The following is a 144,179-nucleotide window of genomic DNA, read 5'->3' on the forward strand; positions in this document are numbered from 1 at the left end:
CACCTCAAAAGGTCATTATTACAATGCAGCATCGAATAGCCGTAGAATAATGTCGGGCAAAGCATACACAATTTGTTCCTTTTAAAGTTATCAAAAAGAAGAAATTCAGTAAAAATTGGATGAGCAAGGGCAGTGATATTCGAACTGCTGACTGCACATCTCCCAATTTGCATATTAGCTTGTGACAGACATCAACATAATGTGACAAAGTGCCTTACTGTAATATCCGATTTGAACAAGACTTTCAGACTTTATATGTATAATCTTATTCAGTTTTGTAGACGTAAAACTTGAACGTTGAGTGGTATTCCTCTTCAGGATAAAATGCGACAAATGGTGTTGATGGTATTGTACATTAAATATCAATCCACTAGTAAAAAAAAAGAAAAAAAAAGAGAACCACGTGCTGCCGATAAGCCGCAATTCACATTCGCACAGTTGAGAACAAACTGGTCTGAAGTCCTCTAAAATCAATGTCATTAGCAGTAGAAAAAAAAACACCCAAAATAAACAGAACAGTATGACGTCAACAGATGTATGAACTGATACGGTATCTGAATGGCTGAACGTGGAATCTGAATCTAAGAATGTCACGAGTAGTCGTAAAAAATAGTCGATCTTTTTGAAATTAGAAATATTTCTCCTCAGACATCACGATAACATTATCAAAAGTCATCTGTGCAGCAGGGGCGTCACCAGCTTTTTTTCGAGGGGGGTGCGTTTTTGACCCTAATGTAACGACATTTTTTTTTTTTTGGACAGACATTTGGAATATAGGAAGCTCTCAATCCCTAGACTTTTACTGTTGTTGAGGGAAACCAAGCGGGGAAAGGGCACCGGCGTCGCTAGGATTTCATCTTTTACAGTAAAAAAAAACAAACTACAATTTGGAGCTATATTTTTTCGCTTTGGAAATAAGGGGGGGGGGGGAGGGCGCACCGGGCGCAGCTGCCGGCAATTACTGGCAGCAACATCAGGAGAAAGGCATAACAATTAAATGCGAGCGAGCGGAGCGAGCGAGCTTGAATATTTTGACATTTTACAGTAAAAAAAAACCCTGTCTATTGTTGCTATATTTTTTCGCTTTGGAAATAAAGGGAGGGGGGGGGGGGGCACCGGGCGGAACTGCTGGCAATTACTGGCAGCAACATCAGGTGAATTGCATAACGATTCAATGCGAGCGAGCTTGAAAATTTTGACATTTTACAGTCCAAAAGCTGCCGTTCTTAGCCATATTTTTTTCGCTTTGGAAATCAAGGGAGGGGGGCGCACCGGGCGGAATTGCCGGCAATTACTGGCAGTAACATCAGGTGAATTGCATAACGATTAAATGCGAGCGAGCGAAGAGAGCAAGCTTGAAAATTTTACATTTTGCATTCCAAAAAACTGCCGTTCTTAGCCATATTTTTTCGCTTTGGAAATTAGGGGGGGGGGCGCACCGGAAGGAACTGCTGACAATTACTGGCAACAACATCAGGTGAATTGCATAACGATTAAATGCGAGCGAGCTTGAAAATTTTACATTTTACAGTCCAAAAACTGCCGTTCTTAGCCATATTTTTTCGCTTTGGAAATTAAGGGGGGGGGGGGGTGGAGCGCATGCCACCGGGCGCAACTGCTAGCAATTACTGGCAGCAACATCAGGTGAATTGCATGACGATTCAATGCGAGCGAGCGAAGAGAGCGAGCTTGAAAATTTTGACATTTTACAGTAGAAAAACTGCCGTTTGTAGCTATATTTTTTTCGCTTTGGAAATTAAGGGGGGGGGGAGCTCACCGGGCGCAACTGCAGACAATTACTGGCAGCAACACAGGGGGAATTGCATAAAGATTAAATGCGAGCGAGCGAAGAGAGCGAGCTTGAAAATTTTACATTTTACAGTTCAAAAACTGCCGTTCTTAGCCATATTTTTTCGCCTTGGAAATTAAGGGAGGGGGCGCACCGGGCGGAACTGCTGGCAATTACTGGCAGCAACATCAGGGGAATTGCATAACGATTAAATGCGAGCGAGCTTGAAAATTTTACATTTTACAGTCCAAAAACTGCCGTTCTTAGCCACATTTTTTCGCTGTGGAAATTAAGGGGGGGGGGGTGGAGCGCATGCCACCGGGCGCAACTGCTGGCAATTACTGGCAGCAACATCAGGTGAATTGCATATCGATTCAATGCGAGCGAGCGAAGAGAGCGAGCTTGAAAATTTTGACATTTTACAGTAGAAAAACTGCCGTTTGTAGCTACATTTTTTCGCTTTGGAAATTAAGGGAGGGGGTGCGACGGGCGCAACTGCAGACAATTACTGACAGTAACATCAGGGGAATTGCATAAAGATTAAATGCGAGCGAGGGAAGAGAGCGAGCTTGAAAATTTTGATATTTTACAGTAGAAAAACTGCCGTTTGTAGCTATATTTTCGCTTTGGAAATTAAGGGGTTGGGCGCACCGGGCGCAACTGCAGACAATTACTGGCAGCAACATCAAGTGAATTGCATAACGATTAAATGCGAGCGAGCTTGAAAATTTTACATTTTACAGTCCAAAAAACTGCCGTTCTTAGCCTTATTTTTCCGCTTTGGAAATTAAGGGGGGGGGGGGAAGCGCATGCCACCGGGCGCAACTGCTGGCAATTACTGGCAGCCATAGGCGCCGGAAGTGGGGGGGGGGGGGGCAGGGGGGCGGCCGCCCCCCAATCCAAAAAGTGGGGGGGGGGCAAAACGCATTTTTCCCCCCCAAAAAGCCCCCCCCCAAAAAAAAAAAATAATAATAATGATAATAAAAATAAATGAATAAACAAAGAAAATAAAATAAATATGTATATATATGAATAAAAGGGAAAAAATATGGCTACAAACGGCAGCTTTTGGACTGTAAAATGTCAAAATTTTCAAGCTCGCTCGCTTCGCTCGCTCGCATCCAGCAGTTGAGCCCGGTGCGCCTCCCCCTTAATTTCTAAAGCGAAAAACTACGACGGCAGTTGTTGGACTCTAGAATGTCAAAATTTTCAAGCTCGCTCGCTTCGCTCGCTCGCATTGAATCGTTATGCCATTCTCCTAATGTTGCTGACAGTAATTGCCGGTAGTTGCGCCCGATGCCCCCACCCCTTAATTTCCAAAGCGAAAGATAAATATGGCTAGAAACGGGAGTTTTGGGACTGTAAATGTCAAAATTTTCAAGCTCGCTCGCTTCGCTCACTCGCATTGAATCGTTATGCCACTCTCCTAATGTTGCTGCCAGTAATTGCCAGCAGTTGCGTCCGATGCCCCCCCCCCCCTTAATTTCCAAAGCGAAAGATATAGCTACAAACGGGAGTTTTGGGACTGTAAAATGTCAAAATTCTCAAGCTCGCTCGCTTTGCTCGCTCGCATTGAATCGTTATGCCATTCTCCTAATGTTGCTGCCAATAATTGCCAGCAGTTGCGCCCGATGCGCCCCCATTTATTTCAAAGCGAAATATGTAGCTACAATTAAAACTCCAGTTTTGGAACTGTAAATAGGATATCAAAATTTTCAAGCTCTCTCGCTTCGCTCGCTCGCATTTTATTGTTATGCCATTCACCTTATGTTGCTGACAGTATATAATTTGTCGATCGTTTCACACCGTCATTCCATAATCCATGTAAGGAAAACTTACAATGTTCCTCAATGACTGCGTTGTTGAATGTATCACGTTCCGTCATGTATTGTAGTCCCATTATTGCTCACGCACACACGCACAAGCATACAGACCGTCAAAATTACTTTATGGTTCCCCCCATGAGTCGACCCACCGTACGCCACTTTACATATATATATATATATATATATATATATATATATATATATAATAGATGTGTGTGCGTGTGTGTGTGTGTGTGTGTGTATGTGTATATTGTGTAACATATGCATGGTCTAATCTTGAGCCCCCTCCAATGTTTGCCCCCCCCAATCCAAAACTGCTTCCGGCGCGCCTGCTGGCAGCAACATCAGGTGAATTGCATAACGATTCAATGCGAGCGAGCGAAGAGAGCGAGCTTAAAAATTTTGACATTTTACAGTAGAAAAACTGCCGTTTGTAGCTATATTTTTTCGCTTCGGAAATTAAGGGGGCCGCACCGGGCGCAACTGCAGACATTTACTGGCAGTAACATCAGGGGAATTGCATAAAGATTAAATGCGAGCGAGCGAAGAGAGCGAGCTTGAAAAATTTACATTTTACAGTCCAAAAACTGCCGTTCTCAGCCATATTTTTTCGCTTTGGAAATTAAGGGGGGGGGGGGAGGGGGCGCACCGGGCGCAACTGGACGATTACTGGCAGTAACATCAGGGAAATTGCATAAAGATTAAATGCGAGCGAGCTTGAAAATTTTGACATTTTACAGTCCCAAAACTGCCGTTTGATGCTATATCTTTTTTTGCTTTCGAAATTGAGGGGCGCACCGGGCGTAACTGCTGGCAATTACTGGCAGCAATATTAGGAGAATTTAAATGCGAGCGAGCGGAGCGAGTGACCTTGAAAATAATGTGACATTTTACAGTCCCAAAACTGCCGTTTGTAGCTATATTTTTTGCAGTAAGGGGGGGGGGCGCACCGGGTGGAACTGCCGGCAATTACTGGCAGCAACTTCAGGAGAATGGCATTACGACTAAATGCCAGCGAGCGAGCTTGAAAATTTTTGACATTTTACAGTCCAAAAACTGCCGTTTGTAGCTATACTTTTTCGCTTTGGAAATTAAGAGGGGGCGGGGGGGGGGGGGGGACGCCCGGTGCGCCCCTCCCCCTGGATCCGCCACTGGTAGTCAAGGGTGTCGGTTTATGTTCATGACTGGGGGAGGTATGACCAGCGAGGTGGCGTCGAAGTGACCAAGTATGGGAAGGATGTCCAAAATCTATGTATATAGTCAACACTGTATAGAATACACTTGCACTATTAGATAATTATGTATAAAATCAGCGCTGCCAGAACCAGGGGTGCGAATTGCTTTTGCCCACGATTTTTTCTTTTTTTGTTTTTGTTTTTGTCCCCGATGCAAAATATCAAAAAAAAAGATAAATAAATAAAAAATAATAATCATTTAGTGTCCGGCGTTGAGGTCGCTCGCAGACTGACGTTTTTTTTTTTTTTTTTTTTTTAAGGGTCTGAAGGGGGGTGCGTTCGCACCCAACGCACCCCCCCTGGTGACGCCCATGGTGCAGCCATGTACATTGATGTCAATAGATGAAACGTTTCAGTCACAAACCTCAGCGTATCTTCTTGTGGCAGAAAATATATTTGAAAATTTACAATATGCACATCACCTACATCAAAATCCAAGGTAAAACGTTTGCATTGGAAATTGTTTATGCAATATGCAAACAACGCCATAACCTTGCTCAAAGGGTTAACGGCGTAGTATAGTAACATCAATCGTTGTGTACGTAATGAGCACATTAAAAAATTACCAAAAACATTTTAAAGATCACTTTTCATAGAAACAAGAAATACAGACACATGTCCTCTTTGTGATTAAAGACAAGAAAACATTGAATCCTCGCATACCGTAGAATTAGGTTTGATGTTATGTGTTTTACCAACGTTGATATCTAGTTTGAGTATGATGCAAATCGCATGCAACGGAGACATTGTTGGAACGCAGAAAATGACACTAATTTTAGTGCTGTTTTCATAAGAACTTCTCTGGGAATAATGAATTCAAATAATGTGCAAGACCGCATGATAATCACAACGATGCGAAAATACACAGTGCTCAGAACTGTCCGGTTCTTTGGATATTTTGTCACTAAAGATCGTCACAAATATCAGTGGACTTGGTTGGTTTTCTTCATTTATATATCGTAACATTTATGACTATCTTTGTTTTCTGCAGCGATGTCCATTCATTTCCACCCTCATGAACGTGAAAGTGCAATTTTACATCAGGTTGGGGCTGGCTTTAAGAGATTCATGATAAACAAACAAACAAACTGATCTCAGCTTTGGCCAAAATCAGTCTGATAATGAGAGAGCTGTAGAATTTTAAAGTTTCGTGTATTTTAACGAAGTAATAATATCAGTATTAACCGTATAACATGCAAACTATTTGAGATGATAATGATATAGTCGTAAACGTCCCCCACAGATGAACTTAATTCTTCAAAACTTGTCCTTTTTGACATAGAATCAAAAAGAAAATCTTAAATCACTAATTTGCACCTTACTTTTGTTGCGTTGTATTAACCCATACAGGCAGAGATGATGACTTTCAGTCCAGAAATTTTGTGCCTACGAAAATTATCTCGATGAAACACGATTTCAATGATATTTCGAGACACAAAATAGTGGGAGGGATGTAAGATGTTGAAATAATCATCTCAGCTAATTTTCATAATTTATGACTGCGATCTATATCACTGTGTGGTGAGGAACATAAACCTGAAACTCTAATATTCTATATTTTCTTCGTCTTATTTTCGATTGTGATGATTTGTCCACCATTCTGTTTGTTTGAAATAACTCTTAAGCTGTTTATCAACGTCAACTTCAACGTGATGTGGTATTGCACTTTTACACTTTTGAATTTGAGTGCATCGAGAGATTTCACTAATCAATTTTACAACGCATCTTACGCTACAACGTGTGAAACTTTAATCTCCAGTGTAATTGTCTTGTAGTTCAACTAAAAAGGCTACTTTGATAATGCAGTTGAAGAAGTTCGGTTGACTCATATCATCACAGCAGTCATCCTGCTTTTAGGTGTTCAGTGAATGTCTGTCCGTGTTGAGCGTGCAGGTTACCTTGACTCCCTGTTAGCGAAAAGTTCGAACTTCAGTACTCAAATGTACAGACACAAGCAATTTCTGTTTCCCACTGTGTCAATCATCTGTTCCTTGTTGTGTTCCAACATCGCCCAGCCCGACAACAGACTCGACTGGGACCTCAGTTGGAAGCTCGTGCAAGAACCTCAGCTCGAAGACGATGACGTAATAATGATCCCTTGTCATCCAAGGCAGAGACCCCAACGTGGTAGTCATAACTGGACACGGGTTTTTACGTTTCGACGTCGGAAATTCTGTCGTTGCTGTTAACGAGGCGCTGGTTTGGCACGAATCGGACTCCGCACCACGCCACAACAGGGAGGAGCAGCCAGGCGCCGAAAGATATCCATGATGCCCCCTGATTTCAAAATAGGGAAAAAGAACAAAAATAAAGTGACGTCATTGTCAGCGTAGGTCACGTGACATGTTGTGGTTACAGAGAAATGCTGAAAGTTAATCAGATTTTTTTATTCAATGCAGCACAATGTACATTATACGAACTTGGTCAGTGAGCAAAGATGGTAGAAGTATAGTTCCGTTGGTTTTTGGTGCTTGACTTAAATTCTCTATTGGATGAGAGTTATCCTTAAAACAGGATCTACTTATTCGCTGTTTCGACCAGTGTATTCTGGAAAAAATATATATGGTGAGCCGGGAACTAACGTAGCCACCACATAAACATTCAGAGAACGGCTGGCAGAACTATGTTATAAGTGTTGTATAGCTATTTGGCAGTGGCGGATCTAAAAGTAAGTGTGTGTGTGTGTGTGGGGGGGGGGGGGATAGGCAGTTTAGCCCACCCCTTAGCTCTTTTTTTCCGTTGTTTTGTTTTGGGGTTCAGGGGTCCCCCCCCCCTCCACCCCCTTGGCTCTTTGTTTTTGTTTTTGTTTTTGCTTGTAATTGAGTTTTGAGAGAAGTGGCAGAAAAAAATGTGACGACCTTTTTTCTCTCTCTTGTAATCACAAATATAACGCATTAAAGGAGAATGATACCCAGATAATATACATAATATGTGTATTAAGAGAATGCAGCAATATTAGTAAAACACGTTAGCGAAGTTTGAGGAAAGTCGCACATTCCGTTCAAAGGTTACGAATTTTCAGAGTTTTGGGGCAGCCATCACTGGATGAGAAGACTACAACTCTTTGTGACGTTATGTACGGAAAACGACATAAAGAAAGTACATGTATAAGGAAAATCCTGCATTTTTCACTTTTCTAGTGTAATGAAAGAGTATTTAACTTACCTCAGGGGAATTATCTTATCCTTAACATAATTATGTCAGTAACAAGTTGAGGGAATGACCCTGTGTACATTTCACGAGAAAGTATAGTATACGTTTTAATATCGATAATTACGTGACGTTACGAACTATATATAGCAGTCTTCCTATCCAGCGACGATGCACCGAAATTGCAAAAATCCATAATTTCTCAACGGAACGACCAGTTTTCCTCAAATTTCGCTGATTATGTCCTACTAATATTGCGCATTAAAACATGCATAAATTTATATTTAAATTCATAGATAAGCCACATACTATATCAGAATAAAATTGATGTGATTTTTGTGTTTTCATTCGCTATCAATACGCTTTGAATTCAACGATCTATACATACACTATTTTTTTTTTGGTGAATTTTTTTCCTTTGTCAGTTTGTAATATCTTAGAGAGCAAAAATCAAAGTGCTCTTGACTGATCCACATCTAACTTGATTTTAACGTTTATCCTTGAAGACAACTTGGCATTTACCTGAATAAGGTATCCATGGGTGATATCCAATGTACGGTAACATACATTTCATGGTATTCGCTTTACCGAGTAAATTTAATCTTTCTGTTTAAACTAATGGAAAGTGGATGTGCGACATATCTAAGTGTAAGCAAACTAAGAGATTACACATTTTTCACTTTATCTCTACATTCCTTTGACATACAAGAATATAACAACAAGTCAATTGAACAAAGTTATTGAGTAAAATTGAATTTAACAGTGGAAATAAGAGCACAATCAATCTTCATCTGTAGGATATGAGGTGAACAGGAAGAAGTATAGGACTGAAACTCAGTGACGAATTAGAAGAACCAGGCGTATAGTCGCCACCCTTACTATGGCCGTTTCTAAGAGTGAATAGAACCGGGATCCGTTCAGGTCATCCAACCACGTGATCCGCTGATAATCTGGACAAGTTTTAGGCCAACCGCTGTAGAGAGAGAAGAGAAAGAACCCGGCTGCTCAATAAATCTTCATAGAAGTTTCTATGCGAAACGTTAGTTCATAAATAAACATTTACGAGTCTACACACGGATGTATTTGCGTGCAATGTGTACAAACTCTACACGTTATGATTAGACGTAACGAAAGCGTCTTTTAAAAGGCATTATCTACCATTTGTGGATGAAACAAAACCCCAGCTTTAGTGCTTCAGCATTGCTCTAAATGTGTGTTAGGGATGAAAACACTATTGCAAAAATTTTAACCATAATAATCAATGTTAAGCATTGTTAAATATACAAAATATGAACAATCGTTATAATATAAGATTGTTTCTAGACTAAACCGTCTACAGTTATGGTTGTATAGTGAGAAAAATAGTGATATCTCCTTTGATATATTTTCGGCTTTCTTGCGAAAATTTTATATGGTAGGATGTTTTGTGATGCAACTGACCTGCACATATGCATCAAAAAAAGAATGTGAAAATTCAAACATTTTGAAAATCACTGCTCCCAATGTTAAACAGTACCTTTAATTATCACAGATCTTAGGGCCCTGTTTTATGAAGAGTTAAAATTGATTATATAGTTGATTTCAACTGTAAGTCTATGGCAGCCTATGTGGTGAGGAAATTTAAAATCGATTTTATCTTTTGATAAAACGGGGCCCTGATTTATCAAGTACCTGTACCATAAAGATACAATCATGACAGAGAACTACTTTCAAGCCAGGAATAACATTCTAAAAGAATCATGCTGGGTTCATCTTGTAACTCTTAGTGCTTCAATTACAGTCAAATCTGTCTATAGCGGCCACCCAAGGGAGACGAAAAAAAAAAAACCCGGCCGTTATAGATAGGTGGCCGCTATAGACAGGTTCTTTAACATACTTTTTTTTTGTCTCGCAGAGGGAATTGTTTTTAGAAGTCGTATACGGCAGGTGGCCGCTATAGCTATGTGGTCGCTAAGACAAATTTGACTGTATATTATAGTAAGTGTTTACCTGTTTGGCGGTGCTTTATCATCTAGTCTTTTGCAAACTGTATTTAGGCCAACAGTTAGAATACAAGCGGCCATCAACACAAGAGTCCAGCACAAGGCGTAGAAGGCCGTGTAGGCAAGAGGAACGAAATTGCTGTCACGTAAGATAAAACGAACAAAAGAGTCAAGGATGTTCGATTCCTTTTGTGTGATTAGAATTAATTCATTCATTTCTCATTTATTTCATTTCCAACAATGCAAAACATTTACATAGAAAAAAACAACACAATACCATTACAATGTAGTAACAAAGAAAAATACGTGAAATTAACAATACTACGCATCACAAAAGCAGATGAAATTGAATTAAAATCAAAGATGCAGGGAACGGAGGAGACGTGCTGAAGATTATTCCGTAAAAGCTGCAGCTTTCTGCAAACTCAAGACGTTTGTTAAACTCTATTAAAACTTTTGCTTTTCTGTCTTAATTATGATTCTAAAAAATGACTAAATTCTTTTATTTTCGGATACATTTATCATGAGAAACATGCTATATTGCTGATGACTATAATAAACACATACTGTATCTAATCAAAATGTAACTTGTCCCTATTTGTACTGATTTCAATATGATATACACATAAAGAGCTTTAAGACCCAACTAATAGTGATAATTCTGTGGCATTATTTTTGTTTAAGCAATTTCGGTTGCAGTGATATCCCATAAACCTCTCTCTTATACTGTGACTGTACGTATTGTTAATAACGAACCTTCTTTTGTGTGGTGATGACCATAGGTTATGACACTTATTAAATGTCTAACAATCTGCATCATATAATATCTGTGTCGATGGTGCTTTACCCCTTTACTCTTTATCTAGTGATACTTTACTGGGACATTTTTGTGATAACATGACATTGTCAATACATTCTTTTGTGATGAGTGACTATCATTAAAATCACTGTTAAGCGTGAGCGATAGTTTTACATCGTACACTACATTGTTGGGCAGTGGAGCGGCATAGCCGAACAATTGTGCATTTTGTGATAAAAGCACCAAATTTCGTACACAATCATGTTCAGATTGAATTTAGACATTGGGCCATCGTAAACAGCGCCCTCAACGTCCATGACAGCCATTTTGAAAAATGGCTGCCATAAATGACTTGTTTTCCTAAAATTTACTAATTTTAGAATAGAAAAGTCAATAAGATTTTGGTCACAAATGGGAAATTACATTCAAAATAAATCTAGATATTGGGCCATCGGAAAGAGCCCCCTCAACGGCCATGGCAGCCATTTTTCAAAATGGCTACCATGAATGTCTTTTTTTCGTAAAGTGATGCAGACGTCAATCAGAATTTCCACAAAGGTGGAAAATTACACTCGAACTGAAATTGACAATAGGCCATCCAAAAGTGCACCCTTAACAGCCATAGCAGCCAACTTGCAAAACAGCTGCCATGGATGCCCCCTTTTTGCAAAAAATTGCTTTTATCAGAAGGAAAGTCAATAAGCTTTTGCAAACAAGTTGAAAATTATGCTCAAAATAAATTCAAGTATTCGGTCTTCTTAGAAGGTGCCCTCAAGAGACATATTGACCGCCATAAATGCCATTTTTTTTCAAAATATTTGCTAACTTCAGAAGGGAAAGCTAGTAAGAGTTTTCAAACAAGTTGGAAATTACATTCAAAATGAATTTAAATATTTGGCCATTGTTAATTGCGCCCTCAATGTCCGTGACAGCCATTTTTAAAATGGCTGTCTAATGTGCCACTTCTTCGATGATTTTGCAAATCTCAACAGGGAAAAGTAAATAAGATTTTGTCCATAAATGTTAGTTACATTCAAAATAAATCTAGATATTGGGCCATTGGAAATTGCGCCCTCAACGGCCATGGCAGCCATTTTTTGAAAATGGCCGCATAAATGCCATTTCTTTTCAAAATGCATATTTCAAAAGGGAAAGCCAATCTTTGTTGCTGTTGTTGTTGTTGTGTTTTTTTTTTGCAAACAAGTGGAATATTAGGGCATACATCCAAAATAAATCCAGATGTTGGGCAATTTGAAATTGTGCTCTCAATGGCTATGGCAGCCCTTTTTTTTTTTAATGGACACCATAAGTGCCACTTTTTCATTTAAAAAATTCTAATTTCAAAAGGAAAAGTCAATCAAATTTTGTTTATAAATGGGATATGACTTTTAAAGCAAATCTGGATATAGGGCCATCGGAAATTGCGCTCTCAACGGTCATGGCAGCCATTTTTCAAAATGGCTACCATGAATGTCTTTTTTTCGTAAAGTGATGCAGACGTCAATCAGAATTTCCACAAAGGTGGAAAATTACACTCGAACTGAAATGGACAATAGGCCATCCAAAAGTGCACCCTTAACAGCCATAGCAGCCAACTTGCAAAACAGCTGCCATGGATGCCCCCTTTTTGCAAAAAATTGCTTTTATCAGAAGGAAAGTCAATAAGCTTTTGCAAACAAGTTGAAAATTATGCTCAAAATAAATTCAAGTATTCGGTCTTCTTAGAAGGTGCCCTCAAGGGACATATTGACCGCCATAGATGTCTGCTTTTTTGTTGAAAGATTTGCTAATTTCAGTTCAGTTCAGTTCAGTTCAGTTCAGTTTTTATTTCTGCATTTCAAAATCAATACAAATCAACAAATCAACAAAATACTTACATAGTCATTTACACAGCTAATATTCGTAACGTTTGGATCTTACATACATTTTCTTTTTTTTTCAAGAACGAATATCATATATGAAAGGAAGCAATAGGAAATGATAAAAATGAAATGCAGGGGACCATCATCATAAGCTAAGCTTGACGAGGAAGATGGCCCCAGAGATTTTCAGAGAGAAAATCAATGAAATTTGTACATATGTTGAAAATCATATTCAAAAGTAAATAATATACGAGGCCATTACAAATGGCACCATCAACGACCATGACAGCCATTTTCCAAAAGGCCACTATAGATGCTATTTATTTCTTGAAAATTTGATAATGCCAGATGAAGACAATAACATTTCTTGTACAAATTGACAAATGTACAGCTAGCAACTGAAAGGGGCTTAATTCATTGAAAAATGATGGATTTAGTGCCTTTTGGAAGCAAGCTCCAAGCAAGCTCCTCAAATACATTGAAATAAATTCAACTTTGAATTTGAATTTGAAATGTAGATATTGAGCCACCATTCAAACACCGTCCCCAACAGCTATGGCAGGTCTTTGTCAAAATGGCTTCCACGCACTCTTTAAAAAAAATTGCTTAATCCGGAAGGAGAAAGCAATAGAATACTGCTAAACAGCCATTATATCTCATGCAATCTGTGTTCAAAGAAATAAAAATTTTAAAAAGTTTCTTTGGTGGGTTAGTTCTAAATTCATGTTTTCAGTTTAGTTCTAAGTGCAGTATTTCGCTTGTGACGGCTAACAGTATGGCTATCAAAGGTATGTGTTTTTATGGAAACATAGCAAGTAAATTAACTTTTTTCGTAAATTGAAAGGCCATTTTTTCGTATCAGTCTTACGAATATCTAGGAAGCTACATTTCAAAATAGATCTCCGTCATATAGTCCCATATATTGAATGATATGGTGTTACTGTCAAACTTAATACGTAGCGCCATTATCCCTGGATATTCATACTACTATTTTTCTGAAAAATTTCACCTAAAATATGCATTCATCAATAGTGAGATATAACGCTAAGCATTTGCCTTGTTTATTTTAGTTGTTCCTCAAATGATCTCTTTAACACCATATTTCAGATAATGTCTCTGTGGGCATTCTACTACCTTCTCCTTCTGAAATTAAGTACATTTTTTCAAGATAAAGAAGAAGAGTGTATTAGCCATTTTGACAAATACCTGAAATAGCCATTGAGAACACACCTTTTGATGGCTCAATGTCTAAACTTCTTTGTATGTAATTGTCAACTTGCGCAAAAATGTTTACTGTCTTCTTCCGGCATTAGCACATTTTCATAAAAGAAAATTGGCATCTATGGCAGCCATTTTGGAAAATGGCTCCAATCACCGTACTTTATTAGCATTTTTTTCTTCTTTAAAATTTTGCGAATGAACAATTTCTAGAGTTAATGCAATATAAATATATTGTTTGATTTTAAACATGATTTTCAATTTATGTACACACTCATTTGTTGACTTTTCTTTCTGAAATTACCATTTTGTTTTAAACAAAATGATTATGACAATGACAGCCAATTTGGAGTATGGCGGCCATGGCCGTTGAGGGCAGTATTATAATAATCTAATACAAATATACATTTCGAACATAATCTTCAAATTGTGTTTAAAATCTTACTGACTTTTCCTTTTGTGAAATCAGGAAATTAAATAAATGGAATCCATGGTACCCATTTTGAAAATAGTTGCAATGGCCATTGAGGGCGCTATTTACAATAATGAAAAACATAAGCACAAGATGTATTTCAAATGAAAATTTTTAATTGAGTGCAAGATCTTATTGACTTTTCCTTCTGGAATTTGAAAATTCAGAGAATAAAAGTGGTATTTATGGCAGCCATTTGGAAAAATGGCCGCCATTGCCGTTAAGGGCGCAATTTGTAATGGACCAATGTCTGAATTTATTTTGAATGGTACTTTCCACTGGTTTGCAAAAATTTTATTGATTTTCCTTCTGAAATGTTTAATTTTTTGCGAAAAAAGGCATTTATGGAGGTCATTTTGAAAAATGGCTGCCGTGGCCGTTGAGGGCGCTATTTACGATGGCCCAATATCTGAATTTATTTTGAATGTTATTTCCCACTCGTTTGGAAAATCTTAGTGATTTTTCCTTCTGAATTTTTTTTTTTTTTTTTTTTTGCGAAAAATGGCATTTATGGCGGCCATTTTGAAAAATGGCCGCCATGGCCGTTAAGGGCGCTATTTACGATGGCCCAATATCTAAATTTATTTCAAATGTTATTGTTAACATATGTACGAAATTTGGTGCTTTTATCATAAAATGCACAATTCCTTTAATTTTTCAAGCTATGCCGCTCCACCCACAAGCTTCTGTTATGATGCTATATACCTCCAGCAAGCGCCTGTACACAGGTGATATTATCTCGTGCAAGCTTTCATATCGTGTCGTTGCAGCATGATACCATTACCGAGCAAGCCTCTGTATAAAGCATGCGATCTCCTGCCTTATTCAGTGATGCTAAGATTTCGGCCAACCTCTCAGCTGCCCTGAGTTTTGCCACAATCCAGCACACTCCATTGCATGACGTTCATTATAAAATACTTTATCCCATTCCACACTTCTTTATTGAGTGATACTCTAACCGGCAAGCTTCTGCATTGAATTATGTCATATAGCTCACCGTATCTCTGTGTTGTGTTACAGAGTTTAGCCCAGCACACATCTCATATCGATCTCATATATTTAGTACAGCAGTGTAATTCTCGGTCGAGTGAAACTTAAACCCTGGCACTATTCGGCATTTCACGATCCTTAACGCGGCACACCTTTCTGGTCAGTGATACCTCACTCCTGCGCTTTTTTTTTTTTTTAATTGAGTATAATGCCCTCCACCCCAGAGCGCTTCCGTACTCGGTGACACACCGGTCAGGTGAATTTGTTTATTGACCGATTCCGTGGCCAGGCAGCACTATTGAATTGAATTGATTGTACTTCGGCTGAGTAAATATATAATGTATTGCATGATACCAAATCACGGTAGATTTCAGCTCGATTGGGTGATACCTGAGCCCTTGCAAACTCCTACACTGAGCAAAAATCTATTCTAAAAACACTGCCGTACTGTCAAGATTCTGTGAAGTCTTAGACTTTTGTATCGAGATAATTTGAGAATGAGAGGTGGTAACCGAAGTGCCTGATGCGGAAGCTGAAAAATCACGGCGACAAAATCCCCACCACCAAATCTAATATCATTCTGTTATTACTAAGGAAGTAGTGCCAACAGTTGTAACAAAAGTAGCAGTACTGGTATAGTGTACCTATAGTATAAGAAAAAGTAGGTGATGGCAGTAATATTATATAGTACTGTATTATTGTTACTATTATTATTATCATTATTATTATTATTATTATTATTATTATTATCATTATTATTATTATCGTTATTATTATTATTATTATTAGTAGTAGTAGTAGTAGTAGCGGTAATAGTAGTAATATCGATAAAGGAGACATTTTGATATAAATCAGAGCAAATTATAATCATCACAAGGTACAGATTTCCTGTCATCATCGTCATCATTACGGCCAAATTTGAATTTATAGAGTTATTTTTTCACTTTTATTTTTTTAGAAGAAAACAACGAATTGGATGGTGGATGAGACAGTGCGGGCCCTGACTATCACAATTCTCTGCGGGAATTCTCCCTTTCTGTGGAAAAGGAAAAGGCTCGGTGAGTACATAGCGGCGACTGAGGGGGTTAATATTTGACAGTTTGTAAGAGTCCTCATTAAGAGAACACTTACCTTGTGTGTCGGGTCTTGTTCATCAAGTACCGAGCTGTAAGGACCATTGCAGGGAGGGTGAGACATGACACTACTATCTGCAGGAAAAACAAACGAAGAGAGGGAAATCCCAAGCATTTCAATGGATATTTAGTCTTGGCATCGGTCTAGCAATCCGGGGGTCTCGGGTTCCAATTCTGTTGCAGATAATAATCTTTAAACAAATGTTTAAAAACAAAACAAAAACCCCGAGTAAAAAAAACCAAAACAGGTAAATTGAAAACCTGACTATATTGACAATTGCGACTAAGTAATGATTCTGAAACTCAGTTGCCTTAGCCTCGATTCATAGCGACCTAAATCATCTTGTGCCAGATTACCACCACGAGTAAAATCCACTTAAACCACCTACGATGGAAAGCAGCAGATGAATTAGAATTAGGATTTGAGATAAAGGATATAGTTTGATAGATAGAGAGAGGTGGAGGGAGAGAGAGACATAGGGATTTGGAAATAGAAACAATAAAGAAACTATACTGCTACTGAATTGTATAAGACTGCAATTGATCACAAGATTTACATCCGTCGTATAACTCAGAGGCTGTATGGGCGTCGAACGAGCTTTACGCCATATACAGAAATACAGGGCCAATGAATGATTAGGAAGGAAAGGTCAGGGGAAGGAAAGACAAAGTGTCACGGCACAGTGTAAAACTGGAAAAGAGAATTAAGGATCACCTCACCTGGACAGCGACGATGAACTGGCAATTACTCCTAGAACTGAAGAAGATCACGAATCGTGGTTTGGAACTGAAAAAGTGCGGCACCCCATAGAGAAGGCATTCTCCCTTGAAGTCTTTCTGTGAGAAGATGGATATCAGATCAAAAGCAAGCAAAGTAAGTGATTACTGACAATAATTTAACATCGAACATACACACAAAATCTGTAATCTTAATGAAGCTGCCTAAAGATTATAATTATTGAAAATATTATAAAGGTTATTATTATTTTGCAAGAAATATCTGTGCACCATCACTTGATTTGTGGATGGTATCATTTATCACTAATTTGAGTATGCCGATTAATTTTCAGTGAAGACACTGCAGTTATCAAAACTTGCAGATTAATGCTATGAACCTGTACATACTAGTCAGCCAGTAATGGTGTTATGTGCAAAAGAAGAAATGTACATATATATATATATATATATATATATATATATATATATATATATATATATAATATATATATATATATATATATATATATATAAATAAATAATATATATATATATATATATATATATATATATAAATGTATGTGTGTGTGTGTGTGTGTGTGTGTGTATGCCTGGAATTTAAAACTGTGGACTACGTCTGGAAAGTCATATCATTTATAAAAGTGTAAACTGTTCTAGATCATGATATATAGATTCAACGAGAGCAGCTCTAACAGAATAACCACGCCTAATGGACAATATGAATTTGAAGAATATTCAAATCGTCTTTGTAAACATTGTGGTGTGCATCCAAATTTTGGAGGAAAGTATATACAGCTCTGGGGAATTCGTATACTTCTTTTTCTTGTATTGGAACTGAAGGACGCCTGAACCGAAATAAAAGGAGAAGGAAATCCAAATAGAGCAATGATTAATCAATACGTGAGCCGGAGGTACTTTGCTCGAGGACAATTTGATAAATCCTGTACGATTGACAAATCTGAAGCGTCACGAAAAGTGGCAAAAGAGCGGAAACAAAAAATGAGGGCTTCTACCTACACCTCCAGAAAATTTAGAGTGATTGAAGACGAAAATAACTTGTCACCGGAATTAAAAGTTTGATGGATGTATGTTACCTGGAGGACATTTTCCATTCCGTCCCTCCTATTCAATGAGCAATTGGTCAAAAGCTGCAGGCACATAGCTTTACGGGTTCTCCTTGTTTCCTCTTTTATCCTTCTCATAGAGCCATGGACTGCGTTCTCCATAATCTACAGCTCATCCAATACTTAAACACGGTAACCAGAGCATTATATGTTTGCAGGAACAAAGGGGAAGGCAAAGAAAGGGAAGGATACAGTTTCGCATACCGATATCCCCGCTTGGTTATTTTCTTATATCTTTTATTTAATTCATATATTTGTTTGTTGTTCTTTTTGTTTATAGACTTTTTTTAGTCTGGGCATAGCTCACGAATGCAATGCGTTCATTCACCGTATATGGAGAAAAATATTGAACGCAATAATCCGTCAGAAGCAATTTGGAAACACTCATTGTATATACCGTGCAGAGGCAAGATTGTGGAAATCCCTGCCCAGTGACATATCTACAAGTAGGACAAAGCTCATTTCGACAAATTTTTTGTAACTAGAAAAAAAAGTACCAGATAAGGGGAAACAAATCGATAAGAAGCTCTATGAAGAGACATAACATGTCGAATCTATTCTACTGACCCAGATTTGTATTGTAAATATTGAACATTTGTCCAGGTTTGTATTGTTAACATAATTTATACATCCGTATTTGTATTGTAAACATCTATATCAAATTTCTAATAACGAATGGTTAAAACGATACGAAGTAATAGCCTTGATTAGAGATCATGCTCGTGTAATTCCACTTTATTAACTGTGCACATCAGTACGTTTGTATTACGTATACATTTGCATGTGTTTCGTGCTTACGCGTGTTGGATGATTAACGACTTGTTGAATAAGGACCACCCCCCAAAAAAAACCAAAACAAAACAAAACAAAAACAAAACAAAACAAAAAAAATAGAAATGTCGCTACGGCGACTGGTATGCCTCCGCCCTAATGTATAATTCTCCTAATAGGTCTATAGTACGTCTTGACAATGTATGATGATAGTATCATCTAATAGGCAAAAATAGAAAAATGACATGTTATAATGTGTTGAGTGTTCACTTTCCTTGAACTAGATTAAATTGGATGAATGGCTACATTTTCGAAGAGAGCATGTACTGGTATTTGGGGATTTGAGGACTTTTACATGACTTTTAACCCTTTATAAGTCTCTGCATTGGGCAATTTCAAGGTATAGAGAAAAGATTTAATTTCTGTATCAAATAGTAAATTGTTATGATTTTGACCTGGCCTTTGACCCTTGACCTTTGACCCTATGACCTTACACTTCCCAAGAGAATCACTGTCTGGCAGAACTTGTATAAATGTTAGTTTCATGATGATACCTTCAGTCATTTCCGAGATATGGAGGAAGAAGTGAAATTTAGCACTTTCACTTGACCTTTGACCTTTTGGTCGTTGACCTTCTTGGCCAAAAACTTCCCAGAGAATCTCTATTGGGTAATACATGTGTACACCAAGTTTCAAGAAAAATCTTGCAGGCACTGCAGGCAAGTTAACCTTGACCTTTAACCCCTGATCTTTGACCTCACGACTCTAAAATTCCCTAGATGATCACTGTCAGTCAGTCGTGCATACCCACCGTGTTCCAGGAAGATTCCTGGAACCATTTCGGAGATATGGAAAAAAATGAAATTTGAACATTTCACTTGACCTTTGACCTTTGAAATTTGACCTCATGACCCGAAACTCTCACTAGAGAATCTTAATTGGGTAATACATGTATGCACTATGTTTCAAAAAAATACCTTCAGGCATTGCATATATAGATATGGGGGAAATAGTGAATTTTTGAGCATTTGACCTTGACCTTTGACCTTTGACCTTGAGCATCGGGATCTAAAAGTTGATAGGCACGATAGGCACAACTTCACCTCCTCATACATATACCTGCCATGTTTCATTAGGATACCTCAAACGGTTTTTTAGTTATGCTGTCAACAAAATTGATTACGGTGGACGGATGGACGGAAGGATGGACGGACGGAAAGACGGACGGACGAACGGACGGAAGGACGGACAACCCGAAAACATAATGCCTCCGGCGACACTTCGTGGCGGAGGCAAACGAATGATACTTGCTTTATTCGATATTGTTGCTCTTGTGTTTGTCACACACACACACACACACACACATATGAAGTTAGGTTCATCTTAATATCATCCTCTCAAAGATCACCATGCACTCCCCACAATTTATACACTTTTTGTGAATTAAATTTATCATTTAATGTCATGCACTCTCTAAACTACGGTTAAAAAAAGCAACGTCGTGATGGAGAAGACTTTACATTTATACATTCAGTGTACTTTCAGAATAAATATCATCGTCACAATCATTTTATATGGGATATGGTTGAGGTGACCAATCAGATAGGAAATATCAAAAACATGGAATTTTGTATTCTGAGATTCATGACTTCCTTGTTTCGCTGTTTACTTTATGTCATGAGACTCTATAGAGAGCATTAAGACATATTTTTTCTCCCTCTCCTCTTTCTCTCACCATAGTTTCGCACACTCGTAAAGATTTTGTTTTTGTTGTTTTTCTCTCACTCCGTCATCTCTGTCAGTTCAACCCTGCTGGAAAGAACACTATATCCCACAGTGTGAAAGACAAAGTGAAACACTGTGTTAAGACATTGTGAACACAGTGTGAACTCTCTTCACACTGTTAAATTCGAGCGGTTTAACATTGCGAACACATTGTGAATCATCCATTCACAGCGTGAACAGGACATTACTATGTGAACACTGTGTGAAAAACCACATCACAGTGTGAAATTATCTTCACACTGTTAAATTCCAGCGTTTTCACATAGTCGATTATGTAAACACATTGTGAACACACTGTGTCACACTGTGGTCTTTCCATAAGAGAGGACACACTATATATGCGCCCTTTTTTCACATCACTATACACCAGCGATTGAATACTGACTTCCCAGAGTTCCGCAGGTTACCGGACACATTGATGTTAAGTTCAGTCAAAGACGGAGAAGGGAAACAAAAAACAGAAAGAAAGGAAGGAAAAAATCAGATATTTCACGTCATCTGCACGTTTACAACATAAAGAGGTCATGAAAGAACCATTAATTTCGATCTAGAGGCGACGACACTGCTTATCGAACGGGGAGTATTTTTATCAGAGCGTCCCTGCGATGGATGGTAAAGATGTGAATTAAAGATGACATTAGCTAATTTGCTTTATTCATAACCTGGAAAAGGAGTGCCAGCGTTGTCAACGATGATGGATTAAAGTATGCAGGAGCAGCGTGGTCGTTTCTGTACTGATAAGACTCCATGCACTGTGTACACGGGTTATTGACAGCGCAGAACTCGCCTACTAAACCGGCGTTGTACCGTGCTTGAAGATCGAATCAATCTCTCTCAAATGAATATACCATTCAGCCATCGAGGAGAGGTAATAAAGGCAGCGGTAGTGGAGAGGAAATGGTATGAAGGGTTGGGGTGGGGTAGGGCATAGAAAGTAGCTTGAGAGACAAGCTTAAATCCTGCTATCTTCCCTTTGCCTACGTGGAAGTACGCCGCATTAACAAGGTCAAGTCATCGCCGGGCGTACGATTTAATCGAAATCCAGTCACGCGGGAAATCCATTGAAGTGAACCTAGCAATTTCATTTCATTTTTTTTTCTTTTTAATTTTGTCAGTCTAGAGATGCCGGCTAAACTTCTAGGGATACTAGTGGTTGAGGCTAAACGCGGATGAAATTAATTAGCTCCCCCCCCCCCCTCTTATCTCTCCCTCTTTCTCGCGAGCGTTGTGTATAGTGTGTTTCATATCAGTTTGTACTTTTTTCCTTTTTGCTTGGTTCTCGTCTCTCGATTTTCATCCTGCAGCAAAATATGTATCAAAATTTTATTTTCGATTTTACCGTAAATAAAAATCGAACTGAATCATACCAGATTGCAAGAATCGACCACTCATTAAAAAACGCGAAAATGCATGATAGCCACCACCTGTTTTAAAAATGGTTGTCGATAAACTAGAAAACAAGCTGCAACTTTTCCCAAATCTGTGTTCGATTGAAAGAAACCGCTATAATTGCTTGTTGGATTGCGATGTGAGGCATTATGACCGTCATTGACCTCGCGGATAGATCCCACACAAACTATTTATCCTCAATTTCATGCAACGTTCTTCAGACTTCATCACCCACATAGGTGTAATTGCCTCATAACTGCAAAGATCATCACCATGAATGTGATATCTTGTGTCTAGGGGGGGGGGGGGGGTATCACTTGCTCATTCACTGGCCTCATAGCAACTGTGGAATGTCTGATCATGGAGCTTGTATTAGCTCCATGGTCTGAACATACACGATTGCCTTTCATCAACTTCTCATCGGTACGATGAGAAAGTAATCATCCTCCTCACTTCCAGCTCACTGCAGAGCACCTGATTCATTTCGATATAAATCAGTTGATGCATGACGTCATTTCAACCAAAGACCAGTCAGCAAAACATTAATGTAAATCCGCTTCAGCATGGTGGTTGTAAGCGTTTATCACTATACTGCCACGACTCCACTCCGCCTGACATGCACACACATCTAACGACAGTATTTATTCAGTATTCATTTTCTAAAAGGATGTCGTTTTCCTGTCTTGAAGGTTATTTGTGTACGTACACAAGGATATTATTTTGTTGTGATATAGGGCTCTTGCGTAAAAGCACAATGTAACATCAATGTCATCGTGTCTGCGAAGTCTACACGCACCTGTACTCGCAGAATGGATTATGGCGGTGTTTACTGCAAACAGCGAAGCACCGTGGACCAATATAGACTTACAAATTCATAATAAACTTGACTACGTGGGCAGTATTCTATATTCAGGAATATTTCTGTTTCCATATTCACATTTCCACATTTAGGAGACTAAAGAATTCGAATGCATCAAAAGCATGTCGACTTATAGATTTTGAAAATATTCTGGAACGATCTCGTTCTCCAAACGCATAAATACTTGTAAACACAGTTGTAAACAGATAAAATTCCATACGGATGGATTCTATCTTATCTCAATGAGAATTACAATGATTAATGATTGAATCCACTGCAAACAACGACAGCTAAAAATATGGTTAAAGCCATTTTAAAAACACTATCGTATAGGAATCGAAAATAGAACTAACTAAATTGTGTATAACTGTTGGAAGGTTCATTGAACGGCCCGTCAGAAACATTGTGATTTTGCCTTAACTGTTATTTATTGGGAGAGTTCTTCATTAATTATCACGTATATACCCGGATTTGTAAACATCAATGACCATCCCTTTCCTCATGAGAAAAAAAAGAATAAATGAATAAAAAAAAATGCATTTACGACCACGATACTGATAACATTAGCTTCTTAGGTCTGTTGGTTCTTTTAGTAGGTAGTTAACCCTTGTGCCTGTTATGACGCAATTAGATAGCTATTTAATACATTTTCTAACACGTCATGATATCACGTACACGTTAAACAAAGTTTCTTCGCAATTTTACTTGGTTGTTTAATCGCGAGAATTGGACTTCTGTAGATAAGAACTTTAAATGTAAGTATATAACACGTAGCCACGTAACTGAATTCAAAAAGAATGATTATTCGAAGGTATCTTAGGAAACAGAAACATACCCGATAAACGCAACTATAATGCGTAAAAGAAATGGAAAGAAAGAGAAACTTCCTGTTATACAAGTAGAGCGAAGTTACTTTAAACCGAACACAGACGAAAGATTGATAGCAGGCAATCGATGTTCTTGCTCCTCGCATGTCTTATCTATTGAACTACAAGAATGATATTTTCATTATTAGTGAATCCTGACATGGTGTGAGTTAAAGCGAGCTGAATAACGATGTATTGGCCACGTTACCATGATGTCGGATGTATTTTGTATAATACTAGATAATTTTTTATCAGATGCCACGATATATTTAGTCAACTTCTGCAACGCAGGAAATGGATCAAACTGATTCAAATAATGTGTCCTTAGTAATGAGAGAAAATAAAATGTCTCATTATAACATTCTACATGTTCTATCTGGATTTAGCAGTCCTTTCGTCTTGGTTTAGGAGAGGAGGCAAATACCCACATCGTATTTAGAGAAGGGTTTATGAGTGATATTGATAATTATGACTGGTTTATAAACAATATCACGTTATCTGTAACCTGATGACGTGTTGCCTGGTGGGTATTCCTACAAAGGATGGGGTAACTATCAGACGATATCAGGCAGGATCAGTGTGGATAACAAATTGAATTGACTTGATACCTGAATAATATTGGTCGCATATTTTTAATGAAGGACTAACAAGACCATGTAAAAAATCGGAATGTAATCCCTTCCCTGCTACTTGAGGGATTTTAACTCCTGGAATTTCATGACGTTGACACGAGTTGATGCAATCGCAAATCAGTATTGATGACCCTTTCTTCCTCCCCTTCTTCTTCTCCTTTTCCTTCTTCTCTTTGTGTTCATGCCGTTCGCGAGGCCAAGAATGAATTCCAAAAATGTCGACGTTTGATTTAGCAAACGATAGCCGTCTTTGGTTACCTTTCGGCGGACCATAAGGAACGTGTCTGCGGGAGCATTCTCTCCTCTCACTATGCCATTATGAATCGCGAGGGACACGTCTAGAGATGGAACTGATCCCCCCTCTGTACTCAGTCGATGTTCCTGCTCTATCCAATTTTCGATCTTCAAAAGCTCAGCTTTGCATTCAGGTTTCTCACTTTTTCTCAGTAATGTAACACATGCTTAAAACGCCATCTCATGATCAGACGATTTGTCAGAATATTCAGTTGGAATAAGCATTGTTATTTCCAAAAATATTGTTTCGATTCCAATGTGTTTGTCCTTTATTTGATAACGTTATGATGATTATATACCGTAATCTGTACAAAAAAAAAAGAGTATAATAGATTCCAATACAATCAATCCAAACGTGGTACAGTATACGGAAGTACAAAAGAACCGCTATCATTCCTACAACTATTTGTATAATAACCATCTCGCAGAGCGCTATATCATGTTAATCACTGTGTAAGTTTTATGTCTATGGTGATTATCAGTCTAATAACCTAGCGAGCTTGGAACGTCAATTCAGAGCGCAGCTATATACGTAAAATAAGGGACATTACAACAAATTTCACATCTACATGTGTACCGAGTTTGTTTGCTGTTTTTTTTTAAGACAAATTTGAACAATATTATGGGTCCGATATACTGGGCTATGCCGCTACGCTAGACTTATTCAACTACATAGCAGGGCAAGTGTGACATAATGGACGCAGTCTATAGATACTTGTAATCGCCTCGCTCTATAGTGCATACGGAAAAAGTGAAAGACACGTGCTTACGAAAAAAGTGAAAGCTGTACATCAAAATGCTGCCAATTTTAAACGTCAGTCAGTGTCACAGGTATTGTCTTCTCTATCTCCCCCCCCCCCCCCTTCTTGTACGTACTGAATTTCTACATTTTAGAGAACAGGATATGCATGCCCTTGATACAACAGAGTTAACTAAAACAACAAAGAATGATCCGCGAAATTTCATATTCCCATGACCGCAACAATGGATATAATGTTGGAATATCACAATTATGATTAATGTCATGCCTCTCCTAAATCAGGCCTTGAAAGCGTTTAAAATTGAAAAAAAAAAGACAGGAAACTACTGTCACAAGCTGTTGTCAGGCTTCAAAAAGAGAAAGTCTATACTGTTTTCAGAACCAAGAAAATGAGAGAATATATCTCTCCACCAATGCACAACAAAATTGTCTTTCCGCCTGTGTGTGTGGGCGTGTATACTCTTTCATGTGTGTGTGTGTGTTTGTGTGTGTGTGTGTGTGTGTGTGTGTGTGTGTGTGTAATATAGAGGTAAGATTGTCATAGCGGTATGTGGGGTAGATTTCGAGCTCACCCTGCTCTAAACCTATAGTAATGCCAAATTGGAAAGCGGATGACACAAGATAAGGGGCGAGAGAGAGAGAGAGAAAGAGAGAGAAGTGAGGGAGAGAGAAAGAGAGAGAGAGGGAGACTGGGGGGGTAACAGAGGTATGTAGACGAAACCTCTGAGACGGACCTAGATAATAATGGTGGTCAGATTATGATGTGTCTGTGAGCTTAAACACGGATCACGCCTCAAAACGGATGTGCCTTTTCATTAAAGTACACGTATTGATTTGTTGTCAGGCAAGGCGCCCACTTTACAAACCCTAGTAACGCTAAATTGATCTTTATGACTCTTTTTTTCCATGTCTTTCATCATCTGCATACACTGTATGTGTATATTGGTAAATACGTGTATATTGAAGATACACACACACACACACACACACACACACATGACACCACACGCCAGCATACGTCCAAATTTCCTTTTTGTTTTCATATTCTTGCTTGGCACGGCATGGCGACTCAAATAGAGAATACGGTTTTCATAAAGGGAAAAAAAAGTAATATTCAGTTACCAACATTTCTCAAGAAAGAGATTGCTACATAATGGTCCTTTATATCGGGCACACTGGTAATTGGTAAATGCTTGGTTTTGAACATTATACGCAAACTTGCTCTAATTCGTTTTTTCTTTTTCTCTTTTTTTAAAAGATACAATAAATTTACATAGCAACGTAGAATAGTAAAATGCATTTGAATTTCGGTTGTCTGTTTTGTTGTGTTTATTTCTTACAATCTGTTTGCGGATGATATTTTTTACTCCCCAAGCAAGATGTCTGTTAAACATGCAAAACTATCTCACTGCGCTATTACACACAGAAAATAAATGATTTATTTTATTCATCGACACATAACACTGCGTCTGAAAAGGAAATGAGCCGCTTGATTAAGTCAATAAAAAGCAATATATATTCCAGACCATAACATAGATATTTACGGCCATTCAACTTCGTCCCAACCTGTCACCATCTTATTCCGAATATTTAATTCGCATATAGGCAAAAAAGTTCACAATAGGAGCATTCAAATCAAATCTGTAAGGTGCTCATTAAAGGTGTGTATTACTTGAAGTACCGTATTCTGAATTGAATTTCAAGAATATGCATCAGATTATGTGGATCACACATGATGATGAAATCAAATATATGAAACGAAGATCATGAAAACAATATGATGACCATGACTAAAAAACGGTCTAAAGATCTAAATTAAAAATCACCAACAAAATATGATGGTAGTGATGTAAAGGAGAATTTACTAGTGTATACTGAAGTGCGCAGAGAATGCTGAGAAAAAAAAATTAAGATAAAAAAATAATGCTCATGATGATGAAATTAAGGATTTACAAGTAGAAGACATATTTCATGATTACATGGACAAAATCACTATTGTTTTTTCTATATGAATGTGAATTACGAAAGCGAATGCTCAGTTGTGAAAATCTGTCTCTCAAAGACAAAATGACAAGCGCTTTGAAGTGTTTACTCAGCCCATCGCACAATTGAATTATATTGAATGCATACATTTGGAAATTCATGCCCAAACGCGAAAATAAATGCTTACATCCAAATTTGAACTTCTGACCACTCAACGAATTTGAAAGCACTAAATATGTACTCGTTTGACCAAAGTCACTCCCCGGTCACTCAACAGCATTAAACATACGAATTTGTATGCACATAAAATGAAAATGGATGACAATTTTAAGAAATTGGCCGGTTAAACCTACATTACTTGAACTCTGTTTGCGTGAAGTTCAACTCATACGAGTATGTTTTTTTCTGCATCAAATGGAAGCCCTCGTAAGATTTCTCTGAGAATGCAAAAGCTGCTCACATTTCTCGACTTTATACGGTGAAGCCGGAAGGGCATGATGGGCATAGCTTAGTTTGGCATTGTCAGAATTGATAATCCGTGCCTGGGGATTTCGATGCAATACTTACATTCCTCAAAGAATGTTACTCGCACGATGGTATTCTTCTCGACGGGTCTTTTGATGCGGCGGCAACCCGGCGGATTTGCGCTCAATTAGAGTTTTGGCATGCAAATTGCATATTCAGCCGTGCGTTTACATGTCTGGAACGGAAGGATTTTGCAAAGAGGTTGACAGGAATAGAAACACGTTGACAGAATTTCATCGCAAGTGAACGCTGCAATCTTCGGGATTACTCTCTGATATAATTATGTATGAATATAATCCCAGTCCAATATTTTTAATTTTTTTTTTTTTTTTTTTTTTTGTATTTGAATCAGGAAGTCGGATAAAATCCGGTGTTGTGAGAGTTGTAAAGCGGGCTCGGAATGAGGTACAATCACTTTGATGTAGATTAAAGGAAACCGAAGCTCAAATTTAATGTGGATTGAGTGATAGAAGCAATATTAGTGGAACACATCAGTGAAAGTTTGAGGAAAATTGGACAGTCGATTCAAAAGTTATGAATTTTTTGAAGTTTCAGTGCTTTGATTGCAGGATAAGAAGACTATTGCAGTTCGTGGAGTCATTTTGGACAAATAATATTGTACACAATTAGTCACGTGTTCTCTCATTTTGCTAGAAAAGTTAAAATATGTTTATTTTACTTTATGTCTTTTATATTGTTGACCATTGTGACGTCGTAAAGTACGTAGTCTCCTTCAAAAATTCAGACCTGTAGAATGGACTGTTCGATTTACCTCCAAACTTTCACCGATGCGTTCTACTATTATGCTGTTTTTTGAGGGTTTTTTTTTACTAAATCATATTGATATATGGGCTTTGGTTCCCTTGAAATAAATTTTGCCGGGAATCAGTCGGTGAATGCAGGGGAGTAGGGATGCATGCTGTGGGGGAGGGGGAGGGGGAGGGGGAGTGGGGTAGCTAGTGTAAATGACCTTGCTTTCAATGTATACACTGAGTGCCCTCCCTCAGCAAATGCTATAAGCAAATGCAAATTGATTTTAATTTTTCGAAAGCAATCGCCGAGTGCCCAAGTTGATCCCGCTCGATAGCCGTCGGTGGAGCACTGCAAAACTCGATGGAGATGATGATACAACGGCTTCACATGCTCAAGGTTTTGGCAGCGAGCTGTAATTGCAAGAGATCCCGGTAAACATGCCTGCATTATGGGGGAACGGTCGAAACTAATATTTGGTGACGAAAATACTCAACTTGGAAATGGCCAGGATGGAGCATTAACGTTTCATGACGATGTACTGAATTACAGCTTCTTTGGACACAGCTGCAGCTGCCGGGGAGCAGAGAGAGAGAGAGAGAGAGAGAGAGACGGTGGGGGGGGGGGGGGGGGAGTGGATAGGGGAGAGAGAAGATTGAGCGGTATGGATATGTAAAATGAGAGGTTACTGGGTAGGAGATGGATCGGGGAGAAGGGAGTTCACGAAAGGGCTATTTACATCACCAGTATACGTTTTGATTGCTGGTTGACTGTATGCCAAGTCCTGCTAGATCTTTAAATGCATGGTAAAGAGACCCAAAACATGTGAAGTCACATGAAGACCATGGATGATAATGCAACCACCAAAGTGGAAAGGGTCCTTCTGGGTTCAATTACCTGACTTTATTATTGATACTTACAATGTCTAAACTCAGTATCGCCTTTTTAATAGATTGTAAACGAATTTCTAAGGTATGTGAATAACAAACATTTGATATGTTCATATTATGTAACATAACATTTGATATGTTCTTCCCAAACCGGGCTGTATATTTTTATATATTTCAACTTCAACTTCAAATTCAAATGATTTTATTTCCATATAATATTTGATCTTAAGGAAATACATTTCACACCCCCCCCCCCAAAAAAAAAAAAAAAAAACCACTAAGCTTTTATTTTCATAACTTACACGTGGACGTTCACAAGTGATATATATATAACTATATATATATATTTTTTTTTTTGGTTCAACGACAGCTATCACAAATTGAAAGTGTTACAGTCATGATCATTTCAATTTTTTCTTTGCCATGAATATTGCTAATGATACTCAGATTCGCTGATGCTTCTGTCGAATTGTATAATCATGCAGATATTCATTCGACTCTCAGTCGTTATATTGTTAACAAGTATGTGTGTGTGATGTGTGTGTATGTGTGTGTGTGTGTGTGTGTGTTTGTAGATAAGTGCATGAGTCTCTTTTACTTGTTGATGCCCCATTACTGAAAAAAGACACCTTAGAATCCCAAATCATTCTTATTGGTTGAAACGTTATCATGGTGATATTTCTCGGCGGACACAGCAGTCATCAATTATTGATAATCAGCTGTTTTGAAGCTGTGACGGGGAAGAGCCAGATGTAGTGGAAATAAAGTATTGTTGCCCGAAGCCACCTTTTCCTTGTAAATGCTCTCCAAGCAATGTTTATACAAATTCGACGTCCCTTTTTGTTCCTTTTCACAAAATCATCCACCCAAGATCTTAAGGTGAAGGCTTGCCCATCCATTATCCTATCCCCCGACGCATCGTTCTATTTGACCTTCAGCAATTCAATCTAAACCACATCAATTTCGTAGCGTGAACCATTTAAAAACACAACAACAAGGAAAACAAAAACGTACACAAGCAGGGAGTACATCCGTTAACCTTAGGTGTTTATCTGCTTATCTTGAACCATATCGGATACCCGGCAACAATGAGGGGAAGAAAGCAACGGCAAGACTCCTAGAGAAACCACGAAAAATTGATCAGATGAGTCTATCAGTAAACCATGTTATTATGAAAACATGTTTGGTTTCGCTTGCTTAAATAAAGCCTACGAAGTGAAGAATGTTTAAACTCTGCAATCTGTCGCTTACAGAAATAGATAAGTATTATATTCTTCTTCTTTAAGAAAGTAGTATCAACTTTATTAAATTAATGTTTTTCAACCAGACCAGAAAGATAAACGTTGGGACACCTCAATACCATTTGCATTCTACTTTAAACCATATGGTCCAGTTAGATTTTTTTTTTGTTCAATAACTAGACTAAGAAATTATTTGTGACACCCGTTGATTAGACCAAAGGCCACTGTTAATCAGCATAGTTTATTGACATCACGCGCATGATATGAAATTAGCCCAACGTGCGTCAATTCCTTTCAAAAAGCAAATGGTTAGTATGATCAGAATGATGGAAGAGCCAAAAATCTTGCATCGAAGCCGCGACAAACGCCCGATATTACTCTTGCCCTGTAAAGAGGGTACAGACCTCACAAGAGAGAGAGGGAGAAAGATGAGAACAAACACGTTGAATTGCTCAGGGTACTGGCACTGCTTGACAGCAATAAGCTTCTCTTAATACATTGTAATATGCCATCCGAGTTTCGCAGCTGGTGTAACACTTTAATATCCAAGGTTTAAGTAAAGTCGTATATTATTGGACTGAATAGAAAGGATGTAGTCATCATCAAATGCCAGGCTTTAAGTAGTAAAGTGGGTATGTGTGTGCATCAGTGTGTGTGTGTGTGTGTGTGTGTGTGTGTGTGTGTGTGTGTGCATTAGTTTGTGTGTATGTTTGTGTCCGGAGAGGAGCAGAACGGAAGGGGGCATGAGGAAGCACGTTCTATCAATGGAAAAAAAGTTGCCATATAGGAGGCATAAATCATCATATTTTGTTAGGAGGGGTGAATTCGTCTACATTGCGACTGCATCTCTGTGTTCATGCAACCTTTTCATCCATGAATTTACAACACGTATACCATACTCCTCCTTGCTGTATCAGAGTTCACGACAAAGGACAATTCTATGATGATGAGTCTCCTTTTAAAAACAAAAATAGAGAAACAGTATGCTCTCGAAGTAATCTTACTCGAAAGGACTTAGGAAGAGGATATTATGGTAAAACCTCCATATTGGATATTTTAATTATTGGATATTTTTGTATATCAACGTAATGGCTCTTCTCGTTAAACTAAGTAGCGCGATTTCCATTGAAGCTCCCCAGGCGAAATAAAACTGATGCGTAGAATTTGGAAACGCAGCCACCCGGAAAAAACGACTCTGAACACACAAACGAAAGCATGGATCACTCTTTTTCCTGACATGAGAATAGGTTGATGCACAGATAGGCTTTTCCTCCCGCCTCTTGCGCTCACCTCGACGAACCCTGAAGGTGTGAAATGACCTAGTCCTGTAATAATACCCGGCAGCGTTGTGATGGGAAAACGTGGCACTTTATTCATATACTGTTAATTCATGAAGCGAGACATACTGCTGCGAGCACGTCGGTCGCCCGCCTCAACCACGGGCACACAGGTGGAAGATTCGAGCCGGATAGACAGGTGCATGATAATCAACAGCACATCATCGCTCCGGGGGACACAGCACCACCTTCCGCCAATCTGACGGAATCGAAAGCGGCCGGGGACTTCACTCTCTTTCGTCTTGTGTCTCTCGGTGAATTTAATCTCCTCGTGTAAAAGTACAGTCACATTTTACCCGCTTGCACACAATATTGATGTGCCGTGCCGCATCTGGTTGGTGACGAAGGAAAATTGTGGATAAGATTTTGAATTCCCTGAGGTTAAGCTATTTGTCTATGTTTGCGTATAATGGTCGTAAACACACACAGACATCTCTCTCTCATCCTCTCTCTCTTTCTCTCTCTCTCTCTCTCTTTCAAACTCATTCTTTGGTCATCACTGTCACTGTTATCGGGCATCTGAGTAAATCCATTTGTTTTGATACACTCAACTCGTCATATCTTTTCAACGTATGATTTCAGTTCCTTCATCTCCCAAATCAAAATGAACTTCCCTTCATTACTTGGCACTTCCGTTTATGATATCGCCTGACTGTAAAGCAATTGTGTTGATTTTAAGAAATCCCACGATCGAAGTCACGCTTAAGGAGCACGCTTTTGAATCGTGATTCAAATTCAGAAATTCATTCGAATGGGTAAAATATGTTGAATCCAAGTTGGAAGTAAAATTTGTCAAGACGTACATTAGTCCGTAAAATAGGAGAGGACGAAGTGCCCCCTCGATACATAATTATAACGTAGAGGTTTTGTTACGTAATCGCCAGCAGACATTTTAGACGCATCCGGTGACAAGGAAATTATAACTCTAAAAGCATTAAGTGCAGTCTTCACATTCATTAACATCCTACTTTACATGAAAGAGCAAGAACATAAATCATCTAGTCCTTCAATACACTCACACACATTCTGTTTTATCGAGTCAGTAAATTTAACCTCGCCGTGTCGCACAAGGATTTCCCGGCAAATAATTACCTTCGTTAACCTTGTTTCTAGATTCAGGTAGGATTTTTCTCTTCCCTACCAAATAGCAAATAGCTGAATTCTTGAAATAACTACAGAGCAACACTATTCAGAAAAATCGTCACCATGAATTCCATTCTTTAAGTTGCCGGGAAACACGCCAATGGCGAAATTTATTGTCGCTGTCTTAGACAGTAGACTAATATCTTCTCGTCTGCCTTTGGAAATCAATAAATAGAGAGGGAGAGAGGGAGAGAGAGGGAGGGAAGGCACACATTATAGTCATGCTGATGTTTCAGCTGCCCTAACCTGGCAGTCAATAACTGTCTTGTCACGAATGATTAAAAGTAAAGAACCACCTGCTCTGAATTCGTCACTATCGCATGGTTCATCCCAAGAAAACGCGCGACTTTCACATCTTCTTGAGATGGCAACTTTAACTGCACGCCTCGCCAATCGCACTGGGCGCCAAATGGAGCAGGACTGCGCACCATCGGGGCCATGTCAGCAAGGTGTGCGGAGGGTAAAGTGGCGTAGCAGGCAGTAATCTATTCCAGCCATCTGCCACCCAGAATACAAAGCCTTCCACATCAACGCGAGATGCTTAATGCGGGACGACAAGAAGACAGAGAACATTGTTAAGAAAGGAATATATTAGTTCCTCTCAAATCTATTGAAACAAAATTCTAGCGTCATTTAGATTCCAAGGTACATTGTATTGAGAGTTGGCCCAGTCCCACTGTATTTTGCCTCTGTGACGTTTGGTATACAATAAATGACAAACTAAAGTCCTTGAGCCTCCGAAAAAAAGGTTTAAACAAATGCATTCCGACGAGTGCATTTCGTTACAATAATGATAAAAGGAAACAGAAATAGATGAAGAAAGGAGAAATTAACTGTGTCTGTGTTGCTGGCGTGCATGGTTTTGTCTCTGCACGAGTGCGATAGACCAAAAGATAAAAGCATTTTGACAGAGAGACGGGGGGGGGGGGGGTTAGAGTCTGTAAGATTTGGGTCCGGCAGGTCGACAGAGACACGAAATTATGACGTCACAACGCAAATTTGACCAGTCGAGACACGTCGCGAACGCGGTGTCCACAATACACTCTTGCGTACACAACAGGACGCAGTCAAGTGTTGTCAAACACCATTAAGGAAGACAACAACTCGGATCTTCAAGTCGTCGTCCTTCAGTCTCAATCACTGGAGAATGAAAGAAATCGTTCCCTGAAATACAACAACAACCAAACGATGTGGTTAAATCATTCACACGGGAATAGCTTGCCCCGGGGGTTTCCTCGTGCAAAGAGCTCAGGAGATCTAACCTATAAGCATTCGAAGAATCGTCATTCGATCGCAATTATTGCGATAATCGTCCACTGGGTAAATAAAAAAAATGGGAGGGGGAGGGAGGGACAAGGGTAGTGCGAGGGTTGCCCTGTAAGCTTTATTTACTGGGTTCATTGGGAGCTGGTTGACGTAGCACGACATAGGAGACTTGTGTGAGGTGTCTTTATTTGTTCTGCCGATTCGCTCTAGACCTGTAAAAACATGAGATGTAAAAAATAGACGTAATGTGATGATGAACGAAGTCGTTTCCATCTTCAACATACATTATAATTTGCAGTATACTTGAGTACTGTATTTCGTGTATGCAATGGGTTGGATCACCCCCACTTTTTTGTCCGTGATGATGGGCCCCAATGTGAGAAATATAAGGGCCTACCCCATTTATGATTACATTTAGTCATTTTTCCAGGTCATATCAGAGAATTTAATCAGCCATCACACAATATTCTGACTGTGCTGCAAAGGCATGAACCTAGTTTTGATTGTTGAGCTATGGTTGAAGCAACACATTTATGTAAGATGTATGAACGTATCCTTATTTTTAACCAAAATTCTGCACCCGTAGGAAAATGATACATGTTCATTTATACCTCTTTTTTTTCTTGCTCGGACTTCTTTACACTTTATATGAAACTTTTCACACATTGATTTACGAACGCTCGCTTAGTTGCAGAGAAAAATGTGCCCTGACTGCTGACATAAGTTACTGATGACATAAGTTCCTGATGATATAAGTGACATAAATATCATAAGTGCGACTGGCAGGAGAAACATGAACGAAACATCATCAAGCTAACATTTTTCTTTGCATTACGTCTCGGAGGGGTTCGAATCTAGTAGTGATGTGCATAAGAAAATTATATACGTGAATGTAAAATTTTCATTGGGAAGAGTATGCTTGCTGCCACATGAAATTGTTCCACTAAAATATTCATCAAATATTTGAGGCGATATATACATTTTACCTTCTGATCACGTGATGATTCCAATTCATAAGGTCAATAAATCAGGATGCAATTTTCATATACTCTGGGGAATTTGTTGAAATGAAAATGGAAACGACACTTTACATCATTTACTAGAAAACACGATGCACCTGCAACGTCTGGGTGGATGGGATTATGACGGGGGGGGGGGGCGAATTTGTAACCATGGCAGCATTCTAAATTCAAATATATTCGCTCCGTGAAAAAAAGAGAAAAAACATGGTCGTCGATCACTAACTTGTCCCTCGAGGAATCAGAATATGCCGTCCATATTGTGTGTAGCTACTCTTTACTGGGCTTACGTTACACCGATTAATTGATCGGATGCGTGGATAGATAACCCTACACCACCCATTTATTCTGACATCGGAACATGATACTTCAGGCAGGAAAGAAAACACAATTTTAGAGAATAGTGTTTACGTGGACAAAATATATATTCTTGGTCTGTTTCTAACGCTGAAATTGTTGTCGGGAGACTGTATTGTACAGAGTTTTAATCTAATTTTCTTCCTGTGATCCATTGCAATAAAAGTAAAAGTAAAAGTGATAATAGCAACAGTATTATTCATACTGATGATATCAGTAATGATCGTAGCAATGATCAAAAGCATGTAATAGGTAACAATGGAGATTTGAGTTGGTAACATTTTAAATGGCCTTTACAAAAAAATAAAATAAAAAAGCAAGCATTGCCAGATGGTTACTGGAATACGAACACTGATGAACGTGAGTGAAACTGGACTGCATGCAAAAATCAATTGTTAGAATAACAACCTCAAAGTAGTTTGAAAGAACGAAACCTGTGTTTTCTCGAGGGCAGAAAGCTTTGATCATCTATCCTTGGCCACTATACAGCTTTCATTCCTGATAAAAATACACACACACAAAAACATAAAAAATATACACATAATGACCTTTCTTATATGCCTTCATAACAACCCCATAAGTTTGTGTTTATAACACAACGCCCATCGACATCATTTTGCATATTTCGGGTTGTTTTTTTTTTTTCGTTTCGTTTATTTCACCTCCAACAAAAATGTCTGTATTTAACATACCGAAGCAAAAAATTCACATTAGTTTCATAACACGATGTCAGCTACCAGCAGCTTGCATAAATGAATGTAACCAAAGATATTCAATTCTGATCCCTGTCAGTTGTTCCATAAGTTTACCCATAATTCTCGTCATCGTTTAATGCACAAGGGGAAGAGCCTCATCACATTCCTCACGAAGGACGTTTTAACCTGAAAACTGCCCAATAATGTCCACTATTCCTTGTGCTTGGCTGATAATGGAAACGTTAAGAGTGTGATTACTCTCGCCTCGCCTGATTTAGCATCGAACCAATAAGTGACGAGCTGTCAGCTTTTTCTGAGAACATCAAACATAGGCTGCCACATTCTCCATCTGTATGGCTCTCCACCTTGAAAGTAGGGCAGACGCGTCTTTTATGTCAATACTGGAGGGAGCTCAGCATTTTTGCTCGTCAGACGTAACGAGATTGGAAGGCCTTCGAGGGGGTTGTCCTTTCTTTCAAGAATGATTTGAATGCATAGATATTCTGTTTGAAACATCGCCTCTCGAGTGTCGGACAGAACCTCCTGCGCATTTCTATTCTTTATTTGTACAATACACGACATGACAAGATTTTGATGAGTATATAACTGTGATATAAAATCGAGAAGGAAGATGGCAAAAAATGAACGTACATTTCCTCCTTCCAGATCAGCCCCCACTATCATTCAGCATCATTCAATTGCAGATACAAGCTGATTTATATAGAGTTATAAAATCATGATTATGATAGTTTTGAATTATGCATATTTTTTTTCCCAGGAACCTTTGAATTATTTCATTCACCTGTATATCATGTTGTATTCGTCATGATACTTGGAATCTTTTAGCTTGCCAGAGTTGTTGTTATGTCGAGCGATCGTCGGACCAACTATTTTTGTTTTTGTTGTGATATACAACTAGTAAAAGCATGCTGGAAATCTTTATGTCCTTAACTAAGCCCTTCTAAAACGAGACGAGACCAAAACTTTTCTTGGCTCATAGTGCATCATGCGATATCATCAAAATATCTTGGCTTCGTGTTGTAGGGCTCCAGCAAGCCTCCCTGTGACGTCACTGTCACGGACAATGGCTGCAAAGCATTTCGGGACTTCCGAGCATCTACAAACATGGCGGCGGCTGCAAGTTGAAGTAGACCTATGCATGCCTAGCGGCTTAGTCTTCAGAACGTTCCTCTCGGGGACAAAATAGTTTGTCTGGACTCAGCCATCGTGTATGGCAATCAATATCTGCATTCAGAAGACATCGCCTACACCTACAAAATGTTCGACATCACCCCTGGGGACATCATCTGCTAATAATGTGTCCCATTCATTTTCTTGTCTGGAATATTATTTTCGACCCCGCACAAGATATTCCAGACTGCACAGCTCGAGTGGGCTAACTTGCGATTCCCTTGTCTAGTCTCACCTCACACGCAAAAGAACACTTTATAGAAATACCATACATTTGCAATGTGAAAACTTGATAGCGCGCAACGCAAGTTATAGGCGGCCCTTAACCATGTCAACTCGTATAAAGTCTCGAATACTGCTGCATCCAAGTACTCTGCCACTCCGGATAAACAGCCACTATGTCATGCTATACCAGGCCTGTACATTATGCTTTCAAAGATTTTAGTTCTTGTATAGCTTGGCAGGCTGTCGAGTTATATCGCTTCGGTCAAGAATAATGAGGAAAGGATAAGAATTTGCCCTTGAAGCCCCCTCACCCATAACACCTAATTGGTGGAGGGTGATAATTGCTGTCTTTGCATTAACATTAACTTCTGTACATGATTGTCTAACGACATAATTTACATGGACGCACCATATGCGTTTCACTATGTATTACACGCATCTATTAGAATATGCGCACTGCACAATATAGGGAGATTGTGCTCATGTGTGTGTTTGTGTATGTGTATGGAGACAAAAAACAACTACAAAAACTAAGAGAAGGTAAAATGGTAGTATGACTTTGATTAAAAAAGAATAAGGTGGAGGATTACGAAAGTTGACAGAGATGTAAACAGAGGATGAAGATAATTATCATAAAGAGAGAGAGAGAGAGAGAGAGCCGTATAAAGAGATGCACACACACATACACACACACACACACACACACACACACACACACACACGCCAGACGATGGAAGGAAAGTAATCTGATGAAACAAACATAACGGATGACATTAACATCGACTAATGACTCGCTGGTTGACAGGCATAAAGCTCTCCCCGGATAAAAGTCATACGTTATGATCCGACAGCCCTCGGGCAAACCTGTTCAGACAAGACTGACGTGCATGCACATACTTCGATCAAAACAAGCAAACAAACAAAAAGCATGAACCGGGGGTTGCACCCCCACACTCCCTTGGTTAAGAATACAACCCTACCTTATACAGAAACAAAAATACAAACAAACTAAAACCCAAGAGTTTCCAGGAGCTTCTTTCCCAGATTCCACCTTAACCCCCCTGGAGTGACGCCCACCTCCACCCGGTCCAGCCCGCCTCCAACTCCTATCATGTTGTATAATTTTACACATTAAAAACGTTCTGCGGCTCCTCCATACACTATATACGTCAGAATTCGCCCTTTTACGAGAGAAGAGGAAAGAGGGATAAACAGTATATGAGGGAACAGCTATTATGGAAGTAAGCAAAGATGAAAGAATAGATTACGACATGTACATTCCTCGCAGGAAAACATACAATATTCAGTACATCATAATGCGCCCATTCCCATCTGCGTTGATGGCTATGCGGGGCTACCCGATAACGATCTTCTGCAATTCCGAAGTGCGTGATAATGTCTAGTAGATGACGTAGATTCCGGTTCCCCTGGACAATATATTGATCAGACAACAAGGCCAGTATGTGTGGAACGGTCACCATGTGGATATGAAACGCAGTCATTTCCTTTATCGACAATTACCGGTATAATCTTTCGATGTTATGAAACCTTTAAGCGATACAGCTAAAATTTGTCATGAATAATACAGTTTTTGTTTGTTTGTTTGTTTGTTTGCGTTTATGGAGCATGCGTACAAACGCCTTTACTGCAAGAATTATGCACACATTACCTTACTCATTAAAGCACACACACCCACACAAACACACACCCATATTGAATCTAGAAAGTGCCTAGCTCCATCAAGATCATTCACACTGGTACAACGCTCATAAGCACAACATGCAAAAATATACACCAAAGATGCAACTCCCATTCCATTTTCATAAGACGTTAAAAAAATTGGCCTCTCGTCTATGTAACGATGTTCACTCTGACATTTACGAGTCTTCTCAAGCATTGATTATGTATTTTATTCTGCGTAAAGAAAAATCCCTCTCATGATCTAACAAATCACAGGAAAATGTTCCACATTTCTAGCCTTTAGGTTTAAAGCGACATTTCTTTGTATGTTCGTGTATGTTATTCTGGATTATAACAGTATATCATGATTGAGATATCCGCATCATAAATATTACGTTTTGCACAGGTTCGTCGAACGGTAAAGTTGTATCCCACTTCATTTTAACATAGTGAACCCTTTTTATCTCCGAGATTTGAAAGTAAAATCAGATAAAATTACATGAATATGACAGAGGGCTTATGTGCTTGTCCTTTTCCCTCGTACCAGAAATGGTGTTCTCTTTATGTAAACTCATCAGACACTAAGGTCTTCTTGCGTAACTGTGAGTGTTAAAGATGATAGAAAACTGGATTGTAGGTAATCTGACAAGGAATCAAACAGTTTTTACTTCATGCGAAAGAGAGTTCATCATGAATTGAAAAGAATACATTGCCTACAAAATAATGTGCAGGAAACTACAATACTTATTGCCGTCCATTTGTCTTCTGGTGAATATATAGTGTCAAATATATGTTTTTCTTTTTATATTCCTTGTAAATTGCATAATCATAACTTTCGTTATTGTACGTGTTAATGTCAATACATGCACTTATTTCCTGTGAAAGAATTCATATTTGCATGTTTTGTTGGCACACTTTCACAAAAGGCGTTTTCACATCAGCCCGATGTTTCGAAATAGCGCGCTATTTTGCTGACTATTTTGTGCGAAAAATATCTCGAGCTTGGATTCTTATCGGGCTGATGTGAAAACGCCAAACGACGCACGCACGCACACGATCATAATTGCCGCTACTTTAGCAGGTGTAATATAATGTAGTCACACTGTCTGCGCAACGCGATGCACCTGCTGAAGTCATAGTTATCGCCACGAACGAAATGCATAGTGACTGGCAGCATCATATGAGCCTGGTCTTACTGATGTTATGATGGACAGCTGATTTGCCACACATATGGTTGCTAGACCTTAGATGTCTAAAGCATATTGCGTGTTGCTACATTGCATATCATATATTATGTTCCTGTATGTGAGTGCCCTTACAGAGTCAAAAGATCCAGATGCGACAATCAGCGGCACATCTGGAAAAAGCACACACACCCACAACACACGCATACATATCATAGCACAAATACCCCCCCCCCCCCCCCCCCCACGCACACACATACACATGTCTGGATTGTCGATATATAACATACAATAGGTTCTGGGACCTGTTCTTTTGGAGTGTAAAGATGAACGACCGAATGTAATTTGATGGCGTCCATTATTAAACAATAATTTTAAACAGCAACGATGACAATAACGCCTTGGGAAATCGTCAACGCTTCCCTGTTTCAAATGACTATACTCTACTCACATAATTCTTGTAATTTCATGCATATCTTCGACAACAATTCTTCCAAACAACCAGAAAATTTGTCCGAGTCTTGTCTGTTATAGCAATGTGTGTACATGTGAATGGAATGGCACGCTACAAGCTCCTTACAGAGGAAATATCAGTACCCGTAAATTTGAATTCACAAGGAAACTGACTTTATTACCGAGGGGCAGCCGGGTTGAGCCTTCAAACACGCAGTGACAATAATCATAAAGATAAAAAAGTAGCATTTTAATTGTGATGATAAGATTTGAATAGCTCCCACCCCCAAATTTGGGTGAGGGTTATGTCTTTGACCTGGTGAATAAGCATGCTAGACTCTACGAAGATAACGAAAGCGTTTCTCTAACGTAGCCGCATTTAATGTTTTTGTTTGTTTGCTTGGGTGGTTGGTTAGTTGTTTCCCCACTAAACATGATTGATATGACAGTATAAGGAATTTCTACGTGTTTCTTATGCTTACAATTATCTTACTGACACCTACAGTTGGTATAGCTTTGCTGTTGTGATTTTATGTCTTTCAGAAAGAAAGATCTACAATACAATTGTATCTGAAAATACTTTCTCTCATCCTTCTGGGCTAATGCGCTGTTTCTAAAGTGAAATAAATCTCTGACAATTCTAAATGTTATCATCTTCAGTGTTAACGTGACTTTCGCTTCAACGCTCATTACTTTTGGCCATTACGCTGCATACTACACCCTTAATCAGAATTCTAGAGGATTATATTTGAGAGACTGTCAAAAGTGATGCGTCGTCGTATATCATTCATCTCCATTATCTCCTGCTGTGGATAGCTGAGTAATTACCACCAACAGCATGAATCATTATGTCTTTTGCTTCAGTAATAATGAACGCAGTCTAGCGTTGGCATGGTTTTGGGAACAATCTCGCCTACACCTCATCAGCAATCATCTTGCCACATGAGTACAACGAGCTCCAAATCAAATTGCATATTCTCTGATTCCCCACATTCTCACACATCTCACTGTTGAATTATACGGGTTCGAAAACACAACCTTTATTATAGTCCGACATACCTTGTCGAGAAATATACACCACTAAAAGCAAAGAGGGTAGTCGCAGAGTCACAGTTTGAAATGCTGTTATTGTAGTATATCGGAAATGTGGAAATAACTTCCAATACTTCTTTGTTAGCGATCATCATCAAGTTTTGCTGTATTCCACAGTAGGTAGAGCTTTTGTGTGTTTCCCACGCCATTCTCACACTCGTGTATTGTAATGAGATATCATTTCCACCCTTGGGTATTGTCATGTACAGCAGAAGGCCCGTCATCGGAGAGGGAGATGAATAAATACGAACGGGAAAAAAAATCAAACGAAGAAAATGGTACTGCCTAACCCTAAAGGTTGCGAGTTTTCTAGTGCCATCAATAGTTGTAATACAACTTCTATCTGTGGTATATGATCTATTAAAAATCAGTCTGCTTTTAACCAGTACTGTTTTCTCCAAAACAATAACATAGACACAGCATGATTCATCCGTGTGTTTTCACAACATAGGATGACAACCACAATAGTCCTCTATTAATCTATCAATTCTGAGTGGGAGGTAAGAACGAATGCCTTATATACACAGATAAGAGTCTTCGTGTGCGTGGAAAGCGTTTTATTCCCATCATGCCGTGCCATTTTCATTACCCCACCACTGGCAGGTTCAATACTATACACGCCCGGAAAAGAGAGCCGTTGGTACGTGGGCAAAATATTTTATCTAAAGATGTATGCCCTTAGCGGGATTCGAATCCAGGGTTTTCATTTTCAGTATTTCAGAACGTTATCCACCATATCATAGCGCTTCGATCATCTGTATGTTAAACAATACATGTACTCCAATAAGGGTATATGGATATATATATATATATATATATATATATATATATATATATATATATATATATATATATACATATATATATATATATATATACACAGGGCTCGACACTAACGTTGGCCCGGTGGCCCGGGGCCACCAAAAATGAAAGTCGGGCCACCAAATTTCAGAAAAGGGCAAATTTGGTGGCCCACTTCGGGCCACCAAAATTTTTTGAAAAGTGTGTCAATAAATTTGTAACTTTTTGCGCCGGAAATGCATAAATGCATGCAGTGAGTGTGCGACTTATCAAAAAAAAAAATGGACTTTTATGTTTGTTTGTTTTTCGGGCCACCAAATTTTTCTTTCGGGCCACCAAAAATTTGAAATTGATGATTTTGGTGGCCCCATCGGGCCACCGAAAAATAAAGTTAGTGTCGAGCCCTGATATATATATATACACAAACTACTGCTCATCAATAATTGCGTTGCCTCTGCGTGGCAAGCATGACTTACATGCAGCCTCCTCTTTTCATAAGGTCGTGACAACTATGTCAAACTGTCAGGAGACGAGTGATTAAGGTTTAGACAGTGAAGGATGCGTGAATTGATTCCCTCCTCCCGACACTGAAATGCTTTCGATTTAACATATGCCCGGAATATGAGAGAAACCTCACACTTTGGCTTATTACAGCAGAAACTGGTGGTGAAAACGTAGCATCGTGCCATCATCGTGGCACGGCCTCCACTCAGCTGCGTTACACCGAATAAGAAATACGAAAGACAGACATTTGTTTGGGACTTTACTCTCACAACCGTCGATACTTCTATTTCTATAGCATTTTTTCCTAATTCAACTTTCTTTATTATGTCAATAAATAATGCATGATGCAGAGCACAAGTTGCCACCTACAATGAGCAGGAGACACGAGGCATACCGACTAAAAAAAAAACAAGAACAAAAAAAAAACATAACAGACTCGTAACACAGTGTCGTAAAAAGATGTTACGATTCAATTCAATTCAATTTTATTTCATTTTTCGACAAGAACATAATCCTAAACATCACATTTTAAAACAGAAAATAAGGTGCGTAAAACTATGTAGGATGAAGAGAATGTACAATGATTGTGGCATCTTATGATAATTATATATAGTCATAAAATTCAAGTGATATAGAAGTAAGTAACAGAATAATATCTGAACATAAAAGTTCTATAAGTTATTCAAGAGTTCTGACCACACTAATGAATGAAAGGGAGAGAGAGAGAGAGGGGGGGGGGAGGGGAGGGGAGAGGGAGGGGAGGGAGACAAAGTGGGATGATTGTAATGCTGTGCCCATGACCTTTACACCCGTTCACGTTAAATAAAGTGTATAACCTTTTCTTGTGCATAGTGTTATGGACAGTGAAACTGGCTGGGTGATCGAACCTGAGTCCACCAGCGTAAGTAAAGGTTTTTCCGTCCAGGGCCGGGTAAAATATTGACGGAATCATGCATTATCATCCAGACCATCCCTCACGAGTCAACCCAATAAAGTCTATAATCATAAGCAATATGATCACCCCGAGACGCCAAACATGAGCGTGTTTGCATGCTCGTGTGAGTGGGGGAAAGAATTTATGTTTAGCCTACCTCGGGCAGGGAAAATGATATTGGTGATAGTTGAGAGAACGTCTCTTAAATCAGAATCTTTTCTAAACTTGTAAAGAAAGAAGTTTTGGTTTTTTTTACATTTTTTTTCAAGATTTTATTTTTATTTTATTTTCTATTTCAGTGAAAACCCAGCCAAATAACTTCTCTGAAAAAAACCCCGACATCAAAGATACTTTTTTTTCAGACAAAAATGATCCATCCAACGTCCAACATGTCCAACGCAAACACTTCTTTCAGCGTAATGGCATGAATAAAGCCTGTATATATATATATATATATATATATATATATATATATATATATATATATATATATATATTTATTTATTTATTCATATTCTTTTTTTTTCCGTCAACGTTGGTCAAACATCTTAGGCTAAGTTGATGATTTTTATATCAAGCATGTTAGCGAAGTAATAAGTAAACCTCCTCGGGGCATTGCGGCTTCCTTTTGATGTATGACGACCAATGGAAGTCGTGTCAATATTGTGTTTAACCCGAAGTAAATATGCTGGTAGCAATCTCGTACCTGGGACCTCATATGATATAATTATTTAGAGTGTGTGCGCCAGCCCTGTAGGCTGGTGGACCCTCGATTTCAGCTCCTACACTTTAATGATTCTGCATCATTTCCGCTTCCTGTTATGCAGTCTCCTCTATACCATCTGAATTGCTATGTGTCCCTGATCATGAGGGACAAACTTTGGCTTGTTTGTTTTGCGATAATATCTATAAATATGTGATGTTCAGATTTCACCTTTTCCTACTCTACTTGTCAAATTCTAGGATAAACCCCGACATAGGAGCTTTACGCATCGCAATAATTCTTGTACATTCTTATGAATGAGCTACATAGGTAATCACCAGGGAGGTGACTACCGGATCTTGAGTGCGACACTCTTAACGCCGCAGGGCACCGATTTCTACAAGGTACAACAATAAATCCTTTGGATTGAGATTCGGGTGATTAATCTATCCCTGGACAGTACTCTTGACTGCATCAACTTGTACAGACAATATAACAATTTCCTGCTCAATAATATAATTTCATTTTCAAATTGCGAATCAATCCAAATACAATGTCTGGGTCTGAAACTATAATTTATTAGCCACTTCTTACAGAAAACCTCATCCGATTTGCTTCAGTGGTCAAAGAGAAATGAGGATTTTTGCAGAGTATGTCAGGAATCCCTTCCCTCCAACTTCTGTCCATTGTGTACTGTTTACGCATTAATATGCAGTTCCAAGAGCATTCAAGTGCTAAACATTTCTATGTGACCACTTTACCAAATTGTATGGGGTTTTCTGCAAATTTATAGGTAAGGCGTTATATCTTTAGACCCTGAAGTAGCATTCAGACAGTTTAATCACAGTGGAAGTTATCAATGCGAAAATTCGATTGTATTTTTTTTTTGGGGGGGGGGGGGGGGGCATACTGTAGAGTAACAGTACTGCACCAGGACTCATCTTTATATGTGTTTTCTAGGCACGTGATATCAGCCCTTCCCATGGACCATCAGCTTTCAGGAAATTGCCTGCATCTACGGAGCAAGTCTCGTTTCATTATCTTGTAGTGAAGACACCGTATATACGACCTTGACACACTCTACAAGCTATATACAGGAATCCAATGAGCTCACCTCAACATCGTTTCACCGTGCACTCTCGCCGGGGATGTGTGTAGTCACCTTATTGACCAGCTGGGAATTGTCCGGAAGCCGAGGACACAACGGTCAGGGTATAGGGGTAGAAAACCTCAAAAGAGACGCAAACTTGTGCCCACTACAGAAACCGAATGTATACTATATTATTACAAGACCGACGTCCTTCAGGAAATGAGCGTCATCGCATAATCTTAGAAAATAATCATACGGCACACGAACGTACTATCCAGCAGCATAACATAATCTTTCTGCAATGCTAGATCTCTTTGCAACAAAACATCGCCTCTTGCGGATTTTGTCATGGACAACAACTTTGATAGTGTATGAGTATGTGAGACAATGTTACATCCAGATGATGATATATACTGCAATTGGGCAACGTATAATCATTTCCTGCCGAGTTTCTTTGAACATTCAAATCAGCAGCTAACCCATATGAAGGTATCTATCATAGACAATGAAAATATACAAGCAGGAATTATCTTGTTTCGTCTGACAAAAATAACAGACTGCACCAAAATCAATAAGGCCAAAAAGTCGAGACAACTGAATCAAGGAAATTCAGAAAATGTATGAAAATGGTGTGAAATACAAAACTTTTCATCCCAAGCTTTTGAATCACAGCTTTTGATATGTCGCTTCCTTTTTCCATTTTTTTCCATTTTTGTTTCGAGATAGAAGCGAAATGTCAGATCTAGTTTGTTGTGTTTTTTTCATTATTTTAATACCGTTAGCTCCGTCAGCTAACACACACGCACACACAAAATGTTTATCTATTTATTATTTCATTTATTATCATATTCATCGGCGAAGACAAAACTTGGTAAGTTCAACATAAGATCATTCGGTTTTTCTCTCGGGGGAAGGACATCGGTTTACGTGTGAGTAGATCCAATATCATGGATCTACTCAGACGACGCCACTAACTATACTCTGTACTCTCTATCCCCCTTTCTCCCTATCTTTCTCGCTCCATCTCTCACCCTCTCTCTCTCTCTCTCTCTCTCTCTCTCTCTTTCTCCCCTCTCTTCCTTTTTCTCTCTCTCACTATGTTAATCTCTCCGTCTCTCTCCCTCTTCCTCTCGATATAACCCTATGCTTTTTAACGTGTTCAATCCACTCAATGGTACAGTTATGGCGACTTGTCAATTTCGCCCCACATCTGCCGGCTTTATCATTCGGAATTTCGCTTCTCGTTAGCGCCTAAATCAGGACTGCAAGCTAAAAAGTTTTGGATTAGGTCTTGATGGATTTTATGGCTGGCTAGGTTGGAGGGGAAGGGGAAGGGGGGTGCCTGAGAGTTTCTTGGGTGAATAAATCGTGAGCGATGTAAAAGGTTCGCGCATTAGCACACTAACGCGGCGCTTCGGGAAAGGATTTGCATATCTACGTTCAACGTTCATGATTCTTTGAGAATAACCAGTCTAATGACCCGCAGTATGATCAGTATCACTGCCTATGGTCTTATGGAATACATGTATTTCATTTTCTTTCGCCTTTTGGCGGTTTGTCTGAACACTTAGAAAAGTATGTCAGGCGCGAACAAAAGGTCATCTCCGTTTGCTAAACGCTCCGTAGAGGCTTGTGGGACATTATTTATCTTTTTTATCTCTTCGTCATATATAGATACCAAGTTTAAGTTGACCTGTATGCAATAACCTCGCAGAAAGACAGTTGTGGATGATTCACTGGTGCGCCACAAGACAGGTGAATGATCATGGTGTAATTCGACACACATGCCTGATTCGTAATGGGCCAATTTAAGATCCATATGCTATAAAGAACTGCAGATTCCAGTCTATCACTAATATCAAATCGTTCTGCTAAAAGGTGCCACAGATTGAGTTAGGTTTCCATTTCCAAAGATGTTACTTGCGGATTTTTTTTCCACCCTCACTCTCTCTCTCTCTCTCTCTCTCTCTCTCTCTCCCTCTCTCTCTAGAGGTGCTTAGATTGAGTGACAAGAATGTGAACATTCAAGAACAATTGCATTTGGAAATTGCATGTAACTAACATTGCATGATGGAGTAAGGGCGTTACAGTCGTTTCTTGGATCTTACAAAATATCTTCTAAGCCACACCCCAGAACTTTCAATGCTGGTCCAGGAAATCACGCATTCTTCAGTTCTCACATTGTACATGTACCACATTAAATCTTTGATCCAACTTATAAATGCATGCTTTGAGTTTTTTTTTAAATTTGATTTGATTTATTGGTTCCTGCATTATATCATTGCTCATGCAGATACATACACATGTTATCATATACATTGTTGGTGCCATCTGTTAACAAAGTAAATTTCTTCATTGCCTTTAATAGAATAAACAGCAATACAGTTTCTTCATTGCCTTTACAATGTACAACAAAACATATCAGCGATGCAATGAATAATACAGAAGGACTACAGCTTAAGCATTGCTTGACTCTAGACTTGTGTTCACGTCCAAAATTATGCTTTCACTAATAGCAAAGCAATAATGCCGATTGGTACAATATTCTTCCCCAGTGTTGTGATGTGTGTCAACGACTAAAATGACTGTGACCATATCCTGAGGTAAAAGTACTGTTTGCAAATTGCCATGCAATACACATTACGAGGGGCCTATACATCATTTTTAATAGTGGTCGTAACTCGTGTTGACATCGGCTATAACAGAGACTCTGTTTCTTTCAATGGGACGTTCATTAACAAAATGGAATCCGAAGGTCCTAACTCCGACATCAGTCTTTGGGGCGTTTTGTAATCATTTTTTTTCTCACTCATTAACTTGCCTATAACAAGGGAGAGGACATTGTCGGATAGTACTGACATCAGGCATTTCATACAGCAATTATTACTTTAATATCTTGCCTTGCATTAAAATATTGAATTGATTCCGAGAATCTATCAATATTTTTTTTCCTTTTGAATGAAGGATTTTAGTCACAATCACCATGAATACATGCAATTCTGATACTACGAACACAAAGAGCTCATACGAACGTGTGTCGCGGTTTTCTGAACAGGGCAGATCGTGACAGAGCGAGCGAGCAAGCGAGCGAGAGAGGGAGAGAGGGAAACGGAAGAAAAGGGGGGGGGGAGAGAAGACGGAGGAAGACGAGCGCCTAAAGGAAGTGTGTTAGTTGTGCGTCAGAGCATTAAATTGATTTTTTTCTTTTTGAAGCCAAACAGAACATCGAGTACTCATTTGTCCTCATCCGCTAGAGAGCCCTGATCAATGACAAAGATCACTAGATTGCTGCAGGCGAGTAGACGCCTGCTGCGATGCAAGCAGAATTACATGTATCCTCCACACATCCCTCTTTAAGGACCTTCCCACTTTTGATGAAAACCTTTCCTACCTCATCTTGGGACGTATCGTTATCCTCAATGAGTGTTCCATATTAATGAACTGCGAGCTAAAATCCTACATACCCCCCTACGTAATTCGTATTATACGTGAGCGTATATTAATGTGTATGCGGTTTGTGTGAGCGTGTGTGTGTGTGTGCGTGTGTGTTTTACGGTGGCGGCACTATATGCTCAGAAAAGTTGAGCGTCCACTTATCAATCGCAACTTTTGGTGATTGCCTTTCATATCGAAAAAAAAAACCCAACAAAAAAGCCTTTTACAGGACTATCATAGTAAAGCAGTCGTTGATAATTAATCATTGTTTTGGGTAAGTTCATATCTTCTTTAGATAGCGAGCACCGACAAGGCGCCGATGGAGAAATTCCGGTTGGCGGTATACAGTGATGATTCACGTTTTATAGGCAATGTAAATGTCCGCTACCTCATGCAGTTAGTAGGATTAATGACTTTCACATTCCTCGAATCAAGACCCGTCAAGTCCAGTTGGTCGTTTTATCATTCCATCGCTCAAGGTCAATAAGCCCCGAGCAAAATATGATATGTTTATGAATTGCTATACACGCGATTCGTTTTCCAAATTTGACGAAAATAGCCTGGATATTCGTGGCAGCAATAAAAAGATTCGTGTTATCCTTACTGAATAGCAGACATGAATGCTGCAAAAAAAAAAGAGAGGTAATTTTAGTCGAAAATAAAAACTTCACATTGTTCGAATTCAAGAAAGAGATATTTGAACTACTTCTCGGTCAACTCTCAGGTTGGGGAACTTTTAGTGTCTTTTTTCTTCTCAGTAATGAGCATTGGACTATGTATTTCATTGCCTAATCATGTGTTTATGAAATCAAAAAAAGATTTTTCGGAAATCGCTGTAATGTGGCAACCGATATTCCTATCACTATTGTGACAATTTTGTGTTTCTCTCTCTCTCTCTCTTTCGGGGGAGATAGTACATTTATCAGATTATCTACCAGCGCAAAGATTAGTATCTGAAAATGAACAATCCATAATCAGATAATCTACCTCTCGTGGGGATGCTGAAGATAATGAATGGTGAGGAGTACGTTTAATCCGACTGACTGTGATGTGAACCGCGATGGTGTTCACTGTTCATCAACCATTCAGTAACTACTGGTATAATTTCCTGTATCACAGAGGTTCTTCTATTCAAAATACAAGCTTGATAGATGTGTGCCCACTTCTCTGTTATTGTGAATATTCACATTTATACCCATGCGCACCTTTTATATAAAGTAGCTCTTTTCACAAAATATATTACAAAATGTCTGGTAAGTATAGTTTAAATTCTTTACCTTAAAAAAATATTTGATATTTCAAAATTCTCGCCTCCTCTTCAGGCTGATATAGTTAAGATGTGTCAGAAAGGGACGTGACGTTTTTCGTAATTCCTAAAAATGTCAACAGGAAAAAAATATCACGCCTCATTGCAAATTGTTTGATTCAAATGTGCCTTGAAATGCAGCTCAATGGTTTACATCACGGAATGAAACTAATGCACCGAAATCCCCATGAAAGCTGTAATAGTATCCTAGAATTTAAGATGAGACACTTCGCAGCCGTAAAATATTATATTATCATCGGGTTGGATTTCTTTAAGTATTCGGATTTCTCTGCGGAGTATTATTCTTGGAAATGTTTTTCACACTCTCACTTCTTACAAGATCATCTAACTTGTCAAGCGAACCAGCGATAATCGTCGTTATTGTAAATATTTTCCACTTATTATTATGCGAAGGATGACTGAACAAATGTATACATGGGCATTGGGATACCCATCAGAGAACTTAGTAAACGTATGGAGGTATGAATTCACAGATATCGTGCGAATTCAGTCATGAATCCTGCTAAATTGAATGTACCGAAACAGATTTAGAATTGAGATTTTCTTTTACATGTATTTTCTCTCGCTGAAATAAACGTGGGTTCGAAACCAAAGCCTTTGCGTAAATTACAGTATCCCATCTATACCACATCACCAAGTATAGGAACAAAAGGCGCAGTTGTATTCAATGTATTCTAACGATCTTGTAAATTCGGAAATATTTAATTCTATATCGTAAGCAGTACCAAGCACCGCATTTGAAAGACCAAAGTCGGGCCTATTGTCACATTATGTATTTGTACAAAAAGGATGAATGTGGGCTGCCACGTATAATGGGCAAATCGAAGTTAAACTTGGTAGTGTTCCCAATCTTCGTGTGGTTATGACGGCATTTTGAATCCCGCGTCTCAGGGGTTATTGTACGCTCTCGGATGGAACTGTATAGTCCCTGTTAACGAATACCTAATATTGAACGTATATTTATTTAAATTTGCATGATCGACAATATTCTTTGAAACATTTTGACAGCGTAATATGTCATTGCTGGAATATGACTAAAAAAAATCGTCATGTGAATACGCAGTAGTAGCTGGGTTTGTGTTTTGGCTGTTGTCACAAAGAAGTCACACGGACGACGTCCGGGACAAGACTTCTGACCAGAGACAAGATACTAATGTATTGCTGGGTTGTATTGGAAGTGATATCACGCACCCACTTACCTCATTAGTTGGAGGTTGGACTCTAGCCGAAGAGAGCCCGATACATGATGAGGGAGGACGGAGATGCATACCAACCTCACTTCTATTTTTGTTGTTTAGCTGGAAACCAAAACCTCAACCTGGAAACCGGGCCATTGCGTTTGGGATTTACGACTACATGAATGTATAGCTTAATCTGAGATGTCACTTGCCAATTACCCGCAGGATCAAAGTCAGGGGGATGTTCAGGGGTAATCTTCATCTCCATTTTATTTTGCTCGAGTTTAGGGTGACCCCTGGCCGCTCTTAGTGATGCTCATCACTAATTCTTCATTTTAACTGCATTTGTCAGAAGACAGGATTTACAATCATCAATAATGGGTGTGATTATAAACACAAGAATCTTTTTTTCTTTCCTTTTTGCCATTGTCGTCTGTAATCTTCTTCTTGTGATGCAAGCATAATGATTTTCTTAAAAATGTATACCCTTTGTGAGTTTCTCCCTACGAAAGTATTCGGTCTTCTTGCTATGAAATGAACTTTATTGGAAATATATTTTTCTCAAGCTAGTTTCGACGAAGATATTATTACGTTTCGATGACGATTCCTAGACCTATCTTATGTGGTCACCAAGACTCGTGTAAATACAAATATTTGTAGGAGTAAACAAAACTTGAGAAGAGAATGTTAACCATCTCTGGATCTGACTAAATTTGAGTACTGCTGATCCATTATGTAGATGTTATTATCAGGGCTATTAAGTCTTTCTTGCATTTCTTTCCGCCTAACTCTCATCTTCTGGGAAAATTTCATGCTTAAAGGGAGAAAACAAGAAGTTATTGAGCTGCGGCTGCGTTCGATGCTTTTCCATCTAACTGACTTTAAATAATCATTATGTTGTGATACCATGTGCTGACTTTCGGAGATTGATCGATCTCTACAAAAATCGATCACAGGCCCTCGAGCATTATCAGACTACAGCAATTTCAAATCGTGACAAACGGATGCAGCCTTTTCACTGACGCATACAGGTGATACTCGGTGAGTATTTCGACGACAAACCGCGAGGTACAAGATAATCAATCGATTACAGCAAGGTAATTGTCTACTTCACGAAAGATATAAGTCAAAATTCCATTCCGAGCTCCTTACTTAGATGTTCCTGTACTTCAAGCAGCTGATCAAAAGCTGTTGCTTTTTTTCTTTGTCTCTTTCCTCTTTTTTTTTGTGATGGCTATCAGCCAAGAAAGTATATTGTATATTGATTAAGGTCATTAGATCGCCCATGCATTAGACAAAAATTATTCTGGTTGAGTCCAGGAAAGACAGGAATTGTTCTTTACGTTGAGTTTAAGTTTAGCATGTTTTATTCAAAATGGCCTTTAGAAGGCCTTCAATCAGCTAAAGGCTGCTTTCCAACAACTCCGTGAAATATGCTAAGACCAACACAAACAAGTGCAAAAAAAAGAAGAAAATATTATTAAGTGAAAGAACAAAAAAAAAATGTCAAAAATATGTCTATGAAAAAAATGAAATCCACAGCAGAGGATAGGAAAACGTTCGAGCACATAAAGAAATGCTACTGTGAAACATTCACAATTTTTGGGGAAAAAAAATTACAAGTTTGGTATGGCAGGTGTCAAACTGCCTCGTGTGAAAAGTGTTAAAAAGTTTCCTGTGGTAACGAATTACATAAGTTTGACCATACATGCGATGTACCCCCATAAGCTATATATAGTCATGAGCCTGGATGATTTTATTTTGATTGCGAAAATCACACAAGCTTTATTCGTTTCAATACAGGTATACACTTGGGGTTGCAGTAATTTATTGTTCAATTAAGAGTTTATGAATAACCATAGCAATTGCGTTTTCCGGCTATCAGGGAAATATCTACTAAAATTCTACACAATGTTTGACAACTGAAACGGCTGACGGACCCGCACAACAGTTCATATAGGTTATTGGTTTGAATAACATGTAATCTTCTTATATAGGTGTGATTTTTTTTCGATCCACGTACTATCCATGCTTTGCTTTTCAGGTGTGTGTTTTTTTTTTGGACAGATGAATCTGAAAAATGTATCGCCTTGTAATAAGTATTTCCTTTTGTTGATGGAAAGGAATGGATAATAACAATGGATTGAATTGAAAATGATGATTTCTCATCCAGAGTAGACAACAATAATCGAAATGACTTTAAACTAAACCCTTATGACCAAAGGAAAGAAAGAAAGGAAAGACCTATGCCTGTGTGATAGTTCTTAGTGATAAATGTAGGTCACGTACTGATTTTGGTTTGAAATTCTCAGTTTGCAGTTACCATGTCAGGTTACAATCAATCATCGTGAAAGTTGTGCACAGACATTCACTTGAATTATAGATGTACCACAGTAAACAAAGTCATGATGGCAGCCTTGAATATTAATTGCATGTCGCCTAAGCAGAATGCATCTTTGAGAAGGACCCCCTCCCCGAAAACAAACCAAAACAAAGCAAAACGAAAAAAAAACAACAATTTTTGAATCACCACTTGGTGGTCATGGTGAATGAGTTATGACGTTTGCTCCTCACTGCGAAGATAAAAATCATAGAAATCCCTGTTTCGTATCGGGTGAAAGTGAACATAAGAAGAAAATGTCATCTATGCGACGAAATGATTGTTAATTACACCCACTGGGACAAAGAGAACAATTTTCGTAAACAACTATCGAACCACAGAAGATTTACGACCTGTTTATATTTCAGTTTTATTTCAGTCGCTTTTGACATTCAAAATTTCCCGTCAGGAGGGAACAATTTGCCGCGAGCTTAGCACTATGATGTGATGTGATTTGATTTGATTTGATTGATTTCATTTACTGATTCCTGCATCATCACCATGCATACGTGAATCACAACATGGAGTTTTTGTTTTTGTTATGGAAGCAGAAAATACAAATATTTGTGGACAATAATGATAAATAGAGCCCTCAAGTAAACACAATGTACGACAGCAAGATCTAAGGAAATCTTGATAACTTGCAGCCCTTAGCTTCTGACACAAGTCATAAATTAAGTTTACGCTGTCCGTGTGAATTTCCTGCAAGATGAGAATTGGACCAGGAGGAAAAGAGGATGGATATTGCTTTCTCTGAATAGAGACAGGATGTAGTGAAGTCGCACCATATACCACCTGCATTACCCACTGAAGGCATTGCGTCATCTCATTTCTCATATAGCTATAAAACACTGCCAGTTGAAGACTTTGGTGCACACATTCAGGACAAGTTAAACGTTCAAATCAATAATTGCTTTCAAAATGCAGCAACTGCTGTCAAAAGTGTATACTCATTTATGAAGGACATCACGTCTGAATCGCACACACTACCGAGAATATTAATTTTGAAACCACCTATGTACGTAAGTGACGAGTTGCGACATTCTTTTTAAACCACTTCAGAATTTCAATCACTGCTTTATTTTGCGATGTTTCCTTAGTATTTTTTTTCTTCTAAGTATATGTGCCCGGGATGCATATAACAATCCCATAACACCGTGACTTAGATTTATACTGTAGGAATCTGATTGTACCTATACACAACTGGTTATAAGGGGTTTTGATATTTCCCCTTTGGTTGTGGGTCGATTGTAATTCTATTCCATGCCATGAACAGCCTACAGCAAGCACTGACAATCATCAAAGATACGGCACGAACGACGCTCCAAGCGCAGGAATTATTGTCCACGGAGTATGCTGTAGCATCATCACACATTTTGTTTTGCTTTGTTTTTGTTTTTGGGTAGGCTGACTCGAAGTACACCACCATTTACTTTTCTTTAGTTGTTGGCTGCTTTCTTTAGCAAACATACAGACTTACTTAAAAATGCCATCAAGAAGGAAAAACAAATTTATCAATCGAGGTGAAAGAGAGCCGACTTGAAAAGGGAAAAGAAAAACCGAGAAAGACGAGAATAATGAGTGAACGGGAGGCGAAAATTTGATGTTGACACCGCGCAGCACGTCTAGTTGGGTACATAGGAGACTCTTCGTATTATCCCTCACAAAATTATTTGATTGAAGGGAACGGGGGGGGGGGGGGAGCGGTAGAGTGGGGACCATGCGGCCCATAACACTCGCACCACGTCTTCAGTCTACCTATGCAAGACAGTCATCAGCTGACTTATATATAGCGGTAATTACGATACGGTTAATAGCCTGGAAATGTTATGCAGATCCGCGTCCAGCGAATAGTGGATGACAAATGTGACTACATCGAACCAGGGAGGGCGGGGATAGAGGATGAACGAGAAACAGACTTGTCCTACCAATCATATCCAACGAACCGAGAATTGACGTTCGTGGTCTCTCAGATCCCCTATCTCCCTGCACGAAGGAGAATACGTGTGACATTTCGATAAAACTTGTTAATATGGAGGCCCGCGGCGTTACGCTGTCCCGAATCAACAGCAGCGATTCTTTCAGCCTTCTTCGGAGTTACATCGCGAAATAAAAACCCTGCTTCGTCTTAATTTGTTAAATGGCTTGCAGATATGATCTCTGTAATGTTAGCGAGGTCATTGGAATGACAACAATCTGTCTTCACGTCGACCTGTCAGTGCCCTCGGTAACGCAAGTATTGATTCAGAGAAGGGGGGGGGGGTGTGCTGAGAGGACTACAACACAGCCTGCCAAGCATGGTAGTATCTTCATTCGATCAATGCGTTTCGATTTCAGAATTCCTAAAACCAAGTTCAAGTTGTTGAAGTTGATTTATTTCATTTCCAACAAATTAGGGATACAATTTAATGTTCGCGTATACAAATAATGTCACGAAATCAGTACAACAATGTGACGAACGTAATAACATGTAATAAAGACACAGCGGAATTATTATCAGAGATACAAAATAAATGCTATATCATTATGGTAAACTCAGAAACACAACGTTTCCTATACTATGTATAAAATGTTGTATTTTGTAATTGTATGATTTTTACTTCACGGACTCACAGAAGAACAGCCATTGGCTGAAGTGAGTGACCCGTGGTGAAATAAAATAAATTCAACTCAACTCAAACTCAATGTGATTCTCTCTCTCCTAATGTGGAGCTTCAGTTTTAGTTGTTGTTGTTCTTCAAATCATCCTGGTCTATACCCTGCTAATGCTATACAATGTATTGGGTTTTACTGTCTCACTATGATGTGATTGGATTTTTGGGGGCCTAGGTAATACAAGCTGTGCTTTTGATTTAGACTGTTATAGATCATACACCATGAGGTAGTCTCTCCCTTTATCATCGCCGCTTTAATCTCACTCGACGAGAACTGCAGAGATAAATCTGCCAGAAAAGAGAGAGAGAGAGAGAGTGAGAGAGAGAGAGAGAGAGAGAGGAGATTCTGACATGATTCAATTGCGAATACGTGTGCCATGATATCTGCAGGACATCCCTAAAAAAATAATAATGCTAATTGCAATGGCAGGTTGATTGGAGGACGTTTTTGCCATCATTAGTCTGTGTGTTGATGGGGTTCGATGAAAGGTATTTGATTATCACGCAAGTATACACCACTCGTATGTTCATTATGCTTTCAGCACCTACATGCCTCATTAGCGTTATTGTTGTTGTTGAAGATGTTAAAATATTGCTGTTTTCAAAGTAAAATCGCTTTATCCCGTGCCAAAAAAGCAACGCTGATTGCACCGTCCTGGAAACACGCAGATGTTATACTCCGTGTGCGTGACAATTGCCCCCCATTATCATGCATTATAAGAGACTATGTCAACTACCCACGCACCAATGTAAAACTAGACATCAAACCAAAATGCCAAAATTGCCCGATTACTCCCAGGAAATACCTTGGCTACAGACCATTAGCTTATCGCATTTCTGTAGAATATTGTCAGCACATTTGCAATTATTGTCATCAATTTCTGAAGAGGCTTTTTTATTTTTTTTTAGTGTAATGCATGGATCATCGGCACGCGCCAGTGCATGGTGGAAAATCAGATAAAAAATTGCACTGGCAGTCGTCTGGTTGGAGTTCTATCAGTCCACTAGACATGGATTAAGCAAATCTGATATCCTCATAAATATTCGAGGGATCGCCTCTAAGAGGAACACGAAGCTGATCACAGTTTGAAAATAACGTGGCTCCATGAACTCCTAACAAGCATTTGGGGGTGTGTTTTGAAAGATCATTGAAATTATATAAGAATGAACATGATACGCGTCCAACGCTGTCGTGGATTACGTGCTTAACCTAAAAAAACAAAGTTCAAACAAACAAAACAAAGGAAGAGAAAACAGGTTCACCTAACTTTCATGTCATGTGAGTCTTGCCACTTCACAATGCCCTTGTTCTTGAACATGATGGTATCATTTTGGACATGTACGTATTACGTGTCCAACCTTATTCTGGGTTGCGCGCTTAAACTTAAAAACACATAATGGGTTCATCTCACTTTCATGTCATGGTTTAGAGAGGAGCCTTGCCACCTTAATGTAAATGGCTTTGTTAATAACAAAGCCCTTTTTATTAAAAAAAAATCCCCAGAGATCATGTCACATGAGAGGTTACTAGTGATTGCTGATGTAAAAAACTAAACCCAGGTCTTGAGGTGGGTGTTTCAACTTCCTGATGGGTGGGTCTAGCTTTCTTTCGGTTGTTTCGTTTGTTCTAAATCTGTATATTGGTCACGGCATTGCACGCACAGAGCAGAGTTTCTGCACGTTTCGTACGTGAACTTCAGACAAACAATGTCATCCAAGTCGAGTCGAAGTCGAGTCTCCACATCTATTTCATTTTACGAGTAAGCATAAAAACTCTAAAATCTGTACTTGGGAGAAAAGAAAAATGAGGATCTTATCCCAAGTGAATTAACCTTTTATACCGTTTTTAGTTACTACAGCTTCTGCAACAGAACAACCTTAACCATGTTAACATGAAGATCATATAAATAGACAACGCATCGGACACTGTGGGAGGTCCAACAGATTAAATTACGAGGGGAAACTTTACAATACAGAGTAATGTTTCGAGGAAAAAGAGCTGCACGGTTCCATATTAATGAAAATGCATGCAGCTGAACTGGGGGCTTGACTTTACCTGGCGCTCAGCACGTCAGGGGAGCGTATATAAAGCACGTAGGTCCTATACTTCTTCGCATCTCATTTTTTGTGAGATTTCTCATTCGCGATCGTCTGCGCAGGCATCCCATATCAATCTAGTCCAACAAAGCAAGGACGGAAAATAGGTCGAGTTGACTTCAGTGTTTGGGTAAGGGGATACGGCCCCCCGTCACGTATAGAATCATTTTTTGTTTGCGAACTGAACTGTTTTGTTAGACAGGGACAGTGTATTATTTTATCGATTGCAAGCATTTCGATAGGCAAATCGGTCGATCGATAACACAACTCCTATAGCATGATCACGTCGGAGCTGATCTGGTAGTGAGGGCCTGTATCCAATTCTGGTGCAGAGCACCTGCGATTTTTCATGATATTAATCAAGGATTAATGTTTTGATAGTGGTGAGTGTGTCCACCTGAAAAAAAAAGAATGCTGTTTCTGCCTGATCAATAAACAAGGAAAACTTTCGCGGGGAAAGTATTCTTAATGTCATTTCAATGATTCACATACTTTTATGAAATGATACAAACATTTTTCTTCACGAAATGAACACTAGAACATTCCTTATCTACAGTGAAAAAAATAAGTCCATTTTATCAGTCAGACAAAATACAACACTAATGAGACACATTGATTGATATATATAATCATAATAGAATTCAAAGATGACTTTGGCATTGCTGTAATTATTGCTCCGAAACTGCCACCATCTCATATTGTATATAGGTTTATAAAGTTCACCAAAAAATTAAAAGAATGAATACATAAATCTAGGCTCAAGGCCAGATCACCCTTTTTACAGCAGCCTATGTTGTTTATTTCATTTGTAGTTAATTCTCTTTTGCGTCAGTTTGTTTTTAGCTTGGACTATCATTATGGAAGTGGAAGTAGGTCCATGTTATGGACTAGCATAGTTAAACGTCGACATACGTGAAATGCAATCAAGAATCGACAATCGACATAGATGATAATCATATTGAAATTATATTGCACTTTGAATAAGCATGTGATGTAAATCTGCGGTAAGAACTGTATATCGACGCGCATGATAGTTCATACAGCAATACAAGATAACTACTATACAATGTGTAATAGGCATGTTATTGATGTATGGTTTTCTCATTTAGTATATTTTGTGTTCATGTTAATGTCATTGGTTTGTCTTTAGTTTTACAAATCCACTGCTTTTCTTTTGCCATTTTTAAGTTAAGATTTTAGCCTGCAAGTAACAAGAGTTCAAGAGATTGTGAGCACAATATTGTGTAGCACATTACATACTAGTATATGAAAATGTTTGCTCATGTATGTATAAAGTTTGTAAGTACTGCGCTGAGGAAAAAATGTATACAATATATATATATATATATATATATATATATATATATATGTATTCATATATATATATATACATATATATAACACAATAATGATAATATATAATGATAATAATATATGATAATAATAATAATAATATTGATGATAATGATAATATATAATGATAATAATATATGATAATAATAATAACATTAATAATAATGATAATAATAATAATAAATATAATTATGCATACATATATATATATATATATATATATATATATATAATTCGAACATTGTTTATACGTTTTCGAATTTTAACTTAAAAATTTAGTATCAGACTGAAAATCACAAAATTCAAATTATATCAAATACTCAAGGTTGGCACTTCATCGCAGAAACAAGTAAACACACAACCTCCCCCCCCCCCCAAAAAAAAAAAAAATGAAGAAATAAAAAAACAAAAAAAAATCAATCCTGTTTTCAAGTCCATTCGCCACGGCTAAACAAAGGTATGGCACGTACTACGTTCGGTTAAAAGTCCACACAATCAGTATTAGCTTGGATTGTGAGGAGAGATATCGAGGCACACGAACCACTTAAGCCTAATGTAAAGTATACCGCCGTCAGTACTAATGCATCATGTTATGTGTTAGGGTTATGTAGTGCAGGGGAAGAGAGGTTGAATGTGAAAATACGTGTTTAGAATGGTTCCCATTATTTTCACGGTTACAAGGGAAAAGAATCAAGAAGACCAAACGTCATCGATGCGTGCTTTGAGTCCCGATTGACACAGAAAATCCCATTATTATGTAGCGTTGTACACACTGCTCAAAGTCACTGGCACAAAAAGGGTTAAGTCACTATTGCAACCCTTTGAACCGTTGGTTGAATGCGTGGCCACGCCCTTGGCTATTAAATCGCCGGCCGTGTTTTGCAGAAGGTGACTGAACGAGAAAAAGAAACAGGAGGATACGGGAGCGATGAAAGTCCGTTCTTGACGGAAAAAGCACACCCAGATAAAAGGGAAGAAAGCAGAACATCCAGCTCAGCGAGGCTCGGATGGCCGTGGTCGGGGATAGATAAAAGTCGAACTCGGAAGAGAAGATAGAAGACAGCGGGATCATCTTACCCCCTTGAGCTAATCCAGGCATCAATTCATAAACTCCCAATACCCTCTTCTCACTCCTATCTCCCTTCCCTTCTTAGTACAGTTTATGCATCCTTTTCAATCTGCCAACGCGTGCTATACACATTTGGGTCGTACGCGGTAGACCATTCTTCATCACCTCAAAAAACAAGCATAAGCTCTGCTATCAACAAAGATGAAGATGCTATGTGCGTAAACCAGTATCAAAAGCCAAAAATTCACATGTACACACATACAATGATCTCGAAACATAAGAGGGAGGACCGTCCACACATTTTTCTGAAGAACGAAGCTTATGTGCTCATGATGGAAAAAGTGAGTGCAGAACTGTATTTCTAGAGTTCGAAAAAAGACTCTTTGTAAAACATTGCTTGTTAAGCTTGTTAAGACGCGCATGACCAAAATTTAATCAACGTGCTGCATCCACAGGGAAAGAGCAGCATGTCTTCAGATAAGCAAATATATTGACCCTGTGCAAAGACTAGGAAATTGATTGCAAGAATATAGATCTCTGACTTCTTTTATGTCAGGAAATTCATTTTCATTTGTATAATTGCAAGTCAATCTAGACCTTTGCGTTGACCGTGTCGCTCGCTCGTTTTTTGTTTGTTTTTTAATCTTGTCACGTATAACACTGATGGGATCACAAGATAGCCTTTGAAAACTATACGTACTACATACAGAAAAATATCAGTGCTTTTGTTGTATGTATAATCTATCATGCAATACAAACACAATCAAGAAAAGCGAACAAATGCTTACACGCATTAAAAGGTATATATATATATATATATACATATATATACATATATATCATTATTGTTATTATTATTATTATATATAATAATATATATAATCAATCACATGACTTCCTTGCGCACATCCGCATCATCAATAATAACAGGTCAAAAATGCGGCGCCGCCAGTGTATGGTAAGCAATGAACACAGCTTTAGTTCAGAACGGGGGTAGCATGATTTTGCTGCGTCGTCTGAAGGTTACTGACAAATGACAATCATATGACTTTCACATCACACACAAAGCCTACTCAGCGCCAGGGAAGGCGGCGACTTACCATTGTGACCCACACCAAGGTCGCCACTGTTATACCAGAGGCCGCTGCCATGATGAGCAGAGCGAGCTCGACCACGGACCTGACGTAGCTCCAAGATTTCGACATCTTCGGCAGACGACAGCATTTATACTCAGTGACACTTTCCCGCGCATTAGCAGGGCAGAGTGGCTGGCTGAATTCCAGGTTCCGAGCTCCGATACCACGCTCCATGGCCGAGAGGGAATCCTTTGCGGGCGTGTGTGTGTATACCGCCATTCACACTTGACGACTTCAGAAATGACTTGGGTGCGAGTTGCATGTGGTATCGTGTGACCAGCAATGCACACGGGGTGATACAACTGACAATCCGTGACACTGGAGAGGATATCTATATAAGACGGATATATATTCGCATTGTGCGCACTTCACAAAGCAATGTCGTCATTTTTCCTCAACGGAGTAAACACTGAAAAGCGCTGGTTGCTATGACATAGCAAGTCATTGCGCACAGAGAGTACAAAAACAACAACAACAAACAAACAATAACAGCCATCCTTTTGATGTTAAGGCCTATCACATAATCATTATGACCTCATTGCCTTCAGAAATAATTAACACGCGTGGATTTATTTATTTATTTATTTATTTATTTATTGCATCATATTTGCATTTCTTTTTTTTCGCGCAAAAATCACATGAGAATGCGCAAACACTTTGAATAAAACAACATCAAATCAACGTAGAGTCCAATCATACTCGAGTTTGATATGAGCGACAGAAAACGTCCTGATAACAATATATAACAAAAAACACTTTCTGTAAAATTTAGAAAACAAATACCCCAAAATTCTGAGGGTCATATAGAGGAAGTGGGAGAGTTATGAGTTCACAGAGGAGTGGTTATGTTGTTGCTCATTAGAGGATAGGACCATGGAGGATAAATCAATAGGTCCCTGGTTCAAGTCCCAGTTCAAGCTACTTGCCAGCTGCAACTGTGTCTCTATAGACCAACCAAAGGGGTTTAAGAGTTGGAGTTCCAACTGGCTGTAATTATTCAAAAAGTCGTCAGTTTTCTATTGATGTACAAAAGAATTTCACAGGTGTGCCTTTGATGATCGATGTTCAATGCCGCCGTCTTGCTGAGCAATCTGAAGATTCATTTCCAAATGCTGGCTATATTTTGCTTGTTCATTTATCAAATAAAATAAAATCTCATTTAAAGGGCCCCTGAAATCCAAATGCATGTTGATTTGTGTTGAAGTATGACACCCTCAACATCACTTTTGCGATGAAATGAATATCTAGAAACAATTCATATATTTCTAACGATTTTTTTCTTCTATTTTTCTTCAGATAACTTGGGAACGCCCACACACACAAAAAAAAGAATCTTTCCAAACCAATATTCCTCAGATGACCTCATCTGTCAATCATCGCTAAAGTACTGAAATGTTTAACAAAAGACAATGGAATACACCTTCCCCTCGACTCAGCATAACTTGCATGTTTCTGTGATATTAATGTGACTAACAAAAGACATGGCAAGGGAACACGCAAGTTATGGGGCCCTTTAATGATAAAGCATACAAAACAAAAGTAAATCCCGCCCAGAAATACAATTATTCATGGAAACGTGACAATAAATAAGACCCTCAAAAATTGTATTCTCCTGGAAAGCCGGTCCTCGGTGCCTGGTCCGTCGGAACTTAGAGCCGTTGGCCTATATTGGTATCTTGCTTTAACTAAAATCAATCTTCGGTGAAGCAATAACAATGCAAAATTAAGAATTTTATTTCAATGGACCAGTTCAATGGTGTATTCAAAATATATAGCAATTTCCTGTAAGGACCTGCGTAGTTATGACTCAGCCCATTTACCTGCACATATTCAACGTATTTCAAAGCATATACAGTGATGCACAGTAAGCATCCGAAAATAAAAGGGGTTCTATAGTCTTAACATTATGTCGTTATTCCAAATGTTCGTTAATCCGAAAGTGAAATAAGGTTCGTTATTCCAAAGGTTTATCCCCCTACAAAAAAAAAAGAAAAAAAAAGAAATAAGGTTTGAAATTTCATCAGTAGACTCAGTACGGACGGGTAATCTAATACAAGGACATTTTCCTATTTCTTCAAACAAAGCTGTACGAACAACGGGACCTTAAGGGAGCCTCAAGTCACTGCTCCCGAAGATCGGTGAGCTTATTGACACCAGTCTCAAACATGCTGATTCTGTGTGTTCATTATTAAAGCATACAGTATTAAAGTATTAAATCCTAATCATTGAGCCCAATGCGTACGACCAAATATTTGACATCAATAAATTGAATGAAAAAACAACAGCAGGCCTTGCTGTATATACATCAACGAAAATTGTATTTGCGTCTTAAATACTGTTTGAATTATATCGGGGGTTTTTTCTCATCAGCTTATTTGTATATATTAGATTTAACTTAGTAATGTACTTTAATGCATGTCTACTACTCTACCAACACCAGTTGAGTTTCTAGCGATTCCTCTGCATGTGCCGTAGACCAAGGGTGATGTTTGCTATTCCGAAATTGAAATAAGGTACGTGATTCCCACGGTTCGTTATTCCGAAACCCGACGGTTCGTTTATCCGAAAATGAAATAAGGTTTGCTAATCGAAAATGAAAAGAAAGTGCATACTAACGAACATTTGGAATTACGAACCTATTTCATTTTCGGATTAACCAACCTTCGGAAGAACCTTACTTCCTTTTCGGAATACTGTAACGACCCATACGAATAACGAACCTTATTTCATTTTCTAACTTTAACGAACCTTCGGAATAATGAACTGTAACCGCGGATCCCTGCTTCCTCTCCAATATATCATTATCGTATCCTTCCTTCTCTCATCATCTGCCTCTCCCTAATGCATCTTGCTGTTTGTCCTGTCGCTTTTTACGTCTTTTCTCTCCCCGGTTGTGTGTGTGTGTGTGTGTGTGTGTGTGTGTGTGTGTGTGTGTGTGCGTGTATGCTTGCGTGTGTGTGTGGTTCTTGTAATTTCCTTATCTTCCTATGCAGGTTTATTGTACTTAACGTACGTGGACCTCCTTTTTTTAACAATGACTTTGAACAAAGTTTTGTATTTACACATTGTATATACAGATGTATATGGCACTTACTCATTTTCCCCGCTGACAATGTATGTTTACATATTTTGCATTACATTGATTTTGTCATAGCGGTTGCTGTTGTATTAGAAATAAATTGTGATACCGGAAACAGAAATTTGAATTAAGCTGAATTCAATATTCGAACAGTTGTTGCTTGTACAGTGTAGTATAGCTCAACTGTTTTGTGTAAAGTTAAAGACTTTGCGGCTTTAAAGTTTATCAGGCAAACTGATCATAACGTGGCCTTTGTTGTGCAATTAATCTAGTGCCAAACCTTTTAAACACAGAACGATTTGCATACGTATATTTTTGAGAGATTACGGAGACTTATTCTCCTTTACAGGAGACTTCAGGATAATTTTTCACTTATACTGGGTACAAAGTTTTACAATCTATAGGGATTTGGATGACGAATAAGAATGATTCCAAAATTCATCACATATCACAATGAACAAGGATGATGACGTGGCAGCTTCACAGAAGAATGCACGATTGGATGCTCAAGGAAGCAGAACAAAAGGAGAAAGAATGCATAAATTCTAAAGAGGTGAAACTGTTTAAGAAAGTTTTTGTTACGGAGTTATACATTGCTACATTACTGGAATACTTGAGCCTCCTATTTCATCATCATTGTTCTAATGGTTGAGTTTTTCGGAGTATTGGCTTCTCTGCTCTATAGGATAATATATTCCACAAATGTATACATAGCACTATTGTATGATACGAAATGATAAAAATCGTCTGAAAAGTCCCTTTAAGAATAGGTTGACAAATCAAAATAATGTAATTTGCCCATTCTACCCTGTCTTTCCTATCTGCTCTGTCAGGTGAAAGCTTACACTGATACTCCTTTCTGACAGTGATTACATCGCTGTTGACTACCGAGTATAGTGTACAAAGTATCTCCTTAATTTTGCAATTCTTTGTGTGGTCCAGGATATGTATCTTATTGAGAAAGGTAAGTAGGACATTTTTTTTTTCACTTTGCCCCCCCCCCCCCATACAACTGTTTGGATTTAGCAGTGTATGTATGTGTGCACCTGTATATGTATTACATGTATATACCCATATCTACATATTCCTATATCTTTGTCTCTCCTTCTCCCTTTCCCTCTATCGCTCTCGAATCTCTTCTCTTTTCTGTATTGATATTTGCTTTGAGGATCACTCTAACAATGCTATTATTGTCCCCATATTTTTGCAATTCTGAATCATGTAAATTTGATGCTATTATTTGGGAATCCTTGTGGGATTCATTTAAGAGTGCATTATATATCTGTTGTGTGAAAATTATTTGCTTCGGAATGGTCTCATATTCAAGGAATGTGCAGTTTAATGTTTTCCGGTCAGCATGCCTGTACAGTGACGGGGCAAACGTTAACATTAAACTGTACACTACTTGAATTTGAGACCATTCTGAAGCAAATAATTTTCACACAACAATAGATATTATAATGTACTCTTGAATGAATCCCACAAGGATTGGAACAATCATCCCCCAGCATTCCCACTGATCAGTTACTCGCCATCCCCTTTAAAGAAGGATTTCGGTCACGAGCCGGGTCTCAGAGTATGGGTCGGGGTCGGGTGAGAGTGCTAGGGTTCCTGATAAATTGTTTTATGGGATAATCTGGTCATTGGAATGAAATTTGGTTAGGAAATATATAAATGCACATAGTTGATATATCTGGGGGTTGTGCAATTACAGACTGTATATGTTATTTTTGGCTATCATTGGTCATGTGAAGTTGATGTCTTCATCTTTATAATTCTCTTTGTTATGAAAAATGTGGGATACGTCCTTATCGTGTATGTGACATATTTTATCTGATATTGCTCAATCTATTGATTCATGTAATTACGATATTTTCTCACTAATTTTCATCATACGTATAAATGCTTCATTATGTAACTGCCTGAAGGTTTGAATTTGTACATAGTGTTTGTAATGTTATACGCAATTTAGCCCCTTATGGTCTACGAGGTATGATACGAATAAATAAACCTTTCCATAAACCTTTCTATATACATTGTATTTCTGACACAAACAACACGTTTGCTAAATACCGACATTTCGACTGTTAATATTTTCCTTTGCAGTTACATGATGAAACAGTAGAATCTGTTTTACTTGAAATCACACCTTTAGTCACACTACTCTTTGTTTTTCATAGCTTCTGACCCGCGTCTCTATTACTTTACTTGTATCTTTATCTACTAGTACATAGGTGATAATCTAATCAGAATGGTTTCACGTGCGCCCTCTACAGGAATAAGCATGATAGTCATAAATATACAGTTTTCACAATTCTCGGGTTGGTCTTTGTGTCACATTATCTTTACAATGACACATGAATCCTTTCTAGCCATCTGTCAACAAAGGTTTAATGTAGAGTTGTAAAAATAAAAGCAAAACTAAATGAAAACACAACATAAATCAAACACAATATTATGTGTTTATTCACACTGATGAAAATCTTTATTTCCTTTTATTTCATGTATTCATTTTCATTTTCAACAAAAATGATAAATGTACAAAATATATCATGCTAATAAATACATGTACCACAAAACATACATATTCTAAATATGTTAAGATACATATAATCACAATGTAATAAGTTGCAAAGCAAAGTCACATGACAGTTACTTAATGTTAAAAATGGAGGGGAAGCTGAAAAGCAGGGCTTGTAATATGCATTTCCATTAAGGCAGTTTTTAATAAGGTACATGTACACAATACATACATGGTGACTAGGTAAAACTGACAACAAAACTGACATAAAAAAACAAACAAACAAACACCTATATTAATCATGTCTTTGCTTTCAATGTTATTCACTTTATCATTACGCTTTAAACAAGAATCAGTAATACAGGACAAGTTCTACTCAAATACCAAAGAATAGTGACTCACAATCTCCAATGATGTTAATCATACCTCGTTGGGTGAAAAAACAATGCAGGAAAAAAACACAGACCAGGTGTATCAAGAGCCTTCACATTGTGCTACATGAGGAATGTAGTAAATACAGAAAGACATAAAATAGACCCAAAATGAAGGTGAAGAGACACTTGGAAATCAGGTGGAGATATTGATATTGATAGTGTCCACAACATGAGAGAAAAACTATTAGAAGGAAATTCTCTACCAAATAAAATTCTTCAAGATGCTTACAGACCACTTCAAGCAGCTAGAAAACAAAACAGTGACCACATAAAATGTCAACCTTTGATTTTGTTGTAAAATCATGTGCTTTGTTTCAAAGGACTTACAGTATACATAGTAGCTCTATATAGCCATCCACGCTTGAGCCGATCATATAAATTCAGGTCTGCCAACATGCCCACATCCAAATCAGGGAGATTCCACAAAGCAATCAGGAAACTATCTGTGTGTTACATGCATTTCAAATGGGGGAAAATAATTCCCAAATCAGGGAGATATCAATATTCTCTAATTTAGACATGAACAGATTTTGACATTTTCTGGGAGACTCCTGCAGAATCAGGGAGACTTGGCAGCTTTGTATAACACATATAGGAGAACAGAAACATTCCTTCACAAACTTTACACTTGATACGCAAATTTATTTTGAATACACAAATTTCTGAGCACCTTGTCAAGTGATTTGCACATACTGATAGCATATTGAACACTTCCAGCAGTGTGGAATCCCTGTTAATTAGTCCATTTCACATGGTATCATCCTTGGAAACAGACATTCAATCCCAAGTTCACTGCAGGGAACAGGGAAAATTATCTGGCTGGTGCTAAAGCTTGACATTTCTTCATACAAAAAAGGCATTTTGCAATGCCCCTGGCCCTGGGAACCGGTCCATCCCGAGTCCTGGACTAACATGGATTCACGGAATACTGTCACAGAGAATGGATTATGCAGATAGCTGCAAACATTTTTCAAGGCAGAAGAAGCGAAGAAATAATTCAACATTATTTCTAGTGTAAGACTGCTATTTTGTCATCATTTACTTTTTGAATTTCTTGTTTGTCTACTCTCCTTTTGTTGTCTGTCTAGACCTTGAATCAAATTGTATTAGCGTGCTTTTCAGCACTGTCTTGCAGCCTGACATTAATTCAGATAAGTTGATGACATTCAGTTGTCACCTCCACATACCTTTCCTTTGACACAGTCCCAAGTGACCACCATGTGGATCAACCCAGTGACAGTGATGAAATTCTTATCTGTGACACCTGGTGTGATGTGACACATGTCCCAAGTGACCACAACACAAATCAAGCCAATGACAGTGATGTATCTCTGACACCTGCTAAGATGTGACACATGTTTCAAGTGACCATCACGTGGATCAACCCAATGACAATGTTGTAACTAATATCTCTGACATCTGATGTGATGTGACATATGTCCCAAGTGACCACCACATGAATCAAGCCAGTGACAGCGACAGTGGTTCTATCATCATGATATCTGTGGAAACTGTTAACTAGGTAGTTATGTCTGAAACCCTGCAGCTTTACTCTACAGACCAGACATGGACCTCAGTTCATCAACCACATATCAAGCTATGTTTTCTTTCAGAATGGCTTGATCACATTGTTCATTTGTAAATTATGTCACAAGGGGAAAAAATATGTATCATGTTTCGAAAATATATTGATGAATAACTTTCTATTGAGCATGAACACTACGTGACATTTTTACTGTTTTTTCTCCTTGTTCATTTAATAGGGAACACAAAGGCATACGAAATTAGCCAACTAATTAAATTTTTACATCCTGAAAGTCCATCTAATCATGCTGCACTGCATCAACCAAGCAGATTATACTAATCCTGTGGTATCCACCCAGGTTAAAAAGTCTGCTAGGCCAGAGTCGACTCCTGTGACAATCCATGCAGGGAGAAACCACCGCCCTGTCAGAGGAGTTAGTAAAGCCCTGAGCTCATCCCTCTTCAAAAGTACACCCCACATTTTTGGAAATGTGCTTCCAGTTTTTCTGGGAACTCATATTTTTTCTTCTTCTTTTCTACACTTCCAAATTTCTTGATTACTGACATTACTTGTGAAGGCCACAGGAGTCTCATCTCCACAACCCAACAACAGCTGCAGCTGCTAAGTTTGAGTTTGGATGTGGTTTATAGATGCTACCTTCCAAGGCATCCGCATGCCGATCTACCAACGTCTGGTCAATGCATACAACGAGAATAGTGCTATGATCACTACATCCGCATGTTCTTCTACCAACTTCTTGTGGTCCATGCATATCATAAGAATGGAGTTATGATCAAGTAAGTCCTGCTTACATAACTTTGCTGATGTCATGTAAGAAGAGAGCCTACCAGGAAGCCCTCAAGGAGCTGAGATATGTATTTCCAGGGCCAGCTGCAGTAGAAGAAATTATGATCGACTTCAAGGTGGCCCTGGGGAAGGTTTTATTTGCATCTTTCCATAGGTAATTCAAGTAAATTGCTATATCATGTGCGCTGCCATTCATGCCATTTCAGGATCTTAAAACTTTCTTTTGAATTCGAAAGGACACTGTTGAACACCTGTATTGTACACATGTATTTGGCAAGTGGTGAACCTTCCCCCATCCTCTTATTTGGGATCCAATCTGGTCAATGTGAGGCTCACTACTTCAAAGTATATCTCGTTTTCATTCATTCAAAGGGGATCGGATGGCTAGTCCCTGATCAGTGGGAATCAGTGGGAATAATGATGGGGGATGATTGTTCCAATCCTTGTGGATTCATTTAAGAGTACATTATATATCTATTGTTGTGTGAAAATTTACTTCAGAATGGTCTCATATTCAAGTATTTAATAAGCAGTTCAATGTTTCCAGGTTAGCATGCCTGTACAGTGTCGGTGTAATCGTTAGCAGCCCGTAACGATCGCCCTGTCACTGTACAGGCACGCTAACCTGGAAACATTAAACTGCACATTACTTGAATATGACACTATTCTGAAGCAAATAATTTTCACACAACAATAGATATATAATGTACTCTTAAATGAATCCACAAGGATTGGCATAATCATCCCCCAGCATTCCCACTGATCAGGTACTAGCCATCCCCTTTAAATGCACAATACTTTCAAACATCTAAGGCATGGAAGTTGGAGTCAAGATTAATGTTTTGTTTACACTCATTGTTGGAATTTCACATTTTCTCCACAGACACACTTCTTTCCAAATGTACCATAACTTTTGTTCATCACGCCTAAAACTCTTATTTTTACCTTTCTTTAAAATTTACAAGGAGACACATAATGTGTCATTTATGTCATTCCTGGATCTTACCACTTTCTTTTCAAAGAACCATTTCAAACACTTGTACTGTACACATGTATTTGGGAAGTGGTGGACCTTCCCTCATCCTCTTATTTGGAAACCAGCTTGTTCAATGTGAAGGTCAATACTTCATAAGCTATCTCGTTTTCATTCATTTAAATGCACAATACTTTCAAACATGTAAGGCATGGGAATTGCAGTGGGTCAAGATTAATATTTCATTTGCAATTATTGTTGGAATTTTACATTTTCTTCAAAGATAAACTTTTTTCCAAATGTACCATAATTTTTTTTCATCTTGCGTAAAACTCTTATTTTAAAGTGTTTTTTTTTTTTTAAGGACGTTCCTCAGTTAAAGTGAAATCCATGTCATTTTCTTGAAACTTTCCATACCGTAACTTTGACCCATCCGAAGCCCAAATATGTAAATAAAACCATAGGTTCATGTGCTTGTTTTTCTTCTACGGGACTTTGAAGAATATGACTAATCTGCCGTCCTGTACCAAAATGATAGCGTTACATGATCAAGACCATGATTGGCAACAAAATCTGCAATGACAAACATAAATCCCCATAATTCTTTCAAAATCCACATTATTTTCTCCAAATTTGCAAGAATTGCAGAAAAGGGTACTCAAAACGAGGATAAGGTTTTAAAGTTAGGGTTTACACTCTCATTCTTCAGCAAGCAGCGCCCTCACGCGGCAGAAAACACCGAAATTTCTCAAATCCTTCTCATCGACGTTTTCTGTTAGGGGTGAGCAAAAGGACAACGTTCATAAAACTTATGCTGTACATTCAAAACCCATGTCAATTTCACGAAACTTTACCAAATTGTAGACAGAGGCTTACTTATTCCAGAAAAACAATCAAAAGTGGGGGTTCATGTGCTCGTTTTTGTGCTAGCAGCGCCCCTATGCGACATATATCATCGCAAGTCCCCAAAATCTGGTCAGGAACCTATGCAGGGATGCCCTGACAGGGGGGGGGGGGGGGGTTCATAAAACTTATGCTGTACATTCAAAACCCATGTCAAATTCATGAAAATTGACCAAATTAAAGAAAAAGGCTCACTAATACCAGAAAAAGAATCAAAAGTGGGGGTTTATGTGCTCGTTTTTGTGCTAGCAGCACCCCCATGCGACATATACTATAGTACGACCCCAAAATCTGGTCAGGAACCTACGCATGGACGCCCTGGCAGGGTGGGTTCATAAATCTCATGCTGTACATTCAAAACCCATGTCAATTTCACGAAACTTCACCAAATTGTAGAAGACTTACTTATTCAAGAAAAATGATTAAAAGTGGGGGTTCATGTGCTCGTTTTTGTGCTAGCAGCGCCCTCATGTGACATATACTATAGTACGACCCCAAAATCTGGTTAGGAACCTATCCAAAGTCGCCCTAACAGGGTGGGTTCATAAATCTCATGCTGTACATTCAAAACCCATGTCATTTTCACGAAACTTGGCCAAATCATAGAAGAAGGCTTACTTATTCCAGAAAAATAATTAAAAGTGGGGGTTCATGTGCTCGTTTTTTTTTTTTTTTTTTTGCTAGCAGCGCCCTTATGCGACATATATCATCTTAAGTCCCCAAAATCCGGTCAGGAACCTATGCAGGGATGCCCTGACAAGATGAGTTCATTAGGCTTATGCTGTACATTCAAAACCCATGTCAATTTCACCAAACTTGACCAAATTGTAGACGAAGGCTTACTAATTCCAGAAAAATAATTGAAAGTTGGGGTTCATGTGCTCGTTTTTGTACTAGCAGCGCCCCCATGCGACATATATCATCGTAAGTCCCCAAAATCTGGTCAAGAACCTATGCAGGGATACCCTGACAAGTGGGTTCATAAAACTTATGCTAGCTGTTCATTCAAAACCCATGTCATTTTCACGAAACTTTGCCAAATTATAGAAGAAGGCTTACTAATTCCAGAAAAACAAAAAGTTGGGGTTCATGTCCTATTTTTTGTGCTGGCAGCATCCCCAGATGATAGAAATCACCTCACCGGACCCCAAAATCTGGTTATAAACCTCTCGTGGGTGTCCTGATTATAGGTGGGGTTCGTGAATGTCATGCTGTACATTCAAAACCCATGTCAATTTTATGAAACTTTATCAAATTGTAGAAGGGTTACTTAATAATGCAGAAGAATTGTAAAAATGGGGGGTTCATGTGCTCGTTTTAGTGCTAGCAGAGCCTCCTTGCGACGGAAATCATCGTAAGACCCCCAAATCTGGTCAGGAACCAATGCAGGGATATACCCAGCTAGGATGCATGAATCTCATGCGGTTCACTCGAAACCCCATTTTCTTTTAAAAAAACACACACAAACAAACAAAAACACATGTCACATTTGCAGTGATATGGTGAAAAATATTCAGAAAGAAAGGTCCATGTGCGTTTTTGTTATCATTTCCCTTCCACAGCCATAATGATATTACGTGGATGCAAGCGTGGAAAACTCCATTGATATGCACGCTTGTTTGTTTGTTTTACCCACTTGCTGTAACCATGTACAACAAGTGATAATGGAGGAAGAAGAATAAATATAAGGAAATGGGAGTTTTGGCATTAGTCTGACGGTCCTCCAAATGAAAAACAAATCTTAATACAGTGACGTTGATTGTAGATTGCATGTGTTGGTTGTTGCAGTGGTTGGTAAAGTGCGTGTTGTAAGCTATGGAGAAGTACCTTCCCCCCCCCAAAAAAAAAAAAAAAAAAAAAAAAATTGATTCTCCTTTTGTTACACCAGATTTGGTAATAAAGAAAATAATATATGAATGGTGAAAGTGATGAATAGTCTTGTCACTTTCGTGACCTTGTATTTTGTAACCAAAAATTAAAAAAACCCAATATTTTGTAGTACTAGTAATGACAAGTTCAGATCTAATTCAGATTTTAACAGGGACACTCAGATTGTTTTAGCTGCTAGACCTAAAGATGAAATGTGTGTCATATGCTTGTTTTGTTGTTGTTGTTGTTATTGTTGTTGTTTTAACACCTAGTCCAATAGACTAGTGAGCCTTAGCACTCGACTTTACCATGTTGATGACCGGATAATGAACTTCATGTCACAAAACAGATCTATGGATTGAAAATGGAAACAGCTCTGTTCCACTTCCAAGCTTCGCGATTCCGTCAATCAGTGTTGTGCTACTATGACCATAGATATGCGGCTCGGACTGCTGAACTTTGCGTGGTATGTACAGATTGTAACGCGTACAGTCGGCACGCGAGCCGAGCGAGGCCGCCCAGCGCGGCTGCCCGGCGCGGCCGCGGTGGGGAGCTGTCGGGTATCCGTACGTACACATACCACACTCTAGCTCGATCTACTAGCAGCTGCTCAGCTCAGCTAGCTCAGCTCATCACTCGTGCGTGCGCTTCTACGTTCTTTGTTACGTCACTGACACCTGCGCAGCTAGGATGCGCACAAACTCAACTGAGGAACGTCCTTAAATTTCAGGCACAATTACCTGGATGCAACTTCCACTGGAAACAGGCAGTGTTTCGGAAAGTGCAGGCACTTGGGCTGGCAGCAATGTACAACAGGGATGAAGAGAAGCAACTATTACTTCAACAGGTGATGCCACTTCTGTTTCCACAAGGATACAACCATCGACTCAACAGGAAGACTGGTGGGAAAAGTATGGGATCTTACCAGCAGCTGGCACCACTGCCATGAGGAAGCACAACTAGAAGACCTCCCCATAAGGATAATCAATCATCATCTCATTGTAAAGACAGAGACAGCTGACGAGGACCATGGAAGGCCGCATCTTCAGGGCTTGGGAGGCCCACAACAACGGTGAAAAAAACCACACAGGAACTCTCGAGGTTCTGTGCAGTGATGTATAGGCATGCATCATAGATCTCAATATCTTTCTTTTTCTTTTCTCTTCTTATGCATTTTTTTTTTTTTTGCTTCATTTCATACATATTCTTCATTGGAAATATATCCAACTCATGCAGTTGACAATAAATCAAATGCATACATTGCCCAATTTTGGAAGATAAAAGTAACTTACTCATTGTAAATGAAATGAAGGTTATTCATGGTAAAAAACCAACTTAACCTGAATTCTCATAGACTGCACCTTGCTGCTACACTGGCAATGACAATCTCATTTTCACCAGAAACTGTCACAAATGTCAAACCAATGGAAAGTGATGTGGCAGGTATTAAAAATGGAGGGGTACGAGGAAGAGAACTTTGGGTTTTGATTTTCAGTTTGATTTTCTTTTCATTTCATTGCCGGCTTTGTACTTTCTCGTGAGAAAAGCTTTTGGAGCTTTACCAGCATGTGAGAGTAGTGGCCATCCTAGGTGTTTGTAAAGAAGAGCATGAAGGCATGTCCTAAATTGAACAAGAAAATGGATGCTGAATCCAAAATTGATGACCCTGAAAATAGAGGGTGTAGAAACAACATCGTTTCGTACAGAGTTCCGGAGGGTCAAGAAAAGAATTGTTGTATCATGTTTGTAGAAAACCTTCTTGTTCAGGAGTTCATGGCGCTTCTGACATTCAGCTCATAGAGCCGGGCAACCTCCCAATACCAGCCAAGATTCCACCAGTGGCAGTAACATCAAGCGCCCCTGGCCAATACACAACTGATTCTCATCTTTCAGAGAGAAAGCGCGCACCAGGAAAGTACTTATCACCAACTTCATAGCCAAGCAAGATGGCGACCCTGGGAAATTTGCTGTGTCAGATGATTATTCTGTCAAAGTCCGGCAGTAACGTAAAGAGAAAATCCCAGAGCTGAAACGCCTTTGCCTGCAAGGCAAAAAGGCCTTTTTGGTCTACCCGGCTGAAATCCACATCATCAGAAATTGAGTTAAACATTTTGTTTGGAATATTTCTGATCATTAGTATTGTAGTGAATATCCCTCATCCTGGCAACGCGCATCATACCTGCATTGTCAGGCAGTTGCAGCGCATCATTCCTGGCCATGGATGCGCGTAGAAGATGCACCGGCGCTGACAGTTCGAGACTTGCAACAACTGACCTAACACGTAAGTCAATTCAGCCCGCTAATGTTATTAGTTCACTCATCAGTATGGTTTTAACCCGTTGTAAGAGTATGCATTATGATCAGTTGGTTTGTTAACTAAATTAATAGAATTAATCCTCCTTATTGACTTGGATTTATTAGATATTTATAGCCATTAAATCATTTGCAAACTTTGGAATTACTTCTTCGCAGAATGCAAATTCTACTGCTGTAAGAAACTATTTGAAAGAATTTCCTTATGATTAAGTATTTCTTTGATACATTGTATCACTCTCTGCCAAAATGGGGGGCTATGCTTGGATCCTACAACTTGATGAGCAATTGGTGGAACTGTAGGCAGATAATCATTGTTTATATGACCCCCTTTTTTTGACCCCTTGTACATGATCAGGGGGACACTACAAGTAAATTCAAATCAATATATAAAGTATCAGATATTCTTGGATGCAGGCCCTACTTGTCATTGTGCATTTTAATTTCAAAAACAGATATGTCAAGATGCACTAGTCTCCCACTTATCGTATGATAGCTAACACTTGCAGAACGCCATCTGGGGTGGCATCCTGCCTTGTGCCTGGCCCAGATGCAGCGTGCATTGCAGCCTAGGCCTATTGTTAGGTCAGTTATAGACTGAAAACTGCCTCAAAATTTCATTGCTAGCTTCTTATACTGGCAGGGTCAGTTAGTACGGTTGCAGGTCCAATGGTCAGGTCACATGACCTGATCTCACGGGTCGGAAGATTGTACGACCTTGAGTCGTGTAGTGTGTGTGGGCTTAACATGGCATTTCATTTAAATCACAAGCATGTTCTGACCAGTGTCCTGACACATAATAACAGCTGTGTGAGTTTTCCTGATTTCAATCTTTTTTTCATTTTCCAACTTAAGGTGAATGGCCATCTATCCTTTGAAGTCATACAGCACAAGAATACATTGTACAGCAGCAAAGTGTCACTAAGTGGATTTACCATGCCTCATACAAGGATTCAAACAAAGAATGACAGGATGTATTCATAGCAGGTCAGTGAAGGCCAAGATTTCTCTAGCAAAACAGAGGATTGCCAGAAAAGGGTGCTCATCACAGAGCTCATAGTTCATCAAGGAAGTTTCATGAGCTCATGCACACTTAATAGGTCTGCTTACCGACAGGTCACACGCCATTATCCAGTGTCTGAACTTCTTGAGCCAGCAGTGAGACACACAAGTCATGCACTGTTCTGCTCTCCAAATGTGGGCTAATTTGTCCATGTCATTACTGGAGATGGTACATCATACTGGCAAATTTGGATGGTTATAGCCTCAGGAACCTTCTGGACATGTTTCATCATTCTTGGATCTATGAAACTTGAACTTTTTGTAATTTTCATTTTGGGGATTGTCCTGCAGTATTAGCATACCAGTGCACTACATTGTCTAAAGTATGGGACGTCCAAAACAAGGGAAGAATCCAGGCAAATTCCTCACTCCACAGCGTGCACGCACTCCGTCACAAATCAACGTGGCCAAGGAGAATTTTACTGCCCACGGGGGAATAGATGCTGCAGTCAAGAAAATGAGGGGCATGGAGGACATTGCAGTTATTTTCAGCTACTTGTTACTTATTATTCACGTTACCCATTGACCTGAAGAATAAATAGCTGACATCTTTTACATTCTTTTTTTTTTTTGACAATCCATAATTGAATATTCAATGTTACATAATCCCTAACTGGGTATTAAGTAAATCAATGAGATGTTCAATGTGGGGTGGAGGTTTTTATTCAAAGTCAGTGATGTCAAAAAATCTAACAGTGTGTAACAGAGATGCCAACATATACGGTTTCTCTGTAATTTATTACGGACAAGTGCACCAAACTACGTTATTACGGTCATTGCACTTTTTATTACAGTTTTTAAAGATATTTTTTTTAAAAATTGATGTTGCGGTAATATGATAGTCAGACTTATGCTATTCCCTACTACTGGTTATGGCTAGGCCATAGCAAGAATCAATCCAAGATGGCAGTTGCACAGCATGAACAACGTATCTATATCGGACGAAGATTATTCAGAGTGAGGGAGGATCCTCTGAGAGAGCTCTCTGATGCAGAGATAAGAAAAGATTACCGCTTCAGCTGAAGAGGATGTCTCTACATAATCGACTTGCTCAGGGGGGACATCCAGCATCCCACGAGGAGGTCTCGTGCATTAGATGCCAGCTTGATGGTGTTTATTACGCTTGCATATTTTGCATCTGGATCCTTGCATGGCAACATAGCAAGGATGCATCGAGTCAGCATTGCCACCACCAGCCGTGCGATTCGCAGGGTGACGTTGGCCCTTGTAAAACGGAGGAATGAGGTAGAAATTTTGACAGTATTTAGCAGACCTTATATTTTCATTTAGCTAGATCTTACGACCATACGTTATATCACTTCACCATGCACCAATCAAAATACCTTCTGTAGGCTTACATGTAAATAGTTAGTTGTAACAATGTTAATATTGTTAGAGCTATTACCATGGTCCTGATTGCTGCAGATTTTCTTGTAGAGCCAGAGGATAGTAAGTCAAAATATTTGACATTGTTCGTCTGTTGCTTGCCTACACGAAAAGAAACCCGATATCCAAGGTGAATACGTAGTCTAACAGCAGTCAGATTCTGACTGACTGTATGACCTACCCTTGAAATTATAAACAAAGTCAATGTCTACTTCATATCGAGTTAAATTCCACTACTTATAACCCTTCTTCACTATGTTCATCCGTTTCCCCCGAGGAGCTGCAAGAGTGGCCAAGATCCAAGATACGTTCTTTCAGATTGCAGGATATATGTCCCAGGGTGACCAGGGCAGTAGACTGTACCCACGTTGGCCTGCATGCCTCCAAACTCGGGGAAAATGAGCGCGTCTATGTCAACCGAAAACACAGACACTCAATCAACGTGCAACTAATCTGCAACCCTGACTACACGATTTCCAACGTCGTGGCTAGGTATTCCCTTTACATTGTAGTCACTGCATTATTGTGTATTGGTCATATCTTATTGCGATACTGATATATTTAGACATATGACATATATAGTCTGTAGTCCACGAGCCTACATCAAGATAAAAAATCTGTGATGTACATCAGCTTTTTATAAAGTTGTCATAGGCCCTATTTTAATGTCTCATACCATATGATATTAATGCACTGCAGTGTAGGCTTCAGTTTCACTATCAGAGGTTATACAGTAGTATGATCACCTTACAGTAAGCGGTTGCTCATGAAGAAATCATTCTCTGTGATACAGCCCCATTTGGGCCATTTTGAAGGGAGCTGGATTTAGAAATCACCATGGAGGTAGATACAATGTCATACAACATACTCTCACCATTAAGAAATGGCAAACAAATGCCACAGTTGTCTGTCCACCAATTGTATCTTTATATCCAACTATGAATGGTCTCCAGGACTTGGGCATCGGGGTGCTCAACACTGTCTTTAATCCAAGGTAACCCCAAGCAAGTTACCTCAGAGTCGATATCTTGTGGATGCGAATGTCTCCCCAATAGGATCCATCTGTTTAACATTATGATTGATTGAACGAAATTTTTAAGAACACAGGTGTAGTAAAAGGATGCTGTATTAGATTTGCAGTTTTTGAAGCATTAAAAGTATTGTTAAAGTGCAACCTTTTCTATTTTTATACATGTTAATTTGTCCACCCCATCAGACATTCTGACAACATTTCAACCTATGCAGTTCAGCTTTTTCATACTATAAACTATGTTAACTTATGCTTTTAAGTTTGTTATCAGCATATTTGTAGACTACATGTAATTTGTCACATTAATTTATTTTCAGTGGAGGAGCAGAAAAAAAGGCTGGGAGAGATGTGTGAGGAGGCTGAAAGCAGCTGGAGGACTAAGTAGACTGGCAAGATGTCAGAAAAAAAGTGGCAGGAGTTAGAGACAAGGGAACTGGCTTACAAAGACAAACAGAAAACAACTGAGGGACAAAAATGTAAATGGATATGCATAACATGTTTAATGTATTTATTAGCAGGATTCAGTACTTAATAGCCACGATGATTATTTAGTCATTGAGTCCCACTAGCTTGTCGAACAAGTTTTATCCAAATGGATTGGATTATGTGCATGAATTTTACTGTTATTTCTTATTTTACAAGGAGCACAACAAGAAGATTTGGCCATGCCCAACTACTTGTGTGTGTGGACAACGAAAATATGGCTACCTTGGCAACTATCATTGGTAGACCCAATTGTTTCCTTAAATCCAATCTTGAATGGCCTGCAGGATTTGGGTGTCAGGGTGCTCAACACTGTGTTCAATCCATGGCAACCCCAAGCAAGGTACCCCTGAGTCGATATCTTGTGGATGTGAATGTCTCCCCCATAGGATCCATCTGTTTAACATTATGATTGATTGAATGAAAGAGTTAAGGACAGAGATGGATGCTGTATTAGATTTGTAGTTTTTGAAGCATTAAAAGTATTGTTAAAGTGCAATCTATTCTATTTTTATACATGTTAATTTGTCCACCCCATCATCAGACATTCTGATGACAGCCTATTGCGGTCTGTAGTGTCAGGGGCTGTGGCCGTGGAGGACGATTCTGTGCGATATATCATTAACTGCACACCTGGTGCTAAACTGGCTCACATTCGCCAAGAGCTCGCCGGTTTCAATGCCAGACCAGACCCTCAGATGATTGGGCTGCATGCCGGTACATATAACATATCAGACCAAGACATCCACGCTACCATGCAAGACATGAAGAGATTGATCTCACAAGCAAAGAAGAGGTGTCCCCTGGTAAATAGTAGTTTTAGTGAATACTGTCGTTAATGCTATTGACAGTGGCAGGTATTGTATTGGTACATCTTTAGATTTGTCGAAGGCTTTTGATACTATTGACCATTCGATACTCCTGTGTAAGCTTGAGCATTATGGTATTTGTGGGGTAGCTCTAGCTTGGTTTAAAGATTACTTGCAAAACAGACAGCAATATGTCAGCAATATGTAGCGGTAAATGGAGTTAAATCACAGTCGAGGCAAGTAACATGTGGTGTTCCACAGGGCTCAGTCCCAGGCCCTTTATTGTTCCTTATTTATATTAATGACAATATCAATTCATCGAGCTTGTTTACTTATTCGCTTTTTGCAGACGACACTTGTTTACTTGCTCACCACAACTATTTATTACCCTTAATAAACTCTGTAAATAAACTCTCTACATAATCGACTTGCTCAGGGGGGACATCCAGCATCCCACGAGGAGGTCTCGTGCATTAGATGCCAGCTTGATGGTGTTTATTACGCTTGCATATTTTGCATCTGGATCCTTGCATGGCAACATAGCAAGGATGCATCGAGTCAGCATTGCCACTACCAGCCGTGCGATTCGCAGGGTGACGTTGGCCCTTGTAAAACGGAGGAATGAGGTAGAAATTTTGACAGTACGATTTAGCAGACCTTATATTTTCATTTAGCTTGATCTTACGACCATACGTTATATCACTTCACCATGCACCAATCAAAATACCTTCTGTAGGCTTACATGTAAACAGTTAGTTGTAATAATGTTAATATTGTTAGAGCTATTACCATGGTCCTGATTGTTGCAGATTTTCTTGTAGAGCCAGGGGATAGTAAGTCAAAATATTTGACATTGTTCGTCTGTTGCTTGCCTACACGAAAAGAAACCCGATATCCAAGGTGAATAGTCTAACGTCAGTCAGATTCTGACTGACTGTATGACCTACCCTTGAAATTATAAACAAAGTCAATGTCTACTTCATATCGAGTTAAATTCCACTACTTATAACCCTTCTTCACTATGTTCATCCGTTTCCCCCGAGGAGCTGCAAGAGTGGCCAAGATCCAAGATACGTTCTTTCAGATTGCAGGATATATGTCCCAGGGTGACCAGGGCAGTAGACTGTACCCACGTTGGCCTGCATGCCTCCAAACTCGAGGAAAATGAGCGCGTCTATGTCAACCGAAAACACAGACACTCAATCAACGTGCAACTATTCTGCAACCCTGACTACACGATTTCCAATGTCGCGGCTAGGTATTCCCTTTACATTGTAGTCACTGCATTATTGTGTATTGGTCATATCTTATTGCGATACTGATATATTTAGACATATGACATATATAGTCTATAGTCCACGCGCCTACATCAAGATAAAAATCTGTGATGTACATCAGCTTTTTATAAAGTTGTCATAGGCCCTATTTTAATGTCTCATTCCATATGATATTAATGCACAGCAGTGTAGGCTTCAGTTGCAAAAATAAAAAGGTTTTTTAAAGAGGTTCACTATCAGAGGTTATACAATAGTATGATCACCCTACAGTAAGCGGTTGCTCATGAAGAAATCATTCTCTGTGATACAGCCCCATTTGGGCCATTTTGAAGGGAGCTGGACTTAGAAACCACCATGGAGGTAGATACAATGTCATACAACATACCCTCACCATTAGAGAATGGCAAACAAATGCCACAGTTGTCTGTCCACCAATTGTATCTTTATATCCAACTATGAATGGTCTGCAGGACTTGGGCATCGGGGTGCTCAACACTGTCTTTAATCCAAGGTAACCCCAAGCAAGTTACCTCAGTCGATATCTTGTGGATGCGAATGTCTCCCCAATAGGATCCATCTGTTTAACATTATGATTGATTGAACGAAATATTTAAGAACACAGGTGTAGTAAAAGGATGCTGTATTAGATTTGCAGTTTTTGAAGCATTAAAAGTATTGTTAAAGTGCAACCTTTTCTATTTTTATACATGTTAATTTGTCCACCCCATCAGACATTCTGACGACATTTCAACCTATGCAGTTCAGCTTTTTAATACTATAAACTATGTTAACTTATGCTTTTAAGTTTGTTATCAGCATATTTGTAGACTACATATAATTTGTCACATTAATTTATTTTCAGTGGAGGAGCAGAAAAAAAGGCTGGGAGAGATGTGTGAGGAGGCTGAAAGCAGCTGGAGGACTAAGTAGACTGGCAAGATGTCAGAAAAAAAGTGGCAGGAGCTAAAGACACAGGCTCTGGCTTACAAAGACAAACAGAAAACAACTGAGGGACAAAAACGTAAGTGAATATGCATAACATGTTTAATGTATTTATTAGCAGGATTCAGTACTTAATAGCCACGATGATTACCCTATTTAGTCATCGAGTCCCACTGGCTTGTCGAACAAGTTTTATCCTAATGGATTGGATTATGTGCATGAATTTTACTGTTATTTCTTATTTTACAAGGAGCACAACAAGAAGATTTGGCCATGCCTAACTACTTTTGTGTGTGGACAACGAAAACATGGGTACCTTGGCAACTATCATTGGTAGACCCAATTGTTTCCTTAAATCCAATCTTGAATGGCCTGCAGGATTTGGGTGTCAGGGTGCTCAACACTGTGTTCAATCCATGGCAACCCCAAGCAAGGTACCCCTGAGTCGATATCTTGTGGATGTGAATGTCTCCCCCACAGGATCCATCTGTTTAACATTATGATTGATTGAATGAAAGAGTTAAGGACAGAGATGGATGCTGTATTAGATTTGTAGTTTTTGAAGCATTAAAAGTATTGTTAAAGTGCAATCTTTTCTATTTTTATACATGTTAATTTGTCCACATCATCAGACATTCTGATGACAGCCTATTGCGGTCTGTAGTGTCAGGGGCTGTGGCCATAGAGGACGATTCGGTGCGATATATCATTAACTGCACACCTGGTGCTAAATTGGCTCACATTTGCCAAGAGCTCGCCGGGTTCAATGCCAGACCAGACCCTCACATGATTGGGCTGCATGCCGGTACATATAACATATCAGACCAAGACATCCACGCTACCATGCAAGACATGAAGAGATTGATCTCACAAGCAAAGAAGAGGTGTCCCCTGGTAAATAGTAGTTTTAGTGAATACTGTCGTTAATGCTATTGATAGTGGCAGGTATTGTATTGGTATATTTTTAGATTTGTCGAAGGCTTTTGATACTATTGACCATTCGATACTCCTGTGTAAGCCTGAGCATTATGGTATTCGTGGGGTTGCTCGAGCTTGGTGTAAAAATTACTTGCAAAATAGACAGCAATATGTAGCGGTAAATGGAGTTAAATCACAGTCGAAGCAAGTAACATGTGGTGTTCCACAGGGCTCAGTCCTAGGCCCTTTATTGTTCCTTATTCACATTAATGACATTATCAATTCATCGAGCTTGTTTACTTATTCGCTTTTTGCAGACGACACTTGCTTACTTGCTCACCACAACTATTTGCTACCCTTAATAAACTCTGTAAATGATGAAATTGGTAATATATTTGAATGGTTTTGTTGTAATAAACTATTATTGAATACTAGTAAATCTCAATATGTTGTATTTAGATTAAGAGGGAAAAGAATCCAAAATGACATTGTTCCACTGGTAATAGGCGGTAACCAGATTGATCGAAGCCATAATGTACGATTCCTAGGTGTTATAGCCGATGAATATTTATCGTGGAAAGACCACATCAGTTATGTTTGTACTTAAGTTTCTCGTAGTGTTGGTATCTTATCCAAATTACGTCTCTATTTACCAAAAGAAACCTTAATTACTCTGTAAAATGCCGTAGTTATGCCTCATTTAATGTACTGTAATGTAGCTTGGGGAAATACTTATAAGACTCATATATATAAGTTGATTGTTCTTCAGAAAAAAGCTGTAAGGTATATTACAAATTCAAACTATAGAAGTCCAAGTTTGCCATTGTTTATTCAACTTCATATTTTGCCATTTGAAAAATTAGTTATCTTGAGTTGCTTGATTTTTATGTTTAAGACACAAGGTGATCCGAAATCTTTCATGAAGGATGCGTTTGTGTTAAATTCTACCGTTCATGCTTATAATACGCGTAAAAGTAAACTCATTCATCAACCCTTTGTAAGAACTAAAACTGCCCAAAATTCATTTGTATATGTTTGTATTAGAGAATGGAATAATTTGCCATTGAGAATTAGGTCAGCCTCAACACTATCCAACTTTAAACGTACATGTCGCATTTATCTTGAGGGAAATTTGTAAAACAAGAATTGATCAGGGAAGCTGAATTTAAAAGTATAGTAAAATATAAAGTATCTTTCTGCAATTTCATGTGAACTACATGTATGTGCATGAGCATTTTTGTGACACGTGTTTGTGTGTTTGAATGTGTGTGTGTGTGTGTGTGCTTGTGTTGCATCTGTCCTATGTAAATATGTTACTATTATACTTCTTGTTAATATGTTTAAAACTTTAGTATGTTTTGTTTTATATGTTTATCCGGGACCCCTTTTTTTACAAGCTCTGCTTCTTTTGGGTTCCCAAACCATTCATTATTCTTAATGCTGTATCCTTTTGTAAAATGTCAAATGTTTAATGAATTGGTTAAATAAACTTGAACTTGGAACTAGTAGAAAATGCACTGATTAATAAAATAATGATTCTTCGTGCAGGTGGTGTGGTTCTTCGGCGACAGCCTATTGCGGTCTGCAGTGTCAGGGGCTGTGGCCGTGGAGGACGACTCCGTTAGATATGTTATCAACTGCACACCAGGTGCTAAACTGGCGCACATTCGCCAGGAGCTGGCCGGGTTTAATGCCGTCGAAGACCCCCATATGATTGTGCTACACGCGGGTACAAACAACCTACCAGACAAGGACATTCATGCCACAATCCAAGACATGAGGAGATTAATCTCTCAAGCTAAGAAAAGGTGTCCCCTGGTAAATAGTAGTTCCAAAATGAATCTCGTTCTGTACATGACTTGTTTCGAGACTGCTGTTACTATACCATGACAGGCATTAGACAATAAGGTATGGAACAGCTCTTGTCAATTCACCTCTTTTTTGGTCTTGATGACCTTGGAAGGGAGTTCATGGTTATTGATGTTAGCGGTCTTGATGACCATTGACATTGAACTCATAATCATGTCTTTATAATTCTGTCACTAATGTTTCAAGTCTTTTCTTGATTCAATATGAAAGGATGTTATAAGAATTAGAAAAGAGGAAGATCTACATGTATGTCTAGAAGGTTTAATGAGCAAGTAAGTAGAAAGAGCAAAAGAAGCATAAAATGGTTCATATTTTTTTTAATTATTTCATATTTTACACGGAGCACAACAAAAGAAGAAATGGTCATGTCCACAGTGCAACAAAATGACGTCACAGATTCAATCTAATGTGTAACTGGAACAATTGGTTTCAATTCAGGTGTTAAAACTTATCTGAGAAAGAAAGAAATTTGTCGCATAACACAACTCTCATGTAAGTGTGTTTTAAATGTACACCTAACATGATTTTGCTGTCTCGGTTTCAACCATTCTCTGATAAGACTCCAGCCTACAATATGTTTACCCTACTATGGGTTGTCACTCATGAAGAAATCCTTCTCCATGATACAAACCCACTTGGCCCATTTTGAAGGGAGCTGAACTTTAATAGAAAACATCATGAATGAAGATACGATGTCATACAACAGAACATGACCAGTCAGCTGCATGTTACCACCTGCATTAAAATGGTGATGCCACAGCATTTCTATATCGAGAAACTCTGACATAGGCAACATGAGCACTAGCTATCAGCAGGCTTGTGTAGATTGTGCTCAGGATCACAACTATTCGTGTGTGTGGACAATTCCACCATGGCTGCCTTGGCAACCGGCATCGGTAGACCAATTGCATCTTCTATCCAATTATGAATGGCCTGCAGGATTTGGGTGTCAGGGTGCTCAACACTGTGTTTAATTCAAGGCAACTCCAAGCAAGGTACCCCGAGACGATATCTTGTGGATGTGGATTAAAAGTATTGTTAAAGTGCAATCTATTCTATTTTTATACACGTTAATTTGTCCACCCCATCAGACATTCTGATGACATTTCAACCAATGCAGCTCTGATTTGTCAAACTATAAACTATGTTAACTTGTGCCTTTAAGTTTGATTTTTTTAGCATATCTATAGACTTCATACAATTTGTCTAATCTAATTTATTTTCAGTGGAGGAACAGAAAAAAAAAAAAGGTTGGGAGAGATGTGTGAGAAGACTGAGAGCAGATGGAGGACTAAGTAGACTGGCAAGATGTCAGAAAAAAAAAGTGACAGGAGCTAAAGACACAGGCTCTGGCTTACAAAGACAAACAGAAAACAACTGAGAGACAAAAACGTAATATGCATAAACATAGCCACAAAGACTGAATAGCCACAAAGACTATTTAGTCATTTAGTCCCATCGGCTCGTCAAACCAGTTTTATCTAAATGGATTGGAATATTATATGCCTGAATTTTAATGTTATTTCCTATCTTTTTTTCAGTTTCAACCATTTTCTTTTTTTCTTTTTATTGTGTTAAAGAATTTTTGATTATAGATTGGAGAGCTTATAGAAGGCCCAACGTTCAAGGGGAGGATGTTGACCATGGGAGGTGGGGAATCGAAAGTCAAAGTTGTTCTGTGGGGTGACCTCGCCAGTAGGAGCAAAGTCAAACAGAAAACAATTGAGGGACAAATATGTAAATGAATATTCACCAACATGTTTACAGCATTTATTAGCAGAATTTAGTACAAAATAGCAACAATTAATATTCTTGTTTATTCGGTCCCACTAACCTGTCTAACCAGTTTTATCTTAACAGATTGGAATATTATGTGCCTAAATTTTAATGTTATTTCATAACTTTTTACAGTTTCAACCATTCTCTGAAAGACCATTCTATAATATGATCACCCTACGATAAGTGGTTGCTCACGAAGAAATCTTTCTCTGTGATACAGCCCCATTTGGGCCATTTTGAAGAGAGCTGGACTTAGAAAACAGCATGGAGGTATATACAATGTCATACAACATATTCTCATCATTCAGGAATGGCAAACAAATGCTACAGTTCTCTGTACACGTTACTGGTGACAGTAACTGCCTATTCAATGCACTTAGCACCACCCTGGTGGGATGACAAAACACGACCAATCAGCGGCGTCATCGTCGCCTGGCCCTGCGGGCCGTAAACAGGCGGTAAACACGATGAGCGCCGCTGATTGGTCGCCTTCCCTAAAATCTGACAAGGTCACGTGACAAACTAACAGTATAAATAGCACCCCACACTCAAGACACATCATTCGACAATTCTCTCTCGCGTTAGACAGATGGGTTGCATCCGAAACACTCTGACAACGATGGACGAACTCGTAAATACGCAATGTCACTGCTCGTACTGCAAGAACGCAAAGATGCAAGAATGGTCAAACAACGCCATTAGCGTCTTGAGCCTCTTCCAGAAATTCACCTACAATGTACCGCATCAGATCGTCGAAACGATCGAAAGATCAAACCCATGGGAGGTGAAGAACGACACGATCGAAAGCTGGATGAACCGCCTGCTTGTCGAATGGTGGCAAGACATGGTCTGGTGGTTCGACGTATTGGATGGCGGCCACGAGTACATGAAGACCTTCAACTACAAGAATGCGACCGTCATGTACGCTTCAGTCTGGAAGGCCAAGGCGATATACAACGCCTACTACAGACTGTGGCGCAAGATGGTCGACTGCATGTGCGTCGTCCTCCCGACAGAGGAAGCACGCACACGGGCGAGGAAGTGGTTCAGTCCAACCTTTCCTCGCATAGGCCAACAGAAGAGAAAGGAAGACAACGAGATGGAAGATGCCATCGACAGGGCAACGGAAGAACTCCACGAAGAAGAGAGGAAGCAGGAGAGACGGCACAAGCTCAAAATCAGAGCAAAACGCCGCAGCCGACTCCTCACGCTGAGACCGAGATGCTACAAGACCAGTCTCAGGAGCGGAAAAGACATCCGCAAAGTCTACTGAAAAGTCTAACAACAGTTAGACTAGGGCACATAAGTCTGGGTCACACAGACGGTTGTCCGCCAACAGCCCTTTTCAGGGCTACCCCAGAAACAAGAAAGAAATCAAAGAAACTCAAAGAGTAAAAGTAGATAAGTAAAGTAAAGAAGTATAAAATAAAAGACTAGTAAAAATAATAAAGAAAGAAACCAGTAGATAAACAAGTTAACAAAACAAAAACAGTAAAAACAATAGAAGAAAAAAACAAACCACAAAAAAATGTATCAATTGGTTACTATAAATAGAACAATGTATCAATCTGTTACTATAAATACAATAAAGTAGAACAAATACGCGCACAACATCTAAAAATAGATACAAAAAGATCGTACGATAATAACGACACACTATTGGTCAATAAAAAAGGCGGGAAACATTATCATTGGTCAGTTGCTAAAAATTACTCGGACAAAGGATCCAAAACAAAAGTATAAATAGGAGAAGAAACCACAAAAATACACAATGGGTCAGCTACTCTGTATAAGACCACGCAGAAGACAATATAATAATATAGAGATAGCAGAGGACACATCGCTACTCTGGGAACAACTACCAGTACACACGTACAACAAGTACCAACGCATCGACTCCGGAACATGGCCAGCGCCAGTACGGAAGAAGTCACGGCAGAACAACAGTGTCAAACAAACCTGAGACAGGGCGCAGGACGAGCAAGAGACATTCCCAACGGTGAAAATGGTGAGTACACGACACAAATACTCTAACACATAAATTAAGAATAAAGAAACCGTAAACATAGAGACTAATAACGACGTTATCTATCAATTAATTTCAGACAACTTGCTACCGCTCACGCAACACCAAGGGGACATGTTCAAGAAACTATCTCTCGAACACCCTTGGCTTCCTGAAAGCGAACACATTGGCTTCATGAATAGATTTAACATGAGAAAGAGGGGGATGGGACAGTTAGAAGGACACTGTGGGGTATTCAGCATAGAGAACTTACCGACTACTGCAACGAGACTGACCGAACAAGAACAGATTGAGATTTGTCTGAATATTGCGCGCTGGCTACACAGACAGTGCAGCAACATAATCACGGCCGTACACGGGCCAAACGACAGACTAGAACCGCGCAAACAGCAGGCGTACGAGAACTACCACGTTCACTTCATGATGCTGAAGACGTGGCGACCAAACGATCCCGGTAAACCACTCAATCTCAGAAACGGACAAGACTTGAAAGACAACAGAGCGTGGCGCAACGCGAGCGACGTACTGCAGCGCAAAATCCAACAGAAACACGTAGGAGTCACGATCAAACAGGAACAACAGGGAATCAAATCGTTCGACGCAATGTTCCGCTACATGCACATCGCACCAAAAACGTTCCTCACAACGACGGACGAAGACAACAAGTTCAAATACCTGTACGATCACACGTCCGAACAGGACATCTACGACTACTACAACGTCATCAAACACAGGTCAAACACGACACAGAAAATGAACAACATGGCAGCGACAAACCAAACGACAGCAAAGATGCAAACAATCAAAAATCTGATCTCAGAGGGATACAGAATCACAACAGCAAACGACCTACCAGAGGTCATAGAGGCACTAACACAGAAGGGCACCTGCATTGAAATGGTGAAGCAGAAGTAGTTCTACATCCATCACTACAGAAATTCAGAAATAGGCAATGTGAGCACTAGGTATCAGCAAGCTTGTGTAGATTGTGCTCAGGATCCCAACTACTCGTGTGTGTGGACAATTCGGCCATGGCTGCCTTGGCAACTGGCATTAGTAGACCAATTATATCTTCTATCCAACCATGCATGGTCTGCAGGATTTGAGTATGAGGGTGTTCAAGACTGTCTCTAATCTAAGGGAAATCCAAGCAAGCTATTTCTCCTTTGAAATCTCTTGGCATTTCAGGGTCTGTCCTGACAAATGCAAGTAACATGGAAGTCTTTGAGGGACCTAACATGAAGGCATGCAGATATAATTAAGAGATAGTCCAGCTTCATTCATACAGCACCGCATGAAGTATGCTGAATATGCAGACACTGCCCAGCAAGAAGACATCATCAAGATATCAGGTTATAACCCTCAGAAGGACCACTCATGATTCCATGCATCTGCATTCAAGAGGCAGATCAGTTTCCTTTGTACAGCACTGCATGCATAACGCTGAACATGCAGTCACTATTGAGAAAGAAGATATCGGGATGGGGATACGCTGGTAAGCTTTGAAAGGACCTTCCATGAAGCCATGATTATGTATTTGACAGATCGACCAACCTGGTTCATACATCAGTGCATGAAAAAAGACTGAATATGCAATCACTGTTGAGCAGCAGCAGGCAACCCATTTTTTTTTTCCAACTCCTGCCATGGACTTGATGATCTGTCTGCACCAGATGGCTGAGACATGGAAAGAGTACTTGAAAAAATGTCCAGCTTATCAACTTTTTAAAGCATTCCATGGCAGCTGTTGCATTTCCATGACAAGAGATGCTGAAGAAGTTAAGGAGAGAGGATAACCTCACTTAGATCTAAGAGGAAAGTAAGAAACATCCCAGGACAGCTAGAGCATGTGGGATTGAAAATATACTGACTAAATAATGGAGAATCTGAAGACACAAAGACAAAGTCTTCCAAAGATGGTATTTGGAGAACATGAAATTTTACTATGTCTGAAAAGATGTTTGGGAGAAACCCTCTGAACCATGTATGGCTACTTCCGACAGAAGTGCAAGCGAAGGTCCAGTATCATGTTTGTACACGCTGCCATCAAACATGGCTTGGTTGATGTGTGAGGAGACTAGAGAACGATGTCCCTGAATGATAAAAGCTCTCAAAGAAAATAAAGTTCTACAGTTGTGTGCTATGAATAGTATGGAATGGCCAGAGAAACCTCAAGCATCAAATCTTTATCCTCGTGAAGAAAGAGTTGTAGCTCTGAGAATACCATTCAAGCAAATTCGTGAGCTACTGGGGGGGGGGGGGGGGGGGAGGGGCAGTTGTCAGTAGAGGGAAATATTGTCCATGTACCTGTTGATACAAAATTAATGCTTGTTTGCCTCGCCAAGAAAAATGGATGAAAACATGGTCATAGCTATCAAACCAGAAAAAGAAATCTCACAAATGTGCACATTTCACAGAAAATGTGACACCAGTCTCTGTCACTTAAGCTTTGGAGTGGCTGATATCTCACAACGATTCTGGAACAAAAATAGATTCCAAATGGAAGAGAGATGTACAAAATAAAAGAGAAAAAAATTGTGATAGATTATACATTGAACAAAACAGAAAAGTCTGATGACTATGAAGAATCTTTCAAAGGTACGTGTTGTGAAGATTCTGAAAAAAAAATGTGTCCAAGGCAATTTAGATACACTTGTAGATGACGCATATGCAGATATAAACAAAGTATAAACTTCACGCTAAGGGCTGCCACAATATGTTCCAATGGTCATGTCAAATAAATGATTTTGAACTGTTAACTGAAATGTATATGAATTTTTACTCACACGGATAGCAAAAGCTTGGAAAGTAAATGAAGACATAAGTTTGATCTTAACCTGTGTGCATGTGCTATGTGCATTGTGTCTTCCGTCAGCAAGTCTAAGAGAGGCATCAGCTCCATGCTTGAGAAAGCATCTTCAGAAGCAACTGTAGGGAACATGGACTTACAGAAACAAGTCAGACACACTGGAAATAAATGCCTGAACTTTGTAGAAGTTAGTGTTCAAGAAGCTCGCTGCTTAGTCCTACAGATGCCTCTACTAACACAGGCAAGTTGGATGTAGTTTTCAACTAGAAATGTCGCTATGGCGACTGGTATGCCTCCGCCATAATGCATGATTGTCCTAATAGGTCCAGATAGTACATGTGGACAATGTGTGATTACATTTTCACAAAAAGCACGGTACTATCTTTATATCTCTCTCACGTATGGTGAGAGATATATATATACTCACTCTCAACCCCGGTTTGAGCCTTCATCTCACCCCAACCACGCTCGTCATTTTAAAATATTAAAACGACAAGTTTGTCACAAATGTGTTTAATGTTCACCTTCCTTGACCTAGGTTTAATTGGATGAATAGGAGAGCATGTATTTGGGAGTTAAGGACTTTACGGTAACTTGACTTTGACCCATTCATATGTTTATACATTGATTGAGTTATTTTCAAGGTACGGAGAAAAAAGTGCAATTTCTGTATTGAATAGTAAATTGTTACCATTTTCATCTGGCCTTTGACCCTAGAATTCATAAAATAATCACCGTCAGGCAGAACATGCATAAATATGTGGTACGTTTCAAGATAACTTGAGCCACTTCCGAGATATGGAGGAAAAGTTTAGTTCAGCACTTTCACTTGATCTTTGACCTTTTGACCTTTAAGGCAAAAACAAAAGAAAATTTTTTTTTCCAAAGAATCTCTATTAGGTTATGCATGCATACACCAAGTGTAAAAAAAAATAATCCTGCCAGCATTGCATGAACATGACGGAAATAGTAAAATTTCAAAGTATTTCCCTTGACCTTTGACCCCTGACCTTTGACCCCATGAACCCTAAATTTTCTAGATAATCACTGCCAGTCAGTACATGTATATATACTATGTTCCATGAAGATACCTCGAACAATTTCCAAGGTACAGAGAAAAAAGGTGAAGTTTTAACATTTTCACTTGACCTTTTGACCTTTGACCTTTGACCTCATGACCCAAACTTTCACCAGAGAATCTTAATTGGGTAATACATGTATACACTAAGTTTCAAGAAAATATCTTCAGGCATTGCATAGATATGGTGGGAATAGTGAAATTTCATGTATTTGCCCTTGACCTTTTGACCTTTGACCTTGAGCATGTGCACCCAAAAGTTGATAGGCACAACTTCACCCCCTAATACACATACATACCAAGTTTTATTAGGATACCTCAAAAGGTTTTGATAGTTACCCTGTCCACAAAATTCATTACGGACGGACGGGCGGACGGACGGACAACCCGAAAACATAATGCCTCCGGCACCAATTCGTGGCGGAGGCATAAAAACACTTCCCTGTCTGAACAAAGGATACTCCTTTTCAAACAGATGACCTTGAAAAGCTGCCCAATAACTCACCATACATATAAAGCAGAAAGAGGTATGCAAAGAGACCAAAGCAACTTGAAAGCTGGTGTCTCACAGATGTTTCCTCCAAACTTGAAGCAACTTTGGAACAGGAAGGAAAAGAATCTAGATGTACCTGATGAGCGCAATGACGATGCCCGGTAAGTATTCACACAAAATTCTAGAGGAAGAATCTGCACAAAGACTTGCAAACATAATAGATGAAATAGATCTGTGTGTAACTAAATTACAGAACAAAGTATCTCAACTTCAAGTACACACGATAAAACTAACTGCAAGTTTGTCCTGCTCCTAATTCACAACCTTCATACATGCCATTATGTCACTTACGAGACGCTGATCCCAACAAGTAAAATCTCTACGGACTCAATCCAAGCAAAGTGGAAAAATTAAGCAAAGAGGTTCATTATATTTTAGACAAGGACATCATAGACCCAAGTCAGAGCATTTAGAGTTTGCCTATTGTCATGGTACCAAATCCAGATGGGACACAGAGATTTGGCATTGATTACCACAAGGTAAATGCAGTGAACATAACAGATTCCTTCCCAACACCTATGTAGATTGGAGGACGGCATTAATAGGGTTTCATTAATCTGCATAGTCAGAGGACAGGCTTGCTCAAAGGCTATTGGCAGGTGCCACTGACAAAGCCAAAGAGATTTCTGCTTTTGCCACCAAAGATGGCCTATTTCAGTGCAAAGTAATGCCTTTTGGTATGAAAAATGCACCACAAAATTTCCACAAAGGCTGACAGATCAAGTGATTGCTAGGCTTGACCATTGTGTGGTGTACATGAATGACATTTTGGTGTAAAGGACACTTGGGATGATTACATCACACACTTGTGGCCACTTTTTAATCGTCACCATCAGGCCAATTTGGTGATCAATTTGGCACAAACGGCCAGTGTGGTGTATTTCTGTCATGCAGTGGGTCAAGAGCAAGTACTACCAACAGAGGTAAAGGCTGAAGTCATATTGGACTTCCCAATACCCCAAACCATAATAATAAGAGTTGCTCAGCTTCCTGGACATGGCTGGGTTCTACAGCCATGTCCAGGATAATTCTGTATCATTTTCAATGTTTGCTGACCTTACTCCACTACAGGTACAGTTGCGAGATTAAATACCACATAATTCCTGCATTTACAAGTACATTGTACCATGAAAATGAGTACACTGTACAATGAAAGCTTTCTTTCATATGGTCACTTGGAAAGACATGCCTAGCCAGAAAACTGCAATAGTGACACTGTTCACAGGTCAAATGGAGTGCACTTGCTACTCAAAATAGGCCACAAATGGGCAGTAGAGGGAAAGAGGTGGTGTACATACACCAAGTCTCTGGACATAATCATATTGTGCAAGCAGCATTCTTCTCCTAAAGTAACATGTCTTCATATGCTAAGTACCATTCTCCCTGCTATTAAAACTTATTTGACTCTTTTCTTTCAGCTTGACGATTTCCGAGAATGGCGCTCAGAATGTTACAGGTCTGTAGGATGTAATCCCATAATTTCAGCATGCTGGCAGAATAAACTCTACAGACCGCCCTTGCAATAAGTGTATCATGAGTTCTGGGTGGCCACCACCCTAGTATCAACCTTCATCACTGTCATTAGATGTACATGTATGACTCATTCATCATTACGGCAGTATAACTCTGACACTAATATACAACCTCTTACAGCACCAGCAGCTAAGGCTGATTGCTGAATCTTGTCTGGATCTTGTCACCTATGGGCTCCAGCCAATGGATGGGAAGCAAAGCACTGCTCCTTACTCTCCACCTCAGTTATCCAAGTGATGCGGTTCCCATGGAAACGTAACAGCGCTACAGTTGGTAGCTGGATGTTCAGTTGAATGTAACTCCACAATCTACAAGATGTGGTTTCCATGGTGACTGGTTGCTACGTGGAGTTGGTTGCAGATGCCTCTGCTGTGATTTCCATCATCCTAATGGTGTGATTGCCTGGGAGGCTGGAGTTGCCAAGAGTTGGGGAGTCAGCGCTGAACAAACACAGCGGGATGTGGCTACAGCTCAGATGCCATTTTTTCAACAGTGGCTCAATGCTTCTATCTGAACTGAATGATTAAACATAGAAAAAAGGAGAACAAATTGAGGCAAGATCTACTCAGGAGTCAAAGACTATTTAATCTAAAAATGTCATTGCACTTATTTCACTTACAGCATTAAGTTATTAAAGGGGAAAACCTTCATTCTAATGCTGTTGTGACACATAGTCCACATAGAAATTCATAAAAGCAACATTATAAAGTGACCACTCACCAGGCTCATTTGGATCAAACATTCAATTTATAGTCATGACATAAACATATACCTGATGACAACACTGGCCCATCTGTTGTACATTAACCCATCCCCGTCAGCTCCCACAAAAAACGTGGTTTTTATTATTTATGACCAAAAGAGGGCGTCCTAGGACCTCAGGCTTGGCCAGGAGCTGTAGAATAATTTTAGCCAATCACAGAGATCCTTACTGGGACTCAGAAAAATAATTTATGCAAAGAAACATATTTTAGAATGTCTCTTATTGGCCAAAACACCTGCCAGGGGTTCGAGCCTGCTGAGAAACTAATCAATATTCATGTTTACAGCGCGCATGTATCTTTGTTGCCCCAGCAACTGCAGTGATTTCTTACGCGCGGTATCGTGATATCGATCTCCTCATAGAGTGCTTGACGATATCTCCTTGTGTGTGTACGTGTACTGCTATGCTATGCTTATGCTGGGGCGGGCACGGGGGTGTGTGTGTCGAATTCCATTTACGTTAGTGAGTGTGGGTAACTTCTCTAGGTTTCCCGTCCATTTCTCTCTCTCTTTTCTCTCTTTTTCTTTCGTATCATTCTATATCTTTCATTCTCAGAGAACAATCGTACTTCTGAGAGTGTTTTGTTCATTTTTTCTAAGTGATTATCTCGTTTGCAACAATTTAGAGGTGAGTTTTTGTCCTAGTGTTTGTTGAGTTTTTTGATTGAACACGATGTAGCTTATCTACGTATGTGCGCATAACATCGTAGCTTGTGTGGTACCCACTCGTTTGTTTTCCGTGTAAGCATTTTTGCCGTAGTGTCTTCATCGTTCGTCTTCCAAGCATCGTGTTTTCACCCTAGTTTTTCTCATCGTAGTTTTTTACCTCGATTTTTTTTTGGGTGCAAGATGTTCTGTGTATTTTTTTCTACGGTAATATGCCATCGTTGATGATCTTCGTGTATTCATTACTAGTTTTTCACCTCCGTTTCATTTTTGTGTACCGGTACAACTAATGTCTGACGTGGCGTAGTTACAACTATGTTTAGAGCTAGTAGTTAGCTAGGTCTGCGATGTCTGTATCGTTTGCTGATATGTTTTGTGAGCTGAGAGTGACTATGATGGGAGTGATATTCAGGGTTTTGCTGTGGTTGAGGTGATGGCAAGATGTAATTTATTTTGTGTAACCATGTATGACATTGATGATGGCGAGTAAAACTACGACACGAGTAACCTAGCCTAGGCCAATGCAAATGACGAGAGCTAGAGACTAGTAGAGTGACACTGAAGAAACGGGGGCTGATGCTCGCTCGTGCACGGGAGTGGTCTAGAGACCTGCATTACAGTTGTGTATTTATTTTTTTTTCCTTTTTCTTATTCACTTGGGTATTGTGCTACCAAAATTCGTGTCTCTGAAGAAACTCAACCAAAAGCTTGACAACAAGTTTGCATCAGGTCTATTCTGTAGTACTAGCACTAGGTTCTAGATCTAAATCATAATGGCGATGCTAATTTAGTTTTCATTTAGAACTCGATGAAATCCATTTTCTTTGCTCATTTTTCAACTGATAAATTATTTAGAACTGTACTTAAATTCTGATGTACTGCATTCACCATTGTAATAAAAAAGAGCCTGCTGATCAGGTGTTTCATTGTATCCTTTTCATTTCCTCCCTATCCTTTTGGTTTCCTTCCTGTCACTTTCTTCTTTGACCCTGGATGGAAAAAAAAATCCCATCTTGCCATGTAAAGACAGAATACATAACCATCATGAAATATCATGACATTGAAGTAATAATAAGAAATATTCAAGTGACCAAAATACTTGTTTGTGAAAATAAATAACAAATGAAAGGTGATTTCTTATGGAGCAGTTCTTTCAAATGTCAAACAGCTTCGATAATGAAGCAAGTGAAATCTGAAAACTATCCTGGCAACAAGTTGAAATTGATAGGGAATTCTGACAAAAACTGTCACACCATTTGATGTTTGAATTTGTCTTTTTACTGGATGAGGTTATAAAACTAAGTGCCGCCGATAAAATAACAATCCTCTCAATTTGAACAAGAGCAGTAGGGTGGTACACTAGTACGACTCAGTAAACAGCTGATTATTTATGCATCGTATCCATGGGCAACTGCGGGGTAACTGCAAGAAGGCGCAGGAAATTAGACTTGAGTCAAGAATGACTATTTATTATTATTTTTTTATTCAAACTATTTTTTTTCTTGGAATAAAAAAAAAACCCCAAAATATTTCATATTACGCTTCTAAAATATAAAATGAATATATGAAGTCTTTTTATCGTGATTTTATGAAGAATTAGAATTATTAAAAAAATATAGATACTAGACGGGCTGAACAAGGAAGTCTAATTTCACCCCAAGAATTTGCAACACACCGCATCTCGGGTGCATTCCTAGCGTTCTTGCCGCACTCTCACGATCACCTAGTAGCTAGGCCATGTGCACAAGCGCTCTAAGCCAGTCACATGTTCACAGTACACACGTTGTTAGCCAGTTCACCGATCTCATTCCTGATCTCGTGCGTGTAGAAAATTCTCTCAAAACTAAGCCAGACATGATTTTGGAACATACATTACAATGTCAAGACCTTTTCAGTGGACTTTGAATTCGCTATTTGTCTGTTTTAGCTCTTGAATGTACGACTTCGAACGTCCGATTTGTTTTTCACTACACCACGTGGAGTCCCGGGTTTTCTCAGCCCCATGCTTCTCCACACGTGCACGTCACACTAGCACTGTGTACCTGTGTGTACACACACAAGCCATCGCGATCGAAGTTTGAGCGATAGCGATAACATGTGCGGAGCAGACATGCGGATTTCAGCACAGGGTAAATGAGTAGTTGAACGTATCACGATTGTAAAACAAATCTTTTTGTATGTCTCTGCAAATTTGAATTAGGCTATCTCAGCATAGATAGATTATGATACATTACAAAATAGATTAGCCATAGCAAGAACTTGCTTACATGAGAGTTATTAGATAACGTTGCAAAATAAAAACCCCGTCATTGAATGGAATGTTCCAGAGCTATCTCGGGGGCGGGGGGGTGGGGCTCGAGGACATTATGGACACGTCGATTCGCAAGTGGGTAAGATGTGATTACAGATGGCTTGAAATGAAGAGGATTTATCAATGAAATACACAGAAACAATATTTTTTCATAATTCCTGCACAATTTATTATTTCTTTTCATAAAATTCACATAAACTAGTGCTGTATTGAGTCAACTAAGTGCATATTAGCACGAGTGTACACGCATCATCCCTCCTGCCTAGTGGGAATGACACAGGCAGTTTTTTCCATGACGTATGAATGCTCTTCGCGTGTAGATCGCGCCGTAGGGAAGATCGCGCCCAAGTTCATGGCCAACTTACTAGGCAGGCACGATATTACAGATTACACAGAGGCCCGTACGTGGATGGGTTAACTATGTAGTAGGCATCACAAATTGGTGTAAAGTGAACTCCCATTAAAATGAAGTCCTTGGGAAAGGAAGTTTTCTTTCGTTATATCGAAATTTTGTTATAAGCGAACAAAGAAACAACAAAAATACATAGAGATGATAATGTTGCAGCCTGAATTTTTCTTTTGTTGTAACTGGAATTTCATTATAACCCCGTTCATTACAATGGGAGTGCACTTCATATATAGTCCTTGGAACAGGCAGTATTCTTTCGTTATATCGAAATTTCTTTATAACTGAACAGATAAACAATATAAATACACAGAGAGCATAACATTACGGCCTGAAATTTTACTTCGTTGTAACTGGAATTTTGTTATAACCGTGTTCGTTATAACAAGAGTACACTGTATTGCATTCAACAATCTTATGGTGAGAAAAAACAGACACAAAATTTAATTCCATTGACTCCGCTTACCTTCTTTCCTGATAGGAGACCCAGCATTTTGTGTCTTGATTCTTATCGATGAAGTACCTGAATGTGAAGAGGACATCTTCAAAATCTGTGAATGAGAAAAAGAATGGTGTAAGTGTTATACCTGTACATACACCTACATTGTGTGCATACAATGCACCCATTGGTAAGTGGCAATTTGCTGCAGAGTGAAACGGTTGCTCATGTGAAAGTGGCACACATTATTACAGACATACTGAATTACAAAAATACCCTAAGTGTTACATGATATCCACTTTGGATAGGTTGAGGGAAAGATCTTGGGGTGTTAAATAGTTGGCAGGAAGAACTGTTTATATGACAATTTTCTTCTTAAGAGTAAACTAAATAAAGCGATGCCAGCAAGTAACAAAGCATCCAAGGGCACATTCTACCACTAATTCTCTGGGTTTCACTGTCAGCCCAGTGCTAGCATCAACTCACTCTATTATTTCAGCAATATCACCACAGTGCACACAGTCATTCTTAATTTTGCATGCTTAGTGCAGGGCTGGTCTTCTAGGGGCAGAGCCTGAAAACGTGTGCCTCGTTGAAATGAAGCCCATTGGTGGATATCAGTTAAAACATGCCCAAAGTTCTCTCAAATTCTCTGTGACTTATTTCATTGTGTGTAGAATTATGAAAGTGAAGAGCGCTGAAGCTAATGAGCCATACAGTGCACGTCACTGTCTACTGAACGTCTCATTTGTACATTTTGTATCTTCTTATCATGGTTATTGAATTCCCTCCTTGTTGACCTCCCTGCTTTTAATATCGAACCACTACAAGAATTCAAAATTCAGATGATAGGCTTGTGACCCTTACAAAAAGATCTCGCCACATTACTCCAGTTCTCCTATTCCTCCACTGGCTCCCCTAACGTATCACCTTTAACCCGTTGAGGACGAGTCCCCAGTATACTTGGTCAGGTATCCATGGGAAATGCGTGCTGTAGTAAAATCAAACCGTCCTCAACGGGTTAAAATCCTTTTCACTGTTTGTAAGATATGTAACACCGTTGCCCTATTTTATCTCAAAGATTTGATTCGTTAAAACTTTGGAATAAAACATTTTCATTTCAATAATTCCAACTTGAATTAGAAACGAATGATTATATGGTTTTATATAATCTGCAAACTATCTCAGTTATTTAATGATGCAATACGCCACATGACAGATCATTATCTTGAGCATGATGTGTCATATTGACGCAGTCAATCATTATGTACTTTGCACCAGTGTTGGCATGCACTGGCATGTTAACTTTAGGGTCAATTACCAATTGATTAAAATTCCTCTCTGGGGGAGAATATATGCAAAGTAGGAGGCGTCTTAGATATAACATAAAGGGATTTCGGTACATTTCATCACATGCAAATTTATATCATTATATCAGCACAATACCTGTATAAGGCATACCTCTAACTGGGAATCGACGAATATATTTGTTATGGACTGACACACAAGATATCATTGGAGATGCTAGATAACTGCTAGTTCAAATTCGGAGATTATTTTGGTGCAAAAACATCAGGCACTGGAATAGAATCGGGATTGTCGCTTTTGTATATGTGAATGTTTTGAACTGGATCATGTTTTTAGAGTGGTCGCAGCTCATAGGAATGTGCAGGGATGGAGCTACTTTTAGACATTTTCAAGCTCTCTTCAACCTTTTCAAGACGAGAGGATTTACACTCTATAAGCCTGGAACAATTCAACCAGAAGGTATGAATACCTTGATGGAAGACCTCTGTATTATCAATTAGAGGGCAAGTAAAACACACCAGTAATAGCAATACAGGGGTCTAAACCTTTGTCAACCAATGAGTGAAGAGTATTCTATAATTTAAGCAAAGTACATGTTACTCATGTAACATTTTCCTCCAGTCAGCATTGTAGCCTTCACATGAATTCCCTTCCTGCATTTTTCATGTCTTGGAGCAAGAGGCAGGGGGGATCCACTGACTGAAGATTTCTTCCACTGGCGAAATCCCTTCGATTTCTACAGTTTACTTATGCTGGACGACGATAAGTTATATTACTGGTTCCAACAGCACAATCTCATAGCATCTTCAACGCGCGGCAAACTTTGCATAAGGCCTTGTAAGCTGATCTCCAACAGCTCAAGGATAGGGAAGAAAGTGTGGAGATGCAAGGGAAGTGTTGCGTGAAAACGTGACAAAACATACTCCATTCATCACAATTCAATGTTTGGGAACTCTTGGTGTTTATCAGAGAATGGGCCCTTGAGTCTTCTCTCACCACCGTGCAATCAAAGCTGACCTGAATTATAAGCAGACTTCAGTTAAATGGGCAACTATCCTCTGGGATTTAACACAGAAATTTGTTGAAGACCTGTGTTACGGAGGTCGAGAGTTAAAGTTTGCAGGGCATAGAGAAATCGACAAGAGTTTGTTTGGATGTCAGTGCAAATTTAATTGTGGTGATCCAAGGAAACAGAAAGTGTGGATTCTCGGTATGGTCGAGAGAGGAAGCAACAGAATAATCCTGTATCCTGTTGACAATAGAGATGAGGATACTCTTATCCCCCTCATCGAGAGGCACGTAGAGAAAAGGACAACAATCTACACGGATGGATGGAGAGCATATTCATCGCTCAATGTCCGCGGTTATCGCCATTTCATCATGGAGCACAAGAGCGTCCAAGAGATGACAACCAGGGAAGAGACCATGGTGCATACAAACACTACAGAAGGATCATGAAAGATCACCAAAGACCATATCCGTAGAATCAATGGGACAAGCATCAGTAACTTTGAGGGGCACCTCAGTGAGATACTTTGGAGGAATACCAAGGCAGCAGGGAAAGGGAACATCTTGGAAGCAATGTTCTCACTCATCCCCGACTACTACACCCTCCAACGCAAGCCTTCCCTAGAAGTGCACCACCAGCCACTCTCTGATTCGTGGTCAGCCAAGCAAGAGGAAAAGGTGACTAGGGAGGAACCCCCTACCAGGCCCATCGGCAACTGACAGCCGAGCACAAATGTGTCACATGATTCGAGTGTACCTTCTGAGCATGGTCCCTGAACTTCATATCAACTTCCTCCAGATCCCGCTTCTCCGACCGCCCCCAATGCCAGCAGATCCTTGTGCTAGACACCAATTTACTTCTCTTGAAAAGTAATTGCCATCTGTTCTTTTTATCCATTGAAGCCACGTCCAGGTACAAGTTAGATTGAATGATTATCATAATGTTAACACTATATAATTTTATTCATTTTATAAAATGGACTATGAGAAGGGAAGGAATAAGTCTGTGTGAGCTGGTGTTGGACAATAAAGTTGTTTGTGATTGTCGTGTGAATCATCCTACTAAGAAATTATGGCATCAATGTAAAAATGTATTAAAGAGCAGTCACCGCTTACGGTTCGTCTATGAAAGAGTTTTGTATCAAGAACAAAAGACTTCTTTAGAAAATCATTGAAGCCATAATTTCTTTGAATGTGTCTGCAGATGTTGGCAGGTATTCAGAGAGGTTCCTAGTGACTTTTATCATGATAAATGGGCATTTTTTTCCCCCTAACTTACCCTTTGTATCATAAAAGCAGTCTGAAGCAAGAATGACATCAACCTTGCCCAGTGTGACCACAGCAGGAGAGACACGTCCCCAGGTCAAGCCTATCACCTCACACGCTGCCAGACCGTTGGCACGACAACTTTGTCTACAGTTCTCCAAACTTCTTGGTTGTTGGCAGTCATCACTCAGAGTGACCAGGGCACCACACTTTGCTGCCATTACTCCTGGGAGGCTGGTTCCAGCACCTATCTATCAAGAAAGAGCAATACTTTAGCTTTCTTGGGTCAGGATATATTTAAATAATGTAGTATCTGAACATTCAAATGGTGTCTCAATGCCTAGATCTATATTATGTAACCTCATACACAGCTACAACTATACATGCTACTGGCCTGTTCCATGCGTGATAGAGTTTAGGTGCATTCTGTATGTATTCCAACATTCACGCCTATTGACAATGTATGCCTCATAAGTATTAATTGGTACATGCCACTTGACGGTCATACAGAATCCACATGTAAATGTTTGCCAGACTCACAGGGAAATAAATGTGGAAGGGTAAGACTAACAAGGTACCACATTTACCATCAATTTTGTACAGAGACATAAAAAAAAAATGGCTGATTCAAAATGGAGTGATTGCTCTCCTTGTTCCATCACATTGCGTGGTGGTTTGACAATACGAATAATTTCAAAGTAATTCTGAAATGGGCACTCAATACCTGAAAATGCAAACTTTCTTCTACTAGACACAGAAATCACCAAGAGACCTTCCATACAAAAATGAAAACTCTCCTACAAAGCCTTGATCTACATTTCAGAAATGACTTGACAGAATATCATACTCATTTGAAATAAAATTCCAGCATATTCAGAGAAGTAAGATGAAATGAGCACAAATAAATAACAAATGGCTGTAAGCAGTCAGTAGCTTCAGACCTCAAGGACTTTCTTTCCCTGAATCCATTCCCTCTTGTGCCAGACGTACTGAGCCAGAACAGGGGCACAGGGCCAGACGTACATTCCATAGGCAGGGTCAATGACCTGATGAGAAAGCATAATGTGAGACAGACAATGCAAACAATTAAATACCTCACATCAGCATAATGACTGAAAAATTTACGGAATGTGCAACTGGCAACTTAACTTCAAATGGTACACATACTTGTTTGATCTTGTAATTCTGAGCTTCCCTCAATCTTTCAGCATTTAAAGACCTTTTAATGCAATAAGCATTTTATAAAAATCGTGAATTTCTATTATTAACCTAGCATCATACATTCAGCTTTAACAGATGCAAATTAGGGGTTGAGAGAAATCAGCTTCTTTCTAACCATACTGGGCCCCCTCTATATATATTATAAAGACTGTGACTCACACACATAAAAAAAGCCCATTCCACAATGAGGGAAGCACAAAGCTGGTAAAGTGGTCCATTCTACACAACTTGTTGGACTTGGTCCCAAAGTGACACCATGTAAAGTCGACTCCCGTAATAACAAAGTCCCCAGGACCGACAGTTTACTTTTGTTATATAGAAATTGTTATAAAACAAAACAATAAAAATGTAGGGGCCTGAATTTCAACTTCAGTGAAACCAGAATTTCATTATAACTGATCAAAATAACGGGAGTGCAATGTAATGCATCTGTGTTCCTACTACACTTTAGCAGGCCTTACCTCTGGGATTGAAATGGAGATGCTGGCTTCTTCATCGTGCCAGGAAAAATGTCTCAAGTTCTCCTCTGCAGCCTTGGCTTCATTCATCAGGTAGAAGAGAAATGCTGCAAGGAGAATCAGTAACTCAATTTAAACGTGAAAACTCTTACCGGTACCTGGTATATCATTTATCATTCTGCACCAAGTCAATTCTCAGGCTCTTGCTTGATTACTTGCAGATGGTTGTTTTGCATTCAAACGGGTATTCTAGACGATTTACGGGTATATAATTATACATGTAGTACCGTACATATAAATTGATAGTGCCATGTATAGATTTGCAGAATTCATTGTGAGCAGGTATGGTAAAAAAATGCAATACCGGTACATACTACACTGAAAAATGGTGAAATACAATGTAGGACTAGGAGGTCCACAAATTCAAGTAATGTTGCAATGTAATCCACTACAATATCACTTGCTCAGCATGTTCACCTGCATAAAATGTACGCATGCTTCTTGTTTTCTGCTTCCTTGAGTACCCAATCATGCATTATGTGAAGCTACGATGTCATCATCCTTGTTCATTGTGATAAATCATTAACTTTGAAAACATTTTTTTTTCCCTCATCCCTATCATGAATTTCGAAGCTCTGCACTCAATATAACCAAATTTAGTCTAAAAAATCATTCGGAGGTCTTCTTTTATGTAATTTGAGATACCAGTATACAAAGTATACAAGTGTCTATGAATTTGCAATATTTTTAAGAACAGAATTTGTGAACATTTCCACACTGCAAAATATTTCACATTGACAATATCAGTATTGTAGATGTTGCACAAAATGAAATAAGGTTCATTACTACAAAGGTTCCTCATCCAAAAGTGATAGGAATCTTTGTTATTGGTAAATGAGCCTTGTATTTCATAATTCATCTTCTAATTTACCCACCTTCAGAATAAATAAACCTTTGGAACAACAAACTATAACTTTAAGTTTTCATACAAGTTTTCAAACTATTAACGCATGAAAATACAAACTTTAACAACTTCTAAGACTACTTCATTATTACCTTTTATTAAAGTTCAAACAAAACCAATGGGGTAGCATCTCAGCTTACAAGTATTCAATAAACATACGACACAGTTCCCACCGTATACTAGACCCCGTTGTTTGATGATAACAGAATTTCGTTTCAATATTATTACAAATGAAAGCTGCAAGTCAAAATTAATAAGGCACAACGATTTATCTCTTTGTGAAACGCAGTAAGCAGTACACTTAACAGTGTACTAACCGCACCTGCGACTCCAACACTAGTTACAGCACCCTGCACCAGGGTTTACATAGTAGTTTAGTACCAACGACTTAGTACATCCTACAGCCTACAGGAGAAGAGTGTCTGTCTAACGTTTCGTTAGATCTAAAAAAAGATTAAATTTAAAATTATGTCATGTTATGATGAAGATGATAGTAAAAGTAATAATGGAACATATCAAAATCACTGACACTAGTCACTACCGGTGTCAATAAAAATAAGAATCCAATACCAACAGTGACAGTTCATGTAAAACTAACCGCAGCAGCGACCCCATACGGACAAATACGTACCGTTACTGTGTTACAGCGCCCCGCGACGGGGTTAATGTAAAACTAAAGTAAATTAGAGCTTTAATAGAGACAGAGTGTAGAGGGTGTACAAACAGCGTAGACACAATGCTGACTGAACTCACATCAGTTACAACGCATGGGACTATGGCATATATGCACGTTCAGCTACATGCAGTTCAGTGCAACAGTCAGCAGGTCAGTAGACGTAATAGACAGTCACGAAAGCAACAAAATTTAAATCGTCATCTTCCTGAGCTGTGAACATCGGTGTTTCTCCGAAATACAGGTCAAACTCGTCGACGTAAACGCATTAACTGTCATTTCTCTCTCAGATCGTGACAGGCAGTAGTGTCACTCCACGAAGGAGCCAGACCGCACACGTGTTTGTGTTGTGATGAGCCCGAAGGTCCCAGGGCCGGGGTCGTCCGCTAGTGTGCGTGCGTGGGGACTGAGTCTGGAGCTGGAGCTTCAGTCCCGATTCAGTTGCCCCATGACACCACCACAGTTTCAAGTGGGTGCGAGCACAGATCCGATCTTTGGTGCAAGATCAACCGTTGTACTCTGCAGTGGCGGATCCGGGGGTGGGGGCGCAAGGGGCGCACGCTCCCCCCCCCTTTATTTCTAATTGGTATATTGTATTCTTTATTTGGTATATATATTTTTTTGTTTACCATTTTCTTCTTTGTTGAAATGTTTGAATATGTATATGCATGTGAATATATGATATCTTTTTATTTTTGAAGCGCCATGAGCACCATGAGCTCGGCGAACGGGTCGAGTTGTCCACGGTAGGGTTTGCGCTCGGCCTCGGGCAACTCAACCCAAGTTAAGGTGCTACCTGAAGGTTGTTTTTTTTTTTTTTTTCGGGGGGGGGGGGGGGCATAGTGCTTCAGATTAGACGAGTGATGCATGGAAAGTGAATTTCGCGCAGTTCTTGTTTGTTTCCTGTCTAGTTTAACTACTGTGTGGCCTATAAAATAGTCTACCTAGCAACAACGGCAAGTGTTTGAATTTTCATTCCCGATTTTCATTTCTTAGATCTCTTTCCTTTGCTCCGATCCACAATTCCGTGTCCCTTCACATTTTTGCAAGTAGTCAATAGCATCACATAGGATGCGAACTGATTCGCTTGTCAGCTCACTGACCGAATATTATCGTTTGATGTGTGCCTCTTTCATCATAGCTGAAATGCTCTGAAATGGGAGGGGTGAGTACTTCTCAGTACTGATTGGAAAATAGGCCTAATGTATCCGTAAAATGACTGGGGCAATAATTAGTCTGTAAAGCGCATTGGCATTCTTAACAAGTCTGAAATGCGCTACCAGTATATAAAAACTAGTGAGGCATATACATGTACCTAGAATGTCGCAGCAACGTGAAAAAAAAAAAAGCTGCGGCCTAAAAACAACTTTCTCAGTATCTGAAAAGAAAGAAAAATCTCGTTGGCTGCGGCTAAAACCATCAAAGGGCCACAGGGAGACCACAATGACAGACAGTGAAAGTATGATACAAATTAACCGTCAAGAAACTAGTCAGCAGAATATCTTTCTCTCTGTTAGGCAATAATGTACGGAAGACAATTATCTTGTGAAATTTTGTATAGGCCAATAGTAGTATTCATGAGAGGGTGGAAATGTTACTTTCAAACATTATACGGAGCGTAATCGAAACTCGCATGAGGAGCAGAGTCTCAAATTTAGCCAGAATTGGTCCATTACTTGGCGTAGATTCGCATGCCTGCGCGACTATCACTGTCTCGCTGGCTATCTTTTGCATGTAGTGCTAAAAGAGAAGTTATAGAATGCTCATTTATCGTGCACTCTTTGCCCTCATTTTGAAAATTGTGGCACCTACAGAAGTTGCGCGGAAAAACCCTTAAAAAAAAAATGAATAACGTGGTAGCAACGCCTAAAGCATAACTCAATGATATTGAACGCGGTTTCCATCGCCCGTAAAAATGAACCCACTTTTACAATATTAACGCAACAAAAACCGAGCATGACCGAAAGAATTGGGACAAAAGACAAGAACATGGGTTGAAATAAATTTCTGTCTCCATACACGTATACACACAAGCAGTGGCGGATCCGGGGGGGGGGGGGGGAGGGGGCGCACCCCCTCTGTATTAGATTAAGCTGCAATTGTATAGCAAACGTCTTCATAAAAATATAAATGGCTCTTTCGTCCTTTAAGCCGATTTGGTTCACCCTCTTATAAATGGATAACTGAACTAAACAAGCAGTTCACTGGCTATAAAAACAATTCATATACTTGAGTAACGACATATCAGATATCAGATATATCTATAACATCATCATCCATGATGGCTTTATTGTCATTATTTGAGGGAAAGTCTTTATCAATTTGCATCTAGGCACATCGGCTGCCGCCAAGGAAGCTCTACGAAAAATGTATGAAATCAATTATTACTTCGCAATGTCGGAGAACAAAAACGAGTAACTTGAACGATTCAGTAGAACGCTTTTTGTGACACAAATCATCCAATTTAAGACACACACATGCAATTAATATGTTTCTTTACCCCCCCCCCCCCCAAAAAAAAAAAAAAAAATGTTTAAAAATTGGGTCGAGTTGTCTCAGCGCAAACTCAACTCTGCACCCAGCGCGACCCGGTAGAGCTGTCCAGGCTTCAGGTCGTTTTGTCTATGTCGGATTATGTTGAGGTCGACTTATCCAGTCCACATCTCCATGGCTGAGATCCCAGGCATCAGCTGTGAGGGGGGTGCCGTTGTGAATGAGTAATGCGTGGGTCTAGGGGTGGCGTGGCATTTCATCAATCATTTTTCAATTTTTTTCGTCTGACAAACCATTGAAAGCTTATGAAACCCTTACATCTGATTGGGCGAGAGCAAATTTGTCAGAAAAAAAAATATATCCCCCGGTCGACGTTCAGCAGTGACATCTCACCAAATCTGTTGGAAATGAAAACGAAAGAAAAAAATGAATGAATGAATGAATGAATGAATGAATCAGGGCACACTACATGGCGCCATATTACGCACACACATATCACTAGTAATTGAACAACCAAATGGTGCGTTCATCAGCCAGCCAGAGAACATGCAACATACAGCTCAGGGTAATAATGATCTTATACCTTTAGACAAAACTATTACCTTTCAGGTCTTCAGTAACAATATTCAGACAATTTAGGCCTCTATAGAATGCTGTTAAATATAAATGTGCCTCAGGTGGTCAAGAATGACCATGGGCACAGCTCGATTGGAGCATGGAGCTACCCTAGACTATGCGATATCACAAAGGTATTTGAACTTATTCAAATAAGTCAACTTGATAACTTTAGGGATAGAATTTAGACTTAGATTTATCATTCTTTGGTTGAAATATGATGTAAAATATTTTCTTCTCATGTTTGGAATGTATAAGAAGAGAAAATTCTGGTCATCCTTCTGATGCCGAAGGAGTAAAGCCTAAGATTCAGTATTCAGGGTGCCATTTAAACAACATACATGACCGTGTCAAGAAAAACCTGAACAAAATGTCGGATTTCATATCATTTTTCTGCAGTGTTAAGTGATCTTTTTTTCATAAAGTATCACATATCTTTTACTTAGAGGTTTGCTATTTTCATATCCAGAACGAATAATGCAACATTATTTGAAATAGGATGTTTCTTTTTTTGTTTTTCTTTTCAGACGCACTAATATCACATCTACTGCAGATCACTGTATAGTTGATCAAGGGAGAGCTAAACAAACTTTTTCAAGACCTCTACGTGTGTTTGTTTCATTGTTATTATTATTACTACTACTACTTCTACTACTACTGCTACCACTACTATCATGACTGGTAAAATGAAAATTCTGTGATATGAATATTTTCGAGACATAAAGTGGGTGGGGGCCAACAGCCTATAAAGGTCCTACATGGGGCCTCACAATTTTAACAAGAGATGTACCCCGGGATGTGCCCAGTCGATTGCATGATATTGTGGATTTGATGTAGGGTCTACAAAAGAATTTAAGTGAGATGAATATCCTTTTAATGTTTTCAGTCTTACTAACTACTGAAGAAATATTCTTAGAGTTTGTTTTATTGAGGTATTTGTATACGTGCCTCTGATGTTAACCTGACATGTAATGCGCTTCTGGTATTGTCATGGTTCGAATTGAATGCTAAATTTTATCAACTGAAATGATAATTATCTCGTAACTCTTGTTGCACTCATTTTAGGATGCTTGCATGAAACCTGACATCAACTCCGAAAATTGAATTTACACCTATTCAACCCTCGGAAAGTTTCCAGGCGAGACAGTGCATAGCAGAATTTGTAGATGGTCGATAGTCTGTTTGATTCTGAACTCTCATCCGCCCTGTCTTTAAATCACTCTATTTGTTACATGTCAGAGATTATTTTAGCTATAAGATGATATTTTTTTATTGTGCTAAGGCTTAACACTGTTAAGGGCACTGCCCCACAGTATAATTTCGACTCAGTTCATAATTCACAATCCCTTTAGGTCTTTAAGTGACGCTCCTCCAACTCTGGCTTTTATTCTTTAATTTCAACATTTAAATTTCATGACAACTTGCATGGGGCACACAAACTTTTGTCCACGCCAGTCCCACCTTATGGAATAACTTACACCAAGTTTTAAGAAACTGCCCTCGAGCAGATTTTTCTTTTTAAAGCGTTCTGAAAGCCTACTTACTTCATATCTTCTTTTGATTATTTTTTTTTCTTCAGCTACCATTTATAACCTTCTCTTCCTTTAATCTGTTTGCGCAAAGATTACTCCACAGAGTGGTTTTGGCTCATTATGAATAAATTCTATTAATTCAGTGTTATCATTATCAATATCATCTTTATTGTTAACATTATTATTCATTCAACATCAGATTTATGAAGGAGCCAAGGAAACCGAAGAGACACAATACATGTCCAAATATAAGTCTGCACATGAATCATTCTTCCAGACATGCATAGGCCTACCTGTACTCCAAAGCTTGAAAGTGCTGGGATCCAAAAACATATTGTTCGTGAAAGGACGGAAGTTAGCTTTTCCATGCGTGTCACAACTGTGGCAAGATTTGAATGAGAGAGCAAGTCTTCATTTCTTGTTGACGTCTCGTCTGAATCAGGACACTGTAGAAAATACATTCTTGACCATTCGCCGAAAAGGTGGATATTAGGATAATCTATCGGCCAGAGTTCAGATATGCATTTGACTAATGTGTGGTTACGGTTAAAGAACTCTTAAAACCATTATCTTAATGACCATTATCGTTCTCCAGACAATGACCAATTTATGGTGACACTGCAAACTTTGACCAACAGCACAAGAATGGGACCTTCTGTGCCCTTCTCCCATGCCAAAAAATCAGTTCCATGAAATATCGTTTTCAGTACATGCACTACCTCTGATCATCCTCAACGGAATACTGCGCTTCCTCATGTGTTGCATGGTTATCCCTCTCGCAGACATATACAGTATGCATATGAAAGGGTATAAAAACACGAGGTGTCAAAGATGCAAAGACCTGTTGATACAGTCTGATACTAGATTAGAAGATGATCCAGTCCTCTTATCGAATATTCAAACATCATGAGGCATACGACACCTCTGCACGTGACTTCAGTGGATTGATGGTATCTTCAAGATATTTCTTGACATTTATATATTATTTATATATGGTTACAGATCAGAGATCGCACTATTTTGAGATTTTGAGTTTACATTGTGTGAAGGGCATTGCTCCGCTGTATAATGTTGATTCAGTTCATCAATTTATTTACACTCCTTTTAGGTCTCTACGTCACGTTCATCCAACTCTGACTTTCTTGTAATTCCAACATTATTTTATAACTTGTTATGGAGCACACAACTTTTGTCCACGCCAATCCCACCTTATGGAATAACTTACCTTCAGTTTTAAGAAACTGCCCTACAGCAGATTTTTTTTCCCCCAAAAAAATTAAGTGGGTTTAAAAACCCACTTACTTTACTTCTCCTCTCCGGGTTTTTTTTTTTTCTTTAGCTATTATTTATAACCTCTTTGTTTAGCCTGTTTGCGCCTATAGAAGAGCACTTCACAGAATGGATTTGGCTTATTATGAATTTTATATAATTATTATGATTATTGTCATCATCATTATATCATTACATTATCACCAGTATTACCATTACTATTTATTCCATATCAGATTAAGAAGGACCCCAGGGAACTGAAGAGACCTGTGTAAAAAAAAACAAAAACAAAAGAAAACCAATAATAATAATTCTGCACATGAATCATTCTTCCAGACACGCATACCTGTACATAATTGATACTTCAAAGCTTGCAAGTGCCGAGATCCAAAAACGTATTCTTCGTGAAAGCATGGAAGTTAAATATTTCATGCGTATCACATCTTTGGCAAGATTTGAATGAGAAGGCAAGTCTTCATTTATTGTTGGCGTCTCGTCTGAATCAGGACACTATGGAAACTACTATGTTCTAATCCATTCGAAGAAAGGATGGATTTTGGGACAATCCATCCACCAGAGTTCAGTATATGCATTTTGTGTGGTTATGGTTTAAGAGCTTGTAAAGCTATAGCTGCAAATGCCAACCGTTTCCAGACAATGACCAATCTATGGTGACACTGCAACCCAAGAATGTGACCATCTGTGTCCCTTTCCCATGCCAAGAAATCAGTTACACGTAAATGCTGTCCCAGTACAAGCACTACTTTTGATCATCAACAGAACACTGGGCTAGCTTACGTATGTGCAGGTTACCCCTCTCGCAGAGTTCTTAATGAATTTGAAAGGTGTTGATACGCAGAGACTTGTTGATACTGTCTGATGGGAGATTAGATGATCCAGTCTTCTTACTGAATATTCATACATTGTAAGGCATACGGCACCTCCAACACCTGACTTCAGTGGATTCATGGTACCTTCAAAATATTTCTTAGCCTTTTAAGACGTATCTGAGTTTGATAGTGTCAAAATGACCAGTGCCAGCATCTCTGATCTTCTCAGTCAAGCCATTTAAAACATTTAGGTACAATGATTTCAACTCGTGCAGTGATAAACTCACGGTTCGAATCGTGTGAATTTTTGTGTGTGCACATACAATGTGGACTGAAATTCAAGAAGAGAGATCAACATGGTTTGACTGCTTCATGGAAGTGTCGTAAAGTTCAAAAGATAGGAAGTAAAGAACGCAGTGACGGCATTCAAATGACTGCGTTTAGACCTTGCAAGACATGAAATTATTGTATTCATCGCTGCTGGGGCGACAAAATCTCACATCTCAAAGATGTCAAATGCTCAGGAAAAATAAAACAAACCAAACCAAATACAAACAACCAAATGGGGAGACAAACAAAATAAAGATAAACATGGCAGGCCAAAGCACTATCTATAACAAATGACACTGCTCTTCCCTTGACAAGCCGTTGTCATGGTGTTGCCTTCATTTTAGGGGAAAGAGAGCGAGGATTTGGACAAGACATCACTATTAACCAATTATCTAAAGATTGGCAAATATTTGAAAAATAACATGATCTACTGCTTGCGACGTAGGATTCGCTTGCTACTGAGGATGAAAATGTTGACACAATAATAATTTGTTATTATCTATGATTACAAGTGAATCACATATCTTGGATTCTCATTCGAAAACATTGACTTAAGAATGAGATTTTTTTTTTAATACTTCGGAGAAGTCAAAATAAGTTCGCCCGATTAGTGGTAAACGCTGATTTGGACCCACCAAAAGCCAAAAGAAGCGTCTTACTACTCACAGACTGTTAAGCAGAGAGTCAAGTATCAGTACTGTCTGGATGTACAAAATCAGGAATGGACTTGGATCAACATATCTGAGCTATACTGCTTCTAATCACGATGTGCAATATAACACAAAATACGCTATGAACATAATCCCCTTTACAATGTATTTGAAACCAAAACTTGATTATAAACAAATGATTCATTTCATAAATATAAATTGCACGTTTTATTTTTTTTAACTCTACCCGTATTATGTTCAAGATTCATAGACTTGAAACATTGTTTATTATCAATCAATATTCATGTCAATATTTAATGCCTTTTTATTTAAAAATATTAACATTTTTGTACTATTTCTGTTCTTGTAAATCTTAAGCTGTACATCGCTTCGCCATAGAAGGTACAGTATACCGTTAGCTTCAGACAAGTATGGAGAAGTGTTATTGCTATTGTTTCATGTCTCATGCCTGGTATTTTTTATTCAAACGTGTAGCGTACTGTTTGCTTACTCAAGATATGTTGATTATTCTGTTTATCATACTTTTTTTTTTAAATCTAAGTATCTGATTTATATTTTCCAAGATTTTTATCCTCGCTGTTTATCTCTTTTTTACGGAATGGTTTTATGCTTATAACACTTCCAAATTTAATTGTGTGTTATCATGGTTTCCTTTATCATATTTATGGCTGCAATCCTCAAAACGTTTTAATGTTTACATCTGCTTATAGTGTTTTATGTGTTGTTCACTTTCAATATTGCTAAAACCCATCATTCGGCAATGCAATTCTACGTCACAAGGCTCTAGACCACTCGCCTCTGAACCAGGCTATACCCTGCGTATATAATTTTGTGAGACTGAATATGTGAATAATGTGTATTTCAATGTGTTAAAAAAAGTCAATCTCATGCATATATGGAACTATGATTTATTCATTAAATCTCTTGTTATAAAGTGCCATATATATGCAATTATTATCATTATTATCGTTATCATCATTAGTAGTATTAATCATCATCATTATCATCATTACGAAAACATATACAGATCCGAAACCTTGGAAACCTATTATTATTCATGAGGTGATATCAGATACGTTACTTAAATTTTGCTTCAGAAAAAAAGTATGCAGTTAACAAACGCAAAGCTCAGGTACCTTTGAATACTTAGGGTAATGTTTAATCACACAAAAGAAATTGCGTAATAAAATCATTATTTTGTGAATATAGTGTGAGAACGGTAGCGGCACATCACATACGTTACGATCATATTCGTTACTAATTAAACGTATAAGAGTACAACGAATCGGGCAGCAAGCTTAACCACGACACACTTCGGCACGCAGATTTAACCTGACAACCTCGGCTCTACTTCTTGTAGATGAAAATGGGAAAACGCGAGCGGAAATTCAGAAAGAATTTATGGAGAAAAGGAGGACGATCCAACATTTCTAAACAGCGCCAACGACAAACGTAAAAAATTATGTGATGGCCCATCTACATACTTTATTTAAGACCTTTTTCTTTTACTTTATTTTGGACATCTCAGCCATTTCAAAACCATTTTTCATCAAATAAACTTCGTCATAGAATATTGTATGCTCTTATATTTCATATATAAGTGGGCTTCGATTACCTCGTTGAAACAGTTGAAACTTGAATCCCCATCTAAACTAGAAGTGTAGTATCCCTTAGAATAGTGGCATTTACAAAAAGGGTCGTCAGATACGTTACAAAGCCGTTATTTTTTATTTTTCATTTTTAAATCACAGTTATTTTATGTTTGTGAAATCAGTCAGAAGGACTTTGCGGGCTGAAGTCTGGTACCGGCTTTATGTTGTCAACTTCAAAGCAAATGAAGTTAATGATCTACATGAACGGTCTATCTTCGTTTCTTATACATTTTGCTTCTTACTTACATAAAATGCGCTCAGTATTATGGCTAAAGTCACGAGAACTCCCTAAGATGCATATTTGCTCTAAAATGACTATATAGGATTTGATGTCGGACGTTTTGCGTCAGGTTTTTTGGATCACGTGTTTGATTGATCAGGGTTTGTTGTAAATCGGTAGTTTAATGTGTCAATGAACATAAATGTTTTGTCAAATACATTACCATTGTTTATAAATTCTTGAGACATAATTTATTACAGACAAGAACAATGGAAAATTGCATTTATGTGTACTATTTTGCATACAAATCTTTTCCGACTTTACTTTCACCGTCCTCCCAATGATTAAACAAAAATATTCACGGACTTCTTACAAAAGATACGGACGGACTTCTCACAATATATAGAATCGGTTCAAGTTGCCCCTGGTTCGACACTCGTCACCACGGATGTTCAAAGTCTGCATACTAACATCCCACACGAGGACGGCGTACAAGCAATACGCCATTTCCTCCATGACCATGCTGAGGACAAGGCTGTAGATATAGACGCACTAGCTCATATGACAGAATTCATTCTGAAACACAATTTTTTTTTTTTTCCCGGTTTGACAAGTATCATCTGCAGCAAAAGGGCACTGCGATGGGGACTAAGATGGCACCGGCGTACGCCAACATTTACATGGCTGCCCTGGAAAAGGAATTTCTGTCAAACTATCCTCAGAAACCTACAATATATGTTGTTACATTGATGACATTTTTTTTTCTATTTTCCTCATCCGAGGTACTTTATTTTTCCACATAACTTCGCATATTTACAATCGCTTTATCTGCAAGTATCCAAAAGGCGTTCAACATTATCATAATGACAGGAAAAAAAATAATAATTAAAGGGTACATCAATGATACCAACCAAAATAATCGCGTATTCTTCTTAATCCGATATCATAGAATCTTGTTTGGTTGCACTTCAAACTGATACAAAATCTTAATTCCGCTTTCAAATCTTCTACTAAATGGTGTAAATTGAACAAACATTTGTTTCTTTCATTGCGTTCTCTGACATAATTCCTGTAGACAATGAATTGGGCATAATTCAGAAAAAAAGTTTACTAATTTCATCTTTTTGTTACCTATATCAAGCCCGAGAATAATGACTTTTTCTTTGATATCTATTACAAAATCAAAAATATTTCGCATTAAACCGAAACCACTTTCCAATACATTTTGATTTTTTTTTTTTTTTTTTTGCATTTCAGCAAAAAATGACAAGTGGTTTCTTTACAATTACATATAGTACACAAATTATCATTCAAAATTTCCCATTTAAACAAATTGTCTTTACTGGGCAGTATTCGATGAAAAAGCTTGAAATTAAATTGCTTTATTCTGTTATCATTAATCTGATGAAACTTACAATGTATATTGCAATACATTTTTCCAATTGATGACATAGTCATTATGTGGATCACTCTATTGAGGAACTGGCTGCTTTTCACCAGGCATTCACAATTCATGCCATCAAAGCATCAAAATCACTATGGAAAGTTCACAAGATCCATTTCCTGGACGTATCGGTGTCGATAGACCAAGACAACCAAACGCTACAAACATCCGTGTACCGAAAACCCACCGAATCTTTCTCATATTTGAGATTTGACTCATTTCACCCACACCACATCAAACAATCGATTGTTTATAGTCAGATGCTTCGCTTCCGTCGAATCATCTCGGACTAGTATGTGTTTGACAGAGAGGTCCTTACGCTAGGTAGACAATTTATCAAACGAGGATACCCTCCAAAAATGATCAGGAATGCAATTCGTAGAGTAAAAGGGAAATCCCGAAGAGATCTCCTCAACCTAACTAAGTTGGAGGAAAACAAGGCACGCCTTCCATTCGTGACTTACATGTACCACCCTGCTACCAAATCCTTGAAACAAGTCAGGCAAGAATGGTCTACACTGGCTCTCGACCCTGAGTTAGGGAAACTGATTGGGGATCAACCTCTGCACGCCCAGCGTCAGCCCCCAAATCTCAGAAAATTGCTTGTAAGCACCAAACTCCCAGCACCTTTACCACCGAGCGGTAACACACCATGTGCTAAACCTAGGTGCCAAATTTGTAAACACCTTGTTACTAACACCAGGGTTAAAATCTCCAACAATGTCATCCTCCGTCCGAGACTTTTTACCTGCGATTCCAGTAGAGTAATGTATTGTATCATCTTATGTGATGCTGTCTATATCGGCGAGACCAGCACCAAAGTCCGGATGCGCTTTAATAATCACAAATCATCCATCCTGAAAAATCGGAACGACCTTCGCGTTGCCAAACACTTCTACCTCCCCGGCCACTCACTGCCGGATGTCAGAGTGTGCACTTTCGGGGGAGGTTACAAATCAGCATAGAAAAGAAAACGAGTAATCGTGAAGAGTAAGAGTTTTTAACGGGAAGGGTTGAACAGGGATTTATCCATTCTAAACGGTCACTCATTCTTCCTAGAAAGAGAGGAATAAGTCATGACGAGGATTCTAAGACATTTTTCATATTATCTTTCTAATAGTTTCACTTACACTGGTGTTTAGAGAAATTAGTGGGTTATTCTATCTGAAATTATGATAAATTATAGCGAATATTATGATTTAATGTCTCCATCTTTAGTCAATTTACTCTGATTTTATTTTATTCTATTTTCTACAAATGGATTGACAATGTCATCTTATTACCCATTTGTACTATACAATCAATTTCATAATTGCACGTTCAAATCTGTTTAGATTTCAGTGAGAAACTTAATTGTGGCTTTTGTAATTGATGATTTCATCTGTTTCTTAACAGGAATTATTATACCGACTTCATCCTACCAATGATTATTGTATATTACAGTCTCCATGTAAGTCACGATACAGCTCAATTGTTGGAGCGCTCTTAAACCTATTCCTGAATTTGTCTATGGATTTTGTAACTTATGGTACGTTGATGATTACAGATAGTCGGTATCATAGCATGTGATAATACAAAGCTATATACCGGGTATCATTTTTGTACGAGTTTTTAAGTTATCAATATTGTTAGTTTTCTTTCAGATTTGATTTTACAAGGCCAAAGAGCACACCCACAGCAACTTATTTTCTGTTCTGTTTTTAATTGGTATGACAGGGATGCTGATTTCTTTCACACGCTTTTCATAATTTGTAATCTAGATTCGTCATATATTCACCGACAGTGAATTCAGTGGCAAAGTTGTAAGTCAGGTCCCTAGCTACCCAGATTGGTTTAATGTCAAGTATGACAATGATGATGCAAAATGTTCCTACAAGCTTCTTGAAGAGAGTGGACACTTTAACAAAATCTGCTAGCAAGTTAATATTCCTATGCTTTACACTTCAACATTCCTTATATTTCAGGAATGGAAACTGAGGGAATGCAGCTACATCATGTATTTCACTGAAATTTTGCGTAACACTTTCATGAATCAGAAATTGTATGTGTTTCTATATACATTATATATTTTTGGGCCTTATACAGAATGTATGACTGACATGTCCGGTTTCAGGACTGTCATATATCACCTACACTGTGTGTAGCAGGAACACTATTTTAAATACATGTATTCATTTCATTAAGTTCTTACTTCAAACCTGATTGTTTCTTATTATGGAGACAAATGCATCTTTCCTACAGATAAGAGGACTGCGCTAAAGGACAGTAATTTGAAAATTGTGACATTTCAAGGCTTTTTGTTCCCCACATCTTGCAAAGCAATGAACATTGAATGTTGATGAATCATCTAGATGTAACTGGCTTACTGCACTATCCCTCTATATTTTATGCACAAATAATTTTGCATCTAGCAATTCTAAATTTTTGTTTTTAAATGCTTGTTCTTTCTAAATTAGGTCTTTCATGAATTAATTCAGTCTGCATGTGGGAGTCATCACTCAAGTTGGTATCCCAGCCTGGTTTAAAAAGGTATTCAGCGACAGCAGGTGACAAAGCCATCATTTTCATGCAAGCTACAGATTACAAAATAATTGGTATATTGCAAACTATATGAGCACTTTTAAAGAGGAAATGTTTGTATCATTCATTGATATTGCTACAGCAGGTGACAAAGCCATCGTTTTCATGCAAGCTACCAGAAGATTACAAAATAATTGGTATGCTGCAAACAGTGTGAGCATTCAGAGGAAATGTTTGCATCATTTATTGATATTGCTATTGACAGTTTGACTCAACACGCTCTCCATGGCATATAGCTTCTGAAATGTATGATCTACAAGTTTTCTTTGATTTTTTTTTTTAATTTTAAACTGGGAATCAAGTGGGATATTAGTCTACAATGTGCATTAACCAAGGCATATATATCGTGTGGTGTCAGAACAGGTAACCCTCGCTATCCACCTTCTTGTAATTTTTGTCTAAGATATGTTGACCACCCAGTACACGTGCCATGCATTATCTACATTTTATAAAATGGGTTCAAGAATGTAGCCAATAGGAAGCGCTGAAATGAGTCACGTGTGCTTCCTTTATTCTAGTCCCATTGCACTGCGTGTTAAATCCTAATGCCGATCGTCTGTGCGCGCGGCGGCTCCTTTGAATTGCATGCGATGCATACGCGCTGTCAATCCTGAAAACAACTTCTAGTTCGGGCTGCCGGCCGGCCGGCCTTTCTTCCCTTGTGCATAACATGTGTGGCGTACGTATACTCTTTCATACGTACACTTTGTACAGTACAGTAGACCAAGCGTTGTGGGAGCGGACGCGTACATGGAGTCACTTTGAAGGGCAAATCCAACGATTTAGCAGGTTAATTCTCACGCCGTTTTCAGAGTATGTTGTCTAGTAGGCCTATATGAGGAGTCTATATCAAGTCTTTAAGGTAAAGGGTGCATATTCTATGTAAAATAAGTAAGTTTTCATGCGGGAACTTAAGTGTCCGGAAACCCAACCCCCCATCATACTTTTTATATGTGCGGGATTTCCGAGTGCGACGTGCGTAAATGTTTGGGACGAACATCTTCGGACGTCTTGACCCACAAAGGTACGTGAAAAACGCTGAAAAATGCTGTTAGTTTTCGAATTTTCGACCCATTTTATAAAACAAATGATGCACAGCACAGGATTATTTCGTGGCGTTAGTGGAGGCGTATAGCTCACTCTCGGGTATTTACAATGTAGTGCAACATGCACTCGGCTTCGCCTCGTGCATGTTTCACAATTGTAAATACCCTCGAGTGCACTATACGCCTCCACTAACGCACTCTATCCTGTGCATCATTTGTATAATACAACTGTATTTACTTTCTACGATTCCCTTAATCTAGTAAACTTTATTACCTTGTACATGTTTAACATTATGTGTGGTCATGATAAGCCTCTTCAGTGCCCTTTCAGATGGCATGTTAATGCAAATTAATGCATAATTCCTAATCCTTAGATATTTTCACTAGGCCTATTTAGAAATCATGTGACATTGGTACCTAGGCTACAGTATGCTACAGTAACACCCAGTCAGGCTAGGCACCAACAATGCAACATTATCGAAATTGCTATGCATTGCTATCAAAATCGCTATTTACATGATGTAATCATGTTGGTAGACCCTACCTGACCTATGGTCTAGTATGGGCTAATCTATCAAAAGGTACCTAGGTCTAGAAGTGCATGTAGAAAACCTAGAGGAAAGAGCTACCCGGTACAAGCTACTTTCAGTGGAGTCTAGGCCTAAATAGCCTAACGTGTTAGACATCACTTCTAGAACTCTCTTAACTTCAGTCTCTAGATTCTAGATTATATAAAGTCTAGGCCCGTATCTAGATCAGTTCTAACGTTGCATTTGTTGTTTTTCAAATCAGATAAGGTTTAGACCTAACGTTAGATAGACTCTATAGTCCCGTATAGACTATAGTCTAAACGTCTAGTCGAAATGATTAGGACCCATGGGGTCCTAGAATCTATTTCACGATACAAATTTCAATGCACTAAAATTACTACCTTCTCGACTAGGACCAGGTTCTGATACGTTCTAGCTCTAAGATGTAGGACCTAGGGCTTACACCCAGTTTATTTTAGATATGTTACAAGTATCTAGGCCTAGGCCGTTCCTACCCACATCCTTTCACATTGTCCATCCAAACCTGCGAATAAATTTGGTCCAGATCTAACATGTTAGAATCTAACGTTAGATCTATTCCTAGATCCAGTCTAGTTGGCACTAACACTTAACTAAGGCCTAAGGGCCTACTTAATAGGCCTAGCCCCTACGTTTTTGGTTTTTTACTTTTGCGTTGTCTTTGAATATCCCGACGCGCGTTCATCATTCATCTAAGATTTTGACTTATAGTTTGCTTTTTTGTCATTCAACAGCCAACGTTCACTACGCGCATATGTAACGTTACAACACTATGCATCATGTGCATAATCTGCTTTTTGTGCACACGTGTCGTACCTGGTGGTAGGCCGCTTGGTTGATGGTACATATAGAGCTACGTGTACTTCTTGTGTATACACCGCTCGTAGTAATATATAATCGATGCAACCCACAGCACAGGATACGGGAGCCAACAACTGACAACTAAAAAAATGAGTAAAATCCTACTCTGAAAATAGTCTTTGCTTGTTATTCCATACATCGAACTAGGCCTCGAACATAACATACGATCAACATGCACTGGTTTTTGTATCTTACTCATCGTCATAATACCTTAAATCAATAGCTTCAAACATGACTTCAATAAAAGACTCGACTCACCTGCCAAGAAAGAAGCAAAAAGCAAAGGTACAGTGTACGTAGTGTAGGTAGGCGGCCCGCCGCCCGGTCATGCACGTGTGCGGTGCAGAGCGCGCGGGTGGGTTACTGAGTATTGAGCCCTCTATTATACGAATTTTATGAGTTGTGAGTGCATAGGGCACGAATAGCGCACGAGGCGCGAGATACAGTATACTAGTAAGCCACTGGTCTATTCAACAAGGCGCGTATAAAGCGTAGCGCCGCGTTGAATAGACCAGTGGCGAATCTCGCGCCGAGTGCGGTATTACGTGCCCCAATGCACGAACAAAATCATAAATTATTCGTTTTTTAATATACAACACCTTGTCCACAATCACAGTACTAAATTAGTGACCGCCAACTCAGGAAGGCCCAAAAATAAATGTAGCAATTAGGCCGAGAATTGTAAACCACCCTGTGTACTGCTTTCAAACACTCGTCATGATTCGACCACACAGTCACAGGAATCACAAACTCCGCAGGGTCTATACCCATTCTACGCTAACGTTAGATCGAGTTAGGCCTGACTGTTAGGCCGATCTGAGATGTCGGTAGATCTAGTATAGTGCTAGTAGGTCTAGACTTTGTCTATTTCCGAAAATGATTTTGTATAAAAACACAGAAAAATAATCAAATTACAGTTTCTCAACTTGAAATGAAGTCTTGATTTTGGGATCACTGTGGGCCACATAGCAGATCAGAGTCAAAAGTAAAAACACAGCAGTAGGTATAAAGGCCGCAATACATGCAACTAGCTAGGTAAAGTAGCTGCGCGTACACGTTAACGTTGCAGTACTCCAATGGTCTGTGAGACTTGCCGGCAGCGCAGCGCGGCCGGCCTGCACGAACAATGTAGTTTGCTGGCGCTTTGCTGCTGTGAGCCACAGAACTCTGTGAGCGGCCATGCATTAGTAGCCCCCCGCGAAGCCGTGCTATAGTATACTAATGATGCACAGGATAGAGTGTGTTAGTGCGCCTCGTGCATGTCGCACCATTGTCAATACTCTCGAGCGCGCCGCACCTTCACTAACGTCACGAAATAATCCTGTGCATCATTTGTTTTATAAAATGGGTCGAAAACTAGCAGCATTATTCACGTACCTTTGTGGGTCAATACCAGTCAGCTACATGTAGCACTCGCTCAAAAGTCAAGATGTCCGAAGATGTTCGTCCCAAACATTTACGCACGTCGCACTCGGAAATCCCGCACATAAGTACTGTACGTACGTATAAGAGTACAAGTGTACTAGTATACGTACGCCACGTACTGTTATGTACAAGAAAGGCCGCCGGCTGTTGTGGCAGCCCGCGGCCCGAACTAGAAGTTGTTTACATACAGGATTGACAGCGCGTATAGTAGCGCGTGACGCACTTGTAACAACTGATTGAGTGCGCACTGCTAGTGTAAAACATTGTGACGTACGTCAGGCCAGGGAGGTGGAAGAGAGACTCTTCTTAGTGCATACCTGAAGAAAATAATGCACGCACACGTGACTCATTTCAGCGCTTCCAATTGGCTACATTCTTGAACCCATTTTATAATACCTTCGAGCCGTGCAATAGGCCCATCAAGGGGCCTATTGTATGGCTATCACTCTCAATGAGTTTGATAGGTATTTTCTATTGAATGTCATGTGACATGTTCTTGGCCAATCACAATTCGACATCATTCTGAGGTGTTGTATAAAGTTGACTGACGCACACTGCACTTATATACCTGTTTCATAGAGCTGTTCGTAAAGTTACGAACAACTTACGACCGACTGGTGATCAGTTTTGATGTGCTATACCTATCAGAATTTCCATAATTCAGCACAAGAACTGATCACCAGTCGCTCGTAAGTCGTTCGCAACTTTACGAACAGCTTTATGAACCCCCCCCCCCCCCCCACCCCCAGTAAACCCTAAAGGAGATCTCTTTGTATAGACCCCACATGGTACCGAGTACAGGCTGTTTGTATACCGTTTTACATCCTAGTGGGAACTCGGCTGGTACTTTGTCTCACGATAAGTATGATACATGTATTGTGGGTTATCACAAGAGAACTCTAATGAGTTTTTAATTTTGGAAAACATAAGTACATATAGTTATCATGAAAGTGAAGACATATTGGCTGGGGCATAGACTATCATATGTATTTTTGTTTTACTAGTACTATGTTTGGGGGGAATGCACCCTACAAGCATTGCTTCTTCAGCATTCCTCCCCATCTCCTGCATTTTCTAAACTTCAGAATGTTTTCTGTGCTTTTTTAAATCCTATCATTTGTTTACCAATAAAAATATAATTTATCATATTTTGTAATGTTAACACATCCTATATGTAGGGACCTACATATGTTTTATGTGAAAAAAAAAGTATTTGCAAGTTCTGTTGGAGATGAAAAGAATTAATGAATGCATGAAAAAAAAATCCAAAACAAAATTGTGAAATCTATACCACACAGGTGAGCCGGGAGAGTGCAAAACTGTTTTATAGGTTACCTATTGTGCAGATTTTTTTTTTTTTATCCGTTGGGCATATGAAGCCGAATGTCCACCACTGATGTGAATTTACGCGAGTCGGTAGCGACCTTGGGGTGATCTTTGTGGATCACGCACCAAGTTCACCACGAGTCAGCCCAACTTCATATTTGCGTCCGCGATTATTTCACTGTTCACTAAAGAATGCGATCTCTTTGCGATCTCACGCACAGCGACTCCGTGGAATACTAGTAGTGGTCCCATTTCCACGCATGCGTCATGCTGAAGGAATTTAATACAGCCAGGAATTAAGCTTTTGCTTGTTTTTATAATCATACTGCGTTATTTTGGGGGAAGATTTTCTGCAATGCAAGCCGACCAATTTTAAGGCGATAACCTTGCTTCTTCTTTCTGTTTTTTTTTTTCTGCTTTTTCTTCCCCCCCCCCCCCCCCAGCTTCCCATGATAATAATCTTCTAATGGCCCAGGTATATAGACGTCAATCGCACTTTCTAATACACTACCGTTATAACAACACACTAAAAAATGAAATAGTAAATCAATATGTTACTTGAGTATTGGCACTCCTCGACATAAATGACTCTAGGACTGAAAACATCGAAAATGTTGAAGATTTCTTTCATTTTTGTTTTTTTTTTTTTGCAGTTAATTTGCCTGTTATACCCATACAACATGCAGTTCATGGTTTTGCTCTCCTATAATGCAGTTTTATGATTTGCTTTATGCCCGAATATCAATGTTTTCTGTTCTGTTTAATGTTCTGTTTTTTTTTTTGGGGGGGGGGGGGGGGTTTATGTTGTTGTTTTGTTTTGTTGGTGTTTTTTTTTTTACTTTTACGGGTCCTCTGAAGTTTTATCCGTGCTCCTTATCTTGTCCTATATACGGTTTAGCTACTTGGACCTACGCTTAAATAAGGAGCTTACTTTTTAAGTAAGTTGAATTCCATCGTAATAATTATTATGTCACGCTTGATGTTGAGCAAATTTCATAGATTGACCACCATGTATATGTTCAAAATGTTGGCAAAAATGAGGCACCCAAGTAGTATATCATGCATCCTTCTATTTTTGGAAATAGCTGATCTACTTCTTTTTTGATCATATTTTATTGACAAGAAATGAAACGAAATTAAATAAATCTACCACTCAATGTCGGCATTCTTTAAAAAACTGTTCTTCTTTTAAGCCTTTAATACGGCGTACTAATACACCGATAATTCTTCTTTTTAAACATTAATATTCCCTGTAACAACTGTAGATGTCTCAACCCAACTCGTGCTAATTCTGATTATGTTGTCGACTACGGTCTGACAGGAAACATCAAAAAACACACGTAAGCGATCCGGCCCAACGTGCAATCGAGGCTTATCTGGGCGTGCTCATTTAATGCGATTTGCTTGCGAGCTCGCCCGACCGAGGCCAAAAGTCGTTCTAACATTTTTTTAACATGTCCAAAACCTTACGCCAGCGACTCCATCAGCTTCTGCGATCTTGTGTGACCAGTGGCTGCTTCATGCACTACGCGACTTCCCACAGATCACAAGAGATTGTCAATGATAATGGCCCAAAACTATGGAATTCTCTAAATACTGAAATGCAACGAATGGGTGTTACATTACCCGCTATGGCTTTGACTTTAATAGTCTAATATCTCTCCCAATTATAACGAGGGGCGGGCCGTGTATACACAAGCTTAATTAGGCCCTACGTTTCTAAGAGTTCCCCACCAGAGTCAGTATAGAATTAAGTTTGTTGCGCAGACACTGTGTTACCCCGAATGTCTATTAGGCCTATCATAAAATATATCATTGTATTCCGTCAGATTGTTTGTATTCGGTTGCATATCATTTTTGCTTTTAAAATCTACATATAATTGTCATGTTTACAAACAAACTACTGGAAGCTTTCCCATTCTTGTTCTTCTTTTGTTTTTGTCTTGTTTTGTTTTTACTTGTTCCTTCTCTGGTTGTATGTAAGTCTAGGAAAGCTTGTGCAACATCTGCATGGTGTATTGGCAGCCAGCACTCATCGTGTCTCGTACGACACTCATCGTGTCTCGTGGGGATACGATTAATGCAAGTATCTCGGATGCCCCAGATAGCGCCCTCTACCATTGGTTCAGATTAAAGGGAATGAACATTTCAGTATTAAATGGGAGCTCCGATGTGAGGAAAACGCTTCAAACAGTTATCCATGCAAATTCAATTTAATTCATTTTAATTGTCCAATAAAAATATTACACAAAATTCAGTGCGGGATTTTTACACACATAATGATAGTGTTTTTAAAATCAAAGCGCTGAGAACATGAAGTAATACATCATGAATAAATACACACCCATACATGCATACATTGTTTTTTAAGTCACTGCTTCCAATGGTAATCAATGGTTTTAGTATAAAAGAAGATTATCAGAAGAGAAGAGGGGGAAAAAAGAAGGTAGAGGAAGCGTGAATAATAGGTAACATTATTGTGTTGAACATTTACAACTATTAGCATATATTATGAATTATATTTATGGAACTATGAGATCCCAAGATGAATGACTATGATGATGATGATGGTATCATGATGATGATGATGATGATGATGATGGTATCAACATGATGATGATAGTGGAGCTGAATGAAGATGGTGATGATGTTGTTAGTGGTGCAGATTATGATAAGGATGAAGGTGATAACAATGGTGATATAATGCATAAGATCTTGGGTACAGGTCTCCCCTGGCGTTACCAGTACAAAGTCTAGGGGTACTTATGAAGACTCTATAACTTGCCAATTGCAAATGGAATGAAAGAACTCAGATATGTTTTTTTTTTCTGCAAGTTGCAGTCGCTTGTCAGATCTCAACCAACGGAATCATTGGTGAAGGGGGAGTAGGGGATCCCTCATAATATTCTAAACCTTCTTAAAAATGCGGACAATGCACAAATCACAATGAGTTAAGGAACATAACTTTTAATCCTCTAATGCTAATCCTGATACATACCATCCCTAAAACGACAGAACTTCAACTCTAAGGCTTTGGCTATTCATTCTTTTTCTCCCTCCTCCTTTATTTTTACATAATCCAGCAAGAATAACTGAGAATGCACACACTGATAAATATTTGCTCAGCGCAATGTGAGGAATATAGATCAAGTTTCAAATATTTTTTATTACTCCTAAAGAATAAGTAATCAAAGTAAATCACAAGAACAAAATAATCTACCTCCTGATTAACGATCTTTTATTTTGCTTTGCAGCCGTAATTTTCATCTGGTTTTGGGTTTACCCAAAGGGAATACATGTATATATAGACATAATGTGCGATACTATAGTTCACACACTTCTTGTGTATTTTCGCGCTCAAAGATTTTACGCAAACTGCATGAACTATAAATAGCTCACATGAATAATTTCCGTATGTTGTTGACATAAACGTAAACAGTGCAGCATTTTGGGTATAGCTGCTGCAGACTTTTCCCTCAAATCTGTGTAGTTTGTACTCAGTAACGCCTGTCAACCTTAACAAATACGAGTAAATGGTGACAGCTGCTTTTGTAGAATCAAACATTGTAAACAAAGAGCATGTAGTGTATATTAATTCCGAGATATTTCACATGGCACTAAACAATAATGCATAATAATAGATAGTTGTCGTTAAGTAATGTTTTTACAGCTGCCATGCTCCTCTCCAGGTATTGGTCAGACTTAATAATTATGTCGTGTCTAACAAAGGACTTTTCTTTATCAAAAAACAATATTCATCTTGACAGATGTTATGGAAGAATACAGATGGTAGCTTCTTTGGTCGCGTATATAGTCCTTGCGAAAGTTAGGTACGTTCTCTGTAACATGTACATGGAGTATATTGTAAAGTTTACGCGTTGAATTCAACATATAGCTATATTTCGCAAACACGAATAATAATCTCCCTCATTGCATGCATGCCAGTGTAAGTAGTATTTAGGCTTTTAAAAGCACGCGTCTGTTATGCAGTATTTCCTGATTAATCACGTATGCACTGTAAAATAATTTTAACATTCTTTCTTTTCTTTGTTTATTGTATTTCATCTTTGTAAGACTCATATCCTGCTTTTCCCGTTATCGATTTTGTCAGTATCAGGTATCCGCTGCACTGAAGGGCAACACAATGACATGAATCTTTAAGGTCAAACATGGATTTCTGAAGTTGAAGTTGAAGTTTATCATCTATATTCACATGTTTACATGTCATAATCCATAACAAAAGACACATGCATGAATACAGGATAAAGATACCAGAAAATAACATGAATGCTAATCAAGTCCGATATCTGTCTGATAGAAAGGTTCTAAAAACCTAATAAGTACAGTACAAGGAATAGCTCTGCAAATTGTAGTTTGAAAATACATGAAACATGAACATATTCACAAGTATTTACATCATAAAAGATTTTAGTTGAAATCCTGACATGATACTATATCTCCTACTATTAGTGTAAATAAATATGTGGGTCTAAAATAAAGTAACTATATATAGTGGAAAATTAGTTTTTCCACTAATCACTGCTAGTTATTATGTTAATTTCTGGTCAGTTTCCTTCTGTTTGAGTTTTTTACTATAATCGATTATAATAAGCACAAGGAATTATATGTAATATATGCATTATGTGTGTGTTTGTTGTGTGTATCAATATATTACTGTATGATATTCAGCCGTAAAATTGGTGACAACACACATAATAGTATTATTGGTATTACACAGCTAACAAATGCGATATTATTTTAAGGTCAAACGTAACATACATAAATATTTACAAACATTTCGATACACACGTGTATCATTCCTGTGCGTAAGGTATAGACAAAACTTCAGAGATGAAGAGACAGAGAATATATAGAGAGCCAGAGGAAGGGAAAGAAGTGCATGAGTGAAAATTGTGATTTATTCGCGGGATAGACATGGCTACGCGGAGGCGGCACAGGCGAGGGACGACATTTTCTTCATCCCGTCTCGGGCATTGAATTTGAATTAAAAATACACCCGCATTTTGTCTCCAGAGGGTTCCCCGCAGCGTTCGACAGGGAGATCTAAACACGGCGCGCTCACATAGCCGCTATCGATTCGTCCGCAAGCCACGCGACAACTCTGACGGGCATCGAAATGAAGTCTGCAAGACTTTATGCAATTTCCTCTTCCTCCTTTTACCCTACCTCCCTCCCTTTCCTCGCCCCCCCCCCCCCTCCTTCAGAAAGGAAGAGATAGATAAAAGAGATGAGATGGGAAGAGATACTATAATATAGGGGAGAAAATTATCTTGTGAGATTGAACCGAAGATTGGATGAAACGATGAACCTCAGTGACGTATTGATGCTTTCAGCTAATCACAGGGGCGGATCCAGGGAGGACCGCAACCGGCGCACGCCCCCCCCCCCCCCTTTATTTTTTGTTGAAACAAAAGAAATAAAAAGAAAAAAAAATGGGGGAGGGGTGCGTGCGCCCCCCCCTCTTTAATTTTGTAAACGCGCCCCCTCTTTACGGAATTCCTGGATCCGCCCCTGAATCATCTATCATCTTTTCCACAGAAAAGAAAACCCTGTTTTTTGTACTCTTCTACTCATATCTTTACTTAATTCACATTTCTTACAATAATAATAATTGTATATTGAAGGAGATAAAGAAGTCTGCATAAAGAATTTAAATTACAGGCCAGCATAATCATGTGTTCAACAAGAAACGGGCATGGTAAATATTATTATAAGACGATTGCAAAATGAATTATCAGTAGAAATCCAGTTCTTCATGGCTTTTTTTCCAGCTTATTATTCGTTTTCTTCTTTATTTCTATTCTCTGAAAAATTAGACCGACCAAATAAAGGATGCTGCTTTTAAGAGCTGTCTTTCACAGCATGGTTCTCTTCCCATTTATCTTACGTCCACTTTCCATCCATTTCTTGACATTTCTGTGTACTTTTCTTCCTCTCGTCTAGTGTATGTCATTTTTTTTTCTTTTAGTATACCTTCTGAGAAAAGTGGACCATTTCCGGTGATGAAGTTGGTGATGTTGACCACAATGATATAGCTTTACCAGGAAATTTAACAATGGAAGTAGCGAGTTTTCTGATTGTCTTGTAGAAAGAAAAAAAAAACCAATGAACGTACTATTTTTTAAAGAAATTTTGAGTATATCCTCCGATTCCCCATTATCACAAAATTGTTTGAAAGTTGGTTCACACGACCGGACTGTGTGAAGGTTAATCGTATATACCACACTCGCTAACTATGTGTTACAGTGATCTGCAAAAGCATTTACCCTATAGTCAAACTCATTCTGTCTTTCATTAATGTTTACAAACATTGAATTGCACAACTTGTTGCATGCAGTAATACTCATTGTTGAAAATAATCAACTTTTTGCAGCTCCCTATAGACACAAGAAAAAAACAACAATTAAAACCGCAAAAAAAGGGGGATAGCCCATAATGTGGCAGTCAACGACGATCATATTTGATGATTCTACTGTATTCTTTAATACACCAAAACTGATTTGTGTTCTTAAAATTTATCAGTCTTGTCGATCAGTGATATAATATCAGTATATTCAGGACCAAACATAACAAAGATAACAACTTTCCAAATGATTGTAGTACAGCTTCTGCAGAAACAAAAACTTGTGAAAAGGGGGTAACATTTCAATAGATTTTATGTAACTTATAGAAAGAGATAATTAAGTCATCAAGTCATCATCAAGTCTTAGAAAGATAACAACCTGTACACACACAAATATATGAATATTTTAGCAAAGCACAAGCAGACCGGTTATGAACATGTTAAAAACTTATGCGTGCATTTATCAAACGATTGATCCTTACAAGCAGAGCTTGCCCGAGGCTTGCCTGAGGCTTACCTGACACGGCAAACAGCTAATGTACGCTATTACCGCATGCAGTCCAAGCGTGAAGATGCATCTAGAATGTACAGGTGAGTTGACTATCTTCTTTTTAACTATAGGTTCTTTGCGCAAAAATATATATTTGTTTGAAAACACTAGTAAACTTGCCAGTTGAATTAAATCGTCTCTTAAGAAGCTGAAGAAATATCATTGTGACATTTTTAATTAAATGATAAATGATGCCACGTGTTGCCATGTGTTGGCTGCATGTGACAATAAGGCAACGTTAAGAGGGCGTGTCCGGATCATACGTCGGTCTGGCCGCTTTGTGCGTCATTCGGAAATTCGTTGCCACCTGCGAAAAGTCTAGACATTGACGTAATTGATTACGGAGTTTACACAGGGGAATTTCTTCGGGGCAATCAGCGTTATGATATTTATCTGTATTGCATGTTCGCACGAAGACGAGACGGATTTGCGTGAATACGCACAGAAGCGATGATCAATAAAACACGAGTCATGATCAACACGTGTTGATTATTTGCGTTTCTATCAATGAGAAGTGAGCGTTTGCGTGAATCTTTAATTTTGTATGCATAACTTCAGGAGGGAGTTCCATGACATTATTTTTTGCTCCTGCGACAATTTCTCCCATGAAATATCCGCACGCTAGGTCAAACATAAATTCTGCCCGAAAATATAACCCTGACCCTAATCCTAATCCTCGCATCAAACTAAACCTAAAACCCTATAAGTCCTTGGAGAAAATATGACCGGGGCATTTTGTCGCAAGAGCAAATGTCTTATCATCACAGGAGGGAGAGGGAGGGGGAGGGAGACGGAGATAGATGGCAAGCTAGCAAGCGAGATAGATGGATAGATAGATAGATAGTCAGATAGTATATATAGGTGGGAGAGAGGGGGGTGGAGGGAGAGAGAGAGTGGGAATGCTGCGTTTGAGTGTTGACATACTACGATGTCCTCGGGGTCAAGTGGAAGTTTAAGTCTGTCCCTACCACTGTCCCTACCACTGGCAGCATGTTGGCGTATACAGCAAGAGGCAAAGTATTAGCTCTGAGATGGTGCACTTTGTCTTTACCTTGAGGAATTCTTAAAGGGATGGTACAGTTTCAGCTGAGATGGGGCTTGAGGGTTCCAACTTTCTTTGATGATGATTTGTTGAGATGAGAAACCTCTTGTGAAATATATGAAAGACCATTATGATTCTAAGAGGAATTCAAAGATTATTCGATGAAAATTGGTTTTGAAATGGCTGAGATATCCAAAACAGAGCAATCCTAATAAAATGTTGGACCTAATTTGTTATTAGGATCACTTTGCTTCACTTTGTTTTTTAATATCTAAGCCATTTCAAAACCAATTTTCATCAAATAAACTTTGAATTCCTCTTAGATTTGTATTTCTTTTAACATTCCATAAAGTGATTTCTAAGTATCTCGCCAAAAGTTAAAAGCTGATTTCTCACCTCAACCAATACTATACCATCCCTTTTATATGGATGATGATACTTTTCACTGCCAGCGAGTCACCTTGAGCCAAAAGCGGAAGAAGATGAAGCCGGCAATGACAAGAGAGTAAGACTTCACTCAAGGCTACAAGATTTCTAATTAAAGCGTGATTAATGGTTTTCTAACTAGATCATTCTTAGTAAGTCAAATGTGTGCTAGATGTTTAGTTCACTGGCGACTTTCATATATCAAAAGTCTTAATTCTTTTATTTTCTTATCTCTTTCGCCATCAACCTTCAGATGACATTGTGAGTGAGGAATGCGTCACACCATGCTGCATTCCAATATTAGAGACAAGTTATAACTTTTAAAGAATGCGCCCAGTTTGCCGAAACTTTTCTGACGAAATGTTACAGTACGAGCACTGATGAGACGTAATCTTTGAAAATTGCTTTTCGTCAACCTGTCGTAATTCGCCAAAATGAAGTTCATTTCTAGGAAATCAAACACTTGTTATTATGAGGAGAATTTCTGAAAGATTTACCAGAACATGACAGCCTCACCCAGTCATTAACTCAAGGCTGAAATCACCAACTCTTACAAAGTTTACATTTTGAGGTAATTGGTAAAGAAGGAGGAATGATAATGAGGCGTCGGGCCACAACTCCTCGATGTCTACCGATTTGCCAGATGAAAGTCAAAACAATTGTAACGATGCAGTTTGTCTATGGCTCTCATTAGTCATTGTCAACCTGCTATATCTCGCAGTGCGGATCGTGATGTTATATCCGAGATACTATCACGACGATACATTCCCCCTTTTCACAATCCTTTACAAAATCTTCTCTACGACTGCGTTCTACGTTATTAATGAAGCCGTATGCCAAGAATAAACTACTTTACTGTAACGACTTCCCCTGGCCTTTGAGGGAGGACATGGTTATATGAGAATAACCTCTTTTATATGCGTGGTGTCCATGTACTACGGATGGATGTCCAACTCTTAATGTCTCTCAATTCCTTCCGGGTTATTTAATTTACTGTCAGTGGATCGATTTCATTTGCAGAAAGCAATCTGGGCCATCACTCCACAGTGGGTAGGAGAGGTACCTTATGGTGCCTTGTGTCCTTTCCAGCACCCCCCCCCCATTTCGTCTTCCCCTCATCCCCCGCCACCTCCATTAGTATGCAGCATCGTGAAAGCAATATCGCCGCATCCCAGGCGAGTCGGTAGAATGTGACGTAAATGCCCAAAATAGCCCTCTTCCAGGGACCCTTTGGTGACACTTCCATAAACTGCATCCGACTGCTGCAGTTGCACTGATCAACGTTATTTCTTTTTCACAAGTGTCAAAATAACCTGGTTTTCCCTGACGAATTCTGGCATTTTTTATTTAAATCAAACTGTGGTTTCGGAGCAAATACTACCATTCCAAGAATGGCTTGTGCGTACTTGCGTATCGACACAAACAGAAAACGTGTTTGCCACTCTATCCAATTTTCTCTTAATATTCTTATTTTGAGGCCATTTCCTTATCTTTCTTAAAAATGTTAAGTGATTCTCTACATGGTATCATGACTATCTGTTTAATCATAGCTGCATCCAATTCTCTTATTTCAGTGTATTGAGCCAAACTTCATCCCGTTCCCTATGCAGTAAAATCTTTTGCCCAAAACAAGGGAAAATACAGTCAACTATGAGCAGCGCCTCTTTATATGGCAATGTTTGTCCATTCCAATTTAAACCCTCTCTTTTCGTGGAGACATTTCTTTCTGAGTGTGCGTTATAAGCGTAATTACCACCAAAAACATTGTATGAACACAAACGAAATTATACGGCAGATCTATAATGACAGTTATTAACTTGCTCCATCATGAGCAGCGGCTGAAAATATTCTACACAAACAAAAGCGCGAGCGAGACGACATCTCAGTGCATTCATATGATAATGAGCAAGGAGGAGAGACAAGTTTAAATTTGAGGAATCTATAAGGAACAACTTGCAGCGATTTGTGACAGCAAAATATAATTACATTACATTAGTATCACTATCAGAGATGATTTTTTAGTGATCTGTAGTATTACGCACCACCTGTTGCGAATGTATAAGGTGATGGAAGATCGGACTCTGATACTATTCAGCCATGCCAGCCCTATCACCACTGGATCTTTATTGTTTTGTGCTTTATCACTTTGAATGGTATATCCTTCTGTCAAGTCATGTAATGTCGTTGTGTTTCTCCTGTCTTGTTCTGTCCTGTCTTTGTAAACAAATATGTTCACAAGAATTCTTTGAGCGGTTCACAATTTACAAGCACGCTTTTCAGTGGACCTCTCAATTTTTTTTTCTCCAAACATGACTTTGTATTTTGCCGGTATGCATGTATATCTTTTATTTGTTATGCAAAATCATTATCTATCATGTAAAGTCGAATACACGCCAATGTTATATCTTCTGATTCATTTCGTGTTGTATTTGCTGACAAAAAGAAAGAATGAAATAAAATGAAATGAAATAAAATGAAATGAGCTGCAACTATACTTCTACATTTCCCGAACAACATAAAAATTCAGTTACCTTGGTTACTGTTACTGCTACTGATAGTTCTGTAACGACTTTGTCTTTCTCCAAATCATTTTTATAATTGTTATCACTTTGTTATTTGCACATGGTTTACATGGAGCGATCCACGTCTTAATACACGCTTTGTTTTTTTCGATATGTAGATCACTCTCCATCACTATATTACTTACTTCTTTATTATCTTTACAAGGTATGCATTGTTCGTCTCATGTATTTCATTCGTACGCATATCATAATTCAATTACTTGTACTTCTTACAAATTGTTCAAACAATATGATTTCATAGATAAAAAACATCCTCAGGACATCCATTGTGACTGTTTCTCCTTTATCTAATCATTAGAATTTGCACAGCGTGACTGTTTGCACAAATGGAGAAAACTATAGTTATTGTAAGAAATCCCTTCACACAAACTGGTTGTCAGGCGTCTAGTTGTAATGACTCTCAAAATATTACCCATTGGCAGCCATCAATTACACACCTCAACACGCAATGCTTGACGTCATGAATGTTCAATACGTGACGTCACAAACCACCCAGCGTGTGATGGATGGGTGCTATTTCGGGTTGATTGTATTCACGTTTCCCTTTTTCTCACGGCCCTCGAGAGCCAGGGTAACTTCTCTTCCACGCGATTCCCTTGCACGGAACTTTGTGTTTGCATTCTGTTGCTCCGTGTAACAAGATCCTTCCTTCACACGCCAAACTCACACGCACATACAAACTCTCATACACACGTATATATATATATATATATATATATATATATATATATATATATATATATATATAAACATTATATATTCATATATGAACACTTAGATACCATGGTATACATACCCCAAAAAAGGAGATTCTGTTTTACTATATCGAGCTGATACTACGTAGTTTTCACTTCAGAATCTTGCCCAAAACTTTTTTTTTTTTAAAGAAATAACAATTAAAGGGAAGGTAAACCCAAAGAGCAATGTGGATTGAGTGAAAGCAGCAACATTAGTAGAACGCATCAGTGAAAGTTTGAGGAAAATCGGACAATCGATGCAAACGTTATGAATTTTTAAAGTTTTGGTGTGGAACCGCTGGATGAGGAGACTACTAGAGGATGTGACGTATGAGTGGACAACGATACAAAGAAAATATAAAGGAAATTCAAGAAAAATTCACTTTTCTACATTGCTCTTGGGGTTTATCTTCCCTTTAACTTAGTATGCTTCGTATTTGAATTAAATTATTCGCTTTGATTATTCATTTTATGTTTCACTGTTATGATATTTTGCTATTGTTGTAGACTGTTTATTTGGTAATGTGTCGCCTACACAATTTCTATGTTTCAAAAAATATAAAAAAAGTGTATGCCATCATGTTTTGTCGAAAATGGAAATAAATTTAAATTTGAAATTCAAATTGATTTAACTGAAGTGATACTGTTTCAGCCGATCTTATCACTGAAATGACAAAGAAAACAACCAATAACAATTTAATGCTGATTACCATGAATGTATACATACGCAAACACTTGTCATCATAATTTTTGTTTGATTCTGCGTCTTGTTTCCATTTCCCCCGAGTAAAGAGGGTGTTTTACCATTTGCTATGTCCGGCCATCTTACACTTGTCTTCTGCCACTTACGAAGGATGAAGAATGTTTCACTGCAGTTCACGACCGTCGTGCTGTACTTTCCTCCTCCATGATGTGCCACTAGAAAAAGCCATAAAGTCCGCTTCGACGCTTTTTCCATTAGATTATGCGGTTCTCGGCTCCTCTTCGCTGGATCGCGTTTCATAGTGAAGTCACGGGCTCATTCTTTAGTAATGATAGCCGCCAGTGCAGCGTGCGCCTCGCTGAACCTTTCCACGAACGCTTGTGTGCACAGAAACGCTCCGCACACCCACATACTGTTTCAAAGAGGTGCATTTTTGTCGATTGGATTCTAAGGATTTTAGTAGATTGGCATTTCGTTACAAGTCAAGACACGACAATTCCAAGCATTAATAGGCGTTTTCACATCAGCCCGATGTTCCGAAATAGCGCGCTATTTTCTGACTCGGGAAATGGGAAAATATCTCGAGCTTGGATTTTTATCGGGCTGATGTGAAAACGCCTATAGACCCAGCTAACAGTGCGAACATTGTCAGACTGATGTTTTAATTAATACCAATTTCATACCTTGAAATTACACAATACGTGTAGGCCCTACCAGTATTCCTGTTTGTGTTTGATTAATGTCATGTATACATGGGAAGACATTCTGCCTCCTTTTACTTACAGTTAACTGTACATAGTGTGAGGGATGCAAATTGAAAGTTATCATAAACAATGTACATAAATTAAAATTTGTGATAAAGTGGGAAAACGAGGTATAGGGTAGCTGTAGTGGAAGTATAGAAGCATTAACAATGGTAGAAGTAGAAGTAGAAGTAGTAGTAGAGGTTGTAATAGAAGTAGTAGTAGTAGCAGTAGTAGTAGTAGTAGTAGTAGCAGCAGTAGCAGTAGTAGTGGTAGTGGGAGTAGTAGTAATAGTAGCAGTGATAGTAGTAGTAGTAGTAGTAGTAGTGATGGGAGTAGTAGAGGTAGAAATGTTATGAAGTACCAGTAGTCACTAGTTGTAGTGTAGGAATATCATCAGATAATAATACAATGGATTCCAATTAGATTTCAATGAATTATTTGTGGCAAGACTGTAAGCTGTTACCACATGACACCATAGAAAATAACTCTTATCGCACACGACCGTGCAATCAGGTGAAAGTGATTCTGTAGCAATTACTATACCAAGGGAAAAGAACAGATCGCATGCACAATACATATTATGATAATGTAGATATATACAGTTGTATAAACTGATATATATATATATATATATATATATATATATATATATATTATATATGTATATGTGTGTATGTATATATCGTACAGCCACATGCGTATTTATTCACAAATAACATACACACGCCTGCGTATGATGGGTGTGTTTTATTGCTCAAGTATATAGTGAACCTACATACAACCCTACAATATAATTATGTTCACGCTCATGTTCCGAACGCTGGTTCAACCTAGTTAAGTACCACTTGAACTAAGTTACACCAGCAGGCAGTTGTAGTAGGAGACAGAAAAAAAACCCAAACAAACAAACAACAACAACAACGACGACGACGACAAGGTAATCACCAATATTCATGATATTCTTTTGATAGGTCCTGGATACATTTAATCACATTTTTTTTTCTGTGTGTGTGTGTGTGTGTGTGTGTGTGTGCGTTAATCTATGTGTACAGAGGTATTATGTAATGATAATCGATTCCAGTGCCTCATCCGAGAAGTCTTACCTTTCAAGAACATCTCAGGGGTCTGAAACTTGGAAAAAATCAACCCCCAAAAAGACGAGGTAACGACGATAATAGATTCATGATATTCTTTTAATACGTTTTACATTCAGTCACAGTTTGTTTGTCTGTTTTCCTTTACTTGTGTGTATGTGTGTGAGTGTCGTTGTGTTTGTGTGTGTGCGTTTATCTACGTGTATTGAGGTATTAGTGCCTCATCCGAGGAGTCTTACCTTTCCAGAACATCTCAGGGGTCTGGATACTTAATGGAGGCTGCACCCTCGCCCACGCCCAAGCATCGTTTTATGCAAGCTTTTCGGCCATTATACGAGCACCATACAATATGCTAAACCGAACAAATCCCTCAAATTCCATTCGGAGGCAACGGCTATCGTCACAAGGGGGCAAGTACGGCATGCTTCAACATACGTCAAACATTGCATCGACGCTCAAGACGTCTTAATTGCATTGAACCAGAGGGAAAGCTCCTTTAAATCCACAAATCCTAATGATAGACGAGTCAATTCTGATACTTGTGCGTAGTAAACATATATAATTATGTGTCATTATAGTTACTCATCTTATGCACACACAAAAAAATGGTGGACCATTACAGGCAGGAATCTCGCATGTCTATCGACTATGACAAGACGTGTAGAGATATCAGAGGTATCAGTTATGCAAGAACCATATTATTTTATACAGCAATGATGGCATATAGTCGTTGCCACATATTGTTATTATCATCACTATTATCATAGGATGCATATCATAAACATTTCAAACATAAAACAAAAACCAGAATGAACATTACAAAGGAATACACTATACTGTATAATACATGTTCCCCAAAATGAAAATGAAATAAATGGAGACAACATGAGGGTCACACAAATGTAAAGACATTTACTATTGCCCGTAGGCATGTGAGCCCACACATGTTGCCCCTAAGAAACATACTATAACAATCATTCAAAACTAAAACATTATCACTCGACCCCTGTTCCCCACCCCTTAAGGCCATGGCTCACATCAACCCTTTAGCAATTGAAGATTCCGTACATAATGACTTATGGTTCCCTAGAAGGTATACATCAATATCTTACTCTCATTTTGACAACTTTCTAAATTTTGTAGAATAGCTCACTGTATGTTTATTTTTTTCTTTTTTAAGTTATGTTTATTTGAAAGCCTATTCAGACTTTACCAAGAGAATGGTGTGTCACAGAAATAATCATCACGTACTTTTGTTGACCTTTGACCTCTTTCAAATTACGTAATCATATATTCTATATGAAAGCAATAGAAATGGTGGAGCATAAAACTATAACAGAGAAGCGGACGGGTGGTTTTGGGAGGTTCAGTTACTAATGGGATGCAAGGTCAACGGATCTTCTTCTCATCTCGCCCCAGTTTTCCCACTATCATGCGTGCGGACAGAGAAGTGATGTCGTTTTCATAACTCATGGCCATGTTCCATTTCATTCATTTATTTTGATATTCTTATTCATTCATATTCATATAGGACTCTTTCCATGTTATGAGGTAAACAGCAAGGGGCCCTCGAGGCATAACAGGTGTATTGGCGATGCTGAATTCGAGCTCCCAATTCATCAATCAAATTGCATATCAATTATCCCAGATTAGTACAGGTCTTTTACTTGATTAGTTACATGCCCTAGTTTGTAGAAAAAACAAGCACTCGTTACAAAGATAAGTAAGCACTGTCATGAAGAAGCTGGGAAAAAAAGCATGTGTAATATATATATATAATCATATATATAATATATGTACATATAAAGCAAAAGTATCACATGGTTATTCTCTTCCCATGCATAACATTATACATTAAGAAGCAAAATCATCCTATATGCCTCGGTATGGCAAGGAGTATAGGAAGATGCATTTTTCACTGTTAAATAATGGAAAGATATTAAGAAAAGCAAGAATTCAAAATTTTACTGTCATTTAAGATTTACTCCAAAATTTCAATTAAATGTTGACCCACTCTAATTTCGTTACCAAAAGTCATGCATTTTTAAAATGACAGAGAGTGGTGTTTTGAATATTGTTTAAACAACTGCCAAAGAGCGTTGCTACTTACCTCTAACAACGCAGCATATACTCTCCTGTAATCCTCTGCATGCACGGACACTTGCACGGAATTAAAGTCGTTGACTTTAAATAATGATAGTTATTGATAAAACAGCTAAACGTTCGCCTCTACCACAAACAACGAT

The 144,179-nt window shown here is 38.7% G+C and overlaps 2 protein-coding genes across 2 annotated transcripts; both read right to left on the reverse strand.

Annotated features, from left to right (window-relative positions):
* Positions 1-7,005: 7,005 nt before the first annotated feature.
* LOC139733466 (transmembrane protein 179B-like) lies at positions 7,006-63,540 on the reverse strand (the record flags this gene model as incomplete). The annotated part of the gene is made up of 6 exons (XM_071644282.1): positions 63,331-63,540; positions 17,177-17,293; positions 16,455-16,531; positions 9,990-10,121; positions 8,880-8,973; positions 7,006-7,127 (listed from the first exon to the last, which is right to left on the reverse strand). Coding segments are annotated over exons 1-6 (752 nt in total), but the record flags the coding sequence as incomplete, so codon positions are not given.
* Positions 63,541-96,964: 33,424 nt separating this feature from the next.
* Positions 96,965-107,267, reverse strand: LOC139733468 (histone-arginine methyltransferase METTL23-like). The gene is made up of 5 exons (XM_071644284.1): positions 107,193-107,267; positions 106,452-106,556; positions 105,524-105,761; positions 101,956-102,040; positions 96,965-97,859 (listed from the first exon to the last, which is right to left on the reverse strand). Exons 2-5 carry the CDS (start codon positions 106,533-106,535, stop codon positions 97,685-97,687), a joined length of 582 nt encoding a protein of 193 aa, XP_071500385.1. The 5' UTR covers positions 106,536-106,556; positions 107,193-107,267; the 3' UTR covers positions 96,965-97,684.
* Positions 107,268-144,179: the final 36,912 nt, after the last annotated feature.

Source organism: Diadema antillarum, unplaced genomic scaffold (genome assembly GCF_040938485.1).
Source record: "Diadema antillarum isolate AM-2024a unplaced genomic scaffold, OU_Dant_1.0 seq00000477_RagTag, whole genome shotgun sequence".
In the NCBI taxonomy this organism is placed as follows: Eukaryota; Metazoa; Echinodermata; class Echinoidea; order Diadematoida; family Diadematidae; genus Diadema; species Diadema antillarum.

Bases quoted from the DNA above. Each gene is read 5' to 3' on its own strand.
- LOC139733468 (XM_071644284.1), bottom strand. From the start codon at position 106,535: ATGTACGTCTGGCCCTGTGCCCCTGTTCTGGCTCAGTACGTCTGGCAC. The intron at 105,762-106,451 runs GTCTGAAGCTAC...CTTTCTTGATAG, and splicing joins AGGGAAAGAAAGTCCTTGAG to ATAGGTGCTGGAACCAGCCT. The intron at 97,860-101,955 runs GTAAGCGGAGTC...TTAATCATTCAG, and splicing joins GTCTCCTATCAGGAAAGAAG to TTCAGATAGAAGCATTGAGC.